The 123,904-nt window shown below is 32.8% G+C and overlaps 11 protein-coding genes, 1 non-coding gene and 1 pseudogene across 23 annotated transcripts; 6 read left to right on the top strand and 7 right to left on the bottom strand.

The window, feature by feature from the left end:
* Positions 1-23,275: 23,275 nt before the first annotated feature.
* On the bottom strand, positions 23,276-25,011 carry LOC118047537 (uncharacterized). Its single transcript, XM_035056861.2, has 2 exons — positions 24,257-25,011; positions 23,276-23,887 (listed from the first exon to the last, which is right to left on the bottom strand). The coding sequence occupies exons 1-2, from the start codon at positions 24,879-24,881 to the stop codon at positions 23,484-23,486; spliced, it is 1,029 nt and encodes a 342-aa protein (XP_034912752.1). The 5' UTR covers positions 24,882-25,011; the 3' UTR covers positions 23,276-23,483.
* Positions 25,012-33,350: 8,339 nt separating this feature from the next.
* On the bottom strand, positions 33,351-41,129 carry LOC118047536 (ADP-ribosylation factor GTPase-activating protein AGD5). Of its 2 annotated transcripts, XM_073412728.1 has the most exons (12): positions 40,885-41,129; positions 39,543-39,601; positions 39,269-39,359; positions 36,623-36,677; positions 36,434-36,524; positions 36,106-36,334; positions 35,421-35,637; positions 35,105-35,292; positions 34,561-34,890; positions 34,400-34,458; positions 34,081-34,129; positions 33,597-33,738 (listed from the first exon to the last, which is right to left on the bottom strand). In XM_073412728.1, exons 1-11 carry the CDS (start codon positions 40,933-40,935, stop codon positions 34,108-34,110), a joined length of 1,392 nt encoding a protein of 463 aa, XP_073268829.1. In that variant the 5' UTR covers positions 40,936-41,129; the 3' UTR covers positions 33,597-33,738; positions 34,081-34,107. The 2 variants fall into 2 exon arrangements, with proteins under 2 accessions (XP_034912751.1, XP_073268829.1); XM_035056860.2 differs by lacking the exon at positions 34,081-34,129 and having other exon boundaries at positions 33,351-33,738; positions 40,885-41,128.
* Positions 41,130-48,148: 7,019 nt separating this feature from the next.
* Positions 48,149-55,181, top strand: LOC118047539 (probable disease resistance protein At4g27220). Of its 7 annotated transcripts, none has more exons than XM_035056864.2 (6): positions 48,149-48,177; positions 49,492-51,241; positions 51,324-51,356; positions 51,644-52,952; positions 53,055-54,828; positions 54,982-55,181. In XM_035056864.2, exons 2-6 carry the CDS (start codon positions 51,134-51,136, stop codon positions 55,157-55,159), a joined length of 3,402 nt encoding a protein of 1,133 aa, XP_034912755.1. In that variant the 5' UTR covers positions 48,149-48,177; positions 49,492-51,133; the 3' UTR covers positions 55,160-55,181. The 7 variants fall into 7 exon arrangements, with proteins under 7 accessions (XP_034912755.1, XP_073268742.1, XP_034912753.1 ...); XM_073412641.1 differs by having other exon boundaries at positions 48,156-48,177; positions 49,492-49,593; positions 50,163-51,241; positions 51,644-54,828; XM_035056862.2 differs by lacking the exon at positions 48,149-48,177 and having other exon boundaries at positions 49,486-49,611; positions 50,163-51,241; positions 51,644-54,828.
* Positions 55,182-59,441: 4,260 nt separating this feature from the next.
* On the top strand, positions 59,442-63,425 carry LOC118047541 (probable disease resistance protein At4g27220). 2 transcript variants are annotated; one of them, XM_035056870.2, is made up of 4 exons: positions 59,442-59,633; positions 59,807-59,912; positions 60,089-62,996; positions 63,216-63,425. In XM_035056870.2, exon 3 carries the CDS (start codon positions 60,112-60,114, stop codon positions 62,983-62,985), a length of 2,874 nt encoding a protein of 957 aa, XP_034912761.1. In that variant the 5' UTR covers positions 59,442-59,633; positions 59,807-59,912; positions 60,089-60,111; the 3' UTR covers positions 62,986-62,996; positions 63,216-63,425. The 2 variants fall into 2 exon arrangements, with proteins under 2 accessions (XP_034912761.1, XP_034912763.1); XM_035056872.2 differs by having other exon boundaries at positions 59,714-59,912.
* Positions 63,426-65,158: 1,733 nt separating this feature from the next.
* On the top strand, positions 65,159-65,231 carry TRNAF-GAA (transfer RNA phenylalanine (anticodon GAA)). Its single transcript has one exon. It is a non-coding gene; the product is annotated as a tRNA-Phe (tRNA).
* Positions 65,232-65,401: 170 nt separating this feature from the next.
* LOC118047542 (uncharacterized) lies at positions 65,402-69,623 on the bottom strand. The gene is made up of 12 exons (XM_035056873.2): positions 69,432-69,623; positions 68,433-68,546; positions 68,088-68,198; positions 67,927-67,989; positions 67,689-67,802; positions 67,446-67,595; positions 67,047-67,124; positions 66,748-66,969; positions 66,580-66,666; positions 66,390-66,509; positions 65,903-65,995; positions 65,402-65,770 (listed from the first exon to the last, which is right to left on the bottom strand). Exons 1-12 carry the CDS (start codon positions 69,561-69,563, stop codon positions 65,711-65,713), a joined length of 1,344 nt encoding a protein of 447 aa, XP_034912764.1. The 5' UTR covers positions 69,564-69,623; the 3' UTR covers positions 65,402-65,710.
* A 15,912-nt stretch (positions 69,624-85,535) lies between these two features.
* Positions 85,536-89,156, bottom strand: LOC118047544 (lysine-specific histone demethylase 1 homolog 2). Of its 2 annotated transcripts, none has more exons than XM_035056875.2 (3): positions 88,842-89,156; positions 86,762-88,664; positions 85,536-86,667 (listed from the first exon to the last, which is right to left on the bottom strand). In XM_035056875.2, exons 2-3 carry the CDS (start codon positions 88,293-88,295, stop codon positions 85,928-85,930), a joined length of 2,274 nt encoding a protein of 757 aa, XP_034912766.1. In that variant the 5' UTR covers positions 88,296-88,664; positions 88,842-89,156; the 3' UTR covers positions 85,536-85,927. The 2 variants fall into 2 exon arrangements, with proteins under 2 accessions (XP_034912766.1, XP_034912767.1); XM_035056876.2 differs by having other exon boundaries at positions 86,762-88,308.
* Positions 89,157-91,254: 2,098 nt separating this feature from the next.
* On the top strand, positions 91,255-92,233 carry LOC118047493 (uncharacterized; annotated as a pseudogene).
* Positions 92,234-92,614: 381 nt separating this feature from the next.
* Positions 92,615-93,568, bottom strand: LOC118047546 (phytohormone-binding protein). The gene is made up of 2 exons (XM_035056880.2): positions 93,214-93,568; positions 92,615-93,038 (listed from the first exon to the last, which is right to left on the bottom strand). Exons 1-2 carry the CDS (start codon positions 93,500-93,502, stop codon positions 92,755-92,757), a joined length of 573 nt encoding a protein of 190 aa, XP_034912771.1. The 5' UTR covers positions 93,503-93,568; the 3' UTR covers positions 92,615-92,754.
* A 232-nt stretch (positions 93,569-93,800) lies between these two features.
* LOC118047545 (uncharacterized) lies at positions 93,801-96,038 on the top strand. 2 transcript variants are annotated; one of them, XM_035056879.2, is made up of 3 exons: positions 93,801-94,342; positions 94,731-94,892; positions 95,006-96,038. In XM_035056879.2, exons 1-3 carry the CDS (start codon positions 94,327-94,329, stop codon positions 95,794-95,796), a joined length of 969 nt encoding a protein of 322 aa, XP_034912770.1. In that variant the 5' UTR covers positions 93,801-94,326; the 3' UTR covers positions 95,797-96,038. The 2 variants fall into 2 exon arrangements, with proteins under 2 accessions (XP_034912770.1, XP_034912768.1); XM_035056877.2 differs by lacking the exon at positions 93,801-94,342 and having other exon boundaries at positions 94,353-94,892.
* Positions 96,039-97,427: 1,389 nt separating this feature from the next.
* LOC118047547 (receptor-like protein kinase THESEUS 1) lies at positions 97,428-100,770 on the bottom strand. The gene has a single exon (XM_035056881.2). The coding sequence runs from the start codon at positions 100,243-100,245 to the stop codon at positions 97,711-97,713; it is 2,535 nt and encodes an 844-aa protein (XP_034912772.1). The 5' UTR covers positions 100,246-100,770; the 3' UTR covers positions 97,428-97,710.
* Positions 100,771-109,532: 8,762 nt separating this feature from the next.
* Positions 109,533-110,240, bottom strand: LOC118047548 (uncharacterized). Its single transcript, XM_035056882.2, has one exon. It carries the CDS (start codon positions 110,175-110,177, stop codon positions 109,971-109,973), a length of 207 nt encoding a protein of 68 aa, XP_034912773.1. The 5' UTR covers positions 110,178-110,240; the 3' UTR covers positions 109,533-109,970.
* A 5,805-nt stretch (positions 110,241-116,045) lies between these two features.
* Positions 116,046-120,318, top strand: LOC118047549 (3',5'-bisphosphate nucleotidase AHL). 2 transcript variants are annotated; one of them, XM_035056884.2, is made up of 4 exons: positions 116,046-116,489; positions 117,275-117,965; positions 118,756-119,116; positions 119,919-120,318. In XM_035056884.2, exons 1-3 carry the CDS (start codon positions 116,333-116,335, stop codon positions 119,057-119,059), a joined length of 1,152 nt encoding a protein of 383 aa, XP_034912775.1. In that variant the 5' UTR covers positions 116,046-116,332; the 3' UTR covers positions 119,060-119,116; positions 119,919-120,318. The 2 variants fall into 2 exon arrangements, with proteins under 2 accessions (XP_034912775.1, XP_034912774.1); XM_035056883.2 differs by having other exon boundaries at positions 119,881-120,318.
* The last annotated feature ends 3,586 nt before the right edge of the window (positions 120,319-123,904 follow it).

Raw genomic sequence — 123,904 nt, 5'->3', positions numbered from 1 at the left:
AAATAAATAGTAAGAGATTGAGTTAATTACCGTTGATGAATTTGCTGGTGTTTGGTTGGATGGCATAACCAATTACCATATCGAACTAGCTCCCCTGAGATCCTATGTTTGATGGAAGTGTTTGGAATGCTATCTTTAGAACAAAAAAAAAAAGGAAAAATAAATAATCAATCATAATTGGTAAAAATAAATCAAGGTTTGAACTTGATGCTGAAATTCTTACCTTGCATGGAACTCCACTCTTCTTCAATTCATGATGATGACATTTGTACCCTCTCCTTTTATTCATTTCAGACAAGATGGAAAAAAAGAAAAAAGAAACATGGTAAATTAAACCTTCATTAAATTAAAATTAATTTAAAAAAAAAAAACTAAACATGATAAGAGTTTTACGTGAACCTTGTCACATTTTACTATGGACTTGCATAGTAAATTATCGGCTTTGCCCTTCATAAACAAACCAAATAACTTGGTTTGAGGAGTAATATAGTATTTTTAATGCAACACATTTATCATTGTATGATTGAATAAGGCAAATCAATATTTAACACTATATTTGTTTTAACTATGTAATGACTCAAATATAGTGGTGTTTTTGAATTTTAATTTAAAAGCATGATCAAATGGTTAAATTATCATTCATAGCAAAAGTCCTATAACCTTGGTTTTTTTCAATTCAAAATACTTTTTTTTGTTATTTTAAAGTTGAGTAATTATGAGTTTGGTTTTTTAATAAATACAAAAAATAATAAAATTGCTATAGAGTGGAGGAACCTTCTCTCTTTTTGATGGCATGTCCAGGCTCTTCTGACAGCCAAATATTGTCTTCAATCACAACGTTCAAAGTATCCTTTCATATGTTTCTTGTATCCAATTTCATTCTTAATTTTTTAATTGTTATTTATTTATTTATTTATTTTTCAATTTTATCCTTTATCATTTGGTTTCATTTAATTTTTTATATCAAATCTGGTCTTTATTTTTTTTATTGTTATTTATTTATTTTTATCATTTTCTTGATTGAATTTTATTTTTAATATCATTCCTCGTCGTTTTATTTTGATTTATTTTTATGTCAAATTTAATCCTTATTTTTTTTATTTGTATTTGTTTTTTTAAATCTTTTATTGATTGCTTCTTCTTTTTTTCAATTTAATCTCTCCGCATTTTAGTATGGTATCTTTGCCACCTTTCCTTATCCTTTGATATATATAATAACATTAATATTAGTTGAATTACAATCCATTAACCTCTACAATATACATTGCTCTTTTATTCACAATATACACATTGTTATTCATTGCTCCTGTTTTCCTCTCCGCTCACCTTTCTCATGCCACTTTTGTTATTTTCATACTTTTCTATACACTATTTTTCTTCCATATTTACTGATTTAAATATTAATTAATAAAATAATCATATTTTGATATAGATCCTGTTTGATATAAAAGCTTACCATATCTATATTCGAATCAAAGTTTAATAAATGTTTATGATAAAACTCCTTTAAACCCACTAAATGAATCTCCCCCTCGCCACGAACCAACTCCTTCGAAGCCATTAACCCAGTGAGTTTCATTTTCCATTACCAAAAATGGCATGGCAGTGAAACAGCTTGATACACGAGGGCATGTTCATGTTTTCTTGCTGATAATATTAATAATAATAATAATTGACGAGTTTTAATGGCTGTATACAGTACAACGTGCCGGGAATGACAGGGAATGTCTTTTTGTCCTTGGAATTGATAGCCATGTAGTCCTTGGAAAATTTAAATAATTATATGATATTGTGAGTCAATGTCAACTGGATCGTGATCTTCCATGGACAAGAGGGAAGTTTAAATCATTTGGAAATTGACAGTGCTGCCCCTCGATTATACACTTGGCTGGCTGCCTCCTGTCCAGAAAAAATATTTGTGGCTGCCAAAATATTCTCGACGGCTCTGGCAACAAGAACACGGCAAGATCGAGAGAAGGTGGTGGACGAGATGGTTACAAGCTTCAAGAACACATTGTAGAGGTCAAGGTTTGCTTGGACCTCTCGACTATTTATTTCCATGTAAAGCATAAGATCTCTTCCCCACACTGTTCCACCACTATATTTAAGGTGTTTTTTAAGGGATAAAGTGACATCTTTCCTGAAGGAAAAAAAAAAAAAAAAAAAGGAGAAGGCATCTTGGCAAAGTCAATCCCACCATGGATGATTTTCATAGTGCAACTCCACGTAGCTTTGAATCACATTGGAAGATTCATATTTTGTCACAACTAACTACTTTATCATGATTTTCTGTGATTATAAGTTAATACTACTGCTTAGAGCTTGTTTGTATATGCTTCTTGTTGCGTGTTTTTAAATATTTTGATTTTTTCTATTTTTATTTTTATCATTTTGATTTACTAATATAAAAAAATAAAATAAATTATTTGAATAAATTTTTAACTAAAAAACACTTCTATAAATTTAAATGAAAACTTACTTATGAAAATTCGTTTTCTTATCTCTAAATCAATTATAAATTCAATTATTAGAATCAAAATGATATTTCACAGTATAAATATCTTTATAAATCTTTTCAAAATTAATACAAAGAGTCCAGGATAAGAGAAGAGAAAGAGATAACTAGATTTTTTTAATAAAATGATTTTTTTTTCCATATGGGTTATGTCTTTTGATATATATATAAGTAGAAGTGGTTATAACCTTTAATAATTCCTCTAAATACTTGGACTAGACCCATCTTTTATTGATGAATTAGACTTAATCCGATAAACAACAATTTTAAAAAACATGTGTTATCACAACATCTTTATGGTTTTATTGTTTTTTTAACTCAAATGTCTCTTGCCCTAGCAAAATAAAAAAAAAATAAAAACTTAGAGAGTAAAATTATAATACCCCACCTCACTAGTCAGATATTGTCCGCTTTAGTACACATGCCTCATGGATTTGTTCTTGGCAGCCACATATGACCATAAAACGTGTCTTATTAATCAAGATGAGCATGTTCATATAAGACCATTGAGAATAAAGTTAATAATCTGACTACTCTTGTGTGTTTTTTGGCTTGTGGCAATGTACAACAGGTGAAAACTTGTAGCATATGCTCTTTACAAGGACATGCTTCAAATATGTACGTAACAATACAAGAAGAGTACATTGAACAAGCTAATGCAATTGATGGAGCATTTAATGGATAGACCCATCGTAAATATGATTCATTTTCCAACACGTACAATCCCGGTTGGAGAGATCATCCAAACTTATGCTATGGGAACCCACCTCGACAAGGCAATCAAAGCCGACCGTTCCATCCCTATGGATTTCAATCCCAACAAAATTATCAAGCGAGACAGCCCCCTCCATTCACAAACTCCAATGTTATGGGGTCATCATCCAGTGATGATCTTCGTGAGATGATGAAAACTTTGGCTTCTAACACTGTAACCTTGCTATTAAATAATATTTATGTTGTCTTATTTATTAAGGGTAGAATAATACTTTCAGTTTAACCTATATATACTTTATTTGTATTTAGGTTAAGACTAAGCATTCATAATAAACAGATTATTCAGAATTCTAGCCTCTGTTTTGTGTTTGATCTCAATTAGTTTAACACTTGCAACAAAATGTCATGTCTTTTCAACAGGAAACAAGGTCAAGTATTCACAACTTGGAGAAACAAATGGGGCAAGTAGCTTCAAGTATAGGGAAATTGGAAGCACAAATAAATGGTCCTCACCCGCCGATATGAAATATTACAATCCATCCTCTTAAGGAGCCCGATGACCCCGTCGACACCATCAGATAGCAAGTGAGCCGGGTTTTGATACCAAATGTAATACGCCACCCCACTAGCAAGATATTGTCCGCTTTGACTCACATATCTCACGGATATGTTCTTAACAGTCACGCATGGCCTCAAAATACGTTTTACTAGTCAAGGTGAACATGCTCATATAAGATCTTCTCTTAAGTCATCACCCACTTATATGAGATATTACAAAAATTATATAAAAGAAGAATAGCAGCAACGATTCATTATAATGTTATAGTAGAAAATACAAAATTATCTTTCCTTTTGTTTTGTTAATAACATAAAATACAAAATATTATGTTATTAGAAAGCCTTGTTTATCAGTCATAATTATAAACTCAGTATAGTTTACGACGTGATCTGAGATTTAAATCATAAATTAAAAGAGTTAATTTATAAACAATATCATTCAAAGATTTTTTAAAAAATTAAAATAATATTATTTTGAAATTTTTTTTAAAATACCAAATGGAATTCACCAAAGTTTTTACCAGATTGTAAATCAATCTTGTCGCACCCGACATCGCGGCGGCCTTATAAAAATTTTAAAACTCTTTGGAAAGAACAGATTTCTGGCATCATGTTCTTTAATGTGGATAAGGAGTCGCCACCTAGTATTATGGTCACTAGGAACCCTAACTGGTCAACAGAGATTCTATGGTTCGAGACTGGTTACGTAAAAGGAAAGATATTATCACCCCTTTAACGTCCTGCCTGAGGCAAGCTGCATTGCTAGTTTCGTCTTAAATTGCTAAATGTTTATTTTTATTTTTTTTATATGTTATGAAAATTTTCTTACAATATTCCTGACTCTGGCGCCAGTGAATATTAACTACGAATATTTCCAACTCTGGCGTTGATAAATATTACGTAGCTAAAAAAAATAAATTTAAATCAAATGTTTTTTTTTTATTCCTGACTCTGGCGTTAGTGAATAAACAAATAAAAATCAATTTATTTTTTACGCCTACACATTATTTTTATTTTTTAATGTAGCTAAATAAAAACAAAATAAAATAACATAAATTTACATTAGTATTTTTTTTTATTCCTGACTCTGGCGTCAGTGAATATACCAAATAAATTTATTTTATTTTATCTTAAGTTATTATTATTATTTTTTGCATGCACATTTTTATATAACCAAGTAAAATACAATGAAATAAATTTAAATTGGTATGTTTATTCTGACTCTGACGTCAATGAATAAATAAATAAAACAATAAATTTATTTTATATATATTTTTTTTTTACCTACACAATTTTTATTATATATTTTTTATTTTTGGGCTGCTGGCCCCGCTCAGCCCACATGGGCTGGGCTGGGCCCAGCCAGCCCGGCCCGGCCACACACACGTGCTCTAATGCACGCGTGTTGCTACACTGTGCAAGTGAATTAAATTCACTTGCACAGTGTAAATTCCAACTGAAATAATACGAGAAGAAGAATGAATGTGCTCACCTGGTCTGCTGGAGTCGGTGGAGATGGTGGCAGTGCAGTGGCCCTCCTCTGCTTATAGCTTTCCCTCCTGCTTTCCTTTGCTTCTGTGCCCGCTGTTCCTTTTTCTTTGTTTTTCCCTTCTTTCCCTCCTTGCGATGAAGAACTGAAGACGGTGCTAGCTTCTCCCTTCAAATCTGGGTTTGGGTTTTGTGTCCTGGTCTGCTGGAGTCGGTGGCAGTGCAGTGGCCCTCCTCTGCTTATAGCTTTCCCTCCTGCTTTCCTTTGCTTCTGTGCCCGCTGTTCCTTTTTCTTTGTTTTTCCCTTCTTTCCCTCCTTGCGATGAAGAACTGAAGACGGTGCTGGCTTCTCCCTTCAAATCTGGGTTTGGGTTTTGTGTTGTGTTTTGGCTGTGTTTTTTCATTTTTTACCGTGCGTTCCCCTACTCGTTCGTGCTTTCTCTTTTCTTCCCCTGATGTCCTTGCCCCCTTTCTGGTTTTCGGTTTTTTTTTTCTCCTCTGTTGCTTGCGTCCCGTCTGGTTTTCGGTCCCCTGTTCTAGGCTTTTTTCGTGATGGGGTTTACTGGGTTTTTTCCGTCTGGTTTTTTTTAGCTTTTCCTCCCTCTCCTGTGTGAGACCTTTCTCTGGCTTTTATAAAGCCAGAGAAGGTCGTGTGTATCAGCCTTCCTGGCCAGCATCCTGGAGGCCAGGGATCCCGGTGCAGTGGCCATGATTTGCTGGGATTTTCCCTGTTGAATCGGCCGGATTTTTCTCCCCTGCTGAATCGGTCTTCAGCAACAGATGGTGAGCAAAAGCATCCAAAACGGCGCCGTTGTGTCCTTGGGCATGGCTGTTTTTCAATTTGGTCCCTAAACATTTTAAACTTAACAATTGGGACCCTAATCCGAAATAATTGATTTCTAATTGTGCCCTTGGATTAAATTCAATTGAATCCTTGAGTTATAACACCATTTACACAACAATCCTGAGTTTCTGGACTATTCAATTCGGTCCTTGGACTTTAATTTTCTTGCAATTTTTCCTTGAATCAGCTCCAAACTTTGGTATTTTTTCAATTACACCCTTGATTCCTTTAATTAATTAAATTAAAATTTAATTAAGTCCTCAAACTCATTAATTCTTCAATTAAACTCTTGATTTCATTAATTAAAATAATCTAAATTTTAATTAAATCAATTCTCCAATTAAGCCCTTGATTTAATTAATTAAACTAGTTAAGAGTTTAATTAAATCTTTAAACTTCCAATCATGTTGCCCTTAACCCAAATTCTAATTCATTCTTCATTTATTCTATATTTATTTTTTTCATCATCATCATTTTTTAAAAAAAAAATAAAATAAAATAAAAAGGTCAAAAATTGGGTTATGACAGTTGCCCCCTCTTTATAATATTTACTATGCAAAGATATTAGAAAATTTCGTCTTCGTTTAGCTTTATGTAGTAAATTTATAAAGAAAAGTAGATGTAGAAAGAACTTTTGCTTTCTTTTTTTTTTATCTGGAAAACTTTAAAAACAGTAGATTGACACATGACCTTTACAGAGAGATGTAGAAATCAAGAAACAAGTCATTTGGGAGACACCCATTTTTTTGTTTTTTTTTTGTTTTTTTTGTTTTTTTGTTTTTTGTTTTTTTTTTTGTGATGGTATATTGTAATGGGTTACCTGCCCAGTGGAAAAATACAAGGATTTTTTTTTTTAATAAGACAAGGGCTCGAAGACGCGCTCGAATGTAGATAAGACGAGGGCTCGAAGGCGCGCTCGAATGGAGGTAGGATAGGAAATGCACTACCTTTGATGGTCGAGGGCTCGAAGGCGCGCTCGAATGGAGGTAGGATAGAAAATGCACTACCTTTGAATGGTCGAGGGCTCGAAGGCGCGCTCGAAAATAAATAAGACGAGGGCTCGAAGGCGCGCTCGAATGTAAGACGAGGGCTCGAAGGCGCGCTCGAATGGAGGTAGGATAGAAAATGCACTACCTTTGATGGTCGAGGGCTCGAAGGCGCGCTCGAAAGTAAATAAGACGAGGGCTCAAAGGCGCGCTCGAATGTAAGACGAGGGCTCGAAGGCGCGCTCGAATGGAGGTAGGATAGAAAATGCATTACCTTTGATGGTCGAGGGCTCGAAGGCGCGCTCGAATGTAAGACGAGGGCTCAAAGGCGCGCTCGAATGGATAAGACGAGGGCTCGAAGGCGCGCTCGAATGGAGGTAGGATAGAAAATGCACTACCTTTGATGGTCGAGGGCTCAAAGGCGCACTCGAAAATAAATAAGACGAGGGCTCGAAGGCGCGCTCGAATGGATAAGGCGAGGGCTCGAAGGCGCGCTTGAATGTAAGACGAGGGCTCGAAGGCGCGCTCGAATGGATAAGACGAGGGCTCGAAGGCGCGCTCGAAATGGAGGTAGGATAGAAAATGCACTACCTTTGATGGTCGAGGGCTCGAAGGCGCGCTCGAATGTAAGACGAGGGCTCAAAGGCGCGCTCGAATGGATAAGACGAGGGCTCGAAGGCGCGCTCGAATGGAGGTAGGATAGAAAATGCACTACCTTTGATGGTCGAGGGCTCAAAGGCGCGCTCGAAAATAAATAAGACGAGGGCTCGAAGGCGCGCTCGAATGGATAAGGCGAGGGCTCGAAGGCGCGCTCGAATGTAAGACGAGGGCTCGAAGGCGCGCTCGAATGGATAAGACGAGGGCTCGAAGGCGCGCTCGAAATGGAGGTAGGATAGAAAATGCACTACCTTTGATGGTCGAGGGCTCAAAGGCGCGCTCGAAAATAAATAAGACGAGGGCTCGAAGGCGCGCTCGAATGGATAAGACGAGGGCTCGAAGGCGCGCTCGAATGTAAGACGAGGGCTCGAAGGCGCGCTCGAATGGATAAGACGAGGGCTCGAAGGCGCGCTCGAATGGAGGTAGGATAGAAAATGCACTACCTTTGATGGTCGAGGGCTCAAAGGCGCGCTCGAAAATAAATAAGACGAGGGCTCGAAGGCGCGCTCGAATGGATAAGGCGAGGGCTCGAAGGCGCGCTCGAATGTAAGACGAGGGCTCGAAGGCGCGCTCGAATGGATAAGGCGAGGGCTCGAAGGCGCGCTCCAATGTAAGACGAGGGCTCGAAGGCGCGCTCGAATGGATAAGACGAGGGCTCGAAGGCGCGCTCGAAATGGAGGTAGGATAGAAAATGCACTACCTTTGATGGTCGAGGGCTCAAAGGCGCGCTCGAAAATAAATAAGACGAGGGCTCGAAGGCGCGCTCGAATGTAAGACGAGGGCTCGAAGGCGCGCTCGAATGGATAAGACGAGGGCTCGAAGGCCCGCTCGAATGTAAGATGAGGGCTCGAAGGCGCGCTCGAATGGAGGTAGGATAGAAAATGCACTACCTTTGATAGTCAAAAATGAAAGGTGGTGGAAAAATACAGGGATTTTTCTGGTGGCCTAATTCTCATGGGCGGCCTGCCCAGGTTGAAAAATTCTCAAAAGTGAAAATTTTTCAAAAGCAATTTCAATGTTCGCTATTTCAAGGTGGCCTTCCAATGGATGGATTCTGTTCGAATTTTTTTCTAATAAAATTTGCAACACTCATTGTCCAATGTCTCAAAGTGTAGATGATATACATGCATCTTTACCTGATTTGAAATATAGGCCCCCATTTCTTCACAATCTTCTTGTTGATTAGTTGGTGAGATCTTGCTATCTGATTTGAGTCATCTTTGTCGCTTGACTTCTAGCCCACTCGAGTTGGCCCATGTAAGTCTACTTTCAAATTTGTTTGCATAACTCAGTATTTGTGGTGCCCATCGTGACCCACTTGCTTGCTAAAGATTTTCTGATTCGTCAAATAATTTGAGAGGATTATTCATTACCCCTCGTCTCACTGCTAAAAACATTCGGTATCACTTACTGAAAGGATCGAGCTGTCTTTTGTAAATCGAAATGCCCCTTTGTCTGGTTGAAGGAAATTACCATCTCTTTTTCTAGAATCTTTCCTTCTAAACACAATGTTGCCCCCTTGTATTGGTTATTGCCCCTAAGTGTGCTTCTGTCAACGACTCAGATAAATAAAGGTTTTAAGTGGCCTTCCTCTCATTTCTCTCCTTTTTAGTTTGGTGGAGGAATATGGGTCTAGAATGAATCTTGAAATCTTGATCTTGCATTTTGAAAACAAAATTTATTTCAATGTGAGTCCAAAATAATTTGCTTTTGAAATCTTACAACTCCTTGGTTATTTTCTTTCTTAGAAAAGAAATTATTTGCTCTTGTGTTTGGTAATGAGGTCTTCGGTGAAAACATGTCATGAGATGACCTTTTATTTCGAAGTGGAGGGCTCGAGGAAAAGCTCGAGATTTTGTATGAGAAATACTTGTCTCTTTTTGAACATTTATTTTTATCAGCATGAATAATAATGAGTAGTTTATTACTGATGTCATGAATCTTATGAAAAAAGTATCTTTGCATTTTGAGAGCATTGTTTATTGTTCTAGATTGCTTGCTTGCTTGATTAGAAAGGAATTCTACAGGCACGTAACGTAGGCTATGGTTTTTGGCTATGAAAGAAAAGGATTCATAAGGCTCAAAGAGTGTTTCAGGGTTTCAAAAAAAACTAAAGATCACGATCAATAGTTTGACTTTTGACGTCATTCATATTTTCCTTTGCCGCTCTTTTTTGATTTGCCCCCTTTTTCTTCTTTTTCATTGCTTCGCTAGAGCATACTCACTTTATCTTGGTTATCACTTTTTCTTGTGATTTGGGCATGCCCCCTAGTATTTGAGTTTCTTGGGCTCTTTTGCCTTTTGGCTTTCTCATGGCTTTATCCTCTTTCTTGATCATTGAAATTTCACTTGCCCCCTTTTTTGTGACGTGGGCATGATCCCTAGCATTTGAGTTTCTTGGGCTCTTTTGCCTTTTGGCTTTCTCACGGCTTTATCATCCTTCTTGATCATTGAAATTTCACTTGCCCCTAGTGTAGGGTGTGATCTTAGTCGGGATTTTTTTATGAAAGAAAAATTATTCAGGCTCAAAAAGGGTTTGCAAGGGATGTACTTATTTTAGAACGTAAAAGGAATAACAAAGATGGCCTTTCCTCATTTCAAGCGCAAGCAGCTATGATCAATAAACTTTGACCTCGTATAGTGTGATGGTTTATTCTTTGCAAAGATGCATTTCATGAGTTATGAATAACAAGTTCACTACATACCATTATTCATACATTTAAAAACACATGATTCAAGAGTAATGGGGTAAGGGTGTTTATTTTTTTTTCACAATTGTTTTTCTAATTTAGTCACCTCAATGATGGAGTTGTTTGATTCACTTGTCATTCTACAAGTAGAATGTCAAAAATGTCATTTTTGAATAAACATCAAATTATTTTTTTTTTAAATCAAAATGCCAGATCAATTTTTTCAAAACTCTAATAGAGAAACTGATTTTTGGTAAAAGAGATGAATTGCGTCTATGAGATCGCACAAGGCTTCAAAGATGTGTTTGTGAATCTTTATAAGAAAACTCTCTTAGAAAAAATGAATAATGCTAATCGTAAACACGATTGAATGACAAACTCATTATTTTCATTGAAACTTTAGAAAATAAGTTCAACAAGAAAGAACTTATGACAACATCTTGGGCTATGAATACTGGCATGATAACATATAAAGGGGCTAAACATTTAGCGATCATTGATTGGAATTTCTGGAATCTTTCAATCATTCGTTCTCCTCGACAAGGGCATCTTTTCAACAGTTAGTTGAAGTCATTTGTAAGAACAGTAAGTGCCTTGGCAACCCTTTTCAGTGTCCTTTCCCTTTTCAGTGAAACTATTCTTTTTCAGTCGGATCATCAATTTTACCTAACCCAATGGCTTGTTCAATCCTCTCAGCTATAAAAATCAGGTCAGTAAAATGTTGTGCAGAGCTTCTAACCAAGTATTCAAAGTATGGAGCTTTAAAGGTGTTGGAAAATAAACTGATCATTTCTTTTTCCAACACGGGAGGGTTAAGTTGTGCAGCTACCTCACTCCATCTTCGAGCGTATTCTCTTATGGACTCTTTGCTATCTTTCTCCATAGCTTGCAAGCTTAACCGATCAGGGCCCACATCTATATTGAACTTATATTGCCTCATGAAGGCATCAACTAAATCCTTCCATTTTTTAACCTTGGTATTGTCTAACCGCATATACCAAGTGAGGGCACCATTACTCAGACTGTCTTGAAAGAAATGAATCAACAGTTTCTCATCATCAACCACCTCAGCCATTTTGTTGCAGTATGCTTTGAGATGAGTTATAGGGCATTGAGTTCCCGTATATTTGATAAATTCTGGCACTCTAAACTTTTTGGGAATGACAACGTTGGGCACCAAGCACATCTCAGCAGCCTTTATAGGATCATATAGGTGAATTCCCTCAAATGCCCTCATCCTTTGTTCTAGGGCAATGAATTTGTTCAGCTCATCTTCTTTTACCATTTTGCCCTTTTGAGATTCATTCTCTGTAGAATCAATGGTAAACGACATTCTCGTGGGGTATGCTGGTTGAAAGTGCATGGCTTGTTGAAAATCAGATGACAACCCATTTGCCCCCAGATTTTGTGGATTGAAGGAATTTACAAGCATAGGTTGAGGTTGAGCTATAAGTGTTGCTTTTCCAGATTTATCTCTCAAGGCCTGCTCGAGTAGACTAGTAAGCCTAGCGACTTCTTCTTTAAGATTGTCCACCTCTTTTTGATGTTGGGCTTCCAACTGGGCTCTTTCTTCATCTTCCATTTGTCTTTTTCTCGAATGGGTTTCAATGGGGAACCTATATTTCAACCTGCTATATGTAAATCATGCAAAAAATGTTGATTCAATTAAAAATGCATATGGAATGCAGACACGTCTTTCACGGGATGACAACCTAATAGGAAGATCTTAATTGTTGAGTTCATCAAAGGGTTGGTCATTATCTAGTTTCAAAGGGTCTCTCGCATGCTCAGTGATCATCCATGAAAGGTCGATATGAGGCTTACAAGTAGTGTGAAAATAGAGGCCCTGAGTAATATCAGTTTGGCATATCAACCACTTCCAAGTAAACAATCAAGCGAGAGTTGGATGGTTTCACGAGTCTTACCCAGGCTAAAGCCATTGGGGTACCGTTACTTTTCCACTTATCTTAGATTTTCAGGTGTGTGCTCTCAACGTGATGCATGACAATATCAACATGGATGCATGCTAAAGCAGTAAATTCAAGAAAAATAAACAAATAAACATAACATAAAAAACATTATAACAATTGATAAACAAAAGGCAAAGCTTAGTCCATTGGTCCCCAGTGGAGTCGCCATTCTGTCGCACCCGACATCGCGGCGGCCTTATAAAAATTTTAAAACTCTTTGGAAAGAACAGATTTCTGGCATCATGTTCTTTAATGTGGATAAGGAGTCGCCACCTAGTATTATGGTCACTAGGAACCCTAACTGGTCAACAGAGATTCTATGGTTCGAGACTGGTTACGTAAAAGGAAAGATATTATCACCCCTTTAACGTCCTGCCTGAGGCAAGCTGCATTGCTAGTTTCGTCTTAAATTGCTAAATGTTTATTTTTATTTTTTTTATATGTTATGAAAATTTTCTTACAATATTCCTGACTCTGGCGCCAGTGAATATTAACTACGAATATTTCCAACTCTGGCGTTGATAAATATTACGTAGCTAAAAAAAAAAATTTAAATCAAATGTTTTTTTTTTTTATTCCTGACTCTGGCGTTAGTGAATAAACAAATAAAAATCAATTTATTTTTTACGCCTACACATTATTTTTATTTTTTAATGTAGCTAAATAAAAACAAAATAAAATAACATAAATTTACATTAGTATTTTTTTTATTCCTGACTCTGGCGTCAGTGAATATACCAAAATAAATTTATTTTAATTTTATCTTAAGTTATTATTATTATTTTTTGCATGCACATTTTTATATAACCAAGTAAAATACAATGAAATAAATTTAAATTGGTATGTTTATTCTGACTCTGACGTCAATGAATAAATAAATAAAACAATAAATTTATTTTATATATTTTTTTTTTTACCTACACAATTTTTATTATATATTTTTTATTTTTGGGCTGCTGGCCCCGCTCAGCCCACATGGGCTGGGCTGGGCCCAGCCAGCCCGGCCCGGCCACACACACGTGCTCTAATGCACGCGTGTTGCTACACTGTGCAAGTGAATTAAATTCACTTGCACAGTGTAAATTCCAACTGAAATAATACGAGAAGAAGAATGAATGTGCTCACCTGGTCTGCTGGAGTCGGTGGAGATGGTGGCAGTGCAGTGGCCCTCCTCTGCTTATAGCTTTCCCTCCTGCTTTCCTTTGCTTCTGTGCCCGCTGTTCCTTTTTCTTTGTTTTTCCCTTCTTTCCCTCCTTGCGATGAAGAACTGAAGACGGTGCTAGCTTCTCCCTTCAAATCTGGGTTTGGGTTTTGTGTCCTGGTCTGCTGGAGTCGGTGGCAGTGCAGTGGCCCTCCTCTGCTTATAGCTTTCCCTCCTGCTTTCCTTTGCTTCTGTGCCCGCTGTTCCTTTTTCTTTGTTTTTCCCTTCTTTCCCTCCTTGCGATGAAGAACTGAAGACGGTGCTGGCTTCTCCCTTCAAATCTGGGTTTGGGTTTTGTGTTGTGTTTTGGCTGTGTTTTTCATTTTTTACCGTGCGTTCCCCTACTCGTTCGTGCTTTCTCTTTTCTTCCCCTGATGTCCTTGCCCCCTTCTGGTTTTCGGTTTTTTTTTCTCCTCTGTTGCTTGCGTCCCGTCTGGTTTTCGGTCCCCTGTTCTAGGCTTTTTCGTGATGGGGTTTACTGGGTTTTTTCCGTCTGGTTTTTTTAGCTTTTCCTCCCTCTCCTGTGTGAGACCTTTCTCTGGCTTTTATAAAGCCAGAGAAGGTCGTGTGTATCAGCCTTCCTGGCCAGCATCCTGGAGGCCAGGGATCCCGGTGCAGTGGCCATGATTTGCTGGGATTTTCCCTGTTGAATCGGCCGGATTTTTCTCCCCTGCTGAATCGGTCTTCAGCAACAGATGGTGAGCAAAAGCATCCAAAACGGCGCCGTTGTGTCCTTGGGCATGGCTGTTTTTCAATTTGGTCCCTAAACATTTTAAACTTAACAATTGGGACCCTAATCCGAAATAATTGATTTCTAATTGTGCCCTTGGATTAAATTCAATTGAATCCTTGAGTTATAACACCATTTACACAACAATCCTGAGTTTCTGGACTATTCAATTCGGTCCTTGGACTTTAATTTTCTTGCAATTTTTCCTTGAATCAGCTCCAAACTTTGGTATTTTTTTTCAATTGATTCCTTTAATTAATTAAATTAAAATTTAATTAAGTCCTCAAACTCATTAATTCTTCAATTAAACTCTTGATTTCATTAATTAAAATAATCTAAATTTTAATTAAATCAATTCTCCAATTAAGCCCTTGATTTAATTAATTAAACTAGTTAAGAGTTTAATTAAATCTTTAAACTTCCAATCATGTTGCCCTTAACCCAAATTCTAATTCATTCTTCATTTATTCTATATTTATTTTTTTCATCATCATCATTTTTTTTAAAAAAAAATAAAATAAAATAAAAAGGTCAAAAATTGGGTTATGACAAATCTAATCAATTTTTATAAAATTCAACGTGAAAACTCCACCCAAACTTCAATTCAAATCAACTAATCATTGATTTGACCTATTAAACCAAACTCCATTTAATAACGTGATAGGAGTTTCTAAAGTGTTAAATGTTGTGGGAGCACCATGGAATTATTTTCATGCATATAATGATATACATAATGATGAATTCAAAGAATCAAATACCACGAAAAAAATTATTTATAAATAAAATTACTTATTGAAGTTCTAGATTAATCAGCAAGGGTAAATAAGTAATTTGAACAACCTTTTAAATTTTCTCCCAGGGGGTCCAGTTTATTATATAATCCAAAACATAACGGTAACGTGCCCCCCGCTAATTAGGTGCAAAAAGGCGACGGCCAAATTAGAAAATGTGTGGGAGAAGTCAACAACAATTTTGAACAGGCAAAGCATAGCCCACCTAATCCTCAGCAAGTAATACATATTACTGTGTTTAGTTCATAATTACAGTTATATTTTAAAGTATTTTATTTTGCTGAAATATATTAAAATAATATTTTTTTTATTTTTTAAAAAATATTTTTGAAATCAACGCATTAAAACAATTTAAAATATATAAAAAAATTAATTTTTAATAATTTTTTTAAATATAAATATAACCACGTTTGTAAACACGATTTAAATAGTTTATAATTCTCAATTCCAATCAGGCTATTAATCGCCCTGATCCTCTTAATTTCTTCCTTTTAAAGCCATGTAACGTTTTGTTGACCCCTTTTGATGGCGCCACGTATTTCACGGCTTTATTGCACCTTTAGACCAACATGTCATATTGTTGGTCTTGTAAACCTGACTCGGGACCAACTTAGAAAAAAATACTTATATCATTAAATTATTAAATTGATTTAATAATTATTAGATCAACCGATCTTATTATTTTTTTATTAAAAATTAGTTTTGTTTAAAGAAAAGTCTTGGAGTTGTCTAGACTAAATCATGACTACTTAAGTCAACTTGATTTTATTAAATAATAATTTTTTTATTAAACTTAAAACCTAATTTAAGTTAAATTTCAGATCTTGAATTTTTAAAATCAATTTGACAAGTTTGACTGAATTTAACAATAATTGTTACCAACCGCATTAGCAATTTTTCTCTGTTCATCAACTATATGTGCATCACTCGTTTAGTAATTGAAGTTGAGCTCTTATATGAAATTTAGTAATGATAATTTTGTTTTGGTTTAAAATTCAACTGTTTGAGAATTTTTTTGCTTTTATTTTTGAATGTTTTTTAAAAGGTATTTTAGCTTGAAAAAATGTTTTTTTAGTATCCTTTGATGATTTTGGTGTCTTAATAATAAAGATAAAAAAACTTTATTTTAATATATTTTGAATAAAAATTTATTTTAAAAAATATTATGCACCATTATCTTAAACTTAATTTGAATACATAATAATAAAAAATATCAATAAGTAATGTGATAATCTTTTAGGAAAAAAAAAAAAAAACACAGGCGCTCATTTTTGTAGTTCGTCTTTCAAGAAAGTTGCTGCTGCCATCACCTGTGAACTCACCGCCACAACACATTTACAACCACCTACTCTCACCTCCTCCTCCACCATGAGTTGCACCACGTCATCACTTTCTTCTTTTTCTTCTTCTTCTTCTTCTTCTTGTCGCTATTATCATCAGAACCGGTTTAAAATAAATGAAAACTTTAGATAAAACTGTAAATTTAATTTTTTTAAATATTTAATAAATATATATTTTTTATTTTTTATGTTTGATTCCAAAAAGCATAATTAATAAATATATCATACTTATTTTTTTTAAGGGAGGGTATTAAGTTATTGCCCAAATAATCCTCAACTTAAACTAGCAATAATTACAATCATCATCATTATTATAATCACTATAACATTGTTATTTTCATAATCATTATCATTTTATTATTATCATATTTTATATTTATAAAATATTTAATGTGATTTTTTTTATTAATACTCTAATATTATATAAAAAATATAGAAATTTAAATAACTGGATAAAATTACAGAGATAATTTCATATCACCCTTTTAACTTTTTTAAAAGTCGCAACTCCATTAAAAAAAAAAAAAAAAACCCCTTACAACGACCCTCGAAGTTTGAAAAAAGAGGTGAAAGAAATTAGCGGTGTGGAAGGCATTTTTCCCCCGAACACGATGACCCTTTTCTGCAGTGCAAGATCTAATATAGAATAAATAATATATAAATAAAAGAAAAGAGGACCTTAAAAGAATCCCTAATTGCTTGATCGATCGTCAAGAAATTCCAAGATTTTAAATACCTTACCTCGCATGCCGGCCAACCTGGACGGGGAGTTATGAGAGCTACGTGGCTGCCACGTGTAGCCTCTGGATTTGCGATTTATAATTCCCAAGAAAAAAGCTAAGTGTTTCATGAAAATGTTCCCCGATTGTTTCCCATGGCATGCAATTCACCTGGAAGGCTGTCTAATCCCCCGAGTGAATGACATAAAGCCCTCGGAAGAGCAAATCAAATCTTATTTAGCATCGATCCAATAATTACTGCATGTTCACTGTCTTTTTATGTTTCTGGTTTGAACGCTCATCATCGTGTTCTTCATGTACGTCCAATTTCATAATTCCGTCTATTCTAAAATTGTTTATTGCACTTCGAATTGGATCCACAAGAGGATTCTTCGACATTGTGGTTAAATATTTAATATCCAGCTTGAATTAATGGATTCAAAAAGTAGTATCAATTCACATTTTATGAATGATTGTTACATGGGAATAGTTATTTTTATTTTTATTATTCGGCTGGCTTTCAAAGAGTATTTTTATTTTGTATTTAATGCAAGGGTAATCTTGGAATATGATATTTGAGAATCTAATCTTAAACATAGTTATTAAACCCAATATGATATAATATATGACTCACGTATCGAGGGTTAACCTCAATTAATTAATTTTCTTTTAAAAAAATAAAATAATGGTATTTTTTTTAATAATAACTTGAATTTTAACTTAACTGGATTCAGTGAATCAAAACAAGTCAATTATACATTAATTTTATTTTATATTTATCCCAAGTAAGAAACGAGTTGGTCAAATACAAATCAACACACTGTTAATATCAAGTTTAATAAAAATAATCTTAAAAGTGACAATAGGATTAAATGTATTTTTTTATCATTAATTTTTAATGTCTAATCTTACAAGTAACAGAAAAAAAAAAACCTTTAAGTGACATTAGTCATTAACTGTAGTATTTTAAAGGAGTAATGATTGTTTTTTGAAATATTTTTTATTTATAATATATTAAAATAATATTTTTTAAAACTTTAAAAAAATTATTTTTAATATCATCATATCAAAATAGGTTAAAAATATATATAAAAAATATTAATTTATAATAATAATAATAATAATAATAATTTTTTTTTTTCAAAAACATTTTAAAACGTAAAAATAAACTGTCGGTAAAACCACTCCTCAATTCAAAGATAAAAAGTCTCTCCTATCATTAAAGAAAGAGTCTATTCTTGAATTGATTGTCACTGCTACTTATTTTTAAGAACCGTTAAAATCATTACAAGATTCATAAAGTGAGTCAATATAGCTAGAAGTTGGTGGGAATGCATGTAAAATAACCGAGTTGATTGAGCGGAGGTAGTTTTTTTAATTTTATTCTTATAATTAAATTTGATTTTTATTTTTTAAAATCTATATATTATTTAATTTGATATCTTTTCTAATAGTGAAAAAATGGATAGGCCCCCGCCACAAAACACGGACCTATCTAGAGGGCCCAGAATAAGAGCAGCGGTTGAGCTATCTGAGGTGTAAATGCGACTCACTCACTCACTAGATGGCTAGTCTTTTCAAGGCATGTGCTTAGACACCTTTTTTAATGATTGAACATCATTGTGATGAAATATTACTGACTACTTGTGCAAGATGTCTTAAAAGAAGCATAGTCATACATATAATGGTCCAAAAGCAGCTGCCAAAGTTGCTCGGACAATCACATTCCTGGCTCCTCCCAAATCCAACACTTTGATGGAGTTGTTACCATGTTTATGGATCTTCTGTTCTGCTACTGGGTCCTCTTATTATTGTCTTGGTTTGTTTTTGTATTTTATTTTTTTAATTTAAAATTTATTTTATTTTTAAATTAATATTTTTTTTAATATTTTCAAGTTATTTTAATATGCTGATATTAAAAATAAAAAAATCTTTTTAATTTAATTTTAAATTAAAAATATTTTAAAAAACAACCGAATTATATTCTCAAACTCCGTTATATTTTCTTGTGTTATATATTCATTATTTATTTGTAAAAATGCACTCCTAATGCTTTGTGTCTCATGTGCTGTTCTTGCTCGTCTCTTTTTCTTTGTTTTTTAATATTGTCTCCCCATTCTTGCCTTTTTTAGCCTTCTTCTCCAAATATACTGTATCTTGCTTTGTTTATCTTAAATAGTTTATATGAATAGTAAATTTGTATAAAATAAATTATTTTTTTATATCCGCTGTGTCAAAATATATATGTGTGTGTGAATATATACATATTACTTTTTAATATTTAATAACAAATAAGCTAGAAATAATTTTATGATCTGTGTGTGTGTAAGTAATATAGCCTAACATATAATTATAAAAAACACTTTCCATCAAATAAACTATCTCTGAGTATTAAGCCGATCACTTTCGTCACTCTTGCAATTTGTTTGCACGAGCTAAACATTGTCTTATTTATATAGCACTTATATACGATTTATAGTTCACAAGAAAAGAAGTGAGTGAATGATTTTTCACGTGTTAGCTAATAAAATTTCATATATATATATATATATATATATATATATATTAAAAAAACTAAATTAATATTGTTTTGGATAGTCACGACTCACATGAGTTTTTTTTTTTTAATTAATATAGGTGTTCGATTTAGCTTATATGTACTTCGACTGATTTTACGAACTTTAAAATTAACGATCATGTAAATTTTTTATAATTATTATTAACAATTATAATATTTTTACTACTTGATATTACAGGAAAAACAATCCCTTTATTACAAGTTTTTATAACTGGACTTAAGTTTTAATCAATCAAGTTATTAATTGTCTTGTCAGAATTTCTTTATTTTTAGCTAAATTAACTAGATTATTGATTGACCCATCAATAATCTAAATTTAATAAAATAAAAATTTTAATCATGCTATAGTTAAATGGACCACTAGGTTGATTCAGGAATAGAAGTTAGTAAGGATAATGCATGCACCAACTTTTATAAAACGGTCGATCCATGAGTCACGTTCACATTTGATTTCCTATAATATCCAATATATTCTTACTTAAGCAAACAATGGAGGCAATTCATGTTTTTGAACAAGTAAATAAAAGCAAAACATGCAAATGCATATATCACAGATGAGCAAATTTTAAGAAAATTAGATTATTTTTCAACTGATTAGAGAGTAAAATGGTGCTTACTCAAACAGTCAAGCTAATTAACAAGATGAAAAAAATGCACACCGCTTTGTGTTTGAAAGTGTAGTAGTTATTATTTTTTAAATTATTTTCATTTCAAAACATATTAACATAATATTTTTAAAAAAATTATTTTTAATATCAGCACATTAAAATAATCTAAAAATATCAAAAAATATTAATTTAATACAAAAAATAAAAAATTTTCAATTTTTTCAAAAACGCTTCTAAACGCAATACTAAATACACAACTCGTCCATACAGGCCAAGCCTGGGTACAGGTGATCATTTTAGATTTGGTTTTTATTAAAAAAAGTCACAAAATTGATTTTTTAAAAAAACTAAGACTAGTTCAAACCAACCGGTTTCGGTTTGGTTTTTAGAATAAAAATTAGTTCAAACCGACCGATTCTGATTTGCTCGGTTTTTTTCGGTTTGGATTCAGTTCAGTTTTTTCGGTTTTAGGCTTATAAAACTAAAATCGAATCGAATCGGTAAGTTTTTTAAAAATTCTAATTGATTTTTTTTATGGTTGTTTTTTTTAGTTATTGTTTTTTAATTTAATCAATTTTTTGATTTTTACTCGCTTCTAAGCCCAGACATGGGTTTTTCTGAACATGGTAGGACCTGTGTATGAAATCCCATGATAAACATGAAACTGATGCCCCATTAAATTTTGTTATAGATCCTGGCCCAGAAAGCCCATTCTTCGGTTACATATAAAAGCTAGGGTTCTTAACAAAATTAAATCCACAATGAATCAAGCCTAAAAAAAAGCCCTGATAAAAGAAAAAAACTATAACGAATTACTAATTTATTCTCTTCAAGAACTTACTTTTTTTGGCTAAATAATCCGTAACATGATTTTTTTATTTTTTATAAATATGATGAAAACACAGAATAAAGCCTATTTCATGCGTTGAAAATATTATTCAATTCTGTTTGAAAACACCAAGGCCACATAACTTTTTTTTAATATATATAATTAAAGTGTAAAAGTCCGACTCCATAACTCATTGGTTTGTAAAAGCATGATAATAACCAATACTAAAAAAAATTAGCTATTCTAATTGCGAAGAAAAAAAAAAATACATATTTGACGATTTATGAGAACACCACCAATTTTTAATGACACGCAGCTGGAGGTATCCAAGAAATTCTCTGAAACCAGCTTCTGTTGCTTCTATTTGATCAGTGCTGATGTGGCTTTCGGTTTCACTTTATTGCATATAATAATTAATTATGTCTTGAATTTAGCATGTAGAAACTGATTTTGATGTTATTAACGAGGATCTGGGCATGTTTTGGAACGGAATTTCATAAAGAGATATGCTCTACAGTCTGTTTTAGGATTAAACACATGTTTCAGAGGTTTGTCGTGAGAGCATAAGATTTAGTGGAATTTTTGTGATAGCAGAACAGGTATCTTAGCTTCGAGTTCTTCAAAAATGTTCAAGCCTGTGTTCTGTCGATGATGATTTAGAGTTTGCCATGGCTTTTGCAATGTGGAAACGAAAGATTTGTTCGAAGCATGGAAGCAATAGCAAGGGCTATATCTGAAAACGAGAAAGCTGTGGAGAGAGGTTTGAAGAAACAGAGCAAAACAACGAGAACACAATCAGCAAAAAAGTAGTACGAATTTATGAATATTCATGAAGAAATCCAGTTCTTTTAACCAGCAAAAAGGTCTTGTGTCGTTTTGAATCTGTCCCCGTGCGCAAGATTTAAGATGTCTATTTTGCTGTTTGCTTTGATTTCTCATTGAACTTGTTAAAAAAAGGAAGAACAATGTGATTCATTTATTCAAGATTTTAAAGCAGTTCTTCAAGAACTCATTATTATTGAAGATTATAACTTTAACGAATCTCTGGAAGGGATTATCCAATTTGTGGTCGTCGTGATTACTGTGGTGGTCGTGAACACTGTTGTTGTGATATTGATACTTGGTTTCTAGTAAAAGTTTTGAACAGTTAGTTCTACTTTTTTTTTTTTTTTTTCCTGATTTGATAGTTTGAGGTATTCGCATAACATTTTATTTAGGAGTTTCATCATAGTAAATATTTTATATTTAGAGGGACTGAATGCATAATTATTATAAAAAAATTTAAAGACTAAAATTAAATTAATATTTTAAGATTTTGAGGGTGCCGAGCTTTCTCAAAACATAACGTATGTAAATCGATTGCCCCTGTGCATGTGGACTAAAAGAACAAGAGAAAGCCAAATATCCAAAAACACAGTTTTAATTTAAGTCTACTCCTTGCACAAACTAAATGATAAAATTTAAAATCCTAAAATCTAACCATTCATGTACGGTATTTTTCATTTAAAATTATACATTAAATTTCTTAACAAGTTCATCTTAATATCTTTTTATATTTTTAAAATGTATTTAATAATGTGATAATGATTACTTTTCAAAATACTTTTTATTTAGAAATATATTAAAATATTTTTTTTATTTTTTAAAAAATATTTTTGATATTAGCTTTTCAAAATAATATGAAAACACTAAAAAAATATTAATTTAAAGTAAAAAATAATTTTAATTTTTTTAAAAAATATTTTTAAAATACAAAAATAAACAGTTCCTTAATATTTAAGATTTAATTTTTAATCTCCAACCAAATAAAACCTTACCTTAATTATTTTTATACATTTGTTCCCAATCCCCAAAATCAAAAAAGAAATTGATGCAAAAAATTGAAAATAAACAACCTTTTGATATATCATGTTTTTTTAAAAATATTTTTTAATTGAAAATACATTAACACATTAAATAATTTGAAAATATTTTAAAAAATATTAAATTAATATTTTCTTATGTAAAAAATAATTTAAAAATAAACTTGAAAAAAAAAACCCTCACTCGAACTAAAGTACTCGAATTGAACATAGTTATTTGTAGTATTTGAAAGGTGCACCTTACCGTAATCATGAACAATTTATTCCTCCTCCGACCACAAAAACGAGCCTTAAGATCTTGTCCTTTCTATCCCTCTCCTTTGTGATCTCTACTCTTTAATACAAGAGATATATATAGTAATTAGTGATTATTCCCAAACAAAATCTAATCGGAAACTTAACCCTAATAAGCTCCCCGACCAGTCATCTGTTGATACTGGTCCAAAGACCTCTGCCTTTGCAGCCTCATTTCCTCGTTAAACTTGTTTATGAACGCCTCTACTCGCTTGTTCAACTCATCCTGACTCAGAGAAGGTTCTTTCCTGAGTTTCCCTGATCCATGAGGACTCCGACTAAGCTTCTCTGACCTGCTGCTGATGCTATCGTTAAAAGTCTCATATTTCTTCATCGTCATCATTTTCGGTGGAGGAGCATTCTCACGGCGCACGTGCGAGTCCCACGCGTCGGATTTCTGAAGGTGTCTGGCTAATGGCATTGGACGACCATCCGTTATAGTCTTCCACGTGGCCTCCAGCGTGTCGTGCCGTTTTGGTTTTGATACTCGCAATGCCGCCGCCTTCCCACCACCTAAAATAGCATCAAAAATCAAAATTTAGAAATCACCAGTTCATTCTACAGTTCTACTCGGTGGTTTTTGCAGATTTTTTGAATAATCATCCTTATAAGGTAAATCATTAAAAAATCATTATAAGAAGGTTAGGATGAAAAGTTTTTTTTTTTTTTTTTAAATGATAAGAGAATCTCTCATTCTTCATATTTCTAAATAGCTTTTTTTTTTTAAAGATATATTTCTAAATAGCTTTATGGTTGGAAAAAATATATAAAAAAACCCCAGATAGATATTGGCTTCAAACATTCACAAATGTGTATTATACCTACGAAGATAAAATATATATTTGTGTGTAAAAATGAAAAAAAGAAAAGAAGAGGATCTACCTTCAGGACTTGCTTTCAAAGATTTCCTGCGACCTAATCTTGCAGAAACCAATGGTTTCTCTTTGTTTTGATCTTTCTCAATCAAGAACTCTATAGAATCACTCCTGGATGGAGCTGCCTTATTCACTTCGCTTTCATATACGTCACCACTCCCCACCGCACAATATTCCTCCACAATCACAGTCTTGTCCTCCACATCCAAATATTCATAATCACCATATCGATCACTTGCAACAACAGCTTCGTTAGCATAAGCAGCACTCCTTACACGAACAGCTATATCCTCCTCCTCCTCCTCCTCCTCCGTCACCTGCACAGGAGGGACAATAATATCCGCTGGTGGCAAGGGGACTTGCTGCTCTTGGTCTGGCTTTTGAAGCTGAAGCTTGGAAGAGGCAAGAATAGAGATGATTATGCAGTTGATGACTAAGTAAAGATAAGGTGGCTGAAGCCAAGAAATAACGGAGGAATACATGATAGCTAGCTCAGAGACTGCAAAGTCTGTTACCAGTACTGGAAGTACTGATAGCTTTAGTATCACTGCTAAAGATAATACCCCAGTTGATATCAAAGCCACTTTGAGAGACAGCATTGGATTTCCAGAACTCGATGCAGGAAACACCATTCTTTTTCACACTTAAAATGGAGCTTCAAGAATCAAGATTGTTCAAAATCCTCAGGTTCTTAGATCAGAAAGCAGAGAGAGAGAGAGAGAGAGAGAGAGAGAGAGAGAGGAGGTGAACGTGAGAGTTTGCGGGTAGAGAAATGAGGAATTGGAAGGGTGTTATATAGAGAGTAGAAAGAGTTTGTGGTGAGAAGTGTACTTGTGTGATACCCTAGTATGGTATTCCTCTTTATTGAAACATTTTCTTTTTATTAACTTAAAAAAAGGTTCGGGTGGTGTTAACTTATTTTTTCTATCAAGGAAAAATTTAAATATAAATTAAAAAACTTATATAAACATTCAATAAAATAAATTAAGAATGATATGTTTTAATAAATAATAATAAATTAATTTGTTAATTTTAATAAGATATTAAGCTAAGATAAAGATGTTATTTCTTATAATAAAAATCTAAAATTAATTTGTTTGAGTTTGAAATTTAGGTTTTTAAAATTTTTAATTCATTTGAATCAATAAAATTAAATTTTATTTTGTCTAATTAATCATTAACTCAACAAGATTAAAACTTATTCCTCCGTGTATATATAGCTAACTGAAATAAAATATCAAATTCAATTCTAAATCAACTTATTATAAAAAAAATTAAATTAAAAATTAAAAAAATCAAATGAAAAAAAAAACATTTTTGGGTAACTATCAATGAATTACATTATTTTTTATATTGTATTTTTATAAAAAAAAATTAATATTTTTTTATCTCGTATTGATTCACATATTTATTTTTTCAAATACTGTTTATTTACTGAAAGTCAATTTTATAAATCAAATTATAATTGTTAAATAAAAAATAAAAAAGTCTAATAAAAAAGAGAGGATATCATTGAGTCATGAATTAACTTTTCGATTACCCCCATCAACTATTTTTTGTTAAAATATATTGTAAGTTACCCAAAGTCAACTTTTCATAAATTAACTTTTCAAATATTACCCAATCATAAATTAACTTAAGATTGATATGATCCGTCGAATGAGAATGTAAGAACGTGAATCAATAAATATAAGAATATGGTCTAACCTTGATGATTATACGGAACTAGCTGGCTCGACCTATTAGTTACGTACAGCTGGCGAATTAATTATGGAATTAAAGAAAAGTAACGCCTTTTAATCAGATAAGGTCGAGCGTAAACATCTTGTTAGGCTGTAATAGATGTGTTTGATATTGCGGTAGTTGGTAGTTATTATGGTTATATTTTAAAAAAAAATATTTTATAAAAAGTATTATTAGTTTGAAAAAATAGATGTATAGTTAAAACTATAATTAAAATTGAAGTTGAAAAAAAAATAGTTTAATATGTTTAGTTAAAAATACTTTTGAAATTAAGGTTATAAAATAATTTTAAAAAATATATATATTAATATTGATGATTTTTAATTTATATATTGTAGATTTAACTATTGCTATTACATCATAAAATAAATTATACTTTATATAAAATATTTTTTTATTATTCCATTGAAGTATCTACAATTCCATCACGTCTGAAATACATCAGATAATTTTCTTGGTTTCTTTAACACGCAACAACATAACTTGTAAAATATAATCAGGAACAAATTAGAATTGTGATCTAATTCTGCAAATATTACTTCATCAAGCGAATAAAACACAATTAAAAAATAAAAAATATATATTTTTTCTTTTACGGGGTCGGACCCGATTCAGTGCATTTTGTGAGTTGGATCAGACTCAGTCCGGCCGAAACAATGGAGCATAGCTTCACTATTCATTGCTTCACTATTCACTGAATAGTGGAGGCATGCTACACTATTCAGTGAATAGTGTAGCATGGTTACATTTCTAGCCGCATAAGAAAGCAGTAGTTTGCTACTTTTCATCTCCCTGCGTTTCACACACAATTTATTGTGGGCCCATACACAGTAAGCATCTTTTTTTTCTTAACTAAAAGTTTACTCAGTGCGTTTTTGAAGAAACGCGAACATTAATGCGTAGCCAAACGGGCTCTAAGCCTACTTACCTCTCCTCCACTGTTCTAACCAATTCCAGGTTCCCATGGTAAGAAGAGAAAAAAAGAAAAAAAAATGAAGAATTATAGTTTTTGTTTTTGTTACAGAACCATACAACGATAATTATTGTCAAAAAAACATTTTAATTCAATAGTTTAAGTTGTTAGGTGAGATTCAAATATATGCTTTATATTATTCTCTACACTCCTTCAAGTGAAATCCATTTAAGCTTAAAACTTGCATATGTTCATATTACCTAATGTTTAATTTTTATCAAATAAATAGGGATGGTGAGATTTGAACTCGTAATCACTTGAACATCAAGGCTCTGATACCATGTCAAAGAACCATCTCAATCAAATAACTTAAACTATTAGGTGAGATTTCATAATATAATTTATATTATTTTCCAACTATTATAAATCAAGATAATTATCACCATAATAATAACTAAATTGACCAGCATTATATATATAGAGATTTCTAACGATTAAATAACACATGCAAGTGCAAGTTATTAAATATAACACGTAAGTTACATTAAATAGAAGATTAAAAGGTCATAAACAGTCATTAGACTATGGACACTTGTTTTTTTTATTATAATTTTATCATATTCTAAATGATACCCTTTATAATAATATTGATGGAGATTAATAATTTCTTTTGAATTTAAAGAAGTTTCAATGAGAATACTATGTGCTTCAGGAGTTGAAATGATATGTGTGTGTATATATATACACATAAAAATGATTGAAATTATAATAAAATATAATTCAAGAGGTGTTTAGGCGCCTACCTATATGGCGCAGTAAATTAAACAAAAATAACAATGAGCAATGACAAATTGTTCAAATTTGTCGTTTAATTGAAACGAAGTTTCTTCAGCTGTCTCTTCTCTTAAGGCGGCCCACAAGCGCCGACCACCTAATTGGAAGTGCATGGCGTGCAATTAGGTAAGATTAAACATTGAAGATCATGGCAGAACCGTCTGAAATCCTTCGACATGCTCATGTCGGACAAAAGGAGCTCTTGGACGGAGGAGACACGACCACTTCAAATACGCAAAGATCGGGCTGCCTAATTCTAAGGATGCAATTATTTATACTCTCCGTTGTCCACTCCTCACCTTGTCAAGTGAGATGACAAGCTAAATGTGTGGTTTTATTTGTTCCTTCATTGTGTGATCCTAACATCACAACCAATATACAGGCAGATTGAGGCTAACACAGTCTAATCATTTTTTTCACCGATAATTCCTTCAAAGAATTACGGTGAAACTGCATTTTGTTCACTTGATTACAGCAAGTTTTAATTACTTACACAACAGAGTTTAGAGAATAATATAAATTATATTATAAAATCTTATCTAACAGTTTAAGTTATTGGATTGAAATGGTTCTTTGACATGCTATCAAAACTTTAATAACTAAACGATTACGAGTTTGAATCTCACAATCTCTATTTATTTAATAAAAATTAAACACAAAGTAATGTGGACCTGTATAAATTTTAAGTTTAAAGTACCCTCGCTTAAGGGTACGTGTTAAAGAATAATATAAATTATATTCTGGGACATTACTTAACAGTTTAAACTATTAGATTGAGATGGTTTTTTAACAAAAAACAAAAAAAAGATCTCGAAGGATCAAATTCCAACCCCACTAATTAGTGTTTATGGATTTATTTTTAAGATGAGAATTTAATGAGGATGATTTTTACTTTCAGTATTGATGTCTATTAATATAGATCATGGAGTGATATTTTTATTGATTTGATTTTGAGCATTTAGTTTGAATAAAATATATTATGCGGTTAGAAATATAGTTTTGAAGGTCTATATAATATTTTCTTTCATGTTTTTGGGTTGAAAAAAATTGAAAATTGGATATTCTGGATCTAAAAACTTGGACCATACAAAAAAAAAATTTACTAATAAAAAAAGTATATTTTTGTGAAAAAATAATATGAGTAAGAAAAGAGAATTTTAACTAAAAATATGCATTTTTTTCTAGAATTTCAATCATTTTCATTTTATGAATATTCATTTTAGTTGCTATATAATTAAGTATTTTTTTTATATAAAAAAAACTCTGTCTCTTGAGGTTAAATATTTACACGTCCATTTATCTTCCTTCTTACAAGATAAATAAACTTCTCACTTTGGTTTTTAATTAAAATTACCAGTTGTTCATGCATTTTATTATTATTATTATTATTTTCTACAGAGTAATAAGTGGAAGGGTGTGGGACTGAAGTTTGAAAACTACACAGCTCTATCCATCTACCTCACAATGACAAGAACAAATGTTTGACAAGAAACGTGGCTTCTTCAGTGCTCTACTTATCATGGAGCCGTCAAGCTAACAGACGGTTGACACGTGTCCGTCTGGTGTTTCCTAGAAGTGGTTTTCCCGTGCCCCGAGGATCCAAAATGTGGTCTCAGTCATTGAGGGTGTCAGGACTTTAGCAGCAATTATTTTTTTAAATATTTGTTATATTAAAATATATTAAAATAATATTTTTTATTTTTAATATCAATATAACAAAATTATTAAAAACATTAGAAATATATTAATTTAAAATAAAAATAAAAATAAAATAAATATTTTTAAAAGCATTCTCCCCATCGAGTCCAAGATTTGCCTAATTTTGGTGTGGAAAATCCTGGAATTTCATGCAAGCCAATAATTTGGACTCAACTAAAGAGATGGGTCGGATGATTGGTGAGGAAGTTGGACACGTGGACTGAAGATCTGGAAGTTTTGGACTTTTGGTTAGGAGGGTATTCACTTAGCAAGACTTCCAATCATTGTCCCCTTTCTACACGTTTCCATTTTTTTTTTCTTTTCAAGTTCTATATCACGATCAACTTTTATAAATCATGATTCAATTCCCAAGTCTTTATTTCTTAGAAAAAAAGAAGAGAAAAACCAGCATACAAACGCATACATGATCTGCATTCCTATGATTTATTTTTAATTTAGATGAAGAGATATTCTTACATGTTAAAGAGCCAAATTAATAAAATAACTTTTTAAATAGTATAAATATAATTTTTTTATTTATATATATTTCAATGATAAAAAGCTTTTTAGAAGAGTTAATTATATTTTAATATATTTTATGTTAAACTAATTTTAATATAATTATATAACTAATTTAGTTATTTTTTATATAATATAATCATTATGTTATTAATACAAAAAAAAGAGAAAAAATACTGGTTAAAACATGTCATTTCATTAAAAAAAATACTGATCAGCGGATACATGTCATTTCATTTACTTTTAGTTTCTCTACAAATAAAAACAAAGAAATAATTTCTTAAAACAAGAATAGACATTTTAGTTATTCATATAACTTACTCGTTGGAATGGTTAAAACTAAAAATAAAAGGTAAAAATATAGTTTTTTTCATTTTAGCTCTTCTTGCAGCTGCTACATTGGAGATGCTCTAACAACTCTAGTTATTTTCTCGTAACATAGCTTAGATAATAGTAATTTGAAGCGTATAAATTGATGTTTTGTTTCTCACTAGTAATATTGTTGAAAACAAACTATTCAGTTGTTATTTTTTTTCTTTATTATTTTAGTAAGATAATAACCAAAAACTTTTAAATCTTTCTAAAAAAAATATATAGTTTCTAAAATAATATATGAAAAATTATTGATGATTACTAAAGATAAAATTGATGGTGATAAATTCTTTTTTTATCCCCGCGCTTCATTGTTGAGTTATTATAATGAGAAAGAGTTTTATGAGTTATTTTAAAGGAATACCTAAGACGAAAATGCAAAAATACACACTCGAGTTACCAGGGTAACACATTCTAACAAAAAAAAGTAATATATTCTATCAAAATCAAGAGCAATTCATAACAATTTTACATGTTCATGTCTTGCTCTGTAGTTGGTAAATGGAGGACACAAGGCTGTTTTTTTCAAGTAAAGCAATGATAAATGGTGTTTTTGAAAGAAAATCTACAAGTGTTTTTAGTGCAATCAGAGTTAGAACATTAGCTTAGAGTAAAATACAAATACTAAGATATAAGTTGACAAAAGATTTGTATGGTGTGGTGAAGAGGTTAGGGATAAATTAGTGCTGATAAGTGGCTATTTGGGCATATTTTTCTTTTATTTTAATGGGAAGAAAACAATAAATAGTGAGATTATAGTATTTTTCAATTTAGTCCTTGAACCTTTGGAACTTTACAATGAAGCCCCCAACCAACTCTAGTCTTTTGGATTCCTTACAATTTCACCCTAAGTCTTCTTTAAGTGAACTCTTAAATTTTTGCATTTTTTACAAAGAGGTCATTAATCTCAACATTTTTCAATTTAACCCTTAATCAACATTCAATCTTTAATTTTTTTTAATTGAATCCCTAATTGCACCTAATCTGACCTTTCCAAGTTCCAATTGTATCATTAATCTTTCAATCTTTGTGAATTGATTCGAATTAGACCTTCAAACTTAAATTTTTTCCAATTAAGTTCTAACTTAATTTTGCTTTTGATAAGCTCTTGATTAAATCAATTAGGCTCATCAAAAGTTTGATTAAGTCCCCGAACTTAATTATTTTGCAAGTCTTCCCCAATCTTCAATATTTTTCTTTAATTTGATCCTAAATTCTCATTGTTTTCTTCAATTAGGCCCTCCATTGTTGCAACTAGGCTCCCAACCTTGGCCATTCATTTCAATTTGATCATTTAACCTTTAATTTAGTCCCTCATGTCCATTTTTCATTTCATTTGTTTGGATAATTTTAGGGAACCTAAAATTGAGTTACGACACCTAGTAATCAACAAAGATGACTGCCATTACATCGTCATGGCCTTTCTTTCAATGAGAAATGGGCATTCTATTTTTATTTCTTTTCTTAGACTTTCTTTTGTTTTTGAAAAAGATAAGCACACAACATGTTGTCCATTGCTCGTAATTTAGTCACCATATAGGTGATTGGAAAATCAAGGAAGATGGTTTTTAGGCTAAAAAAATTATTTTTACCTAAAAACACTATAAAACTCTCTTTAAACCTCCTAATAACCTTTTAAAAAAAACATTATAAAAAACCCTAAATCAACCAAACAAAAAAAAAATTAAACCAAACTCTATTTTCTTTTTTCTTGGATGTTTAGAGATAAAAATCACCACCATCAAACTTCCTTCATTAAATAGAACCTAATGACACAAAAAATGATCGAACCGATGACTTTCTCTCTTCTCCTTAATTCAAGTACTGAAATGCAAAGAAAATAAACTTTTGAATCAAAATTGAAATTTTAAAAAAATATAAGGACTATAGAGAAAAAGAAAGGAAAGTATGAGGACTTAAAATAACTTTTTTCAAGAATTTTAGAATGATCATGTTTTTTCTCCTTAGTCCTTTTTTTTAATAGTTATCCTATCATGAAATTAAATATATAAGCCTACAATTAAAATAAAAAAGTGGGTCCACGCTTCTAGGCCACTAATTCCTTTTTTTTTAGGGTGTTCTATTTTTTTAAAAAATAAACAGAGAACAAATCATCTAACCACCATAGAAGTGGAAGGAAAATTAGGGGATATGTTTTTTGGGCAAAACATTCTATTTTTCAAGCTATTTTCACCTAAAAAGTAAAAACACCATAAAGCATAAACCCTTTCTAAATCACCTTGTAACCTTTAAAAGCTAGAAAACGTTAAAAAAATAAAATCAACCAAATAGAGACAAAAACCATCATCATCAACTTTCCTTGTTGAATAGAATCCATGGACATTGAGAGCAATGATTTTTGTCACTAAAAAGTGGTCGAACTAATTACTTTTTCTCATTGCCCTTTTTGATGTCTTTCTTATTTTTAACCCATGAATTGAAATGCAAAGAAAATGAACTTTTTGAACCAAAATTAAAATTTCTTAAAAAAATTTAGGGATTGTAGAGAAAGAGAGAAAAAAAAATGATGACTAAAAAAACCTTTTCCAAGAATCTTAGACTGACCATGTTTTTTCTCTTTGTTTTATTCCTTGGTCTCTTTCTTATCATTATTATGTACATCCTTAAACAAATTTTGATAGATTTGACAATGCAATTCATTTGTGATAACAATAAGAATCACAATCATCAATCGATCCGAAATACCTAGTAGAGAACGATTGGAATGCGTAAATTACAAAATTCAACCGTCATCTACGCGTAGAACTATCAATTATACTCTCCTCAGGGTATTCTTCCTGAGTTTTCTTATACATCACTGAAAGAATGCCCAGTATGGCACCAGCACTGAAGGTCTCCCCACCTCTACTTTTAGTTGAATAGATGAGAAAATAGAATGACCTCTGTTGAAGAAATTATGATCTCTAATCATGGCCAAGGACACATTTTTTTGGCAGAAAAACACTGACGCTTTAAGATAAATTTATCCAAGCATGGCAGAAAGGTGAGAGCAAGGGGAAGCTGGCAATCAATCTAGCCCATCTTTATTACTCTGAATACATCTACTCGTACAAATGACCCATCAACGAAATATTAAGGAAAAACTGGAACTGCCGCCTCTACACAATAGTTTACAATCGCAAATCCAGGGGGAGCAAACAAAAACTTTCAATGTGCTCTTTTCCTGTAACGCAACTACTTAAGCATTGTATGATGAAGCCCACATTAACTCCCTCCCTCTAGGCACTCAATGCTTTGAGAACATGCCTTGAGTTAAAGAGGAGAAATCATAATCCTTCCCGGTTTGCATTTTAGTACTACCAGATGAAACCGGAGCTGCTGATTGAGTTTTACCGACTCCAGTGCTTGTCCCACCGTTGGCAGGGTTAGCTTGCCCCATGTCAAAAAAGCTGCAAACAATAAATGGAAGGAATTTGGGTAGGGAATCTAACACAAAAACTAGACAGGAGACGAAAGTTTATTGGTGGAAAAGAAAAGCATGAGTGGATCTGATTTCAAAATGTACTTGTAAAAACTTTCAAATGATTGCATTTCTAATTGTTCTATGATGGACAGTATCGTTTTACTAGCACAGGAAATGCACCAATAGTCTGATTTTACATATTATGGAGTGATGAAACAGAAATATTGGTCTCCTAAAACTTAAAACTGCCTTGTTTTTAAGCGGCACAGAGCAACCATCCTGTAAGTAACAAAATGGGGAAAAGAAAGAAATGTGGCTGCAAGCTTACGCTATAGCTTTCTCACTGCCATTTTCTTCACTCTTCGAAACTAAGCGAGCTTGTTCAATTGGAAAAAATTGAAGTAATTAGCAAAATTTTATACCCCATGCAAAGCAATTTTAGATGCAATGCAAGACTGAGGACCAAACTTGGGCAGGATGAGGGAAGATGTAGGAACATGAAAAAACTAATCTGGAAAAAAAAAAAAAAAAAACACACAGGAAAGTGGTTGTAATGTCCATGGTTTCAATTCCACCAGAGTGCAAAAGCACAATCACATGTTTCTCTATTCACCAACACCAGAGCAGACTGGAAAAAACAAATATACCTTGATGGTGGATATTGTACAGCGCTTCCCCCTGGATGTGTCAGTCCTATGTTACCAGTCTAACACCAAAAAAAAAAAAACAGCAACATCAGAATATTACCAAATGAAACTAATTAAGTATTAGTAAATATGAAAGCAATCCATAATTCCATGATATGTACCTGCATAAGTTTCTGTAAGTCACCCTGCCCAGCTACTGGCATCATCAAACCGGGAATTTGGTATCCCATGTTTGGCCAATTTTGTGCAGGTATGTTAATACCATTTGGCCCTTGTTGAATACTGCCAGAAAGTTTCAGGTCCCCACCAACTGACTTCGCTGCTGCAGCCATAAGTTGCTGTTGCTGTGTCAGCATAGCAAGTTGCTGTTGATTCATCACTTTTGGGTCTCCACCAGCAGATTTTGCTGCAGCAGCCATAAGAAGTTGCTGTTGTTGCGCTAGCATAGCAAGTTGTTGTTGATGCATTGCAAATGGTGATACCATATTGGACTATAGGATGGTGGAAACAAAATCATCAGCTAATAATTCAGCTCCACATAAACTTCCAAAAGCTAAACCCTTGCATGAACTCAAACTAAAGTTGGTTTTTACAGAGGTAACAGATGTGATAAAGAATTTGGAAAGCACATCCAGGATAGGATAAATGCCCAAACAAATTTCAGAGGAAATGTTCAAAAGATGCATAAATGCCAAAAGTACATACCTTCTCAAAAAGGCTCATTATATCATTTTTCACATCTTTCTGGGGTTTCTCCGAGACTGAAGGGGTAGCTAAAGAAGGCGAATCTTTAAATAAATCCTCAAATCCAGAATTGGACTGAGTATTATTTTCTACAGCTTTTGTTGGAACAGCTTTTCCAGTCGTTGATAATTCTTCAGCAACTGTTGCAGCTGAAAATTTTGGAATGGTCCACATTGATAACAAGAATCACCATACATGTGTGTGAAAATGAAATATCAACAAAAAACACATAGGAGATCATAGCAATTAACAATTGTCCAAACACATGAAGACATACATTGAAAACCTGCCCAACCATTATCATCATTGGAAGCTACTTCTGAGCCATTTTCACTAGGGCCATCCATGGAGAGCAAGTTGAAAAGGTCAGTAGCAAAATCAACTTTGGGTGCAGAGACAGCTGGAGCAGAATCTGCGACTTTCTTTGCAGCTTCAGTAGCTTCCACCATTGGTTCAGCTTTTTCAACAACCTGTTGAGGCTTTGCAGGAGTAACCTGTTTATGAAAAAAATGTCATGCTTAAATCATTATGGATGGAGGACCTTTCTGGGTGGGAATGAAAAAAGTAATAATAAAGTGCGAGATGATTACAAAGTGAGGAAGAAATAAGAATCATGCATGTAACTGCTCTAACTATTAGTCATTGTATAAGAGACACAGGAAAGCACGGTGAATTGCAAAAATTAGATCAAAATGATGAAGATATGGCATAATTCAATTGCACATAAACACTGGCTATTGCGAGTGGTTATGCTTTTGGAGATAGATTTTATTCGCAAGAGGCCAAAGGCTAACATCAAAACCTTTTCTTGCCAACAAAATTTTACATGCATAGATTTTAGGATTTATTGAAGCTTTCTTTTCAACTCATAATAAAAGAAAAGAAATGATCAACTATTTCATTACAGATTCTTTGAGTATTCAACTGTTCCACTTGGACTAAGAAGATAAAACTCAGCATACCTGCTCGGGTCCTCTAGGAGGAACAGGAACACTTATTCTTGTGGCAGTAGCACTGTTCCTTGAGCTTGATACTTGTGAATTCTTTTTTTCCTCAAACAAATTTTCAGAACTGCTGGTGTGTCCATGCTCACTTCTTTCACCGGGTCTCTGATGCAGAGATCTTTCATCCAGCCCGCTAGGAGGAGATTGTGCTCTTCCATCTTTAGAGACCCATCTCTTATCTTCATACCTGAAAGAAACTGTAATGGTCAGGTGCAATGCAATCATATCAACACACAAAGAGGATCAAGAAAACTTGCTAATAATAGAGTTCTAAAAATACACATACTTCGCACGAATGAAATTCTCAATTCCAACTCTGTCGTAGTTTGGGGGTAACTCTGCTTCCCAATAACTATTCGCCCTCTCATTCCCCATTGCTAAACAAACAGTACAAAAGCAAGCTGTTTATTAAACCCAAAAGTAATTGTAGAACAATCATAATAATCACAAGTTTGGAACAAGCCAATGAGCTTACATTGAATAAATGCAACCTGTTCTGGAAGCCACGTGTCAAGGGTTGCGGATCGAACCTGCAGAAGAGAACCAATCAGGAGACAAAATATCCTTAAGGATAATTGCACTTTGATGCATATTAAGCAGCATCTCCAAGAGAAAAAAAACGAAAAATGAGATTCATGACATGTAGGCAACAGCAAGATATAAATTCATTGATCAACCAACAGTAGACCTAGTTACCATGCATGTCAGTTATACTTTTAAAAAGAAGAAAATGAATGACACATCAATAACCATTGTGCTTGCTTGTGATCAATCAATCCAAGAAAAAAAAAGAGCAATATCATTAGGAAATTGGAGAGCACAAATTGAAGCTCAGAAGCAATACAGACAAAAAAATTTCATTAACCAACATTGCTGAAAATAGAAACCAAGCTGTAGAAATGAATGGAGGACTATTAAACAGCATATCAAGTATAGACATAATCAAAAGAAGCTAGACAATATGCTACTTGCCTAGGACTTGGTAACAACAGGAAAGGTAATGATAAGCCTACAATATTACCCAGTGAGATGAGATAGTTTTGTATCTGAAACAATGCATTTTAGCCATAAAAGATGGTGAAATAACAGTCATTCATACAGATTCAAAATCACCATACCATCTTTCTTTCAATTTTCTGTTTTGTAATAAAAAAAGGCTAATACAAAAACTATTTCCTCATTTGTTTTTCACAAAGCAACTCTTCATAGAGTACGTTTGGTATTATGGTTGCTGTTGTAGTTGTGGTGTAAAAAAAAATTGTTTTATAAAAAGTACTTTTAGTTGAGGTTGGTTTGAAAAATTATATGTTTGGTTAAAACTGTGGTTAAAATTGAGGTTGAGCAAAAAATAGTTTAATGTGTTTGGTTAATAATGCTTTTGAAATTGAGGTTATAAAATAATTTTAAAAAAATAGATATTAATATTGATGGTTTTTAATTTAAATATTGTAAATTTATCTATTGTTATTACATCATGAAATAAAAAAAAAATTATATAAATTTTTTTTTATTGTTCCATTAAACTATTTACAATTCTATCACGTATGAAATACATCCGACAATGACTATAGTTTTTTTGGTTTTTTAAGCGCGCAATAACATCATGTAAAATATAATCAAGAACAAAATTGGAATTGCAATCAAATTTAGCAAATGCTATGTCATCAAACGATCTTTGTCTAATTTATATAGTTTTATTAAATAATGTTAAACACTAATTTTTTTAATAAAAAAAATTTAAAAAAATATTTTTTATTTTTTATTTTTTATTTTACTACACTATTCGGTTAACAATGTAGCAATGCTACTGATTTTAGCATAGCAATACATTGTTCATGCTAATTAAGCATGAACAGTGTATGCTACAAGAATACACTGTTCATGCTAATTAATTAGCATGAACAGCGTGCAGTTGGCCATTATTTACTGTTGAATAAAAGTATTTTTCGATGTTTGGTAGTGTAATGGAAAATGAGTTGGAAAACACTTTCCAGTGTTTGGTTCTGTCATGGAAAATGAGCTGGAAAATAACTTATTAATATTTTATTTTTCTCAAGTTTATTAAAATAATGAGGAACAAATCTTACAAATTAAAAAGTTGAATGAGAATGAAATTGAAAAAAAATATATAATTTCATAAATTATCTCAAATAAAATAAATAATAATCAAAATAATAGAGATCAAATCTAAAAAATTTAAAAAAAAAATGAAAGATGAAGAAATTAAAATAATAATAATCAATATTTCATAAATTATTTTAAATAAAATAAGTAACAATCAAAAGAATAAGGACCAAATTTGATAGATAAAAAATTTCAATAAAATATGATAAGGAAAAAGTAAATAACAATTATAAAAATAAGGACCAAAATTAATATAAAAATAAAATTTTAAGAGATGAAATTGAAAAATAAATATTTAAAACAAAATATATATATATAGCAATCAAAAGTTTGAGGATCAAATTTGATATAATCAGCAAATAATGACATTTCTAAATTTTTCACAACTTCCGGAAAGTGTTTTCCCCTCAAATTTTTCAGGAAAACACTTTCCTGAAAACCAAGCCAAATTTTCCTTTTACTGGAAAGTGTTTTCCATTGACCAACTTTCCTACTGGCAAACAAACACAAGAAAGTTTGGAAAGTGATTTTCCAGAAACCACTTTCCGGAAAACAAACACAGCTAAAGGGAAAATATTTTTCTGAAAATCAAGTCAAATTTTTCTTTGACTGAAATTGACTGGAAAGTATTTTCCGTTGACTGGAAAGTGTTTTCCGTTGACCAACTTTTCTAATGACAAACACAGGAAAGTTTGGAAAATGATTTTCCGGAAACTACTTTCCAGGAAACAAACATGGCCTTAGTGAGAATTGTGTTTGAAACGCAATAAAATATGGGACCCATAAACAGTAAAACCCGTTTTTATTTGTTACCAAACATATAAGAGCTGCGTTTTGTTCGGCTGCGTAAACAAACGCATTCATAGAAGACTTCGAAGGCCTTATTTATAAAACTTCTTTTATGTGCACACAGAAAAACAACCATTATCATAGTCTTTTGTTAAAGATTCTAATTCTACATTAAAAGTTAATGATGGTTTAGAAAGCAATTTGTCACCTTTGATATGTGTACCCCAAGACTTCTGTGGATCCCTGAACACTGCATGCATATAAAGATACCTAAATTCACGCTTGCCCATCTTGGACCTCTGCATTTGCAAACAGGTTAACACCAGCAGCTCAAACTGATAGTACAGCAACAATAAGAAAACTAACAACATCAAGCTAGTTACAAAGATCCATGACTGTTAAATAATTTTGTATATTTATTTTTCTAATTATTTACTATTATCCTAATTATATCAGATCCTCATATTCTTCTCCATACATACTTGGCTTTGCAGTCAGCACATTCCCTATTCTCAGGCAATTTGAGGAGGCCTTCCAAGACCTGCATATGCAAAACAGGAAATAAGTAATTCAAGACAATACACTGTTAAGAAATAAAGGGGAATGAATGGTACTGCTTCTAGAATCACAAATAAAAAACAATTAGAATACGGAAAACACCAAAGCAAAAATTTTATAAACAAAAATCATATAATCCACTTCAATGACAAATGGCACCATATGTAGCTAGCATCAATGGCAGTCACAAAGTCTAAACTTTGACATGTATCAAAATATAGTAACCCATGCTATAAGGTTCAAATAATCACCATAGGAATGAAATACATTATACAAGGGACAATATGGAAACCAATAAAGACTTCAGAAAATTCCACAGAGTTCAGCCATGAATTAAATATTGGGACATAGTAACATTTCCAGCTGCTTATAAAATAACTAAAATTTAATCCCAAAACACTCAATTCAAATAAAGCTCCACTGAAAAATGCAACAATCAGACTGCTAATTTGGCAGGTTTTGCATAACATACAGGTAACAGACTTGTTCATAAAAATGCACGCTGCATCCCTTCAAAAAAAAAAATATATAATTAAACATACAAACAGCATATGAGCACAGTAGCTAGCACAAAAAAAACCCAAACAAATTCTAAGGTTGAACTCAATCCTCATTTGAGGATGCCATAGCAGCCCTCATCAAAGACAAACTAGAAACACATATATTTATCATTACAGAAGAAACAAAATCACAAGCAAAATAATCATCAAGGACATCAATATAGATGAGCCTATCTTAATATCTACAAAATGCAACAACTTTAAGAACATTTATTAGCTCTTGGTTTCGAATTAGACCAGATTTTCACCTCAAAGATATAATTCTGAAAAAACTCCAATTCTAACGACAAGAGAAAATCTTCTAAACTTAGATCTCAGCATATTATATAACCAACCAGCAACACAAATGAATAGCATCGTATCAGATATAAATCTCAGCCAATCTAAAACTTGAAATTCGCAAAGATAAAAAAAATTAAATAAATTCCACAAAATCAACGCAATCACCATTAATTAATCAAGCTACATTTCATCAATTACCAGTAAAATATTAAATCAAATGCATAATCACGCAGAAATAAAAGAATCCACGATCTAATTAATCATCTAGTTAATCTAAAGTCATAGCACACATCATATCAAATCAATCGCAGTTTAATTCAAAGCGTGATAAAATTATCAAAATAAAAAAAGAAATCGAGATTAACACAAAACCAATCAATAACAGGCAGAGGCAGGATTGAGATTTCGATCAAGGAAGACTGACCTTTCTGTGTCTAGCATTGAGCTCTTTAGAGACGTTGGCCTTCTGGTTCATGGTGACCGTACAACAACCGCCAAAAGGAAGAACTTGCTGATCGAGAGAGAGAGAGAGTCGTAGAAGCTGCAAAAGGATAGAGAGAGAGGAGTCGAGGTCAATTTGGTCTTTTTACACCAAAATCTCCTCTCTTTCGTTTCCCTCTGATTATTTTGCAACCCAAACAGCAAAATAAGAAGAGGAGGAGCCAAAAAGCGTTTCCTTATTAAAATATATTCATCTGTTTTTTTTTTTTTTTTTCCCTCATTTGTTGAATTTCCTTCTTCGCACGTGTAGTATGGTCTTTGGTGCGTGTGGGATGGTGCGTGTGGGCCGCTACCCGTGTGATACAGGTTAGCGGTATCACCATCCGGTCCATGTCAGAAACGTTTCGATAAATACAAAAACATGAAAAGTTATTCTCGAATAAAATGGAGGATGCAAGAGTTTCAAGCTTACTATCCACGTGGTTGATTTGTTGTTCGACAAGCTATTCAAAAAAGATCATGATGTTAGTATTTTTTTTTTCCTTGCTCTACAGAAATAAGTATTTTTAAGTTATTTTTCGTTATTAATAGATAATAAGTCTAATTATTCATACTTCAATGTATAAAAATTAGTTTATTTTATTTAAGAGGTTTCCAATACCAATTGCATAGCTATTAACAACAACTAATTGATCAGGATAAATAATTGTTTTTCTCCACCTATGTCACTGTTTTGTTTTTTATATTTTTATTTTATCTTTTAATACTTAATTTATTAAAAATAAAATTTTAAAATTTGTTTAGATTTTTTTTAATTATTTTAATATTATTACTCAAGTTCTGAGTTTAGGAGGTTAACTCGGCAAATTAGAGTTTTTTTTGTCTGTTTTTTAATTTCTTATTTCATCATTCAATGGTTAATTGGAAATCAAACTTTATAATTTGTTTTAATTTATTTTCTATAAAATTATTCTGGTCTCATGACCCGAGTCACGGACTTAGGAGTTAACCCAGTTGATTCAGGTCATTTTTTAATTATTATTTTTTTAATTTCATCTTTTAATATTATGTTCATTAGGAATTGAGTTTTATAATATGGTTTAATTTAATTTTTATAAGAATATCTTTGTTTCATAACCTAGGTTATGGATTTGACAAGTTAAACTTGGTTAACCCATATCAATTTAATATATTGTTGTCTCAATATTTTTTAAAAAATTGATATTGCCTTGAATATTTTTAGCCCAACTATGTTTTTATCAGTCGTCTATGTTATTTTTGGATCCTCAAAGTCAACCAAGTCAAATTGAATCAATCTCTATACAATTTAGATTTTTTTAATGAAAACATGTTAGTAATACCTAAATATTTTTTTATATGTTCAAAAAGAAATGTAATTTAACTCACAATACAGTGCAAGTCAATAATCCAGTTAACAAAAACTAATTAAAGAGGGGAAATAATTGTTCCCCTCCTTACTGAATAATGTTCATTAAAATAATATTTTATTTATTTATTTTTTTTTGCAATTTTATTTTTTAACATTAGATTTATTGAGGATCGAGTTTCATAATTTATTTTGGTTTGTTACCTATGAGGTTATTGCAATCTCATAACTTAGATTATAATTTCTACATGTTAATCTAGTTGACTTGGATTTTTTTTTGTTTTTTTTATAATTGATTTTTTCTCTAATTTTTTTTTTTGACATTTGGTTGATTAAGAATTAAATTTTATAATTTATTTCGATTTGTTTTATATGAGATTATTTCAGTCTTATGATCCAAGTCACGGGTTTAACAAGTTAGCCAAAGTTGACTCAAGTCTTCTTTTGTGTTATTTTTTAATTGTTTTTTGTTTTTAATTTCATCTGTTTCGATATTGAATTAATTAAGAAGTGAGTTTCATAATTTTTTTTATTTTGAGTTATCTTGCTCTCATAACTCAAGTTTAACAAGTTTACATAAGTTGACTCATGATATATATTTTTTAGTTTTATCATTTAATATTGGATTGATTAAGAATTGAGCTTCAAAATATTTTTTTTATTTACTTTTTTATGAAGTCATTACGATCTTATGACTACAATAACATATTTTATATGTTTGACCTAATATGTTATCATCTAAATATTTGTAATAAAAAAAATATGCTGTTTTGAAATTTTCTGAGTTAAATTATGTTTTTTCTGGTTGTCTATATACCTTTAGATTTGTCAAGTCAACTGGATCACATTGAATTAATTCTTACACAATTAATTTTTTTTTAAAAAGTATTTTAGCAATAATTGAATTTTTTTTAAGAAAAATAAATTAATCTGAAGAATATAATGGTTATTTTAACTAAAACGACTCGAAAGTTGTAGGATTGCCTATTTTATATTGAAGAAAACCATGTGATTACGCATATATTTATATTAAGCCATGCTTCAAAGCAGACTAGGATTATTGTGTTGATGCTTAAAAGTTCTATATCAGAAATTGAATTTTATTCACGATCCAAAATAATAGCAGGATAAATTCTCTAATTTATTAGATAAAAAAAAATGTAACTTTTGTGTATTAATGTTACATTTAACAGGTACTTTATCCTAAAATTATCACAAATAAACATTGACGAGGTTGTTGTTTGAAGCCTACTTAAAAGAGTTTTTGGACTTCTCCTTGGTCAATTGTCGGGCTTGGGTCCAAGGAGAATATATACTTAGGTTAGACTGTAGAAGGCTAGACTGCCTATGCGGCTGACGGTGATGCAGTTTGATGGCTAAAAAATGGTTACAAACAAGGCTTACTATTTACGAGACTTGCAAAACAAGTATTTTGTCGTGAACTACCGGATTTTTTTTTTCTGTTTTAAAAGTATTTTAAAAAATTATTTTGTTAATTCAAAATAATTTTTTATTTTTGAATTTTTTTAATATATTGATATCAAAAATAACTTTTAAAAAATAAAAAAAATATTATTTTAATAAATTTTCAATGAAAAACATTTAAAAAACAACTATTAACACATTCCCATTCATTCTTTAATTCATCGAATATTAGTGCAACATTGTAGAATATATGTTTGTCACAACAATAAAACATTTTTTTTTATCCCAAACCATGTAAAAATAATAGCTAACAATGTTATATATATATATATATAAAATTTTCAAAGTTTGGTTTGGTAGGTTATCATGGCTATAAGTTAGTTTGGAACGGTGGCAGGGGAGTTTGGTTGGCAATGAGACATGCTGCGAGCTGGTCTTAACATCTGCAGCCACTGTTTTTCTTGGCATGAGTGGAACCAACAACTCAAGAAAATTAAACTAACATTTATATCATTATCATTGTCTACACTTATTTGTTAAACAAAAATGTCTACATTTTTTAATAGGACTTTTTGTCTGATATAAATTTCAAGAATCTCCCAAAAAAAAAATACATTCAAGTTGATACCATCGGCGGGAAAAAAAGACAAAGAAAAGCGAGAAAAAAAATAACACAAATATTTTTTATCTTCAATTATATGGGAAAAAAAATCCTGAATAATTAACACAATATAATAAAATCATTGCTACAACCACCTCCACCATAACCCACCTTGAATGACCTAATGCGACAACACTTTGATCATGACCATTTTGATGTTGGAGAAATCCCCATAACCATGGAAATTGACACCAACACTAATCTACACTTATCAACATACAAAAATATGGAGAAAGTGTATTAAAATCATTCATAAAGAAAATTTATTAACATACAAAAATTATAAAAAAGATGTACGGTTAAATATCGTTCAAAAAAATATTTAATATTATTAATTGAGTGAACGAGAGGTTTTTTCTTATCCTACTATAATTATAAAATCAGGGTGGTTGTGTGCTTGTCTAGTTGTATGACGAGAACACTAAATTTAATTTCTTTTCTATAATTTTATTGTGAGATCTAAATATGCACATCCTTACTTCTAAGGTATATTTTGTTTATCCCTTTTTTCTTTTTCAAATCAAAGTTTGCAGAAGATTTATGTTTTTTTTTTATCTTATTTTTTGTGGAAAGATTTTCATTCTTTATAGTGAACGTTTTAAAGGTATAGTTTAGAATTTGTAAAATTGTATTTTATTTTTTCTAATAAATTGATAGTATTCTTACATATTTTTTTAAAAAATTAATGTTTGATTTTTCACAAGATTTAAAACTTTATTAATTAATATATCATATCATTATTTTTATTTATAATTTTCTAAACTACTCTATTTAAATTATTGGTCTTTTAGATAACTTTTGAGACAAAGATAATAAAGAAAGAAACATATTTGATTGAAGAGACAAAAACGTAAAATAAATTTATTTTTTATTAAAAGTAGTTGACACTTTATTTTATTTTTAGTAATTTAAAGTATAATATCTTTGATTTGAAATTAAAACAAATATTAATTGAACATTGCTTTTAAACCTAAAGTTGGTAAAAGTAACTTTGTTTTAAAGTACAACAATATTATAAAGACACTATGACCTAAATAGTCTTGGGACCGATACCTTTAGCATAATCAAATTCACCTCAAATAAGATGATATGCATCAATTATTAGTTGGATTAGTTAGATAAAATATGTTGATTTCATTGGATTTGCTAAAAAATTATTACGCAATTACAAAATATTTTGACCTTAAAGTGTCATGCCCAACCCTTGGTCAAAATAATCGCATTAGTTGGTTCAAAGGACTTTTTTTTTTCAATCCTTGTTTGTTTTTTTTTTATTGTTTTGTTTTTTTTAATAAAAATAATGAACTTTCTTTGTTTTAGTTTGCTTGTAAAAATTATTCTTGTCACGGTTTGTAATTGTAATTTTTTTTTTATTATTTTTTTTTATCTAATGTGTGATCTTAAAAAACATGTTAAAAGGCTAGAATTTTTTTTTAAAAAAAAACTGTAATACTGGGAGAGAATTTGTTAGGACACCAACCCTGATTAAATACAATTACAAAAAAAAATCATCATAAATGGCGGTCTATTAAAATTACTTTTATTTTATTTTTTGTTCAATAATAATAATAATAATAATAATAATAATAATAATAATAAACTCTTCAATAGAAAAATAGGAGAAAATAACAATATTATTACCTTAATTTTAAAAGACTTGAATGTTTAAAAGCCTCTAGAAAATTTTTTTTATTGATTTAAAAAAATAAAAATAACTCAATTTTATTTTATTTTAATGTCAAGCACATGCTAGGAAATCTTAAAAAAAATCTTTCATTTACTCATAAAAATGCCACTTTGACATATTATATTATAATTTAAAAGGCACGAGAAAAATATTGTGGTGGATACTATAGCACCACATAATAGATATAGAGTGTTTACATTGTGGACGATACTGTAGCACCAGATGGCATTCTCTTTTGTGTTTTTAAGTCAAAAGGTGTTGGCTCTGGCATTGTAGCACTAGAGAGTGTTGTACTATTGTCTTTTATGTTTTTTTAGTAAAAAAATATTACTGAATCTGGTTTGGTTGTCAGATCCAATACTGCTAGGTCCTGCTCTGTGACCAGACCCAAGGTTGCTAGGTCTAGCTACCCAACAAGACCTTCATCATTTATGAAGTTAGCGAGCTATGGTGTTGTGAGGGCTTTTATTTACACGTTAAGGGTAGTTTCTATTATAACACTAGGAATTGGTGTCCTTAGTCTAAGCTAAAAAAAAGTAGCCTCCCCTAGACTTTTCAAAACATTTCTGCTATGTTCGGTCCCTCCTTCTTCACTCTGAGGGCTCTTGTAGTTAACCGCTTACTCGATGAAATGCCTAATGCTCTAACATCTGATTATACCTATTAAGAATCTTTGGATGATCATCACGACTTTGCTTCTATTCCAAGATGTAGGGATGTGATTCAATTTCTTATATTCTGGTGAAGAAAGTTAGAGAGTTAGGTGAGATTTTGCTAGAGAAAGGATTGTAAGGTGACTTTCAAAGGGTGTTGGTGATAGAAGAAAAGGAAAGAAGCGTTGGGTCCTGCAGCCAATAAGATCAATAGTTATCTATGATTTATTTTTTGTATAGTTATATATATTTTTTATATATACAAATATGATAAAAAATGGTATAATGATCAAACCAAAATCGAAACCATAGAAAAAAAAATATAACGAAAACCTAAAATTATAGCGGCTAATATGATGAAAAGTTCAAATTAAAGGATAAATATAATTAAGAATAGTAAGTTCTAAAAGGGTGGCTCATGCTATATGCTATACCGTGAGCCGACCCAATTTTCCATCGTAAAAAAGGGAAGCCAAGGCAATGCAAGTGTTCTTAAACGAAAAAAACTAAGATCTAGGTTATTAACTTAAGCTAAGTCAATAAGTCTATATAATTTTGATAATACTGAAAAAAAATAAAATCCAAATTCATCCAAGTTAGCATGCAAAATCTACAATCTAATTGTAATATTAGGGTAACTCCATCATAAAAAAGTTACAAGCTTAATTATTAAATAATCCAATGTTAGGTAAGGTAATCATAAAATAAATACTAACCTGTTCGGGTTAGTATTCATCGAATTATATTTTATGTTATTTTTTTATTTAAAATTTTAATTTTATTATCTTGTAAAAGTGGTCTATTTAAAGACTTACAAACCTTTTAAAAACATATATAAAATTAGATATAATTATTTAGAAACAAAATATAAATTAGGATTATTGTTTAAACTTTTTTTTGATGTCAATTGTATTTTTCTTTGCTTGCTATTTTCTTGTGTTTTAATTTTTCAGTTTTGATTATTTTTTATTTAGTTTAGAAAAATATTTTACTCCAAAGTGTTTTTTTTTTCTATTTAATTTAGGAAATGAAATAATTTAGAAAATATTGACTTAGTATAAATACGATGTTCAGCTTATATTTTATAAATAAAACTACCCGATACGTGATTTTTCAGCCTCGTGGATCGCTTTCCCTTTCGATATCAACAGTTGTTCATTTAGATGGAACCAAATGGGTAATGAAGAGAAGACAGCGGCAGTTCATCAAGAAATTAAGAGTATGAATCAACTTCCTGCAACCAGCAGTTATGTTTCTCATCGTTTGCGGGTTCTTAATAAAATTCTTCAACTTTTGTCCATCCAGGTATCAAAATATAGCAATTTTGATTAAAAAAAAAGATGATAATTTATCTGTAAAGATTAACCTCTATCTTGGATTTTGTTAGAGGACTGGCTCACAAACTAAGGAATTGGAGTTGCTTTTTCCTGGGTTGCATCTGTGATTGATTTGCCAGTGCTATGGTGAGCTGGCTTGAAATTTGTTTGTTGGAATTTGGTTTTGTTTGTATTCGCCTCTTCTTTTTCTCGAGTTGATGAAATGGGTATGATGGAAGGTTTAGCTATCTTGAAGATTTGACATGTGATGTAAATTCGGTTTTGGTTATCGTTGAACTCAACTAGCTTCTTTGCAACAATGTTTTGGAGTGAGCTAACAAATTTCCTGTCTTCCCCTCTGTGGTCTGATTTTGAGTCATTTTTCTTTTTGCATCATCTCATGCATTTCTGTGTAACTTTTTTCATCATTGTAGAGGTTGCCGTTAGCAGTCCGGGTCCTCGCCACAGTGATTGAAGTTTTTCTGGTTCTATTTTCATGTGGGATATTGGCTGGTGTCATATAAGTGTCATCTTTGCATATCATATTTTAGTTATAAAGAAAAATTCTTTAATGATATATAGCCCTTTTGTACTGCTTATTATCTCAGAGCCCAGGGCTTAAGAGACGAAGATCCCCTCTTTCTGTGTTTCAAGACTACATTACCATATCACTTGTTAGGGCTTAGGAGAGCCTGTAAACTTCAGTGAGCGTTCTAGATTACAAGAGGCATTACCCTTTTCTGCTCAATTTTTATCTTCAATTTTTGTTCTTTTCTTCTTGCATGTCATAAATGTGTACGAAGTGAATGTTTCTAATTGCCAATGGATGCTTTGCTTGCTCATTTGTGATCATTTCATAAGTAATTCATTTGTGTGCCTTTCCTTAATGATTACGGGCTATCACCAGGGCCTAAACAAACACAAAAGACCAAGGGCCAAATATTGCATGTATGCTGTGCGCCTCCTCTCTTCCATTTGTTGATCAGATTTCTACTCTACAATGTTCCCATGTTCATAAACTGTGTTGTTTGGAAGTTTTGTTATTCTACTTAATTTTGCAGACTTGTCAAAATAAAGAGAAAAAACCATTGGTTTACCAAGATTATTGCGTGTAAAGTTGTTAGAAATGGTGCCCCTGCATAGTATCCTCTTTCCCTCTCCAGATTCTTACCCCGTGACACTCTGACTTTGTTTTTCTGTTCTCCATTTATCTTTCAAATTGTGTATGCTTATTGTTCTTCCTGCGAGTTCATGCTTCTTCTTCTTAGACTTGATTCATGTAAATTCAATCAACATTCCAATTTTATTTCCTTTACCTGATCATATAGTTATAGCACTTCCTTCCCATCATTTTGTTTTTTTGCATTGAATTTTCCTTGCAAAAGCCCATCTTCAGGAACTGGAAGCAAAAAGAATGTTAATCCTCAACCCTCACCGTCTTTGATAAATTTGATCTTGCAGGATTAGCATCATCGCAGAAAGTTAAATCCTCAGATTGTATTTCCCGAGGCATGATGGACGTGGCTTGCCCTTGTATGCAGTGCAGAAACAAATGCATCTCTGGTAGGCTGAAATTTAAAGGTTATTTTGATCGACACCCCTGAATCATTTTCTTTTTTATCTCAACGCTCAAATCATCAAGTGTTTTGACTGATACTCCTGCTATATTTCATCAGATTTAACTGCTATACAACTCACATGCTTTTCACAGAAATATAGCAAAAAGTTATCAAAAGGTCATGAAACTATTTTGATGATAATTTAATCATAAACATTAGGGGGGTGTTTTTAAATGCTTTTTTTACCAATATTTGATGATATTTTGATGTTTTCCAAGGAAGTGTGTGCAATTCACATGTTATTCAATAGAAAAACAGATGAGATATAATTGAAGGGGTGTCTTGCTCAGTGATTGAATAAAGAAAAAGAGAGAATTATTATTTTTTGATCATTTTAATATATTAATATTAAAAATAAGTTTTAAAAAATAAAAAAAATATTATTTTAATATATTTAAAAAAACAATAATAACCAAAATTTCATATTATTTTAATGCGCATGTCTTGGTCGTTCATTCGGTCGGGGGGATCTTTGCTTACACGTCTGCTTTATTCGGTGGTATCTGTGCTTAGACGTGTCTGCGTGTAAAGGAGGAGGTACAGAGATGGCGTACGGCGGAAGGAAAGAACAACTTAACTTGCCCAACGGTTCACGTTTCTTTTCTTTTCTTTTTTTTGCCTACAAAATAATCGTAAAAAGGGCAATTCTATTTGGATGACTTTTGAATTGGATTTTTTTTTTCTATTTTGATGACTTGTGAATTGGATTTGTTTTTGAAAAGTTGGCATGGCTTAGTAAAAGTTTTGAAAAAATAACACATGCAAGAAAAATATTAAAAAAATAACACATGCAAGAAAAAAATAACAAAGTTTTAATGCAGTTGCTATTTTGAATGATAGCTTTATAACCGCTGCTATTAACAACAATGTTTTTTAGATATTTAATAATGATAGAAAAATCTCAACTAAATGATTCTAAGCACACTATGAAAGATTATTAAACAAAATCCTAATTGGTTAATGATTTTATTTAGAATTATTTTTGGGTTAAGATATTTTATGGTTTAATTAATCACAAATAAAACCACTAATCAATTACAATCTTGTTTAATAGTCTTTTATGGTATAGTTAAAATCATCTTCTCAATATTTTTTTAATTCAAACACAATTTTTCTTTCCCTTTTTTTTCTTTCACATCTCTTTTTAATACCACATTCGCTTGTCTCCCTTCTTATTTTTTAATTAAATTTTGTACATGTTAATTAATTTTATTTTTGATTTATAAGTAAAATACTATTATTCTGGTTGCAAAACTAATATTTAGAATTATAATTGTGTTATTTTCTAAATATTTTATAATCTATTTTATTTTTACAATTTTTTATTAAAGTGTTAGAATGGTAAAATACCCTTATGAAATGTGAAAGGGGGCAAGTTTTTCGTAACATAAGAAATTCGAGGATAAAAACTGGAACCACTTTTTTAAATATGAAGCTGAGCTGTTGTAAATTACTCGGAAGAAACTTCACCTTTCCACGCTCCAATGCGTCCTACAAAAGCAGGTCTCTATACAAGAAATATGCGCATTTCTTATCAACTTCCCTTCAACTGCAAGCAGCTTCCCAAGGCAAATCGCGTTGACTCTCTTAAGGTTAAGATTCCTACAATTGGCTTTGCTGCTTGTGTTCTTGCATTAGCTCCAAACTAAACTAAACTGATCAACATCTTTTCAGACAACAGCCACATCAACCAAGCCGACCGGCAAGGTAAGCTGTGTTGTCTTCCGTTCATTCAATGCTCCTATTTATTTGTTTTGTTTTTCTACTGTATCTTGAAGTTAATGTAAATTGACAAATGTTTTTGTTTCTCTTTCCTGTGTATATATGCTTATTTCTACAGTTTCTGCCTGTAATATTTGCTACTTGGTATCATCGCCTACTTCTTTATAACTTCGTTGTGCCCTTTTTCTAATCTTTTTCGATATTCTTATTTGAATTAAATGATAAATTATAACTTCCATTCTTCTAAAATTAATTTAGTTCGTGCATGCAAGGATTCAACAATAGAAATGGTTAGACCGAACGATCCCTTTTGGGGTCATGTGGAGAAGATGGCAGGTGGTCTTTCTAGGTGCATGTTTTGCGAGTATGTATTTGCTGCTGCTACTTCAATATCGAGGATCAAATCACATTTCGCAGGAGTCAAACGGCGCGGAGTTAATATCTGTACAAAAGTGCCTAAAGAGATTCAAGAAGCATCCTATTTAGCTATTCATGGCTCAAGAAAGAAACTTAAAACCATGCCAAGTGAGGTAGCTAATAAGTTTTCTACTTCTTCACTAGAAGAAAAGAATGAAGTTGAAATTCTTGCAAGGGATATAGAAGAGGTGCTGATGGAATCTGAAAGCTCGGATGAAGTAGAGAGCAAGAGTCCTGCAGAATTGATCCAGTTTGTTGAAACTGGTAGCTCTGTTGAAGGGAATGTTGCTGATGCACACGAGACTGGAGGAACTGCATTGCCAGTAATGGATCTAGTTGGTCAATCAATTGAAAAAGACTGGCAAGAGATATATGATTCGGCAAAGGAGAACGATGATTTGATTTGTAGCAGAGAGGACATGGCTGGAGATCTGATTCAGGAAGGGTTGCATGAGACTAAAGGAGATGCATTGCTGACAACGGCGCCAGTGGGTCAAGCGTTTCGAAGAAATACGGATGAGATTTGTTCTTTGTTAAAGAAGGAGCAGGTTTTAACTATTGGTGTTTGTGGAAGGGGAGGGATGGGCAAAACAACACTGGTGATTCATATCCGTGATCTGCTTCTGAAAAAACCAAACTCTTTTCATCATATTTATTGGATTACTGTAACACAAGATTTTAGCATTTACAAGTTGCAGAATCTGATTGCCAAAAACATTGATTTAGATCTTTCAAATGAAAAAGATGAGAAGAGTAGAGCTGCAAAACTTTCAAAAGCATTTTTAACAAAACAAAAATCTGTGCTGATATTAGATAATTTGAGGAATCATTTTGATGTGGAGAAGGTGGGAATTCCTATCAGAGGGAATAAATGCAAGTTGATTTTTACAACTCGATCACTAGATGTTTGTAAACGGATGGGCTGCCCGGAGTACATGGTCAACGTGGAGCCTCTTTCTGAGGAAGAGGCTTGGACCTTGTTTGATAAGGAACTTGGGAATTATGATGTCGTCAAAGTGGGAAATTTGGCAAAATTTCTTGCGAGTGAATGTGCTGGTTTTCCACTCGGGATTAAAACAACGGCGAGAAGCATGAGGGGAGTGGAAGATGTTCATGCGTGGAGGAAAGCATTACAGGAATTGGAAGAATTGAAACGTACAAAAGGTAGCATGGAACTCGATGTGTTTCCGTTATTGGAATTTAGTTATTTACAGTTGAATGGTTTATCATTGCAACGATGTCTGTTATATTGTGCGTTGTTTCCAGAGGATTGCAAGATCAACAAAAATGACTTGATAGAGTATTTGATTGCTGAGGGAATAATAGAAGCTAGAGGGAGCAGGCAATCCCAATTTGATACGGGCCACTTCATGCTTGATAAACTTGAAAATGCCTGCTTATTGGAGAGCTTTATAACTGAAGATTGTGGATATGTCAGGATGCATGACTTGATTAGGGATATGGCCCTCCAAATTATGAATTCAAGAGCAATGGTTAAAGCTGGTGTTCAATTAAAAGAATTCCCAGATGAGGAGAAATGGACCGAGGGTCTTGTGCAAGTTTCTTTAATGAGAAATGACATCGAGGAAGTTCCACCAAACCTTTCGCCAAGGTGTACCAATCTGGCAACCTTGTTGTTATGTGGAAATCACAAACTGGAATTGATCACAGATTCTTTTGTCAAACGATTCTGCCTGCTCCAGTTTCTTGACCTCTCTTTTACAGCAATTAAGGAATTGCCAGGTTCCATCTCTGGTCTTGTGAATCTAGATGGATTATGGCTGAGGGGCTGTTACAAGCTGAGACATGTACCATCATTAGCAAAGCTCAGGAAACTGAAGACGCTGAATTTCAGAAATGCTCCACTTGAAGAGGTGCCTCATGGTATAGATTTGCTTTTCAAATTGAGGTATCTTAATCTCGACGGGACTACACTCAAGGAAGTTTCTGCCACTATGTTATTTAATCTCTCTAAGTTACAATTCCTCCACCTGCACCAGTCTTTAGGAGGTCTCAGAGCAGTTGAAGTAGAGCGAGTAGCAGGCTTGAGAAAGTTGGAATCTTTGAAATGCCATTTCTATGATCTTGTTGATTTCAACTCGTATCTTAAATCTCAAGAAGAGAGGCAACCGTTATGCACTTACTATATCACAATAGGACAGCTAGGTGACAATGTCTTTACAGATTTTATGCTTCCTCCAATCGCAAAGAAAGACACAAATAAAGAAGTTCGGTTATATAACTGCAATATTGGCGAAAGAGGAGATTTTCTAGCACTTCCTGAAGGCATACAAAAACTGGTGATTGCTAAATGCCTTGATGCCAGAAACTTATGCAACGTACAAGCAACTGGACTGAAGTCTTTCGTAATTTCCGAGTGCCATGGTGTGGAGTTCCTGTTCACGTTGTCCAGCTTTTCCACTGATATAGTTAAAAGCGTCGAAACTCTTCGTCTTTACTGGTTGAAGAACTTGCTTGCCCTCTTCGGCAGAGAAGGAACTGCTTTACAACCATTCCCATCTATTGGTACCTTTTCTTGTCTCAGAGTATTTGACGTGTTTAATTGTCCAAGTATAAAAAAGCTGTTTCCTTCTGGCTTGCTACCGAACCTCAAACACCTCGAAGTCATTGAAGTAGAATTTTGTGACAAAATGGAGGAGTTAATAGCGGCCGAAGAAGAAGACGAAGGCGGGATTATGGATGAAGAAAGAAACAGCAGCAGCCGTTCCATTGATGCCAGTGTGGAATTCAGGCTGCCAAATTTGCGGCTACTAAAATTGAGATATTTATCGGAGCTAAAAAGCATTTGCAGTGGGGTAATGATTTGTGATTCTCTCCAAGAACTTGATGTTTTTTACTGTTTGAAGCTGAAGAGGTTACCATTCTCTCCTGCCCTGCCAAAATCAATTCGAAAAATCCAGTGGTATCCAAAAGGAATGGTGGGAGTTAGTAGAAGGGGACAAGCGCAGTGCAAAGAACATCCATCAACCCCCTCCCTGATGCTGTTGAGCGAGAGGTTACATAAACTGCCTGGCCATTGGTTAGCCCCTCTTTTTCTCCATCTCTTAAGAATCTTTAATGCTCCTGTTGTTGATTTACATGTTTCAGACATGAGTTGTTTTTCTTGTTTTTTATCTCCTATTCCTTCGATTTTATAATGATATTCACGTCTCTTTTGCCCCTTTTGGACTAGGATTCATGCTTCTTCAAATACGTTGAGGAATTGCAAAGAAAGCTTTTGGAGTGCCAGGTGCCAAGTTGATAGCTACGCTATGTGCTCAGCATCTTTATGTACCTTTTATTCTCATTTAATGATAGTTTCTGCACTTGAACTATTGATGATGAGACTGTCGAACATTGATATTTTTTAATGTGGTTTTTTAATTTTAAGATTGTGATAGTGATAATAATTTAAAATGTTTTTTAATTATAAATGTATTAAAATAAGTTTTTTTTATTTTAAAAAAATTATTTTTAATATTAGCATATAAAAAAATCTAAAAATATATAAAAATATTTATTTTAAATAAAAAAAATAAAATTAAGGGAATTGAAAGACTATGTTCTTGGGCCATCATCTTTTGGATAAATGTTGCCCCTTCGTTAGCCCCCGTTTGATTTCAACATTAGGTCAAAAGACCAAGCCTTAACCATTGACCAAAACTGTCGATTAAAATCTTCATTTTTTTTGTTGGTATTTTGTGTTGAAATTATTCATATATGTTATGAAACACCAATCTACTTCCAACATAATTTCAAATTTTTTTAGGTTCGTAATATAGGAACTATATTAAAACTATACGGATAAATTAATGTTGTTTTTTAGGGTCTCTAACAAAATTGGAAGCATCACAACATATTTTCTATTTTTTTTACAATTTTGGAATATTTACATTCAAAAAATTAATAAAAATACTTTCTGATCTAAAAAACCTTGAAATTGTTTTTTGAAGTAGAACAATGATAATGTTGGACTCATTTACCTAATAATAATGACATCAACTAACAAATATACTAAAATGCATGAAAAAATCAACTCACTTCATTATTTACTATAATAATAGAGTGATGTTCATAGTCTGGGCAAAAACAAATTGCTTGCTTTTGATTAAGGGATATTTTAGTATTTTTACATGGATCATTTGTCATTATTGATTTGTATGAGAGTATTTTTTCTATACAATAATGAAAATAAAATAATAAAAATACCCTCAAGAGTAAATAAATCAATTGTTTTGGGTAGGGGTATATAGATATTTTCAGGTTTTTATATGCAATTGAATTACAAATATATCATTAGGTCAAGGATATTAGAGTTTTTTGCCTATTATTTTTGTTAATTGTTGGTTTGTACGGGGGTGGTGTTGTAATTTATCATTAAAATAATAATTTTTTATTTGAAAAGGTTGTGCTAGCAAGTGAGAGATGTCAATTTTTGGCGATGCAGTGTGTAACATGTCTTTTAGTGGTAAAAAATGGGTTTCCATCATATAGTCCAATTTCCTTGTCGTCTCCTCTTCCATCATAAAAGAGCGTGTTTAGTCTAAAGAGTTTATCTCAATAACTTTTTTTTTTTTGTCTCTCTCCTACCCTAATAAATATTATGTCCTTAGTGTTATTGGTATTTTAGATTGAGTCCCTATAGTCTTGATTTGTATATTTTTGTTATTTTTTCTTTTGTTAAAGTTTTATATGTTTTTAATTTAACTTGATTTCTAATTTGAATATATATAATAATTTTTTATTCAGCCCTTCTGCTTTTAATTTCATATTTTTTCTCCTTTGCCTTTTTGATAAAAAATTTTTTATGGCTTTTTAATTTTATCCTTCAAATGAAGTTTATGACTTTGGTTTTTTCAATGATAATAATGGTAATTTCAGTTTGGTCCCTCTTCTTTTGATTTCTTATTGTTTTCCTTGGTTTTCTTGTCAAAATTTTTATAATTTTTAATTTTATCCATTAAATCAATTTCATGGTTTTTATTTTTTCAACAACAATAATAAAATGCAACTCATGAACAGAGAAATTGCTAGTTTTTCTTAAGATGAAGAGGCAATGAATTAAATTATGAAAAACAAGCATAATGACTTGCTGTGATAAAATAGAAAAAGTTTCCTATAATCTGATCCTGTAGTTAACTTCCTTTTCTTCTGGCGTATTGAATAGCCTCCATAAAAATGCTGCTGGTTTCTTTGTGCTCCATTGCAACTGCAATTCAAGCTTTGAAAATTCTGTGAGCAATTGAGAATTAGATCAATATCTCGAAGTTTAATGCTGTGGCTGTCAAGAACGGAAGCAATGGTGATGCTTTAAGAGTGTGGATGAGGCCAGCAAATCAAAAAATAAGCATGTAGCGGATAATAGTTTTGCCGTAAATGGGGATCGACGGGGACCGACAGAAGCCGGAGAAGAGTGAAGGAGACGGGGAAACCAAAAAATTTCGTTTCTCAACTTATTTTGTCATCTTGGATGGAAGCATTGAATACGTGCAAATTGGATAAAATTAATCTACAGTATGAAAATACCTAGATTACTTATGGTATTTCACTGTTTATATAAATAATAAAAAAATATTGATATATTTGTAAAATTTAATTATAATAATTTAGTGTTGTGGCTCAACTAATACACTTGTAAAGCCACAAAGTCACGAGTTTGAATTCAAATCTTGTTAGTAAATGACATATCCTCTAGATCCTCGAGCGTAAACAGCCTGCTACTATAGGCCAAACTTATTTTTAATTTTTTGCACTTTGAAAAAAATTATAAAATTCACCTGCTTTTCATTTTTATTTTTAACATGATCATAAATACTATTATAAAATGATATTTAAATTTTAATAATTATTTTCTAGGTATATATATATGATATACAAATACTAATGATAAATTGTTCATAATAGTTCAATTCAAATATTTTTTTTAAAATATATTTTTAACATAATTTTATTATAATTATGATGTTTGTAGATTTCAATCACATTTTTTTTAAAATTGCATTATCAATAATAAAATCTTTGTTTTATAACAAAAACAATGGTTTTGGTTAAAAACCATGTGTTCAATAAAATTAACAAGAAATACATTAATAATTTTTTTTTTATCATGATTGAAAAAAAAAAAATGTAATTTTAGATTTCATAACAGTAATAAACAATTTCTTAAGACTTGGACATTTTTTGTTTTGTGTTTAAAGTTTATATTTTTTTATTAACTTAGGTGTCCGAGCCAGTTTGTGCATATCTTAATTAATTTTACGGGTCCCTAAAGTTAACGATTATATAAACTATAGTTACCCTTGAAGGTTTATGAAAACTCAAACTGGTGATAACCTCTATAAAACAAATCTAGAATATAATTAGTTATACCTCTCTAGTTGCCTTTAAAGTTTATTTGTTTCTCACAATGTAGCCATGAATACAAACTAATACTTAATTAACTTAAGGGATAAATTTATTGAATGTCCATTAAATCTGAGGTAAAATCAATAAAATCAAAAGGGCTCAATTTGTAATGAAAAAAAAATAAAATTGGGGCTAGATTGAGTTTCTACTCCAGTAATGAATCACCATACAAACCCAAAGTATTTATTTTTATTCAATCACTGTTTTTCATTACGACCAGCACAAAAGCAACGAAGTTTTTAAAAGTTTAATAACAGTTGATTTTTTTAATATTTATTATTTAAAAATATATTAAAATAATTTTTTAATTATTTTTTTAAAATTATTTTTAACATTAATACATTAAAATAATCTAAAAAAATAAAATATATTAATTTAAAATAAAAACACATAAATTGTTTTTCAATTTACCACATTATCCCTGCTTTTGATTTTTTATTCTCAAACAAAAATAATTTTTTGCACATCGTAACATAATTTCCTTGCTCTTACAATTTTTTTTTTATAATATTGAGTACTTTTGATTTTTTTATAAAAATAAAATAAACTAAATTATGGATAAAATTTCCTTACCCTTTCAATTTTTTAATACATTTTTTATTAAATGAATTTTCTATTAAAATCAATATATATTTTAAAATGAATCATGTGAATGTTGTTTTTTCAAGAGTTAATTAAAAAACATCGATATTATGAGGGGAAGTTGAGCTTCTTAAAATATAAAATATAAAGGGGGACTTGAAAATATTATTGATAACAGATATTTGAAAAAAAGATAAATTTTGGTTTTTTTTTAATTTATTGTTGGGTGCTTTTTAGGTTTTCTAAAGAGCACCTTCTTATAAAATGATTTTTTTAGAATAAAATTAAATGAACTATATGGGCACAATTTCCTTATCATTTTTCTTTTAAAAAAACTTTATAATATTTTTTATTTTATTTTTAAGTGTGTATTTAGTAAGATAATATACGGTTTGTTTTAATTTAAAAAGTATTAAAAATATATTTTTTAGATTTTTATTTTTTCTATCAACATATCAAAACTATAAAAAAAATTAAAAATTTAAATTTAATATTTTTTAAATAAAAAATAATTTAAAATTATTTTAAAAAGCATGTTTAACCGAAAAAACAAACATTAGTTTGACTTTATTTTTTAATATTATAATTTAAAAAATATCTTTTTTATATTTTAAATTTAGTCAGCTTCTAGGAAGGTGAATAATAATAATAGTAGTAGAATAGCTCGAAATTAGAATTGCCTTTAGCTTGGGTTACCCACTAGGGCTACATCCTTTTCACATCAGCCTACATCTGTCTTTCCCAATTCGCACTTTCCCTTCAGCTGCAGTGCTTGCTTCCTTGCTTTTTTCAGATTTTATAATCAGATCGTTCTGGAAATCATCCTCTTAAGTTTGGACAACATCTGTATCATTACAGGTAAACAATAACCTAATTTGTTTCATATTATTTATTTATTTATTGTCTTTTAACTATAATTAGTTCTGCCTGCTTTGTAGATTTTGTTTGGAGTTGGAGATCCGATCAGACTATAATTATTTCAGAGACCTATTTGATTTCATGTTCTAACCCGCCTTATTCCTCTCACACAGAATTGAAGATAAGAGAGGAAGTTTGCTGCTAGTTAACCTGTCTATGCTCCTCTGTTTCTGTTCTAATTAACGTCTTCCAAGTTACATCACCTTATCAGCCGGCACGGTACGAAGTTTTTTTCCTTTGCCTAGTCCTATTTTGAAATTATCTTGTATGTCATCATGCTTATTTATTTTTTTCTATTTTTATAAACAGAAGAATTTATGCAAGTTTTTTATTTGGTGCAATTGATTAAACTTTCATTTTATTGAATGTTTTGACATTTTTTTTTTATGTTATAGGGACGCTAAAGTACAAGGAGAAAATGGTTTTATCAGATGATCAATTCCAGGCTTACGTTGAGGAGAATGATGTTGGTAAGAAGTGTAAGTTCTGCGGGCATCTATTTGCGTTTCGTACTTCGATTTCAAGGATCAAATGGCACTGGTCAGGTACTAAAGGGCATGGTGCTGCGATTTGTAGAGAAGTGCCTAAGGATGTTCAAGAAGCAGCCTTTCTAGCTATGGAGGGTGCCAACAAAAAATGTAGAATTAGAGCTGACTGGTTAATTAATGTAGATAACAAGACAGATAGATTAGTGAAGCCTGTTGCAGAAGCTAGCTCTTCTGGTGGCCATACTCCCAACAAAAGTGATGCTAGAGAAAATGCGTTACCCACTAGCTCTTCGGAGTTAGCGGGTAAAACATTTGAAGAGAATAAGAATGCCATCTTGTCTTGGTTAATGAATGATGAAGTCTTATGCATTGGCATTTATGGGATGGGAGGTGTGGGTAAAACTTCACTGATGAAACATGTTTACTATCAACTTAGAAAAAAATCAGGCACTTTTCATCATGTTTACTGGATCTCTATACCTCAAGATTTTAGCATTTATAAATTGCAGAATCTTATTGCTAGATGTCTAGGTATACATCTTTCAAATGAAGACGACGAGATCCTAAGAGCCCAGGAACTTTCAGAAGCATTTGTAATGAAATTGCAGCCTTTCCTCATTTTGGACAATCTGTGGGACACTTTTGATCCAGAGAAGGTGGGAATTCCTGTCCAAGAGAAGGGATGCAAGTTGATTCTTACAACTAGATCATTAAAAGTTTGTCGAGGGATGGGCTGCCTGCAAAAAATCAAAGTGGAGCCTCTACCTTGGGAAGAGGCTTGGACTTTGTTTAGAGAGAGATTTACACATGATGTAGTAATTTCTCCAGAAGTTGAGCAAATTGCAAAATCTGTTACAAGGAAATGTGCTGGTTTACCTTTGGGAATTATTACAATGGCAGAAAGCATGAGGGGTGTGAGTGACCTGCATGAGTGGAGGAATACATTGGAGAAATTGAAAAAATCTGAAGTTAGGGACATGAAAGATAAGGTATTTCCGTCATTGAGGTTTAGCTATGACCAGTTAGGTGATTTAGCACAACAACAATGTTTCTTATACTGTGCGTTATTTCCAGAAGATTATGGGATTAGTAGGGAGGACTTGATAGGTTATTTGATTGATGAGGGAATAATTGAAGGGATTGATAGCAGGCAAGCAGAATTTGATGAGGGCCATACGATGCTCAATGAACTTGAAAATGTCTGTTTGTTGGAAAGTTGTGATGATTATAATAATGGTTATAGATCTGTCAGGATGCATGGCTTGATTAGGGACATGGCCTGCCAAATCCTGCGAATGAGCTCTCCAATCATGGTTGGCGAAGAATTACGAGACGTGGATAAGTGGAAAGAGGTTCTTACAAGAGTGTCCTGGATAAATGGTAAATTCAAAGAAATTCCTTCTAGCCATTCACCAAGGTGTCCCAATCTTTCAACCTTATTGTTACCCTATAATTACACTTTGAGATTTATTGGGTATTCTTTTTTCAAGCATTTGAACAAGCTCAAGGTTCTTGATCTGTCGGAGACAAATATTGAATTATTGCCAGATTCTGTCTCTGATTTGGAGAATCTTAGTGCATTATTGCTCAAAGGTTGTAAGCAGCTAAGGCATGTGCCATCATTAAAAAAGCTTAGGCTACTGAAGAGGTTGGATCTCAGTGATACCGTACTTGTAGATGTGCCTCAAGACATGGATTATCTATCCAACCTCAGGTATCTTAAACTCAATGGATGTAGTCAGAAGGAGTTTCCTCCTGGAATATTACCTCAACTTTATCGCCTGCAATTCTTTGCACTAGATGATTGGGTGCAGGGACAATATGCTCCAGTAACAGTTGAAGGAAAGGAAGTAGCATGCTTGAGGAAGTTGGAAACTTTGGAATGCCATTTTGAATGTTTCTCTGACTTCATAGGGTATCTCAAATCTTGGGACGGGACCCTATCACTAAGTACATACAAATTTTTAGTAGGACAATGGAATGATAACAAAGACTATTTACGTGTATTGGAATTTTCTGGAAGAAGTAGAAAAGTATGTTTATATAACTTCAATATCAACTGCAATCGAAGTTCTCCATTTTTCCCATGTGACATTCAAGAACTGGTGATTTTGAGATGCACTGATGCAGGAAGTTTATGCGACGTCTTATCATTACAGTATGCAATTGAACTAGAGTGCATTAAAATTCAGCTGTGTTATAGAATGGAGAGCTTGCTTTCATCTTCTTGGTTCTGCTCTACTTTGTTACCACCGCCATCTGATGGTATATTTTCTCATCTCAAAGACTTCCATTGTCATGGGTGTTCAAGTATGAAAAAGCTGTTCCCTCTTGCCTTGCTGCGAAACCTAGCAAACCTGGAATTGATTTCAGTCGAGGAATGTCACAAAATGGAGGAGATAATAGCAACAAGTGTAGACTGGGTTGTGGGTGAAGAAAGCAGCAGTAGCTGCAGTTCCAGCGAATTCGATCTCCCAAACTTAAGACGTCTCAACCTTGTTTATTTGCCAAAACTGAAAAGTATATGTAGTGCCAAATTGATTTGCGGTTCTCTCCAAAAGATCAGAGTAAGAGATTGTCCGAAGCTAAAGAGGATACCAATCTGCCTTCCCGTGCTTGACAATGGCCAGCCAAGTCCCCCCCCATCTCTTGAAGAAATCGATGTAGATCCAAAAGAATGGTGGGAGTCGGTGGAGTGGGACCATCCTAACACTAAGGATGTACTTCTTCCTTTTGTAGTTTTAGGTGACGGTTCCAGAGTCTCAGACTGCTCGAAGAAGATGAAGACCGAGGAAGAAACATAAGAAAAACGTTTGTAAGTTTTACTGGCAAGCTTTTTTTAGCCTTTACTTGTCCTCTTCATATATTTTTCATACCACCCTTTATGGCTTTTAACCTCTCTCTCTCTCTCAACTAAAATCACTTACCCACTTTTTAAGTATAAAAGTCCTTCGATTCACATGTTTCAACTGGTACCTAGTTGGATTCTCAACTAATTTTCTAAATCCTCTCTGTGCCCCGTTTGTACATGCAGGATCCAACACCCTGTGAATGCTGATGCCGGATCAATTTTCACGGAGCACCTACTATTTCAGAAACCGGTATATTGTAGCGTGCATTTTCCTGTATTTCATGCCGTTTCTACTCTTTTTTTTTTTTTTTAATATTTGAAATACTGTGATGAACCTTCATCGGAAATTATATAACTACTTTGACTTATGAAGTTGTAATTTCAGTTGCTGCACTCATAGAGGCTTTCCTAGATTTCATTTGTTTTGTTTTTTTCTTAAATATATTTCATCTCATTTCATGCTTCCATTTCTGCGATGAGCATCCCAGTCTTCTTTCTCTACAATTGTGCATTAATTTAGACAACAAATTGGAAAAAGTTAACAGCAAGAAGAACATTCCCAGCTGCATATATTTTATGAAACAGAAATAAGAAAATTACACCTCATCTGTGTAGATTGTTAAAGGAAAAGCTAATCCAAGAAAATCAAGCCAGTTCATGACACCAAGAAAATCAAGGAGAGGAATCTTTTCTGCTACTGTCAATTAATGTAAATTGATTTGTTTCCTGGTTTGTAAACAAATCAAGCTTATTTTTAGGAAGTAGAATAGGATTGGACTCATAGATGGTTCAATCAAAGAATCAGATGCGAGAAGAGTGTCCCTTTTCTTATTTATTTCAACTTCAGATTTTCACGGACTATTTTGAATTATTTTTGGATCTCTAACATGCTTTTATCCTCTCATATTTGATATTTAAAATTGTGATCTATATACGAGGTGTTTTCTAGTATTAAATAAGTTATTTTTCTTAAAAAAAATATAAAAATAATAAAAATCTTTCTTTCAAAAATATATTTATATATTTTAAAATTACATATGGCCATGTTTGTCTAAAAAAAAGCATGTTTGCATTATAATACAAGGAATGTTAAAAAAAAAAACTACAAAAAAAAAAGAATTGCATAACTTAGCATTCCTTGAAAATACCAAAAAAAAAAAAAAATTGTTTTTATATTTGGATGCATCATTGGATAGCAAATTTATTAAATCCATAAGGACTTGTTCTAAATACCAAAAAAAAATTAATTTGTTTATTTTAATACCAAATAATTATGAACTTATATGTAAGATATATTTTTCATATTAAAAAAAAAAATACAAAAACATGTTTGAGCTCTAAAATAGCTAGATTTACTTAACCATAAAATCATAATTCACTTTATTGGTGTGGACTAGCTTTTAATTAATAGATAGACTAATGGTTAGATAAAATACATAATAGTATTTAAACTTTGAAGACCAATTAAAAAATGATCAAAATATTAGTATGGTGAATTTAAATTTTTTTTTAATTGATAAAAAAACATAGAATTTTTTACTTTTTTAACACAAAAAATTTGATTTGTGAGGAATCTTATAATTATAAATAAAAAAGCTTAATGGAATATGTTTATCATTTTAAATTTTGGTGGTCCTGCATTTTTTTATCAATCTCTTTGTTTCAAGTAAACCTATAATACTCAGGAACAATAGAATTTCTCAGAGAAAATCTTTTCATGTCCTGGCAAAGTAAAAAAGAAAGTTGTTTGATTACAGGGTTGTGTTTGTATGTCTTTTAACAGTATTCTAGTATAAAAAAACATGAAAATTAATTATTTTTTGTTTTTTTAATGGTTTTGATGTGTTATATCATAAATAAAAAAATCTAAAAAAATTTATTTTTATTTATTTTCAAGTAAAAATATTTTTAAAAAGAAGAGAAGTTTAAAATTCTGGTATTTGATTTTCCCGAATGCAAGGTATTATTAATATAGTAAGTAGTAAGCATTAAGCATGCGTGATAACGAAAATGTAATTGGACGGTCAAGATGATGGACATGGACACCCCCGGTTGATCCCACGAACTAGTTGACGTGGTTGTAATTTAATAATGTTATATATTCTATCAGAAGAAGAAAGGAAGAGGCGGGGATAGCTCAGTTGGGAGAGCGTCAGACTGAAGATCTGAAGGTCGCGTGTTCGATCCACGCTCACCGCATTTTTTTTACTCTTTTTTCTCCTGTTTATGATTTATCTTGGATTGTTTCATAATCGAGGAGTACGATTTATCTTCCTAAATGATATCGATGATTTTGGGAGTTGTTTCACAATCACAGAGTTTGAGCAGACAAGCATCTTGTTTCTACACAACAGGTGGTTTCGACTCAATTTCTATGGTCTATCAAAGGTGAACCATTTTGTTAAAATGAAGCAGCTGCACGGATCTGCAGACAGAAATCACATGAGTATCTCAAATCTATGATAACGAGTAAGTCAAGCTACATCAATCACATCAATGTCTCTTGGAGTCCTCTCCAATACTTGGCAGTTGAAGAGCAAAATTGAATTGCTTCTGCTAAATTACACCAGTATGCGCATGCAAGCAATTCTGACGATGATGATCGATAGACCATTCAGCTATAAAGTTTAACCGAAACTACTTTGTCATCTCTTGTTGGGACAAAAATCAAAATGGGATCAGATGTGCTTCAAAACTTCTCCTAGAACAAGGCCCCACTGAGTCCAGTGGGTCCCCCCCTGCATCAATGGAAAAACTGGATTCAGAAATCTACTAACAATAAAATATGGGTGTTAAGATTGCAGTGCATTTCTCGTTTCCTTATTGCATCAATACTCGCGGGAATGGAGATGCGTGAACCGAGTATGTACCTGGCAATATACGGCAAAAGGCTCCCTTAGGGGCCCATCACATGATAATTCACTTGTGCTCCCATCAATGAAGGTTCCATCAGCGAAGATCACCTGGTACATTATATTTGAGATACTCATGTCAGAAAAACTACTAAAATTCTAGTTACAAGCGAGAAAATAATCACAAAATTATAAAGAAATTATCAATATACAAAAAGTTCCCCTTGTCTTGAGCTAATCCATATGACAAAATCCATTTGTGCAACACCAGTATAGCCACTGCCTCGAGTATTTCACTCGACATTAAAAACACAAAGATGTATCCTTTTATTAATCTAGTAAAGTGATCAAGATGGCGAAAATGAGAACTTGAATTGATGGAACCCATGCAGTTGGCCGTAGGACTAGAGCATACTGCCCTAGAGGCAGCACTCACATTGAGCTTCAAAAAACTTTTTAACTGCATTGTAGTATAAAATTCAACGTAAATACAGCCAGGCAGTACCTCTGATGCATATCCAGGAGTCGAGCCTGCAACTGGTTTAGTATATGAAGCTACAGGGGAGCTTCTTTGAACAGCCTCACAGAAAGCGATGAGAAGCTCACGGCTACCAAGCTGCACTGCCTGAAAATCAACGAGAATTTCAGCTGCCAAAGTATCTCAGAAGAGCTTAGAACAAAAAAATAAAACAAACCTGGACTGTATCATGACGGGTGACACGAGGTAGGGGCTGCACTTTATATCCTTTAGATGCCATGACTTCAGCGATTAGAAAAGCCCCCTTTATTACAGAAGAAACGATTAACCCACCACCAAACACAACAGAGTATTATGGCAACTACGGACATGCATAATTGAATACCTTGATTGCCTCGCCAACCATTTGAGGTGAAAGGAACAGTCCCTGGAAATAAGCTCGCATTACATCACCAGGAGTTGAGCCGCAATCTATCCCAAGCCCTGGCGCAGAGAGACGAGCAGCTGCTGCTTCTACCCATTTTTTCTTCCCTGCAATATATCCACCACATGGTGCAATGGTTCCGCCAGGATTTTTAATCAAACTACCTGCAATCAGATCTGCACCCTGCCCCACCATTAACCAAGAAAAAAAATAAAAAAGCTACCCTTCTTCAGCAAAAGGATGAAAGCTACATCACATACCACAGCTGGAGGTTCAATGCTTTCAACGAATTCACCATAGCAATTATCCACCATGACCAAGCAATTAGGATTCTGCATCTTCAAGTATGCATTTGAAGGGACATTGATGAAAATGAAAAATGTTAAACAGTAGATGACACAGCAGTGTAAAAAGGAGTAACAGAGCACATTGATTTATTAACTACATGATCTATAAACAAGCACCGATCTTGAAAGGAATAAAGGAGGGAGAGGCAACTAATTCCACGATTTTACAATTTTACCACTCAAACCAACGTAAAACCACAGCAAGCATACAGATCACATATGCATAATACAAAGCATTTTGAAATGAGCCAACTTCACTGACAATTTCAGATCATGATCCTCAGCAATTACTGCATATTTCTATGTTCATACCTTGATCATCTTTATAGCCCTCCCTATCTCATTTACACTTAAACTTTGACGCCAAGAATAACCACATGACCTTTGAATGAGGGCACATTTTGTATGAGGCTTTAAAGCATGCATAAGACAATCCCAGTCAAGTCCACCATCTTCAGCAAGCTGTGATATCATAATGTAAGAAAACTTTTGCAAATGAAATTTGAAAAAGAAAAGAACAGAAAAACTTGCTTAGTTCTGCTATTAGTGACATACAGGAACTTCTCGGTATTCCACGCCAAAATCTTTCAGGGAACCCAGTCCATTGGAATCCCTCTTTCCAATAACTTCCTCTAAGGTGTCATAAGGAGCACCAGCAACTGCCAAGAGCTGGCAATCAAATTAATCTAACTCCGCCTTATGGAAGCCAATTAAAGCAGAGAACATTATAAAACTACTGACATGGCTTTCCAACAGAAATTGAAGAGAAGAAAACCTCAAAATAACAGCTCACCTCATCTCCTGGCCTCAAAAATGCAAACAACGCACAGGTAATAGCATGGGTTCCTGAGAAAAACTAATGAATGACCAAAGGGGCAGAGAATTAACAAAGCATACTGGATTAAAAAAGAATAACATTAAGAATCAAGGATACAGATAGAAAATAGAGCAAACCTGTGAGCGAACTAGTGCAGATTCAGCCCCAACAATCTCTGCAAAAGCTTGGTCCAGTGCTTCACGTCCACCAGCTTCATCATGACCATAGCCAGTGGACCCGCTGAAGTGCTGGTTATAACCATAAGTATGGAAATATAAACACCACCATATGTGAATATATTTATTCATTCTTAGAGAGGAAAACAGGTAAGCACACATCCAAAGGTACTTATGCCATGGAAAGCAGCTATTTGTCTTTACACTGTATGACACATATGAGAAACCTTAAAGGTAACCTGAAACTTTATTGATAACCATTGAATATCATCTTGCAAGTTTCATATAAATAGTTTTTGAACTTACATGAGATCCAAGCCTAGCATTCTGGAAAGCTTTAAGAACACGAGAAGTATTGCATGCCACCAAATTATCCACAGCTCTGAACTCTGAATGCAAGGAGTCTACTGCTTTCACAACCTGCATATTAGTCATATGGGTCAAGATTCAGTGGTCACCACATACAGTAAGCAGTACATTGAAAGCAAATAGAATGTCTAAAACTACAATGAAAGCATTCTAGTTCATGGATGGTGTAATAAGTATACCAAATCAGAAAGTGTAGTAGAGGATTTTAGTATGAATGCTTGACTGCTGAGTAAATTGTGGGAATCACATGAGAAAAATAAACGTAGCTCATCCCAAGTCTCAATTCAGAAATGGTGAATTGAGGTAGAGTAGACCGATGATCCTGTAGTCATTTGATGCATCTAATGGGAAGTTTTTCTCATCTTTTGAAAGCCAGAACACAATCCGCAGCTTGGACCTACCCACCGTTTTACCACTTGATGATAAGCCCGCAGGCAGAAAACCTTTCCCTCCATATCCAAAATACCATGAAATTGATTGAAGATATTAATTTCTAGTCATTTCCTACATATCCCAGCAACAAAAATCGTTGTCCTCAGAAAAGACCAATAACCAATCATTATATTGAAAATAGGAAACCAATAAATTTATTTGTATTGATCTTTCTTCCTTTTTTCCAATCTCTCATAAACCAAAGATACAGTCTTTGTCTCATCAAACATAACATTTTAAAACAATGAGATAACTACAACCACAACATAATTTAATCCAAGTCTTTCATTTCCCAGCACTTTCTATGCAACCAAACAGAGCAACAACCAGATTAAACTACTGGGTTATTGAAAACTAACATTTCGAGTCAAAGAAAGTAAAGGTTCTCTAGTCCTAGCAGAAAAGGGCTAAACTTTCAGTTTTATTATACTACTTTGCCGCATTTTCTATTGAACTAAACAGAGAAGAGAGCAAATTGGAGTAATGGGTTTTTGGGTTCATTACCTCTGGAACAAAAGGACTTTCATTGTGCTGAAATGAAATTTGAGAGCTTGAAGGAACTTTAACTGATGGCATGGAGACTCTCACGGAGTTTGCAGGATAAGCAACAGGAATGGCGCAGGATAAGGTCCACATCTTCGTTCCAGTCTCTCAGAGCTGCTGCAGGTTAATGTAGCAGCAGTGTAATGACTTAACAAAACAATAGAGCTTTTTTATTTTTTTTTTCCATCGAAAAAGATGTTTTATTCGTTAATTATAATTTAGATACTGTATCAAAATAATTTAATTTATTTTTGTGATATAAAAAATATTAAATAATACTTTGATCATTATTGACTATATTTAATTTAATAAACATTTTGTTTCAAAAAAAATATTTTCTTTTAAAACATAAAATACACTAAATGGATTCAATAATAAATAGATTTAAGAATATAGGGATTAAATAAATATTTCCCGACACAATAATGACTAATTTAACCGATTAGTTTTGCTAAACTAAGGGTCTAATTTATAATTAACTCCCATTACTATTATCAATTACTGGAAACAAGTCTTTGAAGCTGTTTGTAATTATATTCTAAATGATATTTATGAAAATTTAAAATTTTATTTAAAATTATTTTAATATATTAATATTAATATAATTTTTAAAAATAAAAAAATTTATATTAATATATTTTTAAATAAAATATATCTTAAAAAACAACTATTGTATTTAAAAAAAAAAAACCTTAATTGCATATAAAACTCGTAACCACGCAAAATATTTTTAATGTTTTAGGCTTTTGTTGTAACTTTTCTTTAAAGAAAAAAACTAAAAAATTAATTAAATTAAAAAAATCAGAAAAAAATTTAAAAACATTGTACTAAAAAAAATTAATTAAATTTTTTTTTTAAAATTGACTGATTAGGTTTGGTTTTAGTTTTATAAAATAAAAAAAAACTAAACAAAAATAAACCGAAAAAAAAAGAGCCACATGAAAAAAAACAAATCAAACAAAAAAAAATTCAAAATTCAAAATTATTTACTTATTTATTATTTTTCACATTTTGTTTTGGGATGGCATAACATTGTTATGATAACGATAAATTTGTTTTCAATCGATCGACCCTTGAAATTGTCAAGTGCCGAATACTGGGAGGTGCAAAATTTAACGAAAGTAAAATTTAATTAACAGGTTTTTTTATGTCTAAGAATTCAATATTTAATTTATATCATAAAAAAAGACCTTATATTTTCTTTAGAAATTATAAGGGCCTTAGTTATCGCTAATCCTTATGTATGGCTCACATTCTTGTACCTGTTTTAATAATTTTAATTCAGATTTACTTTGAACTATTCATATATTTAATTTTTAAAAACAATTAAAGGTATGACTAATTCACTTTACATTCACAAAAACACTATTAATTAAAATAATATTTTATGGTTTTTTTATGTTTATATTTTTTAATTAACCCGAGTTCACTTAAGGCTTTTTGAGTCTTTTATTAATTGGCTTTCAACATTTAGTTGGTTGGAGATTGGGTTTCATGATATTTTTTTTATATTTTTTCTATCAAGTTATTCTAGTTTCATAACCTGAGTCGTAGGTTTATCGGGTTAACTTAAGTTGACTTGAATTTTTTCAAAAGTTTATTTTTTGATTTTATCCTTTAAAATGAGTTGTTTTAGAGCTGGGCTTCATAACTGTTTTGTTTCTATGGATAATTTTATTCTCACTACTCATGTCACAAGTTTAATTAGTTCATAATTAGGTTTCATGATTTTTTTTTTTTATTTTCTCTATATTAAGTTATCTTGATCTCATGATGTGGGTCACGGGTTTATCGAGTTAACCCTAGATGACTTAGATTATTTTTCTCTCTCTCTTTTTAAATCTTTTTCTTTTTCAATTGTCTTTCAACAATGAGTTGATTTAGAGTTAGGTTTCATAATTTTTTTTTTGTTTTCTATGGGATAATCTTATTCTCACAACTCAATTCACAAGTTTAATGAGTTTATACAGGTAGACTCGCACCATTATTTTTTGTCTTTTTTTAAAAAAAATTCCTTCAATATTTTTGCTTATTGGAAATTAAGCTTCCTAATATTTTTAAATTGCTTTTTTTTTCCTATATGATTATCATGTTCTCATGACCTAGAATGTTAGTTTTGTAAATTAATAGGATTAGTTTGGATCGATCTAATATGTCGCTATCTCAATATTAAAAAAAAAAATTTCATCTGATATATCACCATTTTAGTATTTAAAAAAGGGTGTCGTCTAATATATATCAGATTTTTAATTCATTATTGATTTATTTTTCTATGTTAAAATACATGTTAGAAATACTTTTATATTTGTTTTACATTTTTAAAAAAACATTATTTAACCAGTAGTGTAGCATGACAAAAAATCTAGTAATATTCTACCTGTAGAAAAAAATGAGTGAGTTGGGTAGATTTTTTTTTTTCTTTATGATTGAATTTTCAAGTTTTGCCTCCTTATCTATGATCGTGAAACATTTTGCATGTATGTTTATAAATTGAATTAACATATCTAAACTTATAAAGAAATCTAGATGAGTGAAATCAACCAGCTTGTTAGTGAAAAATAACACACTTTTTAGTTTTATTTTTATACCTGGTTAAAATTTTATAAAAAATATTCTAAAAACCTGGTTTTATAGATGGTCAGCCGGTTAATTAACTAAGGCCTTGTTTGTTTCTAGAAATTTATTTTTTTAAAAACTATTTTCTTCACTTTTTTTATGTTTAGTAAACATAAAGAAAGTTGTTATAGGAAAACTCAATTCAAATCAAAGAAAAGAATAATGATTTGCCGCATAAAAGTGTTTTCATTTTCTTATTCCAAGGAAAACACTTTCTTTTGTTTACCAAAATAAAACGTGTTGTTTTCTTCTCTTGTGACAAGCAAAACAGGGATTTTTTCACCAATCACTGGACCACGTGCACCTCATCCTCACACTTTATCTCTTGAAGACTTGCAACCTTTTTCTTATTGTATTTCATTTTCCTTGTTTTGTTTTGTTTTTTTTTAATTTCCTAGTGCTTTGTTATTTCCTAGTGCTTTGCTAGTAACAAATAGAATAGTGAAAATTTTTATTCACATGGAGGATAAATGATAAGAGGGAGACGAGAATATAAAATATAAAATGAAAATAAGATTTAAAAAAAAATAATATATAGTTATATTTTATAAAATAAGCTATATATAAATATAAGATATAATAAAAAAAATTCATCATTACACTTTTTAGATTTTATTTTTTTATTGTAAGTGATTAAATATTTATATTAAATATTTTATATATATTTAGATAAACTTGAAAAAAAAATTAATTCATTAATAAATTATTTTTCAGTTCATTTTTCATGACATAACTAAACACTGGAAAGTGTTTTCCAGTTCATTTTCCATAACACTACCAAATATCGAAAAATAATTCATTTTCCTGAAATTCACTTTCCAAGAAAACCACTTTCCAACAAATAAACAGAGCCTAAGTTGTTTTGATAATAAATAAGTTTGATTGTTGTTGTTTTGAACTCTTTCGTAGCTATATTTTGCATGACATTTATTTCAAGATGTCATAAAAAAGCCCAATAGCATTGTAATTAAAGTAGACACCATACCTTGACGGGATTCAACACTGATTTTATCTACATTTATGCCTTCCTTTTTGCGTAAGCACTTGTTTTAACAAATCTGATTCAGCCACGATCGAATGAAGAACTGTGTTTATGCTATGCACTCAAGCAAAGGTATTTTTATGCCCATTAATCTTCTTCAACAATTGGAAACAATACCAGGAAAGAAAGTGATGAGAATATATCCTGGCTGGTGCAAAGCAGATTGTTCAAGCCTGTCAAAATTTATGTTAATGGTGAGAACTTAATTGTTGCTCTATTGAAGTAATAAAGCCTAATTCTTCTCGTTCACTCATGAAAATGGATTTCTGCAGACCCCATTATCATGCCTGGCACTAAGGTTTTTGTTTTCCTTTCTCAAGAAGTTATATTCAGAGATGATATATAAGAGTAGTATGAAGCTCAAACCTAAATAAAGAATAATCAGCCCTTTTTCGGTGAGAATGGCCCCAGGTAAAATCTTTTGTTGTTAGTTGCTTGTGTTTGTTGTTTAAACCTACAACAAATGTTTTTCTATTGTGATTTTCTAGTATATATGGATGATATATTTCTGTTAGTGTTTACTGATGAAGTTAGTGATTAAAGAATTCAGCTGATAAATATCACCGTAATATATATCAAGAAATCTGATGAAGTTAAACTCTTGCCAAGTCAATCGCAGCTGTTACCATGATAAGTGCCAGATTGTGTGCTCTCCGTAATCATAGGATTAGTTTGAAATATTGCTATCAATTCTGATTGTAATTATCTTTTCGTTACACATATTTGAATCCTGCAATTAAGATTCCTAGACTGTATAAATGTTAAAACAAATGAATAAGAAAAGTTAAGTTGCATTACATAAGATTGCAGTGTAAAGTTTCTATATGGTATCAGAGCAGGAAAATCTCTAACGAGTATTCATCCCTTCCACTGTCCTTCCACTGCTTCCTGCAAATGGCAACTTCCACTGCACCTTCCACCGATTCAACATTCTCACCCATTATCACCATCAATGCTGCCACCACCATCAATGAAAAACTCACTCCCTCTACCTTTCCTTAGTGGCGTGCTCAATTTGAAGCATTGCTCATTGGCTATGATATTATTGATTGTGTAACAGGTACACACAAATGCCCTGTTATTGATGCACAAAACCTCATTGCATCTAAAGCCGCGAATTCCCACTGGATTCGCCAAGATAAACTTATTTTACATGCTATTCTCGTCTCCACCTCCACCACTATAACCCCCCTTCTCTCTGCCTACAAAACATCAAATGAGGCCTGGACAACACTTACCCGGTTATATGCTGGCAAATCAAGAACGCGTGTTATGCAGCTTAAGGAAAACTTGACCTTGAGCACACATGGGTCTCGTCCAGTTACCGAATTTCTTCAAAGTATTAAAGTAATTGTTGATGAGCTCGCTGTCATCGATTGTCCTGTTTCAGACAATGACCTAACTCTCTACATACTCAATGGATTGGGTATTGAATTCAGAGAAATTGTAGCACCCATTCGTGCTCGAGAAACATCTCTGAAGTTTGAAGAAATTCATGATCTTCTTGTTAGCCATGAAAATTATCTTCGGCGGCTGGAGCACCAATCCACAAATTCATTTGTTCCCACTGCCAATTATTCTAATCGCTGGAGCTCTCAGTCTTCTTCAAATTCCAGACAGTCCAAATGGCGTCCTCCGGTCTCTTTTGCCACTCCACGTGGACATAATGGGGCTCACCGAAATGGATACTTTAATTCAGGTCACAGAAGGTTTAAACCAAAATGTCAATTGTGTGATCAACTGGGTCATACAACTAAACAATGCCCACAAATGTCTGGTTCTGATTTCTCCGCAAATTGTGCAGCTTCTCCTCAATCCAAAAATCAGAAGTGGCTAGTTGACTCAGCAGCATCTCACAATATGACCACTGATCTCTCCAATTTGACGATTAATTCTGAATATGATGGTACTGATGAAGTTGTAATTGGGGATGGATCAGGTTTGCCTATATCTCATATTGGGTCGTTATCTCTAAAATCATCCAATCATGTCTTTCATTTACGTGACACTCTTTGCGTTCCAACCATTCATAAAAATCTTATATCTGTTCATCATTTTACCAAGCATAACAATGTTTACATTGAATTTCACCCTACTTATTTTTTGGTGAAGGATCAGATCACGGGGGCGCTCCTACTCAAAGGCGAATGTAAAGATGGAGTGTACCCATTTCCAGAGCATCTACCATCCAACAAGACAAATATTATTGCCTATGTTCATGAACACACAACATCTGATGGATGGCACAAATATCTTGGTCATCCATCTCCTAAATTGGTTAATCATCTCATTCATGCTTTTTCTTTACCTACTAATAAAACTAGCAGTTCTTCTTTGTGTACTTCATGCTCTCAAAACAAAGCTCATCGTCAATCATTTAGTACTCATGGTCTTACCAGCACTACTCCTATTGAACTGATTTACACGGATGTTTGGGGCCCATCCCATGATCTTGGCATTAATGGATTTAAATCTTATGTTATTTTTGTTGACCATTATACTAAATATATTTGGTTTTATCCCATGACTCAAAAATCAAATGTTCAAACCATTTTCCCCCAATTTCGCAATCTTGTGGAAAATCGTTTCAACACAAAAATAAAAAGTCTCTATTCTAATAATGGCGGGGAATATATTGGTCTCAAAAATTATCTTTCAGTTCATGGCATTAGTCACTATACTACTGCCCCTCATACCCCTCAACAAAATGGTTTGTCTGAAAGGCGACATCGCCATCTTGTTGAAATTGGTCTTACCTTGCTCACTGATGCTCACATGCCCCTTAATTATTGGCCCTGCGCATTTCAAACTGCTGCCTATCTTATAAATCGCATGCCCACAACCACCTTGAATAATCAGTCTCCATTTGAAAAATTATTCAATCAAAAACCCAACTATCTCAAACTCAAACAATTTGGTTGTCTCTGTTATCCATTAACCCGCCCATACAATAAACACAAACTTGAACCGAAAGTCAAATCATGTGTCTTCATAGGTTACAGCTTATCCCAAAATGCTTATTTGTGCCTTGAGCGGTCTACCAACAGAATTTTCACATCACGCCACGTCATTTTTCATGAAAGCACTTTCCCCTTTCATCAGTTCGGTCATCATAGTTCTTTTTCTTCTCTATCGGTTGAGCAAGGCTCTTCTGTGCCCATCACCTTATCCAAACTACAGTTTGATTTACCTCATCCCAGCACTTCCCTGGATGTGGGTATCGAAGTCTTGCAATCATTTGAGCATGGGTCGTCCTCTGCACCGTCTCCTCTCCAGGTAAGTAATTCCAATTCCCTTTTGCCTTTAAATCCCAATCCTTCCCTTAAATTATCTACTTCAATTGTCCCTGAACATCCTACTGTGAGAATGCATAGTATGATTACTAGGTCCATGAATGACATTTATAAACCTAAGAAATCATTCCTTGTTACCAAACACCCCATTCTATCCTCCTTAGAACCCTTGAATGTTGTTGCTGCTCTTTCTAATTCTAGATGACGTGAGGCCATGTCCTTCGAATTAACTGCCTTGATGCGTCATAATACCTGACAATTGGTGCCTCCTCTAATTGGATGTAATATTATTGGGTGTAAATGGGTATTTCAGGTGAAGAGGCATGCTAATGGGTCTGTTGATCGGTTTAAGGCTAGACTAGTAGCCAAAGGGTTCAATCAGCGACCCAGACTAGATTACAAAGAAACATTCAGTCCTGTTGTTAAGTCAGTAACCATATGCACTGTTTTGACCATTGTTGTGATGCAGCACTGGCTTTTGCGCCAATTAGATGTTAATAACGCATTCCTTCATGGCCATCTCACCAAAACAGTTTATATGAAACAACCCCCTAGTTTCAGGAGTTCTGATCATCCTGATTATGTTTGCTGCCTCACCAAGGCTATCTAAGGCCTAAAACAGGCCCCTCGTGCCTGGTTTGCTGCCCTTACGCATACCTTAACAGAATTTGGTTTTCTAAATTCTAAATCAAACTCCTCTCTATTCGTGTTTCATGATGGTTCTACTCTTGCCTATTGCCTAGTATATGTTGATGATCTAATTATCACAGGCAATAACACAAATTTTGTTGGAAGCATTATTGATCATCTTAGCAGGAAATTTTCCATCAAAGACTTGAGGTCTTTGCATTTCTTTCTTGGTGTTGAGGTTATTCCTATTGCAGCTGGTTTATTTCTATCTCAACACAAATATATCCGAGATTTACTTGCCAAAACCAGTATGGATGGTGCTCGCGATGTTGCCACGCCTCTCTCATCATCGGTTTCTTTACAGTTGGATGATGGTTCTGCATCTATTGACTCTACTGAATATTGCAAAGTTATTGGCGCTTGCAATACCTGTCCCTCACTCGACCTGGCATCAGTTTTGCTGTCAATAAACTCTCTCAGTTTATGCATCATCCTAAGCAGACTCATTGAATAGCAACAAAAAGACTGTTGCTTTATCTGAAGAACACAATATTTCATGGAGTTACCATCGACAAAGCTTTAAGCAGCACATTAACTTGTTTCTCGAATGCTGATTGGGCTGGAAGTCTTGATGACAGAAAATCAACTTCAGCTTATATGCTATTCCTTGGTCACACACCAATTTCCTGGAGTTCTAAAAAGCAACGTGCTATCGCACGATCGTCAACTGAAGCTGAATATAGGGCCTTGGCAACGGCTGCTGCTGAGAGAGTGTGGGTACTCTCTCTACTTCAAGAACTTAAGTTTTCTCTATCACAACCACCTTTGCTCCTATGTGATAATTTGGGGGCAACACACTTAAGTTTCAATCCTATCCAGCACTCTCGGATGAAACACATACAAATTGATATTCACTTTGTGAGAGATTTGGTTGCGAAAAATATTCTTAATGTTCAACATGTTCACACCACTGATCAGCTAGCAGATCTGCTCACCAAGCCTCTCTCCCGGCAACGAACAGAATACTTATGTGACAAGATCGACCTATCCGATGGTAGCCTGTTCTTGCAGGGGCGTATCAAGGAATCTGATGAAGTTAAACTCTTGCCAAGTCAATCGCAACTGTTACCATGATAAGTGCCAGATTGTGTGCTCTCCGTAATAATATGATTAGTTTGAAATATTGTTATCAATTCTGATTGTAATTATCTTTCCGTTACACATATTTGAATCCTGCAATTAAGACTCCTAGACTGTATAAATGTTAAAACAAATGAATAAGAAAAGTTAAGTTGCATTACATAAGATTGCAGTGTAAAGTTTCTATAATATACTGATATAAAAATTTTATTAATGTTTTTATTTGTATTCAGTATTTTTCTGGTAGTGTTTAGAATTTACCTAATTGATGAAGATCTATTGATCATAAATATGTTTCAAGAAATAACAAATTTAGTTTGTGGTATGATCGTTTTGCTTGCTGAATCTTGAAGCATCGGCTAGGTTTTGACTGTTTGTGTATGTCTGCATAGAATTAAATTTTCTAATATCTCTAACTTAAACTTTGCTTCTGAACTCATAAATTTTATACCAATTTATAAAAGAAAACATTTCACAGATTCAACATCTTCATTAAGAGCATGGGAAAAAAAAAGATGTTGAATCTGTGAAAATCATGTACTATTTAATTTCTATAGTTACATAAAATATTTTGGGCTCTACAAAGAAGATTTGAAGTGGGAGATAAAGATTTTACAAACCAACTTATTAGGTTGATATGTGGAGCAGTTACTTGGTGATTCAGTGATAGATCAATGAAGTTAAGAGAAGGGGTATGAGAACAAGAGGACTGAAGTACCAGGGAAGAAGACGATGAGAAGAAGAAGAAGAAGTTGCAGGTGAACACAGAGGAAACGTGGGAGGTGATCGAGAGAATTTGGAAATGTATCAGTATTATTTCATAACTTTCTGTTGTAACAGAATGGTTTATATATACAGTGGAGCCTAACAACCAGCTCGTGCTCCTTCTCATTTCCACGTGACTTTTAACTGAATTGTAACAAAATTATAAACTCTATAAAACGCACCGTTTTGGACTTAATGACTTATTCAAAACACACCGTTTTAACAATTGCTTTTAAACTTTGAATTTCCCCCGTGTGAACCTAGAGCTCATTGTTGGCCTGCAACAATTGCCCCTTCTTCAGCTGGACCTTGTCCTCAAGGTCAAATTGGGGAAAACGGAGGCTCAACTCGTCTGAAAACTCCCAAGTGGCTTCAGCAGGTGTAAGACCAGTCCAATGAACGAGGAGTTGAGTGGCTGCCCGTAGATTCTTCTTGACCATCCTGCGATCGAGGATAGCCTGTGGTAGGAGAAGAGGTTCTGTTGGCAGGGCAGGCAAGGTGGTAAGGACTTCCCGATTGCCCACCTTCTTCTTCAACAAGGAGACATGAAACACCGGGTGGATTGAGGCAGAGGTAGGTAACTTTAATTTATAGGCCACTGTGCCAATTTTTGCAATTACTTCGTATGGGCCATAGTATTTTGAAGCCAATTTTTGAGATTGCCTGTGGCCTAGGGTCTTCTGTCGATATGGCTGTAGTTTGAGGTAGACTAGATCACCAACAGAAAATTGGCGTTCACTTCTGTGTTTGTTTGCAAGTTGAATCATTCGATGCTGAGCATGCTGTAGGTTCTGTTTGACTGAATGTAGAATGTGTTCCCTTTTACATAGGAAATTGTCTACTGCGTCAACTGGGGAGTCTTTGGGAAGGTAAGGAATGTGTAGAGGAGGGGGGTACCCGTAAAGGATTTCGTAGGGGGTGGATTTGGTGGCTGTATGGTAATTGGTGTTGTACCACCATTCCGCAAGGGGAAGCCATTGAAGCCACTGAGTAGGGGACGTACCTGTCATGCAACGTAGGTAGTTTTCGAGACATTTGTTGACCACCTCTGTCTGGCCATCTGATTGGGGGTGGTAGGCTGTAGAATAGCATAACTTGACGCCTTGCCTAGCAAACAATTCCCTCCAGAATAGGCTGAGAAAGACAGTGTCTATGTCGCTAACAATGGTGGCTGGGAACCCATGTAACTTGTATACATTGTCGACAAACACTCGAGCTACAGAACAAGCAGTGTAGGGGTGAGGAAGGGCCATAAAATGGGCATACTTACTAAACCGATCCACCACCACGAAGATAACCTCTCGCCCTTCAGATTTAGGGAGTCCTTCCACAAAATCCATACTAATATCAATAAAAGGAGCTGTAGGAATAGGAAAGGGTTGCAGCAACCCAGGAGAACGTGTGTTCTCAGATTTATTTTGCTGGCAAATAGGGCATTCCCTGATGTACTGTCGAACATGCTTTTGTTGGCCCTTCCAATAGAACCCCTGGGCAACACGTTTTGCTGTTACAATAGCACCTGAGTGGCCTCCAGCAGCTGAATCATGATATAGAGAAATGATTTGAGTTTGAAGAGGTCCATGTCTGCCAACCACCAGCTTACCCTTCCTGCATAGGAGCTGGTTGACCCAAGAGTAGTGAGGATGAGAGTTAGGCTGTCGAGTTATTTCTTGAATGAGAAGCTGTATAGCTTGGTCACTCTGCCAGGATTGTTTGATGGACTCCATCAAGGTCGTGGACAGGGAAGAAATGGCCAGGGTGCTGAGAGTTCCACAGGATACCCTAGAGAGAGCATCAGCAACCACATTGTCCCTGCCCTTCTTGAATTCAATCTCATAATCAAACCCAAGAAGCTTGGCGAGCCACACATGCTGTGAAGGGCATGTCACCTTCTGTTCCAACAGATATTTGAGACTAAGATGATCAGTACGTATAATAAAGTGTTGACCCCATAAGTAATGTCGCCATTTAGTAACTGCAAGTAAGATAGCAAGTAGTTCCCTTTCGTAGGTAGAAAGGCCTTGTTGTTTAACCCCGAATGATTTACTAATGAATGCAATTGGGTGTCCTGCTTGCATGAGGACTGCTCCTATTCCTCTGCTGCTAGCATCGGTTTCTATGATGAACTGTTGAGTTAAATTTGGTAGTGCCAGTACAGGAGGTTGAGTCATCACATGCTTCAGGTGATGGAATGCTGAAGTGGCTTCCTCAGTCCATTTGTATGCATCCTTCTTCAGCAGCTGGGTTAAGGGTTTGCAGATGATACCATACCCCTTAACAAACTTTCTATAGTACCCTGTGAGACCCAAGAATCCCCGAGTTGTTTAATGTTGCAAGGGAGAGGCCAATCCAAGATAGCCTTGATTTTATGGGGGTCAGTTGCCACTCCTGTTGCTGATATAACATGGCCAAGATACTCAACTTGGGGGCTGCAAAAAACACACTTGCTAGCCTTGGCATACAACAAGTTAGACTATAGAATTGAGAAAACTGTCCTGAGATGGCCTAGGTGCTCTGTCATGGATGTGCTGTAAATGAGGATGTCATCGAAGAAGACTAGGATGAACTTCCTCAGCTGGTCCCGAAATAATTCATTCATGAGGCTTTGAAAGGTGGCAGGGGCATTAGTCAAGCCGAAAGGCATGACTAAAAATTCATAGTGCCCATTGTGTGTCTTGAATGCAGTTTTATAAATGTCTTCAGGAGCCATTCGGATCTGGTGGTAACCAGATCTGAGATCAATCTTAGAAAAAACTGAGGCACCCATCAATTCTTCTAGGAGTTCATCTATTAAGGGAATAGGGAACTTATCTTTGATGGTGAGTCGGTTTAGAGCCTTGTAGTCGATGCATAATCTCCAAGAGCCATCCTTCTTCTTGACTAGGACGACTGGTGAAGAGAAGGGACTGTGGCTATGTTGAATGGTTCCTGAGCTCAGCATTTCTTTAACCATGTGTTCTACCACATCCTTTTGTAGACTAGAGTGTCGATATGGCCTGAGATTGACTGGATTAGAGCCTTCCTTAAGAGGTATACTGTGGTTATGACTGCGAGGAGGAGGCAAGTCCTTTGGCTCTTCAAATAAATCCTGGTATTCAGCCTGTAGATTGGTGAAAGCTGTGTTGTTGGTCAGGCTACTCTGTACCCCAGTTGAAGGTGGGTTGTCTTCCTATTCCTGAATGTTAATAGAGCGTAGGCTGCATAGATTAATTTCAGAAACCAGACTAGTACTACATAACAAACCATTAAGCTGCTTTAGTCTGACAGTTTCCATAGGTATTGGATCATGTCCTTTGATAAAAACCTCTTGCCCTTGCCATAGGAATGCCATCTACATCTCTTCATAGTTACATACAATGGTTTTTAATGTGGCCAACCATTGAATGCCCAATATCATATCATAATTTTTGAGGTCCAATGTAAACACATCGGCTACAAAATCAATTCCCTGGATGGACCATTGGAAACTGTTACACACAGAAGTGCAAGGGAGGATCCCCCCATCAGCTACCTGCACTGTGAGAGTCTTAATGTTTGTAGGATTACAATGCAACCTGTCTACTACGTGATTGCTGATGAAATTGTGTGTACTTCCTGAGTCTACTAAGATAACCAGAGGCTGGTTTTCAACCCTGCCTGTGACCCGTAAGGTGTTGAGGCCAGTTACTCCTTCTAAGGCATTGAGGGATATATGAGGGCTTTAAGTGTCATGGGTTAAGTCCGCAGCTCTCTCATCTTCACTACTTTCCCCCATTTCATCCATAATACATAAGGAATACAGTTTCTTGTTCTGGCACCTATGTCCTGGAATAAACTTCTCATCACACCAAAAACAAAGGCCCTTAGCTCTCCTCTCATCCAAATCTCTGTTTCTAATGGGTCTGGTGGTTCTTTGGGTATTGTTGGGGTTGTAAGGAGGTGAAGGTTTCAGTAAGAGGCCTGTTTGTGGTGGTTTAAGACCCACACTTGGAAATCCTGCTGGGAAATTTTTGTTGTAGCTGGCAGAGGTAGCATGGTTGCTTTGGTAAGCATGTGTGGTGGGTTGATAAGTCTGTTTGATAGGGTTGGAGCCATATCGTCTATGGGTGAGAGTGTTATCTTGTAACCTAGCTAAGGTATAAGCTTGCTTTAAGGACTTTGGCTCAAACATTTTAATCATGTTCTTAACTTCTACATCCAACCCTCCTATGAAAAAGACTAATGCATTTTTCTCAGAAATTTTGGAGCGATTCCAGAGGATATCGAAATCCTTGATATAGGTTTCTAAGTCATTTTTCTGCTTAAGTTCAATGAGCTCCTCTAAAGGATTTTTCTCCCCCCCAAACCGGCAGCATAATGCTTCCACATATTCAGACCAGGACACTACTTGTCCTCCCAAGCTTCTCATGTAATTTTGATGCCAACATAGGGCCATTCCATCTAGGTAATAAGAAGCTAATTTGAGCTTATCTTGCTCAGCAATTTCTTCCACATCAAAGTATTGGTTACACTTATAAATCCACTTAAGAACATCATCCCCCTCAAAAATTGGAAACTCTCGTTTTGGTCTACGTAAAGGATATTGAGGGTGAGTACCTTCATTAACCCAATTAAAACGGGCAGGGGAGTCTCTGGTTGGAATCTGAGGAGCCTTAGGTAAGCTACACTCCCCTGAAGAAGGTTCAGTTTTCTGCAGTGTTGTGTCTACCCGTGACACAAGGGCATCCATAGCTTCCTTTAGTTCTCTGAAACATATATTAGCATCAGCCCTGGTATCATTAAGCTGTTGTTGTATGTGGCCATATGCTGGTGTTTGCTCCGGATGGGTGGGTTCACCCACCCTTCTAGCATCTTGGGATCTCGTTTCAGGAGGCATTTGAGTCTGAAGATGCAGCTCTGAACCACTTGGAGCAGTTACTTGGTGATTCAGTGATAGATCAATGAAGTTAAGAGAAGGGGTATGAGAACAAGAGGACTGAAGTACCAGGGAAGAAGACGATGAGAAGAAGAAGAAGAAGTTGCAGGTGAACACAGAGGAAACGTGGTGATCGAGAGAATTTGGAAATGTATCAGTATTATTTCATAACTTTCTATTGTAACAGAATGGTTTATATATACAGTGGAGCCTAACAACCAGCTCGTGCTCCTTCTCATTTCCACGTGACTTTTAACTAAATTGTAACAGAATTATAAACTCTATAAAACGCACCGTTTTGGACTTAATGACTTATTCAAAACACACCGTTTTAACAATTGCTTTTAAACTTTGAATTTCCCCTGTGTGAACCTAGAGCTCATTGTTGGCCTGCAACAATATGAGAATTAAAAATATTAAAATATATCATTTCTTACGGAAATAAATGGCTTAAATTGATATAATTGCTTGTGGGCATAAATTTTGTTGGGAAAAGAAATCAATACACAGATCTCTATTGATTAATGCCCCTTAGGCTAAGATTTTCGCTGCGGGGAACAGAATCATCTCATCAATTCCAGGCCTTAACTGCATGTTATTATGTTCTTTGTGTTGGCTTATACAGGATAGCATGCAACGATGAAGAAGAGAGAACGAGCAGTAACAGCCACAGAGGTTGTCCTATCGCTCACCCACTTGTGATAGTTGCACTCCTTGTCTCTGTTTTGGGTGCCTCAAGTGCAGGTTAGTTGACTGTAATTGTCGAATCTGCGTGGACTACATGCAGACACGATAATAATGGATATTTGGTGGTTGGATTTCTTGATACTTGTATTTTATTTATTATTTATTGAATAAAAAATGTATATATCCACAAACTAATCATTGGATTTCAGGTATTCAATGGGTATTCATTAATTACTATTGTTTATTAATCAATAAAAAATAAAATAGTTAATTTATATATTTGAAATGTATATATGTATATTAAATGATAAATATTATATGTGTGTGTGTGTTTTGTGTTACTATTAAAGCATGTATTTATTATACTGTATCAAAAGAAATCTAAAAATTCTACAAATATATTTATATAATATAAATATACATTTTGGGTTAAGTTCAGACTAATTTTAAATCAAGTATGATAACATTTATACCCAATCCATTCCATTATTCATCATGTCTATACTCCTCCATCCAGTATAAGTCAGTATCAATCAAGTCCAAATTAAAGTTTTATCCCTACATGCAGAATGCAGAGCCGTAGGTTCCCCAAGCTTTCCGTTTCTTTTGCAATGCTTTCTTGCCAGGGTCAGGTAAGACGAGGGTGAAGATTTGAGTCCTTGAAGCCTTACGGTTTGGAGTTGTGAAGTAGATTTCAGTCTGTTTCCTTGCCGTTTAACCAGTTAATATTTGATGCTTGCATGTTGCTTTGCAATTTACCATTCACAACGCATGAAGCTTGTTGCATTAAAATTAGACAATGGTGAACTGTTAAACATGCTGACATTCACAATACTGGCCAAGTTGGAATGACTGTTAGGAGTTCAACAATAATTGTCCCAAATGCTTAAGAGTTTCCTGTTGGGAAGAGCCATGGTTAAGAAAAGATGTCTACTGTAAGTTTGTGCAAATTCTGAATCCGTGGAGGTACAACCTAGAGGAGCGAGAGACCTGTATCATAACTCAAAGAAATGTTTCAGGCAAATCTAGAGTCAAATACAAGATGAATTGGCAGAGCCCAATGGGCCAAGAAAAAGAGTACATGTATTTCCACAACATTTCATCCTCAAGTAAGATGAGTAGGATGTTGATTTAGTTTTACCTGCACTAAACATTAGCAGTTACATGCACTAATGCCAAATCGGTCAGCTCAGTAGTCAACAAACAAATGGTGCCTCACAAACTCCAGATAACTGTCTACTCTTGGAGGGGGAAACCAGCCCATTCATCAAGATTATATACAGATCTGAGGACTAAAAGGTTCATCAAATTCACATATGCCATTTCATATAGGAAGCACATGCATCAAATGACTCTATGCTGAATCAAAAGGAGCCCGAGTGTTGAACAATCATATGATACCATCTCCAAACAGTACTATACTTTTTCCGGCAGTTACACGGTTCCTACCCCTTCCTTTTCGTGAGTTGGCAATAGTAGAAATTAAGGAACTACCAAGATTTACTAGAGCACTAGGTCCCATTAGCTTCAAACCAAGATTTCTACTCAAATGTGACAACTTAATGTCATCCCCTCCAGTAACCAGTTGAAGACTCTGTGCCTGTTCACGAGATAACACTGTATAAAGTTGTAAAGGTAAGTTCAGGGGACGCTGGAAGCTATTCTCTAATTCCTCCTTCAAATCATCACCACAACTGTCAAAAGTAACCCTCATAATCCCCATTGAATTTGGGTCTTCTGTCAAAGGATTAGATATAAATGAGAAGTTTCCAAATGTGAGATCAGGCCACTTGAATAGACCAATCAAGGTATCATTACTTATCCCAAGATTCTTCGGCAAAGACTTCCTTGGATTGTTTTGTTGACTTCTATTGGCACTTAAAATGCGAGAAGCTTCCCTTAAGCCACTCAAGAAGGCGCCATGCATGGTGGCTGGATATTGCCTAGTTGTGGCCTCACCAGCAAAAAAAAGACGTCCCCCCACATTTTCTGCAAGTATATCATAGTCATTGCCTGATGATTGTACCCTGACATGGGAATAAGAACCAAAACTGAAGGGATCACCACCCCATCTTGTACATATTGTTTGTATGGGATCAGGAACATCGATGCCTTTTGGATTGTATATACCTGTCAAAAGAACCATAACTTGACTAATGTGAACTCCATGAAGCTTTCAGAAGAATAGGAAAAGGTAAGAAAGGAAAATCATCACAAGTCTTACCTCTAAGGACGCTTAGGACACGATGAAGCAACATAGATGGATCTGAATTTTCAAACATTTGTGCAGCTTCTCCAGCCACCAATGCAATGAGCGCTGCACCTCCGGAAACAGTATGGTTACCATAGAACAAAAAGAACTCCCCACGCTTATTGCTATGCTCACTGAGACATCCAAATGTATCCAGGTCCTCCCCCCAAAAAACATGAGGGAAAACCATGGCCACTTTATTGAGCAGCCCAAAACCCATTCTCTCAATTGCTGCAAGCTTCCTTCCAGGTAATTCTGGTTCAAATCTGATGGTTCTTTTCTTCAAGACTCCAAGAGGAACGGTGCATAGGACCATATCCGCTTCAAACACTTGTTCACCAACAATTACTGCAACCCCATCGTGTCCATATCTAATAGTATCCACAGTTTTCCCATAGAATATGGGAACCCCTTCACATAATGCTTTTATCAATCTCCAATTCCCTCCTGCAAGAAAGCAGTGATCCCCACCCATTTCATACGGATCATCTTGATCCCAATATGTGGCTGATAGATCTGAAAGACATCCAGCATTTGCATATTCCAAGTTAGCGAGATGCCAATCAAGCAATTGCCTCTCCTCAGTGGATCTGGCCACGCCATACAGTTGCCTGAGTCTCTCCAAAACAGAACCAAGCGAAATATCATTTGCAAATCCACCCATTATTTTTCTTAGTTCCATCACTTTGTCAAGCAACTTATTATGAATGAGTTCGATATTGGAGTCAATACCCTTATCAACGGGCGCACCATCTGGCTTGTACAAAGGGCAGTTATCTCGGACCTTATGAAGTGGAATAGAAAGTTGTCTAGCCAGAACTCCAAGAGGATTGGCATGGATACCAGTTATAACACTGCCACCAAGATCTACAGCAGCAAATTGACCCTTCCCACCCATCTTTTGAGTATAAACTCTTCCCCCAGGACGATTCCTACCTTCTAGAACAATGACCTTGAAACCAAAGGACATGAGCTGCTTTGCCGCAGATAAACCAGCAAGGCCGGCACCAACAATTATCACAGACCCTTCATTTGTCAATTCTGGCATGGGAGATGTCAGTGGTAATAAAACTCCAAAATTAATATATCCATTATACAAAAGAAATTCATACGCAGCAGCTATCAAGTGCTCATATTCATTACTCACAGTTTCTTTAATCTGCCCTTTTGATAGCCACACCTGCACATTACTCCTCCATCTAGCAAGAATATGGTTCCTGACAACAATATAATCATTCTGCTCTTTACCACCCAACTGTCTTACCACCCCAGCCTGAATCTCCTCCTCAAGCAATGCATCAATTGGGAACCCCAGAGAAATTGCTATCATCGCCTCAGTTTCAGTCTCTTTCTCCAAATCCTCCTTTGTTTGTTTCTTTTTCTTAAAAGCACCGCCTAAATGCTTCTCTATCAATTCATCCATCAAATTCTCATCATAATTCCGTGAACCCACCTTCTTCCTCATTGACCTCTTTCTAGGCAAACTGTCCCGTTCCGGGGTGTCCATCTCTTATTACGCACTAAAAACCAACTTTCCAACTCAAATTGAGCTTCAAAACACCATCACAAACATAGCATGCTATTCTACTTTAAGCACTCTCTCATAAAACACTGGCACTTCTCATTTATCAATCAAAATCATAAATTTCATTTTTAAAAAACTAATATACCATCTCAGAAGCAAGCAAAATATCACCAAATGGACCTGTCTCATTCATCAATTCCATTTAAAACCCACAAATAATTCACCAAAATATCACTAAACCCATTTCATATTAATATTAAAATAATACAAAAACCACAATTTCAAGCACTTTAAGCTTAGGAACTTAACTCCAAACCCATCCCTCTTTTAACTGAGATCGAAGATTCATAGCTATAAAAGACAACATAAATTGAAAGTTCAAATTGGTAGTCGCTGACTTTGGACACAACAGATTCAAAATATTTTGTATATAATGTGTCGCATATTATGTTATACAGTAAATAAAAAAGAACCCAAGAATTTGTGCAAGAAATTACTAAAGAAATGGGAAAAAAGAGGGTCACTGACCTTTGGAATCCTCTCCACACAAGTTGAGTTTGGGGTATGGGGTAGTGTGTTCTGCCCCGGAGAAATTGAACGGGAGTTTCTGTTAGGGTTTTGTAGGACCTGGAAAAGTGGAGGAGAGAGCGAGTTAACTCGGTTTGACTTAGAAATGAATTGGAGGGAACTGAAAAGGCATGATGGGTAGGGCTGAAATGGGCTTAGGGCACTGCGAAAACAGAAGATTGATTGGTTTGGAAATTGGGATTTTGGAGGACCGCTGAAGGGTTGTTTGCGTCATTCAAATAGGTTAAAACTGATTATAAGCTTCCTTGATTTTGTATTAGTCTAATACCTCAGCTTACATCCCAATATTATACATATCTAATAAAAATAGATTTGGGACATATAAGCTCAATGTAATATGATAATTTAAGAACAAGTTTTTCATCATACAAGAAGATGATCTTGAAGATTAAAATGGTGTTTGAGAGTATAATAATTTTTTTAAGTGTTTTTTTACTTGAAAATGTATTTAAATAATTTTTTTATTTTTAAAAATTTATTTTGACATTAACATATCAGAATAATATGAAAATATTAAAAAATAATAATTTAAAATAAAAAAAATAAAAAATAAATTAATTCTTTTAAAAAATACTTTTAAAACATAAAAATAATAAGCTTTAACAGTTAACATTAACACAAATAAATGTAAAGAAAATAAACTATTACAAAATCCATAATAGAAAATTAATGGAAGATTTCAACTTAAATTGGATAAACTTCCCAAATTATGCATTTATGGAAAAGATTTGGTGACTAAATTTATTCAATCTAAATTTAGATTATTAAATGACGATCAATAAAAATTTATGAAAGTTTTTAAGGATAAAAACAACACTATTTTTTCTTTTCAAAATATAAGAAACTCTTAAGACATTAAAAAATAATATTTCTCAAAAAACTTGAAATCTAAAAAACATTTGAGAAATAAAAAAAAAATGATCTTTTTAGACAAAACAATATGAAATTTTTGAAAAATAAAAATATTTTTAAAAAATATATAGGACATAGAAATATTTAAAGATTTATTAACAAATAATTTTTTTTAAAAAAATAAACTTTTAAGAAATGAAAGTATTTTGTGTTCAATTTTTTATCTTATAAAAAATTAAACATAATCTAACAATTAAATCAAGAGTTACAATATTTTTTGTATTATAAAATATTTGGCATATCTAGGCGTTATTTGGAATTGCATTTCAAGCAACATTTCATGAAGATTTGATTTTTTTTTTAGAATTAATGTTTTTATGTTTTTTTTATCCTTTTAATATCCCGATGTCAAAATTATTTTCTTTTAAAATTAAAAAAATATATATTTTGATACATTTATGAGCAAAAATACCAACTCTAGTGGCAACAAACTATAATAATAATTATTTTTATCCTAAGGTTGATCTAGATCAATGGTCAACATGGTCGTGACCTGTACTTGGCTCCAAGTCAACTTCTGAGTTAAGTTTTAAAATTATGATAATAATCAATTTATTTTTATATTGACTCAAGTCAATGGCCAACCCAACTCGTGACCCGAACTTGATCTCGGGTTGATCCCCGAATTGAGTCTTAAAACTATAATAGTAACCATTTTTATTTTTATAATGAATGGAGTCAATGGTCAACCTAATATGTGACCCGGATCTGGTCTTGGGTCGACTCTCGAGTCTAATTTTAAAGCTATGCTGATAATTATTTTTATCTTTATATTGACTCAAGTCAATAATTAACTCATACCCATGACTTGGGCCTGGCCTAGAGTCGACACTCTCAAGTCGAGTTTTAAAACTATGACAATAATAATTTTTATTCTTATATAAACTAGAGTTAATAGTCAACCCAACCCATAATATAAATTAACTTTTAATTAAATTTTAAAATTATAATAATTATTATTTTTATTTTTATATTAATTTAATTCAACTAAATTAATTTTTTATATAGAAAATTGGATAAGCTTAACCTATTTTTTTTTACGGGACAAAATTTTTTCCTTAAAAACAGCTTTGACTTAACAAAAAAATTATAATTTTTGTACTCCTTGAAAATACACAACACAACTACATCAAAAAAAAATAAAAAAATTATAATTTATGGTTTATCAATTTTTTATTATGTTCTTATTTATTTTTATATTTTAAAAGTATTTTTAAAAAATATTAAAAAGTTTTATTTTTTTCTTCATTTTAAATTAATATTTTTTTTATGTTTTCGTATTATTTTAATGTATTGTTATTAAAAATATTTTTTAAAAAATATATATTTATTTTAATATATTTTCAAATAAAAAATATTTTTTAAAAAAATCACAAATCTCCGAACACGTTTTATATCAAACACCACCTTACTCACGTTACACAACAAAAAAAAGTTTTCTATGTTGACTGCAACTCTCCTCATCGCGCTGCCCCTTGCAAGCGTAAGATATAACCATCTTCTTTTCGTTCAATTCTCATTATCAATGCTAAATATGTTCATCAGGTTAACAGCTAAAATAGCATTGACTATGAGGTTGTTCAGGATTAAAAAAACATTTAGATTACTGGCTTTCGATTTGCAAAATTTGGTTGTGGAAACTACAGTTGCTGAAGCATGTTTCTGATACAGACACACACACACTTCTTTCTTTTCCAGATCGCAAAGCAATCTATGAAGCCCCAGGATCAGCGTGCTATGATCCTCGCTTCATTGGTGGTGACGGCATCGTCTTCTATTTCCATGGAAACAGCAATGAGCACTTCAGCATAGTATCAGATTTTGATCTTCAAATCAACAGCCGCTTCATTGGTCACAGGTCAGCAGGCAGAGACTGGGATTTCACTTGGATTCAAGCCCTGGGAATCTTTTTCAACTCTCAAACCTTTTCTCTTTAGGCCACTAAGGCAGCAAGTTGGGACATTGAAGTTGACCATCTAAAGTTCTCTTACGATGAACAAGATCTAGTCATACCTGAAGGCTCTCTCTTTCCACCTGGTACTCACCAGAGAGAGTATCGGGAAAGAACAGTGCCATAATCACCTTGAAGGATAGAGCAGATGGTCAATGAAGTTCCAGTGACTATACAAGATGATAAAATCCACAACTATCGAGTGCCTGCTAATGACTGCTTTGTCCACTTGGAGGTGCAGTTTAGGTTCTTTCACCTATCCTCAAAAGTTGGAGTACTTGGCAGGACTTGGAGGCCTGGTTTTCAGAACCCTGCAAAGCCTGGTGTGGCAATGCCAATTTTGGGAGGTGAAAACAATTACAGAACCACATCCCTTTTCTCTACTGATTTCAACTCCTGCATATTCTCTCCAGAAAGTGGTTCAAACCAACAGACCTCCTCAGTCATGAACTATGGCACTCTAGTCTGAACCAAGGGGGCTTCTGCAGGAAACGGCATCGTTTGCAGGAAATAAGTGCTGCAATTTGTGGCTCTCCTAATGAAAAACAATAGAAGCTTACCTGGCTTCAGACTTAATTAAGTAATGTCGGCTGTCAGGAGCTGTTTGCCAGTATTTGTATTGCAAGGGCGTTTCTTGCTATTCACTGTTATGTTTTTTTTTTATGTTTGGTGTGTCATGATTTGGGTTGGTTACCATCGTTGACAAACTACGGCACTCTACTACTTTAAAACGACAATGATCTTGACTTGCAGTAAAATCATTTGTCTTTTGTCTTACATGTGTGCTAGTAATATTTCGTAGGTGATGTTATTGAAGTGGATAGATGTTCTGTGCGTGTCTATGTACCTGTTATTGTTAATTCGATGACATGGAAACTTTATTACCTCAAAAATTACTGAAGATCAATGCATCAAAATGAAATTCTCTGCCCTTCATTACAGTAACAGGGAAGGACTCAAAAGAGACGAAACCCAGGTAATAAAAATGATCTAAGGTGCACCATGCACCAAATAATTTTCCAGGTTCTTGATGAAAAGTAATGTTGACGACGGTGTATTTGGTGGCATGATATCTTCTTCTGTTGCAGACTCATACGAGATCGTGACATCAATTAGAGTCTCCTGCTCCCCTGTTGAAGTAAGCTGGAAAGTTGCCTTGTGATGAGAAAACCCATGATCCAGATGGCCTCCTTCTATTACTTCCAGGCCGATTCGATGAACAGACTCATCAAACTCTGAAACCCTTTCTTTCTGGTATGTTACTGTTTTTATACCTGACATAATATTTCGAATGCAAAAAAAACTCTATTACTGCCATCACAGGTACATCAAGACGAGACAAATATGTGATTTCCCCTTGCTGATTTAATTCATTCAGAGAATTAAATGCTCCAACTAAGAAATTAAGTTCAGTCATTTGATTAGTATAAGCCAAAGAAATGGACTCACCAGGACCAAAGTTGAAGAGATAGATTGTACCAAGGCCACCATCTCCTTCTAGCATCTCAGTATCCTTCACTAAATTTGGCATCATTTTTGGAAGAATATCCTTCAAATCCTTAGCTAAAGCCTTCCATAAGACATCCACTCCAACCCCAACATTGACTTGGGTTTTCACTTCCTTAATCATGACTCTCAAACGCAAAATTCTTGGGAACAGGGGTGTGTCTATGTTAGAAGCTAGGGAGATTATATCAATCATGAGCGATGAGAGAATCTTATAGGGCAGGATGCACATATCATGTATGGCATCTTTTCTTGTGCAGGAGGAAAAAATAATGTGTCTGCAGATGCTTGTCTTGTCCTAAGAATCTAGGTGAATAAGGATAATGAAAAATGAATAAACGATGTATGATTGATGGATAACTTCACCAACCGGGCTACAAGATAATATATCCAAGGGGAATGTACCACTGGATTGGACAATGTCGCATATAGACTGTTGTGCTTCTGATTGTTCAAGCTGGAATTCCTAAAAATGTTGCTTTATGATGACATTTTCAATCAACATGGGACAGCAACTTGATCTATCTGTCGGTTTTGCAAGCCGAAACAAACAAATGAGAACAGTGCCCGTTTAACCTATTAGCAATAAAGCTATAGTACTAATCCTTAGTTTGTAGTTGAACCACTTTATAGGGATTTCATTGTACTTTTACTCTCTTTCAAGAGTCACTGTCAGAAGCTTACATGCTCACTTCACAAGTGATAAAAACAAACCCCATTTTCACTGTCTAGACTCCAAGTTATGTGGTTACTGGTTATTGGCCAGTTATTGCTCCTGGGACGACACTGCTCTATTTTTCAAAGGCGATTGTGAGGACTTCGATTCTTGAGGAGGAGAAAGAGTTTGATGGTCAAGGATGTCTGGAATGAAAACCTGCAATGCCGCAAGTGGGAGTAAAAAAATGATGTTGACATTGAACAGAGAGTATGTGCTCTGTAATTAGCCAGGGAACGCTATCAAGGAACATGCAGCAGCAAAAAAACAGGAATTCATAGCGGTTTTCCAGGCTAAAAGGGTGTGGCTATCACATGGACTCAACATGCTGATTCCCTTTAATGAACGCCCAAACCAGTAGGTCTCGTACGCCACCCTTGGAAAGGCTTTGAATCACCTTGGAGTACAATTTTAAATTGTGATTTGAGCTCTAAAGCATTGACCAGAAATTAACTATCCATAAATGTACTTGAAGGACACCCACATGTAAGTTCAGCTAAACAAGAAATCGAATTTGCAAGTTGGTTTTTTTATTTTTATTTTTATTTTTGACCTTTTTAAAAGAAGGAGAAGAAATCCCACTTGTTAAAATCTATATAGAGATCAGAATTTTAGAGGCAAGTATAAGTACAGGTTTGTTTCCAACAATCTATTATATCTTTAGGTCATTGAAGGGAAATAGCTATGAAGGTTTCGAGTAGCAATTATGGCTTGTTGATGATTCTGCTACTTGCATGTTGTGCAGCACAAATCTATGCTGAGTATCGGACCTGTATCAGCGGGCCATGTGCTCGCAAGAAGATTGCATGTCCAGCTGAATGCCCTGAAGCAAATCCAACCGACCCCAAAGTGAGAAAAGTTTGTCGTTTGAACTGTAACTCGCCCGTATGCCAGACCGAATGCAAACGTAAGTGTTTATTTACAACGGTTATATAATCTCATAAATCAGAACAGCTTTCCTCATTTGATGGATTATACTAGTAATTATACGACTCAAAATGATTTTCTTGGTGATTATAGGTATCAAACCGAATTGCGATGCACCTGGAGCAGCATGCTTGGACCCCCGGTTCATTGGTGGAGATGGCATTGTCTTTTACTTTCATGGCAAAAGCAATGAACATTTCAGCTTAGTATCTGATCTCAACCTACAAATCAATGCCCGTTTTATTGGCCTTCGGCCAGCAGGCAGAACCAGGGACTATACATGGATTCAAGCTCTTGGCATCCTCTTCGACTCGCACAGTTTCTCTCTTGAGGCCACCGAAGCATCAACCTGGAATGGTGAGGTTGACCATCTAAAATTCTCCCACAATGGGGAGGATCTAATCATACCGGAAGGTCAGTTATCTACATGGCAATCCCCAGATAGTGATATTAAAGTACAGAGAACATCGAGCAAGAACAGTGTCCTAGTCACTCTCCCGGAGGTTGCAGAGATCTCAATCAATGTTGTGCCAGTAACCAAAGAAGATGACAGGATTCATAACTATCAGATACCTTCCGATAACTGTTTTGCTCACTTAGAGGTTCAATTCCAGTTCTTTGGTCTATCGTCGAAAGTTGAAGGGGTAATTGGGAGGACTTACCAGCCTGATTTCAAGAACCCGGCGAAGCCAGGAGTTGCAATGCCAGTTGTGGGAGGAGAGGAAATGTTTAGGACACCATCTCTTCTCTCTGCCGATTGTGGCGCTTGCGTGTTCTCTCCAGCTGGGGTTTTGGACCAAAAGGACACTCTTCTGATGGATTTTGGCAAGCTTGATTGCACCGGAGGTTCCGGCAGTGGACATGGAATAGTTTGCAGGAAGTGAGTGGGGATAGTTGTCATGTGCAAAAATAACACCGGAAGTTTCAACTTCTTCCGGAATAATTGAAACTCATTTGGTAAGAGTTTCAGGAGGATTATGGTCTGCTACAAAACAATGATTTCCATTTTTATTATGAAATTTGTTCTGTCATTTTTGCTAGTTCTTTTCAAATCTTCATTCTCGAAGTTACGTGTTAAGTTATTTGCTTTATGGTTCGATCTTGACAGTCGTCTTTGGTTCTTTCATTTCTCTCCCATGTTAATTAGAGGATCCAACCAACGGTTGCCTCCTCCATTAGTCCTAGTTAGCGTTTTTTGTGATTCCTTTTCATGTATTATTAAAAATAATATAAAACATACATTTACATCATAATTAATAATATAAGTTTTTATTGTTGAATAAGATAGTGTAAATGCATATAAAATTCAATTCTATAAGAATTTTACTTGAAGATATATATTTAAAAATAATATAAATCAAAAGATAGGAATCGGAAAGGTATTTAATGTCTTCTTATTAAAAAAAAAAAAAAAAGAACTATGAGTTGATATAAAGGGATTTTGCATAACAAAATACTTTGCTAATAGCCTGATTCTTTTTGTTTTCCTCATTCGAGTAGTGAGAGCTAATTCAATTCAATAAATAAAAAAATTAAATTGTGTAAAGATATCTTAATCCTATTCTAATGACCGATTCTCATGGTCCAGACTCAGGTCATTTGTAAAACTTTCTCCTTCAGAGAATATAAGGATTGAAAGCATTCAACCTTGGGCCAGCAAAGGCGGAAAATCTCCATGGAACAAGATTTAGGGTATATTTTTAGAATATGATGTAAATCTTGTTTTTTAAATTTTAATTTTTTTTTATATTTTTATATCGTTTTTTGATGTGTTAATGTCAAAAATAATTTAAAAAAATAAAAAAATATATTTTAATATATTTCTAAAAACAGATATATTTTATACCATAATTACTACTAAACCCAATTTTAAACGAATAGGACCCTTCTGCAACCCATCCAGTCTGACCAGACTCACACGGTTCAAGATTCATGGGCCAGTTACTGTTTCTTCTGGAGTCATGTTCGCTAGAGACCAGTTCGATCCAAAGTCTTAGATAAAAAAATATTCGAAGACCAGAAAAGTGTTCAGTGATTGTGCAGCAATTGCTTTACCAGAGGTTATTCACAAAGCTCTTCTTTTTTTCTTTCTATTTTTCGTGAACAGAAGCTGGCCTGTCGTTGCTGTCAATCATGGCTCCTGTTTGTTCTCCATAATGACCATAGTAAGGAAGTGGATAAACTGCTGAAATAGCTAGACACTGTCGTGATCAAATTGGATGCTATGTAAAACGCACAATTTATTACATAAGAAGATTTATATAGTACTTTCCAGATCACAAGAACTAGAAAATGAAAGCTTTGGAGTAGAGGCTGAATCTCATTGTTGGGAATGAGCTCCCACAAATCATGTCTTACACCTGGAGAGAAATTTGTTTTGTTCTATGTAACGCAGTAGCATATCAGAAATACAAGACATCACAAATTCAAGCTAGCATAGCAAGTATACCAGAATACTAAGACGGTGAGCTGTGCCTTGTTTCTATAATCAATCTGTGACCCAACACATTGAATATCCAGTAATTGTGTGAAAAATAAATAGCATGGCAGCTGGAAGCCAGAAGAATTTTAGATCAAGACAATAATAGAACCCTTATGGTACCGTGCAGTTTCTGATGGATTGATTCGCACGCATCACTCAACTATATTACAAGCTATGGAAGAAAATTTGAGGTAAAAAATTTGAATAACGTAACAAGAGATAACTTTTGTTCATATCTTCACATTTATCTGGGAACATTCCCCAGAATCTTCACCAGAATGTCCTTTGTCCAAGAATGGATGGAAGCCTTCGCTTCTCATCTTCCACGAGGATTCACTAGCTGAGAAAATACAGCACTAGTGGCCACATCTTCGGCATCTTCTTCTGTTCCAGAATTCCCTCCATCAATTATACTTGTGCTGTTATCGAATTGTTCGAGTGGCGTCAATGGAATGCCTGGGATATGGTTTGTACTGTTGTCTTCAGGTTCCATGAGGGCAGATGAGGTCTCCTCAAGCTGAAGAGCATACTCAAGATTCCACAAGACATCTCCCATCGATGGCCTGTCAACTCCATGCTCTGCAAGGCATTTCTCAGCTGTCTCCCCAAATTTTTTGAGAGACGCTGGATTCACCTTTCCTGCTAGATTAGAGTCCATGATTTGATCCAACATGCCCTTCTTCTGCCAGGTCATTGCCCACTCTGCTATATTGACTTGTTCCCTCGGGAGAACAGGGTTTAGAGCTGGTCTAGTGCAGAGAACTTCCATTAAAACCACTCCAAATGAATACACATCTGACTTCTCTGTGAGTTGTTGCCTTCTGAAGTACTCAGGATCAAGGTAACCAAAGCTACCCTTAACAGCTGTACTCACATGCGTCTGATCAATAGCTGGGCCTGTTTTTGAGAGGCCAAAATCAGCAACTTTGGCAACGAAACTCTCATCCAAAAGAATGTTCGTTGTCTTAACATCTCGGTGAATAATGCTTTGAGCAGCACCTGTGTGGAGATAATGCAGGCCCCTGCCAGCCCCAATGCATATTTCAAGACGTTGCTTCCATGATAGAGGCGGTAGATCGGTGCCATATAGATGGCTCCTGAGTGGTCCATTAGCCATGTATTCGTAGACAAGAATCATTTCAGACCGCTCATCACAATAGCCAATAAGTGAGACAAGATGACGGTGGCGAAGCTTTGATAACATTTCAATCTCTGTTCGGAATTCAGCAAGACCTTGTTCAGATCTGGGATTTCCTCTTTTGACAGCAACTTTAGTTCCATCTTCAAGGGTTCCTTTGTACACCCTGCCAAAGCCGCCAATCCCAAGAAGCAGGCTCTCATCAAACTTGTTCGTTGCATCAAGGATTTCTTGGAATGTGAAGAGCCGACCATTAGAGGAAACCAACGAGATGCAGCTTGCTGTTCCACTCTTTTGAGAAGTTGTGGACATCTTGGTCTGAGAGTTTCCATATAATGGCAATGGCAGCCATGGATGTGCCTGGTGAGTAGTCGTCTTTGACCTGCGGGCTGCCAAGCAACAGTAACAGAGACAAATCAAACCAAATGCACCCAGGGCTCCAACAAGTGAACCAATAATAATTCCAATCTTCTTTTTCTTCGAGGGTGATTGAGGAAGGACGCTCTCAACAGAAGAAAGCCCATCCAAGCTTTTAACTTCATTGCTGATCTTGAAAATCTCCAGCCCATTCATAATTGCATTTATCATATCCGATGTTGTATCTGGACCAATACTTACAGTGAAAGTATCTGAATCTACTGATGCGTTGGAGACAAAGTCTCTGTAATAGGGTACATTCAAGCCACCAGTAAAGGTTGAGAGGTCAAGACTCTCAACGGCAATATCATCATTTATGTACAGATTGAATACAAGATTGTTCAGAGCCTTGCTCACGATATCACAGAAATGTGCCCGCACAAAATAGCTGAAGTTTTGGTTGACAGAGAACACCCAAGTTATGTTGAAGTTCGTGTTGGCTACTTTTGCATCTCCCATTACTTCGGCGGAGGCATAAACCCAATATGGTGCTATTTCAGTAGTGAGAGAAGGTGGATATCTTATGGATGCAGGGTTAACTGAAACATTCAATGCAGAGCTGTTCATATGGAGATATTTGGCATCATTTTCCCAAATCCTCCCAAGAGTATCATTCTCAGCAGTGATCAACGGACCTCCCGTGTTTAACCGGAAAACAGTTTCAAAGGCAAGTTCAGAGAGACCACTAACAGGAGAAGACGGATTTATAGCTAATGCCTGGTCTGGAAGTACTCCATCAGGAACAGAAACAACTTCGATTGCATTAACAAATGTGACGGAATTGTTTGAATGAATGAAGGAAAGGGTCAAAGTATCAGAAGTCACATTGACTGCATACTCCTTAAACATATAAGAACCATTATAGTTCTTGAATGTAAAATTGTTCAAGAGTACAAAATCATCTGTGGCTACTGTAATCAACGAAGACATCAAGTTATGGCCTGAGTTTGGAATAGGGTAAAAATAAAGGCGGATCCAATGCCTGCCTTCTTGCTTGATATCAAATTTGTAAGATGATATGCCAGAGAAAATTCGAGCAGATTGATAGATTGGAGATGGGAAACTAGAATTGGACTTAGCAACAACAGAAGTCCCACTTTTTATAGTGAGAGAAGAATGCCCTGAATCAGGAACATAAGTTTTACCTTGAAAGGTGACACTTTGTGTAGAACCACAAGCAATCAAGTAGTTATCAGGAGGAGTGAATGCAGCAAATGATATATTATGACCAATGAGCTCAAATAAAACGAAAGCAACAACTACAGGTAACCAACTCTCTCCTTTCATCCTCACCATTTGCAGTATCCCAAATCCTCAAGCTCCTAGCAACCTAAAAATGCCCAATTCCCAACTCCAAAGACAAAAAAAAAAAAAAAAAAAAAACCCCACTTCACAAAGATATCTAGGAACCAGAAGAATTTCCCCTAGCAAGCCTGAGGCCTTATGAACCTAGCTCCCCAATCACTAAATGCCTCCAAAACAATATCCTCAAGAACCTCAGATCTATGCAGACCAACTTCAGCCTACCTTGGCTCTATTAAAAGACGGTGATAAAATATAAAAGAATGCAGTCTGAAGATTAGCAAAGACAAAAGCTTTTGCTGAAATATACAATCTTACCTCAAGAAGAAAGAAAGAAAAGTAGAGAAGCTATGATCAAAGAGAGAATTGGGTTGGAGTTAATGATCAAAGACCAGTAGACAATGAATGAGTGAAGCCATGAAAACCCATCAAGCATCGAGATTTTCAGGAGGCGTTTGGGAGGTGTTTTAACTGGATTTTTATAAAAACTTTAATTTTTATTTTTATTTTAAATTAATTTTTTATATGCATTTTTAAATTATTTTAATATATTTATATAAAAATAAATTTTAAAAAAAAAAAATATATTTAAATATACTTTTAAATAAAAAAACACTTTTAAAAAATACAATTCTATCTTCCCAAACACACCGCTAATGCTACTTATAGAAACCCTTTGCTTTCCAGGCTGGTGATTAGGCTGTCATTCTCATTTACCAGTGAAAAAGGAGGGCCCACAAGAAGAAGAAAAAGGATGGAAACTTCTTGCTTCCTTCAAAAAACAACTCAACTGTTATTATTATTATATATATATATAATATATTGATAATTATTGCTGTTGATTTGATTAAAAAAAAAAAAAAAAAACAAGAATTTAAAGCTTACACTAACAAAGTTATATATAAGAAAATCGTACTTATCCCCAAAAAAAATGATAAAAAATTTATTTTCTATCAAAAAAATATATTTTTAAAATCTTTTTCTTTACTGTATAATAAAATATGGAGTTGCCGACAATATAATCACACCATAAAATTTCTCATGTGTCATTGTAAAGAATGGAATTTATGCACAGGAGTAGCCAAGTTTACGTCTGAGGTCTATTTGTGTGGTTATTTATGTTTCACATTTTTTATATTATTTTTTTTAAATAGTTTTTATTTGAAAATTTATTAATTTTTTCAGATTTTTATTTTTAATATTATCACATAAAAAACATTAAAAATACTAAAAAAATATTAATTTGATATTTTTTTCAAAACAATAATTTTTTTAATACCCAAAAACAAAAGCAAGCTTAACCCAGAAAGAAATTATTTTATTAGTGAAGCACAGATAATTTAATAGGCTACAAGCTAAAACAATTTGAGAATAATTTATATACAAGACCATTATATTTATGTACAGTTTTGTTTTTTTTCAAGAGAAATGATTTAGTGTGCGATTGGTAATATGATATTTGATATTTTTTAAAATTATTTTTTAAAATTATTTTTTAATTAAAAATATATTTAAATAATATTTTTAAAAATATATTATATTAATATAAAAAAATTAAAAAAAAAATCTTAAAAATATTTTTTAAAAAACTTTGATATTTTTTTAGATAAAATATAGTTTAAAAACAATTAAAAAAAAATCACTTAACATTGAATTTTTTTTAAGAAGGGAAATGGTGGATGGGACGATCATTGGGACCCGTTTTACGCGGCTTTGAGATTGAGAAGGGACAGACTAGGCGGCGTCAGATGACGGTGTCTTATCACCGTTTGGTACACCTGGCATACACAAAATAATTAATAACATTCACGTCGTTAAATTCTAGGTGGTATGGCCCCCTGCCATTAAATCGGTTTTTTATTAAATCTTGATTACTTTTTTACTTTAAATTAAAAAAATTAATATTTTTTATTATTTTAATATGATGGTATAATATCAAAATAAAATTTAAAAAATAAAAAATATATTTATTTTAATATTTTTTAAAATAAAAAATACTTTAAAAAACAACATTCATCACATTTTTTATTGACAATTTCTATCATTAGATATTGACCTATCAATAAAAAAACCAGTTATAAAAATCTTAAAATTATAATTTTCTCTTAAAATCTATAATTAATTGACATAATTATATTATACATTCATAGACTTTGAAAAAAAATTAAAGAAAATAAGTTTTAGGTTTGATAAATTACCTTATAATTAAAGAAGTTAATTATTTTTTTCTTTTTGTTTTAGGTTTAAATATTCAAACCAATATCTAGATAAATTTATTAAATTTTATTTAAATGCACAAAGTCGATATGAGAATATACTTTAAAAATTATCTAATTAAAAAACTTAGTCTTACTCGATATACAAATTAATTCTAAAATATCCCTTATTTAAAAAAAAAAAAAAAAAAAAAAAAAGCTGTCATTATCTCAACGTCGTTAACAACACCTCCCCCAACGGAAGAAACGACAGCTAGAGACGGAATCATGCATAATATCGGACGTCTTGACATCAAAACAGTAGTATGCGTTATTTTGTTTCTTTTTTTCTTTTTATAAACCGCCGCACCGAAGCACATGGCCACCGCCACTATAAGCTTCTTCTCTCTCCACCTTTTAGTATTTTTAATTGTCTCTTGATAAATTTTATTCTCTAGAAAATTATTAATGACTACAAGCTGGAGATTTCTAGCCAATCACTCAAGAAACATGCAAAAGGGGCATTTCTTTTTTCAATGTAACGGATATTTAAGGATTAATAAATGAAGAGGTTTCGTGTGGGGGTCAATCCAGCCTAACGTGCATTACTTGCATGAAAAAGAGGATAAAATAGTGTTAAAATGGCCTCAATATGGTCAGAACTGTTTTCCAACATGTGTTTTCATAAATTTTTTTATTATTATTAAAATTATGTTAGAAATAATTTTTAAAAAATAAAAAAAACATAATTGACATGTATTTCAACACGAAAAGCTATTTAAAAAGCAACCAATACCACACTGTCCAAACAAACTCTAGTCCCACACATTTAACTAAGTTGGTGTAAGATTCGGAGTTTCCTAGGCTGAGGTTAGAGATTAGATCCTTCATCTTGCCATTCTGAGATTGTACAATGGGTTATTAATTAGATTTGTTCATCATGGTTAATTTATAAGAATTTCATTTTAAATTTAGATTTTCCACGAATACATCTTTTACAAAAATAAATTTTCTATCAAACTAAAAATCTCACTGATACTAAGTTAATAAATTATATAAAAAAAAGAAAAAATTATAGCTTAGAAAACTAAATATTGTGTGGTTTTTAGTGGTATTATTATTATGTGTTTACTTGATGATTTGAAGTGTTTAATTATTTTGATTATATAAAATTATCTTTAGAAGCTTGGAGTTGCATACACCATATTTAATAATAATGGAAGACAATTATGTAAGTGTCGTACTGAAAAAATAATTAGGTGTTACGATAAAAAATGTTGGTATTTAATATTTATTATGGAGAAACAGGTTGATAAAAAATAGTCATTGACAAGAAAAATTGGACTGCTGCAATAGCATAATTTAATAAAATCTTGTGCATTTAATGTTTCATTTCTCAATATTTTTTACTCTTTTACTTTTAACATAAAATTATTGAAATGTTTTTATTTTAAATAAACAATAAAATTAAAATTAGGAATGTATAATTCCTCTCTCACAAATTATATTTATAAACTTATTGAATTCAAATTAATGTCTATGATTTTCATCATATATAAAACTCACCCTTGCCCACTTCCCTTTCAAACGATCTTACCTAATACCATATGAGATTTGACGTGCAAAATTTGTCATTTTAGGGGTGGGGGAATCAAAGATACCTAGAATCAATGATTTTTCCATGATTATTTGAATGCTGACTATTAAGTATATTTGCTTATCATAATATAAAAATTTATTCCACAATTACACTACTTGTGAATAATATAGGACAAATGCAGTCCAATAAATTCTATTACCAAGGATAAAATAGAAAAGACAACTATCTGATTCATAACACGAGGACTGATAAGGACATTTACTTGTTGTGCCATCAAAATAATGTTGGAAAAATTTATTTAAAACATGGTTTGTAAAAGGATATATTTGAGGTAAAATTAAAAGTGAAGTTTACTTGTTTTTAGAGTTAAAATTTTGTTGAAAAAACTCTTTAACATAAAATATTAGTATGATTAAAATAAATTGTGAGTGAATAAAAAATTAATCTTAAAAAAATCTTAGATAAAATGTTTTGAAAAAAATCGTAACTCTCTAAAAATTATATTCCACATATAAAAAAAAACATGTTTTATAGTTGTTTATATAATGGAAACTTAAATCAATACATGAGTTTTATTTTTTCTATTCTCTTTATAATTTTTTTTTAGAATAAACCAAAAATTAACTAATAAAATATTATTAATTATTTCTGAAACACCATAAAATTTTTCAAGTAGGAAACTTGAAGTGATTTTTTTTTCTCCAAGCAATTTCAATTGATAGAACACTTACAAGGCTCGTCGACTGGGTCATTGGTCTTCAAAATCAAGACTCGCACCTGGAAGTGAAAAGAGATAGAGACCTGCCCTGTCCAGCTAACCAGGGAGACTGGGTTGGATCCGCATCCACATCTAAATCAAGAATCAGCCCGGCTCGATGACAAGAACACCTATTTACCTCTCCAAACCTTTAAGCTTGGGCCCGACTTTTAATAAAGTAGTTTTTATAGTTTATTTATTATGTTGGGATTTCCTTTTCTTTTCCTTTTCGAGTATGGTCCCCGTTAGGTTGGGGTTTTATTTTATTTTTTTAAAAAAACCAATTTATATTTAAAAGTATTTTTCTTAATTTAACAAAGTTGTTATGTTTTTAACAATAGTATGGTCGTTTGAATAAAAATTCAAACCAATTAAAATAAAACACCATAGAATTAATATGTTTTAAATTCCGGAGAAAAATGTATTATTTTTAAGCAAAAATGCCTTTCTGTTATTTATTTATTTATTTGATAAAAAAATGTCTTTTTTTTTTTAATCAAAAGCTAACTTATCACGATTTATAAACTAGTTTTTTTTTAAAAAAAAAATCTGTATTATTTTTATGCAAATATAACTATACAAATATCTAATTTTATTTTTAAAAATGAAATGATTGAATTATTTTTGAAACGTGATTGTAATTATTTATTTAAATTGAATTTTATTTTGAAATATAAAAAATTAAAAAAAAAAAAAGAGGGCGAACGGGTGTAACTCAACTAATTAGACTCTAAATTTACTTTTTAAAGATCATTAGTTCGAATCCTACAAATCTCAAAGTCATTAGAGATTTACATGATCATTAATTTCAGGACTCATGGATTTAGTCAAGGTATATTCAAATTTATCTAAATACTCACATTAAAAAAAAAAAATAGCTACATTATGAGTTCTATTATTGAAAAAAACAACACTATGATAAGTTATCAAAATCTTTGGACAACGACAAATCTGACAATTTCACCACTTGAATTCCATTGAAGAATTTGAATTTATATTGTGAATCCTTGAATAAACCTCAATTAAACATTGACTCGTATATTTAGAGCACAAACCCATAATTCTTATATCATCTAGATTTGAAAAGATTACAGAAAATATTGGATCCGGTAAACAAACAATACAAATTTGGTGGATTTAGAGAGGTGGTACGTTCAAATAGTATTAGGATCTCTAATGTGTTTTTTTTTATTGATTTTTTTTTATATTGCTTAAAAAATATCAAGACATGATTTTCAATGTGTTTTTTTATTGAGAATTTATTTTCATATTATAATAAGTTTTTTTTTTATTTAAACAGAATGCTTCTAATAAAAAAAAGGTGTTTTTGTTAGAAAAAAAAATAGAAATGTATTAATAAGGAAATTGCATTTAAGAGATATGTCTTTTCCTGGTTATTTTAAATTATTTAAAGTTTTACAAAACCATTATTTTAACTGTCGTTGTTTTTAATTTAAGAACATGCTACTAATAAAAAAACTGTTTTGGTAAAAAATGCATCAATGAGAAAAGAATAATTTGTTTAGTAAAATATTTTTTTAAAGAATATAAATTTTAGTCTTTAAAATAATTTTTTCCTGATTGTTTAGACTTTTTATTTAATAAAATATATTGCTAAGAAAAAAAACCATTTTGTCATCAAAATAAAAAAAAATCAGAAAAGATAATTTGAAAAAAAAAATTCTTCTATGTTTTTCTTACTATATCCATTTTTATTATCAAAGCATCATATATAAAATATATTTTAAAAAAATTATAAAGCATTTGGTTTTCTTTACTGTAGCTATAAAGCATTTGGTTTTTTTTACTGTAGCTATTTTATTTATTCTCTCACTTTCACTATGAATTACCAATAGTGAGATTTTTAAAAAAAAATTTAATTTGATTTCCGAAACTTTTTTTTTATGCAATTGAGGTCCTTTGAGCCCAAATTAGAACACAATTGCATATTTTTTAGGGGTGAGGGTTAAATTAATAGAAAGAGAGCTTAAGTGAAAAACATGGGTAATATGAGTGGTGACTTTCTAATTTGTTTAAAAAGTTAATTTTAGTTCCCTATCTTTTTAAAATATTAGGTAATCGGACCCTATAATTTTCAAGCATTATTTTTGGTACCATACTTTATTTTTCTTTTTGCTTTTTAGTTCTTTTTTAGTGGAAAAGGGAGAGGTGGTCGCCAAATTCTTCTTAGAGAGAGAAAACTGTTATTGACGATGATTTCAAATACTAAAATGATTAATTTTTGTGTCAAATAGTTCTATATAATGAGGAAAGTTAAGATCAAGTGTTTTCTCAGCTTGAAAACACTTAAAAAAATTGAGCCCTTAAAGATTTTTTTGTTTTGAATTGATTATGGTGTTTTGAGGTAAAAAAAATAAGTTCAAAATAAGTTTTGAGTTGAAAAAACAAGAGCCTCGTTTTTCCAGCCACTATAGCAACCAGATTCTGAACAATTATAGATAATGCCTCATGTATTGCCACCCCATTTACTTCAAAATAAAATAAAATAAAGGTTTATGCGTTAGCCTTTTTTTTGTGGGCTAGGCGCTAGGCCTTAGCTTACCAGGCCCATAGCACATGACTTCGTTCTTTTTTTTTTTATATATATATTATTTTAAATTATTAATTTTTTATATGTATTTTTAAAAATATTTTTTGCATATTTTGATTAATAATCATTTTTGTGATTTTGTTTTCTTATTTAGTCCTTTTGAAACAACGATTATTTTTTTATGATATTGAGTGTGTTTAATTTCTTATGAGGTTAGTGTGAGTTATATATAATTTATTTTTATATTTTATATAGATTAAACTTAGTTTTAAAAATAACAAAATTTATTTTTTACAATGTTTTTAATATGTGCAGTCTTGCATATAATTTTTTCCTTTTATTTTATTCAATAAATTTTATGTATGTCTATTTCTATTACAAATTAATTTTCATAAATAAATTCATTAAACACAGTTAGATAAATAACCTACATTGCAATATCAAATATATTAGCTTACACCCATCTCTTATTTTTTTAGTTTCTCTTTTGATTATTGTTAATGTTTCTTTTTGTTTATTTATATAAATAATTATTATTTTATTTGATTAGGTAATTACATGAACTTTTTTATTTATATTTTAGATTTTTATTTAATTTTATTTGATTATTGTTAACTTGTATACCCATAATTGTTTTTTTTTTTTTAAATTACAGACACGCGGCAATACGTGGATTAAATAGCTAGTTTTCTTTGAAAGGGCGTGGGAAACCCAACTAATTTTTTACCAACCGTCAAGGGGGGAAAATATAGAGAGAGAATAACTTGAAGTTCAACATGGTGTCCAAATCCGGAAGCACACATTTATGCCAAGCAGCGTGGCGTGATAACGTTCCTGTCAAAACTAAGGATTTTAATGGTCAACATGTTTGGGCTTTGACTAGTCTTACCTAATAAATGTATTTTTAACAGATTCGGAGAAAACTTTAAATTCAATCACACTCGCAATCAACTACTCTGCCGATGAATATACAACTAATCTGCTCTTGAGGTTTGACCAAGTGATTAAAGAGGATTTATTTTTTTTCTTTGCATTTGGGTTCAAACTTCACCATGCACGCATGTCATCCCCGCGATATCTTATATGCTCACTGGGTTTACAGGATGTTCAGTGAGCCGTGAGATTAGTCGTGGTACGCGCAAGCTGGCCGGAACATCCACGTAAATAAAAAAAAAAGATACAACTACTCTGCCGATTTAATTTTTATAAATATATTTATTTGAAGATACAACTACAAATATCTTAAATAAAAAATAAAAAAAAACACTCACAATCAACCAAAAATAAAATAAAAAATCACAGGATTTTTATTTTATTTGTTTTTATTTTTAAAAAAAAATTTTTTAAATTTTTTTTTACTTCAAATTATTTTTTTAGATTATATTAAAAATATTTTTTTAAAAATAAAAAAAATATTATTTTAATACAGAGAATAAATTCCATTAGAATTTAAGCCTTAACATTTGGAATTTAATTAATTTTTTTACCAGTGATGCATCCTGTTAATCGAAAATATCAGAAATGATTCCTTCGACAGCATGATAAACACTATCAATGTTTTTTTCCTTTTTTTTTTTTCTTCTGAATTTTCTTGCAGTCTCTTTCGCTGCTTTTTAAGAGTCAACTAGCTTGGAGGGCAAGCTCCTCATCGCCTAGGTTACAGGGACGTTTTTATTAAAAATCAAAGGCAGTGCTCTTGATCTGGACTTTTTATAAGAAGCATTAAAAGCTTGCATTATTGGCATGGCAAGCTATCCCTCTTCTCCCCTTCATTCAAATAGTCGCTATCACATTTCTATGTGAACATTTGAAAAAAAATTAAGATTATTTGTGCTCAAAACTTTGACATCCAATGTGTGGTTTTAATCAATTTTAGGTATCAGGATAACATGCATGCTCTTGTGCCTGGAAACGCAGATCTCAATTTCAGACTAACGAAAACACATCCATTAGATGAAATTGCTGTTTCCAATAGATGAAAACACACTTCTCTCTTGTTTAATCACCTACGCCTCCAAATATGAAGCCGCGACGATGATTTTACTCAAGCACAATGAGAAGGGTCTGTGTCAAGCAAGACCTGTTCAAATTCGGAAAAACAATCCAGAGAAGATATAGAAATTAAGCTGGCAAGGATTTAAAACTATTTGCATGATTCATCACGATGTCAATATCCTTATGATAGTTGGAGTATATATATCATTTACATGGGTTCTCTCTACGTGTTCTAATACTTGATGAACTGTACAATTCATTCGCTGACTTATGAACCAGCTGCTTGATCGCCAAGCATTCCCAGACCTAGTATCGTTTTCCAGCAGAAGAGATTAAACATACAGGAGCAATACTAATTTGCTGCAGCACCAAAGTTGCAGAGTACTATCCTCCATCCGACGTTACCCAGAAATGAGAAAGTAACATATACCCTTAAACCAAAGTCAATCCCTCAGAAGGCATCTTATTATACGAAGATTCATACATAACATGGAGTAAGAAACAGAAGAAGGTGGAGAAAGAGAGAGAGAGCCAAAATAAAGTCAAGTGATCATAGATTTATGTGTTTATATAGCTCCAAAACTTTTATCGAATATATATATATATATATAGCTCGAAAATTCATCTGTAAGATTTGAGAATAGCTCCACAGAAGGTACAGATAATAGCTCTCCAAGAATCCCAGTAAAATGGAACATAACAAAATCTTGTTGAAGTTCTCATATCAGCGACGCTTGCACCACGACCGCACCTTGAACATGACCCGGCTACCGGCTTGAATCTTCTAACCTTCCTTGTCTGGTCCACCAAGAAACAGAAACAAACCATTGCAATGAAATATTTGTGAGATTTTTGAGGTTATTCGTGTGTGTTTTGCAGCACGCTAATGGCAAGTGTGGTTGTCATGGTATTTATACGCATACATGGCAACTGTTTGGTACATGTGGTACTGATCGTTAGGTAACTGACATGTGGCAAGGAAACAAACGAAGTACTTCGATGCATATGTTTCATCTAATCGTGAGGGGATATATTGGTGTAGATTATAAATAAATAAAAAATAAAGAAAGATAGCTATTTTATATTGATTTTTTTTAAGTGTTTTTAAAAAATGAGTTTTTACTGTGTATAGTAAATTAAATGAAAACAATAATGGAAGGATTCTTATAATAAGTTTTACAATGCTATTATTGAATATTTATAATATCAAAAGATGACACTTTACACTTCAAAACTTAAAATTTAATATGTTAATGAGATTAATTTTTTTTTTAATTTTCATAATTAATTTTAATATTTATAATTGTTGAGATAAAACTGAATAACAACTATTCAATTTAATTTAAAATATTATTTTATTAATAGTCATATAATTTTATTTATAGTCATAATATTAAAAGACATAATACTTCATTACAATGTTTTCAAGTCTATTAAAACCTGTTTTGACATAGAAAACTATAGACAATTAAACTTATATATATATATATATATATATATATATCTTATTTTCTTTCTGTAAAAAAAAATTAGAAGGTTTAGTTGTATCCTGAAAATATTATCTTTATTAGGGGCGAGTAAAAAAATCCAAAAAATCTGATTAAACTAAGAAAACTGGAAAAAAATAACTGAAAAAACCAAACCGTGAAAAAAAAACCGATTAAAATTTAAAAAAACCGATCGGTTCGGTTTTATAAACCTGAAACCGAAAAAACCGTACCGAACCAAACTCAAACTAAAAAAACCCGAACCAAATCGGAAAAAAAATCAAGCCAAACAAAAAAAACCGAGCCAAACAAAAAAACAAGTCAAACTAGTTTGAATCGGATTTTGTCCTAAAAAACCAAATCAAAACCGGTCGGTTTGAACCAGTTTTTTTTTTTTTTTAAAAATAAATTATTTGGTTATTTTTTTTTATAAAAATCAAACCAAACTGAAAATAATCACCCCTAATCTCTATATAAAATAAAGTAATACCTTAAAAATAATATTTTTACGTATTTAAACCAATTTGTTATTCGTTTTTATCTTAAACTATTTATCTAACAAAACCTGCCTCGGTCATAATGATGATGGTGTTAGTGGTTGACAAGTGTACAATATAAGTTTCTAGGTTAAGTTGAGATGAGTTTGTCGTTGTGTAGCCCCAAAATTAATTTTTAGGCTGTTGATTTGAATGGATTAGTAACTTTCAGTGGGTGCCCATATGATAAAAGCTAGAAAAGAAATAGAAACTCTGATGTGGACTTTGGTTACTAGTTTAATTTAATCAAAATGAGTTGATGATGTAGTAATTTAGTTAATATATTGATTTTAAAAATAAAAAAATTATTTTAATATATTTTTAAATAAAAAAAATATTTTAAAAAACACTACCCATCACAGTATCCAATAATCATTAAGTGTGCTCTCATCATCCCATGTATACTCGAAATTTTAATGAAACTTCCATTATCAAGAAAGAAATAATAATAATAAAAAATAATCCCTTCTCTACTTGTGAAAGGATCTCAAATATAGATCCAGTATAAATTTTTTTTAATAAAATCATAAATTAAATTTTCTCTTAGGCATGCAGGATCATTTATTATCATATACTAAAAACCTTGGCATTTTATTATAGCAATTAGTAGTAAGATACCTTGGCCTTTTACAATTTGGTTTTATTTTTTTATGACTCGGGTCAATTTTTTTATTGTTTTTTTAATTTATTTTTTTCTCAACTCCATTCTTTAACATTAGTTAATTGAAATTTAAATTCATATTTGTTATATTTTATTTCTATAGTGTTATAACGTCTCATGACTAAGGTCACGAGTTTTGTGAGTTAACTAAGTTGGTTCAAGTTTTTTCGGTCTTTTTTTTAATTTAATATATTTTTTCAATTTCATCCTTCAATATTGGGTTAATTGAAAAATTTGACTTAATAATTTTTTTTTCTATAGAGTTATCCTGGCCTCATAAGTTAGATTTAACAAGTTAATTTGAGTTAACTTGGAATATTTTTTTTAATTGATTTTTTTCTTCAATTTAATTCTTTAATATTGGGTTGATAGTGAGTTGTGCTTCATAATTTTGTTCTATTTGTTTTTTATGGGGTTATATGGTCTTATGATCCAAATTATAGGTTAACTCGACAACCTCAGTTTTTTGTTGTTTTTTTAATTTAGTTTTTTTTTAATATTATCATTTAATATTGAGTTGATTGAGAATTATCTTCATAACTTATTTTGGTTTGCTTTCTATGAAGTTATCTTGGATTCGTGAATTGGGTCACAAGTTTAATTGGTTAACTTGGGTTGACTCAGGTGGTTTTTTGTGTTTTTTTTAATTGATTTTTTTTATCAATTTCATCCTTTAATATTGAGTTCTTTGAGAACCAAGTTTCATAATTTATTTCAATTTTTTTATGCAATTATCATGATTTCATGATTAAGGTTTGACATATTAACCCGAGTTAATTCTTTCTATAGGATTATTAGGGTCTCATGACCTCGGTTAAAGATTTGGCTGATTAATCTGGGTCGATCCAAGTGAATCCGAGTCGATCCAAGTAAATCCAAGTAGATCTAATATGTTGTTGTCTCAATATTGAGTTGATTTTTTTTAACTATAACTATATTTTTATTGGTAGTTTGGGTCTGCAAAATTAACTATGTTCTATCATGTTAAACTTCACATATTTTTTTTTTATAAAAAAAACATATTAATAATATCCAAATATTTTTTTAACATTGAATAAAAAAATTGATTTTATTCACAATGTAACGCAGAGAAATATCTAGTCAATTACTAAATTTACTAGTATAAACATGAACTTTGTGTGAGCTAAAGCCATCTAATGTGATAAATGATTAGTAGGAGGGGTAGATGGGAGATAAAGAAAAGATGGGTCATGGCAATAAATGCTTGTAAAATAGTTCAAATTGGACTTTTCTTAGAATCTGGAAAATGTAGCATGTACTAAGCTTTCCTTGTCAAAGTAAATGAATCAGTTTCTTGTTGCATAAAATCTTCATATATATATATATATATATATATATATATATTGAATTGAAAAGTGACAAATATAGCTTTCACACGACAACTAATATTATTTTGTCTAAACAACAAACTATAGGATTCATCTATTCAGGAGAAAGAGAATTAGGTGCTATCATACGTCTTAATCTTTTGATGGCTGCCACGTATACTCACTTAATTGTGATTTACGATTTTATGAGTTTTGAGGATTTTGATTGTTGGTTTAAATTTGATTGATCAAGTAATTATTATTTATGATTACTAAGAGAGTTATTATTATTTGCTTTTATTTTAGTAGTTTTCTAGGACATGATCATTATCATAAAGAGCCATCCTCTATCAATAGGATTGTACTTAATATATATGATTTGTTGTTAAAACAATAGTTTTTAGACCCGGCCCGGTCCAAGACTTGGGTTTTGGATTTTAACCAGGTCACCGGGTCAATTTTTTTTTTTTAAAAAATTAAAACGACATCGTTTTAGTTAAAAAAAACAAAAGTCAATGGATTGTAATTAGGTTTTGACTTGGTTTTGCTGGGTCAGTCAGGTTACACCAGGTTAATCTTTCCTTTATTTTTTCTTCAACTTGGCCCGGTGTTAGCCTCAGGTCGACCTATCTAGCTGGGTTTTAAAACTATGGTTAAAACTACAATTATCTATGACTAATCACTTATCATAAAAAAAAAAAAACATGAATAAAAAATACCTACTTTGAATAATAGATTGCTTGAATTTATTTGACATTAAATAAAGTAAATTAAAATATTAAATACACAAGATTAATATATCATATTGATCATTATCATCATTATTGGTATAATACAAGAACCTTTCACAAGTCTAAAAGAGAAAAATAATTTCCCTAAAATAAAAACTCAAAATATGAAAACTCTACGTACCATGTATATAAAATTCATTTCGAAAAATATTATTTGATTTGATTGCAAAAATACTCAAATTTTTATTGGAAGAAAACTCTTGAGCATCAAATAAAATAGTTACACAACAACATTATTTGTCAATGTAGCTGTATTGAATTTCAACGGATTATAGAGATGAAATTATGACAATAGAGATGCAATTCAAATACTTACATCATTCAAAGACTAAGATGGTTGAAGTATATCAACAATCATTTGCTTTATTTGAATTTCTCAAATAATAATTCTCACTCAAATAAAAAAATACAAAAGAAGTTTGCACTATATATATATATATATATATATATATATATATATATATATCATTCTATTAACAAATTCACATTCACTAATTGAATATTTGTAAAATAAGATAGAAAGTAGTTTACTTCTCGCTGTAATAATGCTATCGCAACGGCTGTAAAAATATAAAAATTGTTGGTTAATGTAGTTCTCTTGGATTCCAAAGGATTATAGGCAGGACAAGAACCAGGGGAGGTAAGCAGAGGCTCAAGTCCTACAAAATATTTTAATTTTTTTTATTTAGTATTTAAATATAAAATAAAATAATATTTTTATTTTAAATAAATAAAATTTTTAATAATATATCTTGTTATATTAATTTTAGCTTTTTCTATCAAATGCGACTAGCTCCACATCTAATTATAGAAATGAAAAGTTACAAATTCCATCTTCTAAAAACAACACATGGAATAAGCTATGATATTAGCTTTTAAAGTAGTATCATTCACTTAAAAGCTGCATCCACAACTAAAAGCCAAAGATTTCTCTTGTGCTCTTTCAATTTGTCACTTTCTTTCTCTATCCACTAAACCTCCAACCCCTCTCTTTCTATAGGTTTTTTTTTTTTATTTTTTTTTATTTTTTTTTTATATACTAATTTGGTTATATTGCTTTGATAGGAATCACTCATTTCTCACTCTCCATGCCGTAAGATTTAAGAGTGTTTAGCAGTGTGGTAGTGGTTGCTTTTCAAATAGCTTTTCGTGCCGAAATACATGCAAATGATGTTTTTTCATTTTTTAAAAATCATTTTTGACATCAGTACATCAAAACGATCCAAAAAGTATAACCATAACTCAATTTTAGCAAAAAAAAAAAAAAAAAAATTTAAAATTTGCCAAAACACAGTTACAAACGCAAAAAACAAACGCTTCCTGAAATTAAGAGTCGAAGGAGAGGATATTTTTTGTTCTTCCTTCGCAAACCGTTGATTTCATTAAATGGGTGTTTGGAAAAATACTAATAGTTATTTTTTAAAATATTTTTTGTTTAAAGATATATTAAAATAATATATATTTTTTAAAATTTAACTTAATATCAACAATCTAAAAACATAAAAAAAAAATTAAAATTTTTAAAAATCCCGTTTCAAATGCTGTCTTAAACAGATTCTAAGAGGAAGGAAGACCAATTTTCATCTATTTACGATAATGCCACTAGTTGTTAAGTTCCATTTGTTATTTCTTTCAAATCTCAAACTGCAAATATATTTTATGTACATATTTATTTTTCATTTTGTCTGATTTTTATGCTAATTAATTGAGAATTTTCACCCTTAATCATAAAATTTTTACTTTTAATTTGTTATTTTTTGATTAATAATTATGTAATTTAACACAATGTCATAGGCGGTCATTCAAAATAAAACAATTATTCTCCATAAATTACCTCTACAAGTAGGAATATTACAAGTAGGAAGAGGAATATTACTTTTCATAAGTATGGAACCCGCTACTCGAGTCGTTTCTACACTGATAAGTCTCGAACCCACATAGTTTCCGCTTCTTCGTAAAAAAGCTGGAAAAGAAAACCCCAAAGTACGCAACAACCAAATGACCGCCACTAAAATTCATCAAAAAGCAAACAAAAGTGTGTGGCTTTCAAATATCTCGCGTTAAGAACGTGATTTCTTTGTTTTTTTTTGGATGAATTTTAGGACAAATTCTGAGGTGGGCTGTTAGAAATCTGAACTCTGCATCTCGTAACATTGGTTAACGAGATAAATAAAAAAAACATGGGAGATAACAATTACGCTAAGGAATTGGATGTGGCTGTTCGAGTTGTTCACATGGCTTGTTCTCTTTGCCAGCGAGTTCAAGAGGGCTTGGTTTCTTCGACTAGTAATGACCATGTTAAGTCTAAAGATGATGATTCTCTTGTTACTGTTGCAGGTAATTCACTTTTTTATTTTTATTTTTCGTTTTTTTTTTAAGTTTTTAATGGATGTGCTTTGAATGAGGTTTTTGGCTTCATTGGGTGATCTGCATTTGTAATGTGGTGTTGGTAATTGTTTGTTTTGGTTGCTGAGAGAGAGTGGGATTGGGAAATGTTAGCATTGGAATTATTGAAATTTGAGTGATTGGAAATATTCATACTATGATATTTTCATGTGAAATGCAATTAATTATTTGATGTTTGTGTGTGTGCTTTAATTTTTCGGTGTAAATATTAACTTGTTTAAAGTTCTGCTGTTACCCGTTTCAAAACTAAGAATGTTTTGTACTCCTGGTGAACAAGCTCAGGGTTAATTAATGGCGTAGATACTAATAATACGACGTCCATATTCGGTGCTTCTAAGAATTAGAACGTCTTGGGATGCTATGTGGAATTGATTAATTGTTTATGTTTTCAAGCTGTGGCTAAGTGCTTGAAACCTGTTTCTTTAACCATAAAAAAAAAAAAAAAAAAACCAGAGAGAGAGGGAGAGATTGTTTATTTGGCAATGTGTACCAAATAGGATTGCTCTTTTAATATTCCTTTGGTGTTGATAATTCAACAAGTTGTTTATGGGGCTTGTTGACTTGATAGTTTGGTGTGTGCATAAGCACTTGTAGACTTATTCATGCCAAAAGTTCTAATCTCCAAGGTGTTATCTTTCCCAAGCCATTTTGTTTTCTTTTTGTATATTTCACCATATACTAATTGACTAATTCTCTTGGTGCCACTGCTTGAGCAGATTGGAGTGTTCAAGCAACAGTTAGCTTGATGCTGTCGGAATCTTTTAGCAATCAAAAGGTGTCAATAGTTGCTGAAGAAGATGTTCAAACTCTCTCAAAGTCTGATTCAGTAGGTTTGCTGACAGCTGTTGTGAACACTGTGAATGAATGCTTAGCTGAAGCACCAAAATATGGTTTTCAGAGTCCCAAGGAAGCTCTTGGAACCTCACAAATTCTTGAGGCCATAGGCCGATGCAACTCAACTGGGGGACGCAATGGAAGACATTGGGTACTCGATCCTGTTGATGGAACATTAGGATTTGTGCGTGGGGACCAATATGCTGTGGCTCTTGCATTGATAGAGGAGGGAAAAGTTGTGATTGGAGTGCTTGGGTGCCCTAATTACCCTCAGAAGAAAGAATGGCTAAATCATCATCATCATCATCAGTCCTATCAGAGCATGCCAAAAATGTCTGATACTTCTGACACATGGGAAAAAGGATGCGTGCTGTATGCACAGAAAGGCAGTGGTGAGGCATGGATGCAGCCGTTAATACATGGAAATAAGAAACATACTTGGTCAAGTTCTGCACAAAGAGTTCTAGTTTCTGCAATTGATGACCCAGCACTGGCAACCTTCTGTGAACCAGTGGAGAAAGCCAACACAAACCATTCCTTCACTGCTGGAGTTGCTCACAGCATGGGGCTTAAGTGTGTTGTATTTCTTTTACATTTCCCCACATGTTTAGAGTTTAAACTATTCTTCCCACTGCATGGTTGAAATGATTGCTTGACAGATGCTAACTTCAACTGACTAAGAAATGAAAAAATGAAAGTTTTTAAGGCCTAGAGGTTTAAATGACTTAATTCTTCTTTGATGCTCAATCGGAGAGGCATGGTAGTAAATTTTCTTTCTTTTAGTTCCTTGATGAATTTTAGAAGAAGGATTTCTCACTGAAAGCATTAGCACAAGGGGTAGACAAAAGGTAGACTATATCTTACAATAACTTCTATAGCTTATTGTTTCAATGTTCATATCGTAGTTTGGTAACAATGACTGCGAACCTGATGAATGTCTTAAAAATTTTAGCAAGGTTGTGGAAAAAACTCAGTCTTCTAAGTTGTCTAAATTCCTGGTTTTAAGATACTAGAGGACAAACAGAATATAACTGCCTCAAAGTAGCAATTATAGTTAAGTTACCTTGTATTGTTTTGAATTGCCAAAACAAATGCTTTATGCGTACAATCAAGCATGATTTATGTCATATCATGCTAAAGCTTTTATTAGTGGAAAGAATGCATCTGCTCTCCTTGTTTCTCTTTTCAAGTCATTTATTTGATTTTCAGTTGCTTTTCCTTTTTAGTTCATTGCAAAGTTTTTAGAGCAAGAGCCTGCCTACTTCCTTGGATACATTTACGTCCATGTGGGTGGTTTTCACAATTAGCAGGGTTCCTGTTCTGTTTTGGTCCTCATATATTCTTTTCACACTTTTGATGACAGAAAACAGCCCTTGCGTGTCCATAGCATGGTGAAATATGCAGCCATAGCTCGAGGTGATGCTGAGATCTTTATGAAATTTGCTCAGTCAGGGTACAAAGAGAAGATATGGGATCATGCTGCTGGGGTTATCATTGTAGAAGAGGCTGGTGGTGTGGTAACTGATGCTGGAGGCCACCCCCTGGACTTCTCAAGGGGTTTGTACTTAGAAGGTCTTGATCGGGGCATAGTTGCTTGCTCTGGGACCACCTTGCATGAGAAGCTCATTGGATCTGTTTATGCTAGCTGGGAGTCTTCGAATCTCTGAAGCCTTCTGAATATTCATGATAATCTGATGCAACATGATTTACATGCTCTTGCGAGGGTACGACCTTTTTTGCCATCAGTATTTTTCCCTGTCTGGATCTCTTTTAAATTTAATTTTCTAACATGACTTGGAGGCAACTGAACAAACTGTTGGAGTAAAAATTAGATGTCATAAAATTATAATGTGGCTGCAGTAGATTATTTTGATGCAAACATAAAGGTATTAGAATATGTTTGGTGAAACACAGGTTGGAGAGAAAGAAAATGTTGACAGTTACCTTCTTAAGTCAAATTACACTTGATTAATTTTCTAACAGATGTGAGATTACTGCAATCTGTTCTCAGAATGAGGGATTGATGTTTTTTTTTTAAAAAAAAAAGAAAGAAAGAAAGAAGGAAATCTTCCAGTGTGATGTGTCAAATTGCTGGTGCCAAGTTGACATGAAACAGTTTTCTAGCCACATTGATTTCATTGATTTTCCCCTATAAGTTTTGAGGTTAAGAGCCGTATATCTTGCAGTTACTTTTTAAAGTATTTTTTATTTTGAAATATATCGAAATAATATTTTTTTATTTTTTAAAATTTATTTTTGACTTTAACATATCAAAACGATCTAAAAACATAAAAAAATATATTAATTTGAAAAACAAAATTAATTTTTTTGTAAAAGTGCTTTCCAATGGGACCTAAATCTAAATATGAACAGAATTCAGAATCCTTTATGCTCATCTCACGTGCATTTGTTGTTCTTGAAATCTTGAAGCTTTCAGGGTAAGTAACTCAGTTTAACATATGTTGTTGAAATTTTGAACATATTTCAGGGAATGTAACTCAGTTTCTGTAATTTTTGCTGATAAAGGTTCCTGTGTGTACATACTATATCATCGCCGAGACAGTGTTTTTATACTATGCTGTCAGAGCGAAGCAACTTCGAGTCATCAGCTTGGGGATTGTTGATCGAAGCTGCTCATCCAGGTTTTGTATAATGATAATTACTCTTCACAACTTTATTCATATAGAAAGGTTCAATATATCATCAGCGGTGTCTCTACTATGATGATTTAGAGCTGATAGACATTTGGCACATTTTAACTTACATTTCAATGCAGAGCTGAGTGCTCCTGCATCACTCCATGACTGTTTCCAATTGAGAAAATCCAATATTTAAATATGTGACTGTCTTGCAAGCTTACCGAGTAAAATGGAAGTTTCGCTCGTTGCTGATGTTTATACAAGCCTGTTTTTCTTACTCCCCCCTTGATCACCTGTGGTTCTTGGCAATTTCCTGTGCCTCCTGCTAGACTGCGGTTGCAATCTATTCTTTTGTGAAAGAAAGTAAACAGTTTGATTGCTAGACCTAGATGAACTTCCTCAAGTTGAAAGTGGGCATCTACAACCATAGTTGGATTATAGTTGTATCACCCTGCTTGGAATAAGCTCTTGGATGAATAAATATCCAAGAGGTGTATACAATTACATCAAGGTCATCCAATCTTTATGTGCCATGAGTTGCATTTTCCAGCCCTCAAATATTAGAATTCAAACTACAACATTCTCAGTTTTTAAAAATCCAGATAATGATACAAAATGTACTTCAAAATGGTGTTAATCGTGCAACACTGTAGCAGTTAGTTCTGGTTCAGGACTGACCTAGAAGAGTGTTCGGGTTACCGAGTCAATCAAAACACTATTGTTTCGTTCTTTATTTTTTAAAATTTCTCCGTGTTAACTTGTTCGGGTTTGATCAGGTCATTAAAATCCAACAAGATCAATCTTGTTCAATGTCTTGTCTGATTCATAGCCTAAGTCAAGTCTAGTTTTTCTTTTTCTGCAATTTTAAAAACGATGCAGCGGAGTAATGGAAGTTCAAGAATTAGTTGAGAGTAAAAAAGCCACAGATTGTAAGGTAAACTTGTGAGATTTTGTTCAGTATTATGTGATAGAAAAGCGTTTTAACAAAGTAGATTTCTAAAGTGTTTTTTTACCAGAACTACAGTTAGAACTCTTGATGCTAAAACCTACAGTAATCCTAATAATAATACCATGGTTATCCAAAGGAAGCCTTCTAGTTCCTCACAGATCACAATCCAATGCAAGATACGGATTGAGATTGTGTACGGTCAACTATAATGTTTTTTTTTTTTTGCTAACTATTTTACATGTTTCTATGTATTTTAAAATATAATTGTTTGACAAACTCCCATCTAACTTGAATACTTTGGGAAGACTTGGAATTTTTAGACAGGGCCTGTCGAAGACTAGCCTGTGCCAAGGTCAAAGTTAGGTTTGATGTGTAGAAGATGGGTTAGGCAGCTCTTGGTTTAGGAAACCAAGCACCCGAAATACCATCCAAAGTCTTGACTAACGGGGACGATGATGCTCCTCTCGCTGAACCTTGTCCCGGTGGTCCCCGTGGGCTATGGCATTTGGAAAAACTTGTAGTCATTGCCGTCGTGGCCGTCGAGAAATTAAAGGGAGGAGGAGAAAGTTTTGTTATTCAACAACCATTTCATACGGCAACTGGCGAGGGGAGTCGATATCAATTCTTTCAACCTCCAAACACGACGGGAGATTTGGTGCGATTTCCACACCTATTGTGGACCTTTTCTTTTGTAGGGCTTGAAATAAATATCAAGGCAAAGTCTAAATATACCTTCAATAAGTTATTATAGTAACATTATTATATCTAATACAATCCTTATAGATAGCTTATGCTAGACAATTTCATCAATATTTATCATGTCATAAATAAATATGTTGGTGTCTTCACAGAAAAGAAATACGTGGCATAACAAGAATGTATTTCAAAACACATACATATTTTAACCATTTTAATCAACTTAATGTTATTAATAAACTCTTATTTTCTTCGGTCGTTTTTTTTTTTTGTTCATCTAAAAGAATTATTTTAAGAGCTGAAAAATCATTATGATATAAACCAGAGAATTATTATGAATCATTGAAAGGAAAATTAAAAAAAAAAATCAATGAAAAGATTCTTGTTGAAATACTATTAGCTAGTTTATATTTAAACATCAGTTTCAGATGACTTCAAAACTGCACCAAATTTTTTCATCCTATTGGTTTTCTAGTATTTTACAAAGCTTAATTTTATATTATTTTTAACACACCACTGAGATTATTTTTTTAAATTTGAAATTAAGATTTCAATACTATATAAAAAATTATCTTAATTTAAAATTTAAAATTATTGAACGAGGTAAAAAAATAATTTTATGTTATTCATGCATTATAGTTTTCCCCCTCTATTTTTTTTTTTGATAACGTGGGTGTCCGGGCCAGCTTAGCGCACCACGACTAATCCCACGGCCCACTGTGCAACTAAGCAAAGACACCGGGGGGTGACAGGGATACCACACAGGAGACTCAGTAGAAACAGGAAAGGAGCAAACTTTTACCACTGGGACACTCGAACCTAGTTTTCCCTCCTCCCTCCATTTTTAATTAAAGTTTTTTTTTAATTAATGTGGTTATTCGGGTCAGCTTTGTGTGTACCTCGACTAATCTCACGGGTTCTGAAAGCAACGATCATGTAAGTCTCTAGTGATCTTGAAAATTTATAAAACTTGAATTAATACCTCTAGAAAACAAATATAAAGCCTGGCACAAGTTAAATTATACCTCTCCATCTTTTATAGATTTTTTCTTGTATCAGCTGCAGGCAGCACCACCTATTTCAAAAAAGGAAAAAGTCAATTTGCGCAACAGATACTTGTGTTCTCTCATTCTCTTTGTACATCAATACGAGTGATTTACTGATTTAGAATGCTTAATTGGCTCTAACTTTAATAAATAAAATTAATATATACATTTCATCGATGTTGTTAAGGTTGGAAATTCCATGATTTGCGTTACTTTTATAAAGTAAAACCAGATCCATGAGGATATTGACTCAATTGAATGAAGCACCATGTGAATCTTCACAAGACTCGAGCATGGACTCTCGCAACTATTTTGGATGTCGTTTGTACTACTTGATAGATGGTTGGCAGCGAATAGTTTAATTGATATTAGTCGTATATTTGAGCCCACATTATCTTTAAAACTTGGTGCATGTAAAATAGTAAATTATAATTTCTTGTATTATTAAACGTAAAAAGATTCTATAATCACGTTGTAGTGATTTATATGATATTTTATGTCTTTCTCTTGGATAAAAGTATGTATAGTATATGATATTGACCTTCCCCAGTTAAATCGAACCCACTGTAATGATCTAAAATAAGTTGTGGGTTCGATCGAGAGCTGTGCCGACACCACACAGTGTTTAGGGCAACTGTTCTTCCAAGAAGAATATGAACATGGTTTATTGTTCAGGAAGAAATGCTTGCTTATGGAGATCAGTGAGGTAAACGAAGGTAGATTGCGTGGGAGAAATAAACAAAAGAATAAATATATGATGATACGTTATCACCTGTTTCAAGCTATCTATAACCAAGGTGGGTTGCATTTGAAATTGTGTTTTAAATAAAGTTTTATGAAAATTAAAAAATAAATTGGTTATTTTTAAATTATTTTTGAATTATTTTAATAAGTTCTGGTTAGTAGATGGGGGAGTCTTTGTTTTGGAAATTTTTTATAGCAAGAATCCCATATATAATAATTTCCATTATTAATTTTATTAATAATGATCATCATCATTATTAATATCCTTTACCTTCCTTGTGATGTTTTATTAATTTCCTCACCTCTAATTAACCCTTTTTTTTTTTTCCCATGATATGATGATTCAAGAAAACATCATTTTGTTGAATGAATTTGATTTTTTTTTATTTTTTTATGAGCAAGATCACAAATAATATCATGTTCATTTTAAATAGATTT

This window comes from Populus alba, chromosome 11 (genome assembly GCF_005239225.2).
Source record: "Populus alba chromosome 11, ASM523922v2, whole genome shotgun sequence".
Lineage (NCBI taxonomy): Eukaryota > Viridiplantae > Streptophyta > Magnoliopsida > Malpighiales > Salicaceae > Populus > Populus alba.
The sequence above is the reverse complement of the archived record's forward strand: the minus strand, read 5'-3'. Positions and strand labels throughout refer to the sequence as shown.

Coding starts and splice junctions, on each gene's coding strand:
- LOC118047541 (XM_035056870.2), top strand. CDS start 60,112: ATGGTTTTATCAGATGATCAATTCCAGGCTTACGTTGAGGAGAATGAT.
- LOC118047547 (XM_035056881.2), bottom strand. CDS start 100,245: ATGGTGAGGATGAAAGGAGAGAGTTGGTTACCTGTAGTTGTTGCTTTC.
- LOC118047546 (XM_035056880.2), bottom strand. CDS start 93,502: ATGTGCATCCTGCCCTATAAGATTCTCTCATCGCTCATGATTGATATA. Junction 93,039..93,213: donor TCTCTTCAACTTTGGTCCTG/GTGAGTCCATTT, acceptor ATATTATGTCAG/GTATAAAAACAGTAACATAC.
- LOC118047539 (XM_073412641.1), top strand. CDS start 51,134: ATGCGTCCTACAAAAGCAGGTCTCTATACAAGAAATATGCGCATTTCT. Junction 51,357..51,643: donor CAACCAAGCCGACCGGCAAG/GTAAGCTGTGTT, acceptor CGTGCATGCAAG/GATTCAACAATAGAAATGGT. Junction 54,829..54,981: donor CATAAACTGCCTGGCCATTG/GTTAGCCCCTCT, acceptor CTTTTGGACTAG/GATTCATGCTTCTTCAAATA.
- LOC118047544 (XM_035056875.2), bottom strand. CDS start 88,295: ATGGACACCCCGGAACGGGACAGTTTGCCTAGAAAGAGGTCAATGAGG. Junction 86,668..86,761: donor TGTCCTAAGCGTCCTTAGAG/GTAAGACTTGTG, acceptor TTCTTTTGACAG/GTATATACAATCCAAAAGGC.
- LOC118047536 (XM_035056860.2), bottom strand. CDS start 40,935: ATGAACCAGAAGGCCAACGTCTCTAAAGAGCTCAATGCTAGACACAGA. Junction 36,525..36,622: donor ACAGGTTGCATTTATTCAAT/GTAAGCTCATTG, acceptor CTGTTTGTTTAG/CAATGGGGAATGAGAGGGCG. Junction 35,638..36,105: donor CTCCTAGAGGACCCGAGCAG/GTATGCTGAGTT, acceptor TTTCATAAACAG/GTTACTCCTGCAAAGCCTCA.
- LOC118047542 (XM_035056873.2), bottom strand. CDS start 69,563: ATGTGGACCTTATCCTGCGCCATTCCTGTTGCTTATCCTGCAAACTCC. Junction 68,547..69,431: donor AAAGTCCTTTTGTTCCAGAG/GTAATGAACCCA, acceptor ACTAATATGCAG/GTTGTGAAAGCAGTAGACTC. Junction 65,771..65,902: donor CTTTTGCCGTATATTGCCAG/GTACATACTCGG, acceptor CCATTGATGCAG/GGGGGGACCCACTGGACTCA.
- LOC118047548 (XM_035056882.2), bottom strand. CDS start 110,177: ATGGTTTGTTTCTGTTTCTTGGTGGACCAGACAAGGAAGGTTAGAAGA.
- LOC118047549 (XM_035056884.2), top strand. CDS start 116,333: ATGGGAGATAACAATTACGCTAAGGAATTGGATGTGGCTGTTCGAGTT. Junction 116,490..117,274: donor TTCTCTTGTTACTGTTGCAG/GTAATTCACTTT, acceptor CTGCTTGAGCAG/ATTGGAGTGTTCAAGCAACA. Junction 117,966..118,755: donor GCTCACAGCATGGGGCTTAA/GTGTGTTGTATT, acceptor TTTTGATGACAG/AAAACAGCCCTTGCGTGTCC.
- LOC118047537 (XM_035056861.2), bottom strand. CDS start 24,881: ATGGTGTTTCCTGCATCGAGTTCTGGAAATCCAATGCTGTCTCTCAAA. Junction 23,888..24,256: donor TTTGAAAGCAAGTCCTGAAG/GTAGATCCTCTT, acceptor ATGCTATTTTAG/GTGGTGGGAAGGCGGCGGCA.
- LOC118047545 (XM_035056877.2), top strand. CDS start 94,670: ATGAAGGTTTCGAGTAGCAATTATGGCTTGTTGATGATTCTGCTACTT. Junction 94,893..95,005: donor ATGCCAGACCGAATGCAAAC/GTAAGTGTTTAT, acceptor TGGTGATTATAG/GTATCAAACCGAATTGCGAT.